This window comes from Pollachius pollachius, assembly GCF_949987615.1.
Source record: "Pollachius pollachius genome assembly, chromosome: 8".
Classification (NCBI taxonomy): domain Eukaryota; kingdom Metazoa; phylum Chordata; class Actinopteri; order Gadiformes; family Gadidae; genus Pollachius; species Pollachius pollachius.
Window position 1 is genome coordinate 6,310,622 of NC_136941.1, and position 141,482 is coordinate 6,452,103.

The 141,482-nt window shown below is 45.1% G+C and overlaps 10 protein-coding genes and 2 pseudogenes across 15 annotated transcripts in view; 9 read left to right on the forward strand and 3 right to left on the reverse strand.

Moving 5' to 3' along the window:
- Positions 1 to 11,423: 11,423 nt before the first annotated feature.
- dffb (DNA fragmentation factor, beta polypeptide (caspase-activated DNase)) lies at positions 11,424 to 16,383 on the forward strand. Its single transcript, XM_079741691.1, has 7 exons — positions 11,424 to 11,567; positions 11,677 to 11,803; positions 11,974 to 12,159; positions 13,805 to 13,884; positions 14,632 to 14,808; positions 15,109 to 15,209; positions 15,607 to 16,383. Exons 1-7 carry the CDS (start codon positions 11,448 to 11,450, stop codon positions 15,854 to 15,856), a joined length of 1,041 nt encoding a protein of 346 aa, XP_079597817.1. The 5' UTR covers positions 11,424 to 11,447; the 3' UTR covers positions 15,857 to 16,383.
- A 212-nt stretch (positions 16,384 to 16,595) lies between these two features.
- Positions 16,596 to 20,714, reverse strand: cUnh1orf174 (chromosome Un C1orf174 homolog). 2 transcript variants are annotated; one of them, XM_079741693.1, is made up of 4 exons: positions 20,219 to 20,714; positions 19,636 to 19,704; positions 18,932 to 19,330; positions 16,596 to 18,264 (listed from the first exon to the last, which is right to left on the reverse strand). In XM_079741693.1, the coding sequence occupies exons 2-4, from the start codon at positions 19,684 to 19,686 to the stop codon at positions 18,079 to 18,081; spliced, it is 636 nt and encodes a 211-aa protein (XP_079597819.1). In that variant the 5' UTR covers positions 19,687 to 19,704; positions 20,219 to 20,714; the 3' UTR covers positions 16,596 to 18,078. The 2 variants fall into 2 exon arrangements, with proteins under 2 accessions (XP_079597819.1, XP_079597818.1); XM_079741692.1 differs by having other exon boundaries at positions 20,256 to 20,713.
- A 3,708-nt stretch (positions 20,715 to 24,422) lies between these two features.
- LOC307079813 (C-reactive protein-like) lies at positions 24,423 to 25,929 on the forward strand (the record flags this gene model as incomplete). The annotated part of the gene is made up of 3 exons (XM_079742321.1): positions 24,423 to 24,480; positions 24,770 to 24,941; positions 25,665 to 25,929. The coding sequence occupies 3 exons, from the start codon at positions 24,423 to 24,425 to the stop codon at positions 25,927 to 25,929; spliced, it is 495 nt and encodes a 164-aa protein (XP_079598447.1).
- Positions 25,930 to 30,186: 4,257 nt separating this feature from the next.
- LOC307079382 (cytochrome P450 4V2-like) lies at positions 30,187 to 44,307 on the reverse strand. The gene is made up of 12 exons (XM_079741687.1): positions 43,873 to 44,307; positions 42,983 to 43,095; positions 42,783 to 42,868; positions 41,317 to 41,507; positions 39,328 to 39,397; positions 39,007 to 39,133; positions 38,458 to 38,637; positions 35,927 to 36,029; positions 34,325 to 34,459; positions 33,762 to 33,941; positions 33,141 to 33,308; positions 30,187 to 31,366 (listed from the first exon to the last, which is right to left on the reverse strand). The coding sequence occupies exons 1-11, from the start codon at positions 44,075 to 44,077 to the stop codon at positions 33,148 to 33,150; spliced, it is 1,551 nt and encodes a 516-aa protein (XP_079597813.1). The 5' UTR covers positions 44,078 to 44,307; the 3' UTR covers positions 30,187 to 31,366; positions 33,141 to 33,147.
- An 821-nt stretch (positions 44,308 to 45,128) lies between these two features.
- Positions 45,129 to 45,994, forward strand: LOC307079814 (putative nuclease HARBI1; annotated as a pseudogene). The gene has a single exon. The product of its transcript is annotated as a putative nuclease HARBI1 (transcript).
- A 4,543-nt stretch (positions 45,995 to 50,537) lies between these two features.
- LOC307079815 (C-reactive protein-like) lies at positions 50,538 to 52,219 on the forward strand (the record flags this gene model as incomplete). Its single annotated transcript, XM_079742322.1, has 3 exons — positions 50,538 to 50,595; positions 50,861 to 51,056; positions 51,781 to 52,219. 3 exons carry the CDS (start codon positions 50,538 to 50,540, stop codon positions 52,217 to 52,219), a joined length of 693 nt encoding a protein of 230 aa, XP_079598448.1.
- Positions 52,220 to 58,173: 5,954 nt separating this feature from the next.
- On the forward strand, positions 58,174 to 61,535 carry b3gnt7l (UDP-GlcNAc:betaGal beta-1,3-N-acetylglucosaminyltransferase 7, like). The gene has a single exon (XM_079741688.1). The coding sequence runs from the start codon at positions 58,454 to 58,456 to the stop codon at positions 59,708 to 59,710; it is 1,257 nt and encodes a 418-aa protein (XP_079597814.1). The 5' UTR covers positions 58,174 to 58,453; the 3' UTR covers positions 59,711 to 61,535.
- A 186-nt stretch (positions 61,536 to 61,721) lies between these two features.
- Positions 61,722 to 91,961, reverse strand: cep104 (centrosomal protein 104; the record flags this gene model as incomplete). The annotated part of the gene is made up of 22 exons (XM_079741686.1): positions 61,722 to 62,307; positions 63,003 to 63,090; positions 64,898 to 64,965; positions 65,447 to 65,585; positions 67,875 to 67,983; positions 69,797 to 69,863; positions 70,184 to 70,289; positions 70,758 to 70,844; positions 71,694 to 71,900; positions 74,444 to 74,620; positions 75,956 to 76,129; positions 79,548 to 79,715; positions 80,607 to 80,828; positions 82,161 to 82,490; positions 82,975 to 83,142; positions 84,902 to 85,070; positions 85,461 to 85,537; positions 88,042 to 88,104; positions 88,363 to 88,501; positions 88,884 to 89,060; positions 89,420 to 89,546; positions 91,820 to 91,961. The coding sequence occupies 22 exons, from the start codon at positions 91,959 to 91,961 to the stop codon at positions 62,171 to 62,173; spliced, it is 3,141 nt and encodes a 1,046-aa protein (XP_079597812.1). The 3' UTR covers positions 61,722 to 62,170.
- A 140-nt stretch (positions 91,962 to 92,101) lies between these two features.
- lrrc47 (leucine rich repeat containing 47) lies at positions 92,102 to 97,876 on the forward strand. Its single transcript, XM_079741046.1, has 7 exons — positions 92,102 to 92,681; positions 92,775 to 93,245; positions 93,397 to 93,513; positions 93,913 to 94,028; positions 94,312 to 94,414; positions 95,180 to 95,269; positions 97,338 to 97,876. Exons 1-7 carry the CDS (start codon positions 92,112 to 92,114, stop codon positions 97,551 to 97,553), a joined length of 1,683 nt encoding a protein of 560 aa, XP_079597172.1. The 5' UTR covers positions 92,102 to 92,111; the 3' UTR covers positions 97,554 to 97,876.
- A 4,917-nt stretch (positions 97,877 to 102,793) lies between these two features.
- mad2l2 (mitotic arrest deficient 2 like 2) lies at positions 102,794 to 105,671 on the forward strand. 3 transcript variants are annotated; one of them, XM_079741054.1, is made up of 8 exons: positions 102,825 to 103,110; positions 103,209 to 103,327; positions 103,435 to 103,506; positions 103,584 to 103,684; positions 103,973 to 104,067; positions 104,206 to 104,279; positions 104,755 to 104,847; positions 105,005 to 105,671. In XM_079741054.1, the coding sequence occupies exons 1-8, from the start codon at positions 103,071 to 103,073 to the stop codon at positions 105,041 to 105,043; spliced, it is 633 nt and encodes a 210-aa protein (XP_079597180.1). In that variant the 5' UTR covers positions 102,825 to 103,070; the 3' UTR covers positions 105,044 to 105,671. The 3 variants fall into 3 exon arrangements, with proteins under 3 accessions (XP_079597179.1, XP_079597180.1, XP_079597178.1); XM_079741053.1 differs by lacking the exon at positions 105,005 to 105,671 and having other exon boundaries at positions 102,794 to 102,845; positions 104,755 to 104,984; XM_079741052.1 differs by lacking the exon at positions 105,005 to 105,671 and having other exon boundaries at positions 104,755 to 104,984.
- Positions 105,672 to 109,090: 3,419 nt separating this feature from the next.
- LOC307079057 (myosin heavy chain, fast skeletal muscle-like) lies at positions 109,091 to 120,046 on the forward strand. The gene is made up of 41 exons (XM_079741126.1): positions 109,091 to 109,110; positions 109,920 to 109,961; positions 110,092 to 110,310; positions 110,394 to 110,537; positions 110,632 to 110,788; positions 110,875 to 110,902; positions 110,985 to 111,093; positions 111,182 to 111,274; positions 111,361 to 111,424; positions 111,502 to 111,600; positions 111,785 to 111,888; positions 112,000 to 112,138; positions 112,278 to 112,396; positions 112,760 to 112,909; positions 113,000 to 113,170; positions 113,262 to 113,562; positions 113,649 to 113,719; positions 113,830 to 113,917; positions 114,020 to 114,137; positions 114,235 to 114,358; positions 114,448 to 114,584; positions 114,695 to 114,950; positions 115,047 to 115,289; positions 115,367 to 115,543; positions 115,630 to 115,775; positions 115,889 to 115,979; positions 116,064 to 116,453; positions 116,539 to 116,665; positions 116,809 to 116,927; positions 117,059 to 117,255; positions 117,351 to 117,534; positions 117,626 to 117,791; positions 117,899 to 118,023; positions 118,129 to 118,437; positions 118,545 to 118,748; positions 118,857 to 118,982; positions 119,073 to 119,243; positions 119,320 to 119,424; positions 119,538 to 119,633; positions 119,730 to 119,861; positions 119,956 to 120,046. The coding sequence occupies exons 3-41, from the start codon at positions 110,104 to 110,106 to the stop codon at positions 119,971 to 119,973; spliced, it is 5,805 nt and encodes a 1,934-aa protein (XP_079597252.1). The 5' UTR covers positions 109,091 to 109,110; positions 109,920 to 109,961; positions 110,092 to 110,103; the 3' UTR covers positions 119,974 to 120,046.
- Positions 120,047 to 140,481: 20,435 nt separating this feature from the next.
- LOC307079816 (helicase ARIP4-like) overlaps positions 140,482 to 141,482 on the forward strand; it is a 20,104-nt pseudogene continuing 19,103 nt past the window's right edge. Inside the window, exon 1 of the transcript XR_013812807.1 lies at positions 140,482 to 140,932. The product of XR_013812807.1 is annotated as a helicase ARIP4-like (transcript). The remainder of the gene's footprint in view (positions 140,933 to 141,482) is intronic.

Here is a 141,482-nt window from a genome sequence, read left to right on the forward strand (position 1 = left end):
GCTCCGTGTTTTAACAGTGTTTCTCCGGAGGAATGTGGATTTATGAACCAACAATGTACCAAAGTAAACCAGAGCACCCAGTGAAATCACACAGCAAAAAATGAAAACAACTTTGACTCGTTATTATTTACTGCAGGACGGAGAGTGCTTAAGGCCTGGCAGCAAGACAGAGCCGACCTCGCTGTTGGTCCTCAAAAAGATTCATTGCAACAAATACTTGCTTTTGAACCACTTAAAACACAATTTCCCAACCAAAACACCTAGATCTGGTCAACTGAGGCAAGGGGCTTATATTCTACACTTTTGGGCCAGATAATAAAAACATTTGTTATTTGTCAGGGACAAGGCACAGAGCATTGTTAAGGGTTCAAAAACATGACACAGATGTGCTGCAAGTAGGGTATCTAGCCATGTCTACAGTGCAAGCCCTCGTCTAGGTCAGGCTTATCTACATTGAAAAAACGGTCAATACAGACAAAACAGGCTGGGAAGCAGTGCAAGACGACCGTTGATAGGGCCAACGTTAACCACCACGTCTGAGGCCACCACATCCTGGTCTAACAGCAAATAAGTTCCTAGAGATTCCGGAGGTTCCTCGATGCGTCACCGTGACCCAGGCATCAACTGACACATGGCTGCTGAATATAAAGAATTAATATGCCACAGTGGATCTATCTCTGGCCAGACATGAAGGCATCATAAAGACCGGACGGCTGAAAAAATAAATCAATAAGTAATGGAGGAGAAGACAGGAGCACTGTCTTCTCCTGGCGTGGCATCCTTGGACTGCGATACAGGTAGGATTGGAAGTGACAAGTCAAAACCCAGAGGAAATACACGTCGGGAACGACAGAAGTGGAGTGCACCATGAAAAATGGTGTGCGTAGAATAAATCCCGCTCTCTCTCTACCTACCTCTCTCTCCCTTCATCGTTTTTTCTCTTTCTCCCTTTATCTCTCTTGGACTCCTCATACACGTCTCTCTCTCTCTTTCCATCCATCTCCAGGAGTTGGGCAGACCCAGGGGAGAGTGGAACTAGTGGGACCACTGCTGTGTGTGTGTGTGTGTGTGTGTGTGTGTGTGTGTGTGTGTGTGTGTGTGTGTGTGTGTGTGTGTGTGTGTGTGTGTGTGTGTGTGTGTGTGTGTGTGTGTGTGTGTGTGTGTGTGTGTGTGTGTGTGTGTGTGTGTGTGTGTGTGTGTGTGTGTGTGTGAACTAGGAAGAGGATTATGGCAAGAAGTAAGTCAAGTGTGATACAGACACACACACACACACACACACACACACACCTCTTCATCCATCCTGCTCTCACCATTCCCCTGGCTGGGAATAACTAGCTTCCACCTGTGTGTGTCACACACACACACACACACACACACACACACACACACACACACACACACACACACACACACACACACACACACACACACACACACACACACTTGTGTAAAACTGTTTAGGAACAGCTGCTGGGCGCCATGTTTCCTCCCAGAGGAGTTGAAATATTGATCATCCCCAGCGCAGCAGGACAGCAAGCGAGGTAGGCCCATCATGCTCTTGCCATCCATAATTCACGCCAATATCTCTCCACTTGGCTGCCACTAGATACCAGAGACACAGGCTTACACCTCCACCACTTAAACATAGCCTGACATAAATGCTACTGGGGGTTGTTCATCGCTTCCATCATTTCCCCGCATTAAGAGAGGGAAGGGGGACGTGCAAAGATGGCCCGCTACAGACAGTAATTGGTCCTGATTCAATCGTTTACATCACGTATCCGATTGGATGATATTGTTGCGAGGAGGTGATGTCACAACGTTGCAGTAGAGCTCAATGTCTCGAGCTTGCTTAGGATTTAAGAGAAAAAGGGGCGAAGCAGAGGTTGATAGTGTCGTATTAAAAGTTTATGAATAAAACTCTGCCTTTTTTTCCCATTAACATGGACGACCATTCATCAAACTCTGCTCTGATCAAAGGGCCGAAGTGATGTCTGGAGGCTAAATGTTATACACTGAGGAAACAAATATTGAATGCATTTTCTACAGTAATCTGGACCAAGCCGGAGCTCGTGGTTTCTTTCGTCGATAGCCCACAAGCCCTGGCCCCCACTGGGTAGGCCTCCATCTAGCCCCTGATCCCAGGGTGCACCTGATAACAAGACCCCCTGAACATGGACATGTTGAGCTGTCCCAGGCTCATACGGGGATAAGGGGCTGGATAGAGCAGCTCGATGTTGCAGCGAGACAGATCCGGCGAGCCAGAGAGCCAAAGCCAGACAGAGAGACCAGGCATGAACAGATGCAATAAAAAGACAAAGTGGGAGGTTAAAATTGGGACAGGAACTGGAAGAAGAAGTGAAACCGAAATACTTGTTTACTCGTCATACATAAGAAAGCATCAGTACAAACATCTTCAGGAGGGTGTTGTGGTGTCTTTCAGAAGAATAATGTCGGGTTATTTTTAAAGCACAACTCTGTCAAGACATTGCAACAGCAAACGAGTCACACGGTACAGTGCATCAAAGAAGTCAAAAGAATATTCAAACAAAACTCAGAGAAAGATAAAGGATTAAACACAGATGAAGATTAGGAAGTGGATTTCGAACGGGTGAATTCTCATGGTGAACATGCAACAGCACACGCACTCCCAGAATAAACGCAGACGATTCTTTAGATGCAAACCCAGAAGCTATAGTGCAAAACCATAGGGAGGGCTGACAGACCCATTCTCACACGCATGCCGTCTACGCACTTTGCTTTGCACTTCGATGCATTGCCATAAAGTTGGACTCCTGTGAACGTGCAACTGTTTGAGTGTGTGTGCGTGCGTGCATGAGTGCGTGTCACACCAGTTTGGGCAGGGAGACCTTAGAGGGAAAACAGGTGCTCACACCCACAAGCCAACCTAGTCGGGCCCTCTTCCGAGAAGCCCTCCAGGCGAACAGCGAGGAGGATAAGCAGCAGAAGAAGGCACTGGGTCCCTGCGAAGGCAGAGAGCTAAAATGGAGTGATCACAAAGAGAGGCAGAGTGGATAGATGAACATTCTCCCTTTCTCTCTCGCCCCCTCCATCTCTTTCTCGCTCTCTCACTTTCGGCGTCTTGACACTGCCTCCCTCACGGCCCAACAGTGCCCTCTGGTGCACACCGATGGTACCGTTCCCGACGGGACCAAGTGATAAATAAGATATGAAGATGGAATAAATAAGAGCCAGAATGACAGAGTTGCAAGAACCCAAGGCTAAAAGGTGACATGAGGAGTGCGATTACTACACCGGCTACATAGAAGTACTCGGAAATGAGACAAATGAGGTTTCTCGATTCCACCTTGCAACATAGAGCTTCCTGAAAGAGGGCTTCGGTAACGCATTATGTTTCCATGAGCAGTGTGCAGGAAGGCTGCTTTTGAAGTCCCTCTGACTGAAAGAGGGAGCCTCGATCCGAGTTCTGGTTCCGACATCTGCGATAACAACTCCAGAGTCTGAAGGCAAGCGGCACACGGGGCCGTAGCCAGGGTTTGAAAAATAGTGAGGCGGTGAGGCTCAGTTGCGGGGGTTCAGGTTTGCTGTAGAGGAGGGGGGCACGCACCACCAGACGTCACCAATAGCATCCAGCTTTAGCACCAGAGCCGGGGCCTGTGGTGTGGCAGATCTTTTTTTTCTACGTTTTACATCAGTCGGTCCCTAGCTGCCCCAGTCAAGTTTTTCGACGTACATTTTTCTTGTTCGATTTCAATAAAATAATTAATTACTAAGATTAATGCCAGTGCCCGTTGGCTACGGGCACGCCTGCCTCCACAAACGTCCAGACACTCTCTTTAGCACGGCGCTGGATGAAAGAGACGCAGCAGAGAGGGATGGGGGGGGGCGGCAGCAGCAGCGGTCGTAGCAGAAAGGAGAAATGAAGGAGGAAACGGAGCTCTGTATTTCGTTTGGTGGTTCTAGCGGGTCGTTTTCCCCATCATATTAAAACTCATCCATCATAGCCGTGTGGGGGGGGGGGGGGGGGGGTGTAATGTTGGCAATTTTGTTCTAACTCCCTGGTGGCATGGGAAAAACAGCTCCCACCCTCCCCCGCCCCCACTACTCATCCGACGTTAGCAGGAAATCAAACAGCAGTTTGCCACTCATAAACATCAAGACGAGTGCGAGCACACCGGGCTAAATGTAATAAGAGCGCCCGTGAGGTACTCCCTGCCCTCGTTCCACCCCCTCGGGGCAGGAGGGGGCGGAGCTCAGCTTCTCACTTTATCATCCTGATAGGATATGATGGGGGTCCCCGTTATTAGCTGGGGTGGCTAATGGGCCCTGGATGCCTATGGGGAGGGGTTCATGTTGGCCACGGCTATTATGTCCGATCAAAGCCAGGGGGGCTAACTGCCTGCCGCGGCCGAACACTGGAAAAGAACAAACGGAGGAAGGGCGGTGTTGAAGTGGACGTTGAAGTGGACGGCACCGAGGCTGTGAGTCATCGGCGTTGGAGCGCGTGCTAACGAGACCGCTTTCGACAGCCGGTTTTACATCCAGAGACGGATGGATCCCGTGGTGCGCCGGTGTCTGAGATGAGATGACGAGCACACACACACACACACACACACACACACACACACACACACTTGAGTATGGGATTAGGTGGGGTTCAGACACTTTCATCGGGGGGTTGCAGCTTAGTGAATGGCACCTCTACTGCTAAATAGACAAGCTAAATATCTTGTTTTTCTGCATTTTGTTTTTTAAACATGGACATGAACTTTTGGAGGACAAATAATGAATAATAACTGCTGAGGGCTCGGATCATTTGTTAGCACTATTAGTCACTGTATAAACACAACTAATATTTCTCCATGAATTAATAATGCCATGTTTCATCTTCCTACTTCCATTAAATTGTCATTTGGTTTGATTTGACAAACTGGAACACTTCAAATAGAGCATACCTCAACCTTTTATCACCGTAATTAATCAAGTCTACAACATTTTCTCTCACAGTATGGCAATATATTAATTTAGTGAAGAGGTGATCAAAAAGTCTTTTAACTATAATGTTGAATTATCAGCCAGCACCTGGATATAGATGTGGAAATACATTTTGTGGGGCTTCAACGATTTCCAGCATCCCTAATGGTAATTAATCACTGTGCTCTTTGTCGACAAATACAACTTGATTAAAAAAGGTTTATCAAATATTAAAAGAAAAACGTTTTTCTTTTCGTTAAAGAATTGGCCGCGTCCCGTGGTCCCGTTTCTCAACTTAACTAAATGGTCGTTGTATAGCCCGGACATGTGGTGACATTGTCGGTGAGGTGCAGCTAGCGGAAGACTCAGTGGGCTACGCCTGTGACGTACAGAGACACACCACGGCGTACCAACAAATCTATCCTTCCACAGCTTGAGTTTCCCCTTCTGTTTACCCAGAGTAAAGCCTGCTGAGGCTGAGATTGCTCTTTCCAGAGTCGCCTCTTTGCTCCCTGACACCATCACAAGAGGCAGGCTTGTTTGGCCCTGATTAGACGACAACAATTGCAAAGAGCGACTCCAGATCTGCATGGATAAGTAGTGAAAGGAGAACAGAGTGGAGGGAGGCTGGCGGCGAAGTAAACAGAAAACGCCAGAGGAATCCTCTGAGGATACAATGGGGGGGCCACGCTCATATTTGAGCAAACCACTTTCATAAATATCCTGCCGGTTTAAAATAAACACGACTAAATTCGGTCTTCGACCAGGCGGTTATAGGGAGGTTTTTTTTGTTTTCCGTTGTATCAGCACTGAGATAATTATTTTGCACGACCTCTTTCACAATTTAAAAAGTGTCAGTTGGGAAGCCACCTCAAATCAGAGCATTTAATCATACTAGGAGATAATTGTCACCCCTTAAAGTATTGCAATCCCGCTGGCTGACAAATAAGCAGTCGCGACCAAAACAAGATAGAAACAGTGTTCCCAACCCCATTATGAATGACAGAACAACAGCATTTCACCACCGTTCTCTCACAATTCAAGTGCCCCTTATGGTCCAGTGGTTCAGTGAACCCCGAGTAGAGATAGCTCACACACCAAGTGGGGTGCCATGGGTGGACAGGAATGAATTGTATGTGTGATAACCTCTGACCCTAAATCCTTATCGTGGTGGTATCGCTGTCGTAAAAAACATATTGTCTTGTTTTGCTGGACTGAGAGAGCCATGTTGAGAATTACAACTAGCATGGGCCTTGCTCACAGAAGCCATCTCCAGGATTAGCAGAGCTAGCCTTTTTTAAGCAGGTGTCCTAGCAGGCTAACACAGCTGGTAGCTCATCAAAGTCATTATATTCCATTTAGCTAGATGCCAGTGTACCAGTACTGACAAAACAATACATGCCATACTGGTCCTTTGGATTAGCCGTTACGGAGACAACAGACCATAAGATGTTAATTATTTACCAAAACGTGACGAGTGATAGGATTAAAGGTCCAACTTCACAAGTCGTTATGTCTTTATTACACACAGCTGGGAGAGGAGAACAATTAGCAAGACTCTGTGCAGTCCTCTGAGGAGGGAAAAAAATAAGGTATAATTCCACTTATATAAAGGCGCACATTGAGAATGTTGTGAAAGTAAGTCGTGGAAATGGAGGTAATAACCATACTTGTTCACCAGAACTGGGAATGCAGAAACACAGTCCAAACACAGATGAAAGACTACAGCCGTTCCAAAAAGAATGAGTCTGAGAGGATGAAACGTTGAGGATTGATAAGGAAGTTATAAGGGGATCACATGGTTAATAGATGACCAATAGGATTGAAACAAATGTTCAAAGAGTAAAAATAACAATGTAATTAATGGGAGGAGATGCACCTGAAAGTTGGCACTAGAAGGTTTTTCATACTCCTCTCGTGGGCCCCATCACAATGCATGAATCAATGAAAATGTTCCCGTTGGCACTCCCAGCCATAGCCGCCTCTATATTTGATCCAATTTCCAATGTGTAACTGCATATTTCATCATCAAAGCCCACTTTTCAATATCTTGCCATCAAAGATTTGTTTCCCTAGTCTCCCCTTCCAGTCGTAATGGTAATGGAAAAGTAATATGGGGAACCAGCAACATTTGGAAATTGAAAACTCCTATATCGCAGCACTGCAGCGATTTTCATGAACAGGTTGATTTAATTGGACAGCACAGATCAGTTGCAAGAAAATGCAACAGACATGAAGGTATGGCAGAAGAAAGTATTTACTCCATTTGTTACCAAAGTGCTGATAAGTAAAAGGGCCCCTATTTCACCAGCAGGTTTGAATGTGATAAGCCAAATGAAGATGATTCAAAATCTTCCCAGCCCTGTGACTAAGTGACATCCAGAGTGGGTCAACCTAGACGAATAGAGAAGTCTACAAGTTGCTACAGTTCAATGGGTAGGTTTGTAGACTGATCTATCCTGCATACATCTCGGTGGACCCTCCCACTTGTGATGTCACTATGTCAAACATGCTTTATGTTATTTGTTCATCCAAGTACTTAAACCTCCAATCAGATGGGGGGGGGTGTATGTATGTATGTATGTATGTATGTATGTATGTATGTATGTATGTATGTATGTATGTATGTATGTATGTATGTATGTATGTGTGTGTGCGTGTGCGCGTGCGTGCGTGCGTGCGTGCGTCTGCGAGGTTACATGCTCTTCTACAAAAGATCTTCCTGAAGACAATCTATAAAGCTGCAGGCACTCCTATTACTGTTGGTTTAAAACCCCTCTTAATGGACCCGTAACGGGCTTCTCAGAAGATCCATCAACACCTCCCTCTCCCAGGCAATGGCAAACCATAATGCCAACATTCATGAGAGATCTTGTGCCACAATCCTTGAAAAGAGGATGCAGAGACTGTAATTTCCCTGCTCGTGTAGTTATACGGTGCACATGCACATTTAGCCTATTGTCAGTGGCATGTACCGCACAACAACGCACTAATGAGAGAATAATTAAGTTGGCTGAACAGAGTGCTGACTTGGAGTTTCACAACACAGCTTTGGGGCCGTAAGCCTGCGAATACACTCACGTATCATTCCGACTAATGCAATCTGGGTTGATTACAAAGTAGAGGGTTAAGAGGACCCAGCAACGCCTTGATTGTCCTGGAGAAGCTTTGTTTTTAGTGTTCACCTGCAATGAGGGAATGGGTCAATAGAGGGATAACAACAAAACTAGCACAACATGTGCCGCTTTGGAAACGGCAGATCTCAATAACGTTTCACAGCGCACACTCTGTGTACTGCCCTGTTGAGGACTGGGGGCAAGTGGGGGGCCATTACAATACAGCCGGCAGCGTTCAGCACTGGCAAAGTGTTCCTTAAGGAGTGCTTCTGAAGACGGCCTAAAGATTAGTTTTTTTTATTTTTGGTATAATTGTAAATAATTAATACCACACAATGTACTTGGGTTTAATAAAGAGCAGGTAGAAGTTTGGCTGGCCCGGTTCTACGTTGAATTACGCCCTAGACGAGACCTCCTCCGAGGTCTGATATCACATCTAAATACAGAGGCACAGAGAGGCAACTTATTCTGGTATGAACCTCTCGCTGTACAACACATCCACTGACTTGTGAGTCATAGTCTTTTAAGATTTTCTTCTTTTAGTCTGGATTTGTAACTCCTGGCTGTCCTTCAGAGGCCAGTGAAAAACCACAGTGGCTAACAACATAGGGAAACGATCCAGTATTCCCGTCACTCTGATAGAGAGATGAATACACAGCCCCCGGTGTACGGCCTCCATCGGGTCTGCCTTCTCATTACTCTGGTTTGGAAGGGGGTAGGAAACGTACACGATGACGGCAATACACTCAAACAATGTGAGGAGGGATCCTTTTATTTTACTGCTAATGATTACGACCTTCAGGTAGAACAAAATGGAGGCGTCTGTAGGCGTTTGCTATACACTCAAGACGTGAAGTCAATTGTTGTTATGAACAATAAGCCACGTTTAAGTGGTTTCATTTCTGGAATGGAAATCGTGTGTGTTGCGTTGTCAGGCCAACACATTTCTCAAGACTCTTACAGAGCGCTGCAGAGTTAGGCTACTGCATAGTTACTGCAGGCTATGAATCACAGGAGCCAGAAAACTGTGTGGCGGTGACAAATTGAAGCAATTAAAGGCCAACCTGTCTGAAATGAAAACACCACGGTGCTTCATCAGAGGAGCGGTTGGTCGTCAGGCAAAAGACCGGTTGTTGTCATAGAGGTGGAACTGGGAACGACAACAACTACAAATACATTTTTTTAGTTGGCTAATTTCCTGAGTCATATAATGGAATGTAGGCCAAAATAAAGTAGGTAGACCAACTGTGTCCCATCGTTTTAAAAGAATAACAGTCTGGCCCATAGTTTAACATTGATTTCTAATGAAATTAAAGAATTATTATTTAAATCCTGTAAGTCATCCATGCTATGTTTTGTCCCAACCAAATATCGTTAGCTATCATAAGCTAGTTGGATATTTGGGTTGTTTTACTCCCAGGATGGAAACAGTAGATTGCTGTTACTATATCCTAAAGGGGTAAAGCACAGAAGGTCAGGGGCCAGGGGCAAACTACTTCCGGGCCTTCACCCTGACCCCGTGGCATCTAGCATCAACCCTCTGTCATCATGAGTGATGGTACACTGACAAAATGTAAGTAGCGTTGTTGGTTGGACAGTACTTCACCAATCAGATGAAGGCCAAGATACATCGGTGCCTTCACCCAGTGGGATCAAACGCAGACATGGGTAAAAGGTGAGTTGGGGCAATCTCTTTTTGGGGTCAAAAGAAGGCTGCTATCCAAGCCCTCAGCAAGGTGAAGGCATCACAGTGTGTCGTACCCCTTAGGTCATAGGTTTACATAAAAAATATTCCATCCCTACTTTTACAGTGCTACAATTAATAATAGTCCTACATGTATCGCATGTTAGTCAAATGGTTGTTGTGTTAGATTCCCAAATGAAAGGTTCTGAGTTCAATCTCTAATGTGGAATCTAGCCAGGCATCCTTGAGGAACATGCCCTAATGCTGCATACTGTTAATGAATATATATATGCAATATGATTGATGCATCTAACCAATGAGGACAACAATCAGATTTCTGAATCAATGAATCATGGATGGGGCAAGTTAGTGTCATGCATATTTAATGTAGCTACCTCGTTGAACTGTATCTTGTGGTTGCTTTTCATCCTTTGGTTGGAGCTTTTCCATGTCTTCCCGAAGAAGTGCAGGTGATTTCTATCAAACAGAGTCACCCGCAACTGGTAAGTGACACCTCGGTCTATCTCTGTCGCCTCAGCCGTCTTGTGTGGGTGTGGGGGTTGGAGGGGAGAGACAGATTAGAGAAAAATAAATCACAGTATGGTAAGCGGATAGCTATAGTGGCATTGCTTATATAACAGCGCCGTTTGGCGCACGGGGAAATAAAGTGAGGTATGGAGACACAAATATACCTGTTGTATGTGAGGTCCAGTGACACGGTTTAGGAGTATTTGAAAGCCGTGAGATGCAGTGAGATGAGCCTCCTGAGATTGACGTACTGTCTGGCTGTGCGGGGGAATTACCCGGGCTCTCTCAAAGACTTCTCTCCAACTCTCTGTCTTAGAGGACATGTTTTGTTATTCTTGTATTAAGTATGTGACATATAAATTCGGCATTGTTGCCCCCGTAAAAGAACTGTTGAAAACAACCCGGTTCGAGTGTATGCAGTGTTTTTTAAAGCCGAAATATTTTCAAAATCAAGGCCGCCATATTGTTACCACATACCATTTATTCGGTTCGTGGGTGTTATCATATTTAATATATACTCGAGCAACAATAACATGCATGTCAAGCTACGTTGTGAATATATCTTCATTTATTAGTGTGTCTCCTTATTTTAATTCTTATCCTATTCCCGATGTGCGAATATTATATAATACAAAATAGTTATGATTAAGTACTGGGACCCTTCTCACTTGGTTTCTCCCGTGGCTTGGTGTACGTTTCTATGGCAATATTTGGGTTGTTATGGATTTCTTCTTCAGAGTTGTTAATAGTAAATTAACAGAAGTATAAAGATGTACCGCCGCCCGGTGGCCACTGTGGGTAGCACCAATCAAATGCATTTTTATATTTTTTTATATCCAAGGTCCAATGGAAACAAAATAACGGGTACGACTGTTGTTACACATAAAATACACATAAAACATACTGGTTCGGTTGTGAAAACCTCAACAACCCCATGGGAATATCGTGAAACCACCCATGGTAGATATTAAAGTTATTATACCTTATTTATTTCATAAACCTACAATGACCTGCGAAAAGCAGAACAGTTCCGTTTGGTGTGATGGCCTCTGTCTTTTCGGCCGGGGGAGGGAGGGGTCTCCAAGCAGCCCTGCGGGTGTGTACAGTAGTAGAAGTAGTAGTAGTAGTATAGGGCTACTTTATGTCGGAAGCAGTCCGCGGAGATGTGCGCACTCGAGAGCACTAAACCTGTAAAACTTCGGAGTTTCGGGGAAACCAACAAATACGGTGTTGCCGCCAAAGATTTGAAAGAGTTGCTCAAAAAGGGTTGCAAGTTGTTAAAGGTACGACTTTCTAGCTAGGCTATTCATTTATCTTTCATTCGGGTAACCGAACCGTTAACAACAACACTCGGACTTAAAACCACATTTGAACCCGCTTGTTGCCCCGCAGAAGCCGCTGAATGGCGCTCGGGTCTGCAGGCACGATGACGGGACCGAGCTGACGGAGGAGTACTTTAAAACTCTGCCGCGTAACGTGGAGCTGGTGCTGCTGTCGGGGGACGAGGCTTGGAACGGATGTAAGTAACCCAGTAAAGTGACTTTTTAAGTCACGTGGTGACCATATATTTAGTACAACGTATTTGCTTGTTGTCATGGTGGCGGTTCTTATTTGTTACATACTGTACGTGCTTTTCTAAACAGAAAGTATTTTTCCTTATCTGATCTACATTTCCCATTGTGTTTTCAGTCATGGATGAAATCGCTGGGCTGCTGAGCATAGACCGGACTTCCAGTCAGCTCCTTGAGGCGGCGAGGTATTTCCGCTCCGATGACCGGTCCGCCAAGCGGCGTAAGCTGCTGGCAGACAGTCTGGTCGGCCTGGAGGATCACTCAGAGATGGAGAGCAGGGAGGACGACCAAGAGTGGTTTGAAGGTGAAGGACGACCTATAGCCTAATTATAATCATTTCAATAGGGGTGTACCCATACCAGGGAAAACATAAACTTTGTGGAAAAAATTGTTTTACTATTCTAAATATTTTTCGAAGACAAAATATAGGCGATCATACACTTTAATATAGAGAATATAGTTTGTCCTCAGAGACTGGTGAAATTAAAGGTCCCATGGCATGAACAATTCACTTTCTAACCTTATTATGAGTTCCCTAGCCTGCCTATGGTCCCCCAGTAGCTAGAAATGGCGTTAGGTGTAAAACGAGCACTATCCTGCTCTGCCTTTGAAAAAACAAAGCTCAGACGCCGATTTGGATTTTTTCCCCGTACACGGGGACATGTAACCTCCCCTTTCTCTGCTTTGCCCAATGAGCTACGACCGTGCTCTAACCCAAGTGTTGTACACTTCTTTGTTATTTGGATTACCGTTCTGCTGTTGGTGTTATGGCGCATAACACGTCGGGTTCTCTGACATCTCTTGTATTTCCACAACGAGACTGTAGTGGGGGTTGTAAGGAATTGGGGAAAAGGAACTTTGGCTATGACTCCCTGAAGTACATGAACTGCGACATGGAGGAGAAAGGACAAGGATTCTTGTCCGCGATTTTCTCCCGCCGGAGCCTCGCTGCCCGCTGCCAAGGCACCACCGCCGCGGGCGAGGCGTTGGCGCCTCGCTGCTGCCCGCTGTCCCTCGGCAGCGAGGCTCCGGCGGGAGACAATCGCGGGCAACAATCCCTTTTTCCTCCATGTCGCGGTTCAGTCTACTTCAGATTGATGAGGTAGTGGAAGAACCAGAGACGTTTGAGATTCGTAATATAGTCTGGAGGCGCACACAGCTTTTGGCCATGATAATATGTATTATATGATATAGATATCTATGTATAATATATTATTTAGATATAGAGCCCCAGGACTCCCGCCGGAGCACCCGGAGTGTTCTAGAATATTTACAGAACACAGCCAAAGGCTGTGCGCCTCGCCATTGCGATACATCCACTGTAAACAGAGCGCATGGTACCGTGGCCGCAAGCTGCTTAGGGCCACACCCCCACCCTCCTCCTTGACCCGCCTCTCTCCTCCTCATTTGCATTAAAGCGACAGACACCGAAACGGCGCGTTTGGGAAAGCTCAATTTGTGACTGGCTCGTAGTGGCTTTAATTCTGCACCATGGCTGAATTTCGGTAACGTCTTCAAATACTGTGTTAGTGGCCCACTAATATCTTTATTAAATCATCCATAAAGTAGCATGCCATGGGACCTTTAAATGGTCAGTCTTGGGTCAAAGATCTTTAATGCATTGTATTGGAAGCTTGGTTAATACCTACACGTACAAGCCACATAAAGATGATCATATTTTGGCAAATTCTTTCATAAAGGTCTGATTTAATGGGTCCCAGTATGGGCTGTGTGTATTTAGTTCTCTGGCATTCATAAAAAGAACACAGCCGTAATGAATGAGGTCCGCCTGTGTTAACCCTGCAGTGGGCGCAAGAGTGCCTGATGCAAGAATGGGAGATGTAAAAGTGCCATTAAAACTTTATTGAGCCCTTAGAATAAAATGTAATACAATCTTGAGTGCCTTGATCCCAGACGAACCCTGAACTCATTCTGACTCCTTACTTCAGGCCTGCTCCCGCGTTTCAAGACCAAGTCAGCCTACATGAAGTCCAACTGTGAGGGCAGAATCCGGGGGTATATGAAGGAGGTAAATGCCAAACTCATTAACATGATATTCATAAAATGCATTATGTTCTGTTTCCTAAAGCTAGATGGTTTTTTTTCAGTGTACATTTATTTGCAAAAACTTCGGTGAACTCTTGTTTTGCAGCATCACTTGTAAGTTGCTTTGGAAAAGTCTGCCTAACATACAATCGAAGAACTTATGATATGCAATTCGCACATATCAAACTGCACTGCATGCAAACTGCATCTGGCTCAGCTGTTGTAGTGGCTTTGGTTTTTGAAGTGGCTATGCAGAAAACAATGTTTCTGTTTAGGAAAACATAGTCAATCCATTATCTGCACTGTGGCCCCACACAAGACCCAATTTAGACCCAGTTTAAAGAAGTTCACAGAAGGGAACAACATGTGTGGCTCATAACATTAATAATGGGTCATTTGTGTGGCATGGCATGCAGTATAGACCCAACTAGACAAGTAAATATACATTGACCAGGCAGGTGTTGCTGGTGTTTAGATGACAAACAACACCAAAAGCTGGTGTTTGTCATCTAAACGATGAGCTACATTCAAAGAGATTGTTTTACATTCACAACATAGCTACGTCAAGACACGCCACACTTGAGTTGTCCAATTCTGCCACCAGTCATACACCAATCCGCTGCTAAGATGTGCATAGGCAAGGGAGAGACTTTGTACAATAGCCGCCCTTTGAACAGAACTTAATTGATAGTGTAATTGATGTAAACCACATCCTCCTCCTCCTCCTTAGCTGGAAGTCGCGACGAACAGCAGCCAGAGCCCCAGGGTGAAGGAGGAGTTTGCCAAGACGGCGCGTGGCATCACAGACCTGCTGAAGGCGGACAGGTACAACGGACGCTACTTCGACCGCAGCGAGGTGGAGGAGAAGAACCGCCTGTGTACCGCCCAGGGCTGGTTCACCTGCCAGGTGACACACTCTCACCCCCGGAGCAGCACTTTGTATTAGCGCTTTTGCATTTGGCTCATCATTAATCATCCGTCTTAACTTAAAAGCTTGAATTCTCGAGGGTGACCGCAAGCGTCAACTCACAACACAGCTCGTAAATAACATTCTTTGTACATTGATTATGTAATAAAAATACAATTTGTGACACGCCATGTGGAACTCATAACGAACCTCGCAGTCTCTCTCGCTCACTCTCTCTTAATTAATTAGGACCCTGTAGTCTGTCACTGTCCCCCTCCAACATTATTTTTAACCTACTAGGGGGCTTTTGACCAGGACCTATGCAAGTCCCTCCACTCAATCAATCCCTATGGCAACAAAGAAAGCCGGATCAACTTCGGCACATGGAACCTGGATCACAGGTAAGCTCGTCTTTTAGGAAGTACATTCCCAAGCACTAACAGTAGGCGTTCCGAGTCAATAAAACCTTTGGACAGTTATACACAGAGAACCCCATGAACCAAAATGGCTAGTTTTATCCGTAACGATAAGGAATTAAGCAGACAGTAACACCTCTAGTCTGCTAAATGTTTATATTTCCCAGAGTTTCATTCCATTTCAACCCAAGATTCAAAAAAACATTTTCGGGGTCTTTTCTATGTGTTCTTGAAATAATTCCTTTGACCTGCTTCTTAACATTTCTTAAACCGCTCACACTGACTTCTCTTCAGCATAAGAGCCATCAGTTAGATTACCGTATATTCAGAAGTACACGCTAACGACACCACCGCCATCTTGTTCTCCTTCTGGTGTGAGCAGGATCGAGAAGAAGAGGGCGGTGATCCCAGCGCTGGTGGACGCCGTGCAGAACCACCAGAGCGGCGCAATCAACCTCACCTACTTCTACCGCCTGCTGTTCACCACGGACAACCTGAGGCTGGTGCACTTCGTGTGCCACAAGAAGGTGCCCCACTTGCTGCAGTGCGACAGCAAGAAGATGTACAAGCGGGCCACCAAGACCCCCAAGCCCAAAGCCCCCGGCAAGGGGAAGCGCCCTCGTATTAAATGAATCGTTTGTTTATTAAAGGGTGACATAACACCAGGTGTCGAGAGTGATTAGCCGTTACAAGCCGTTTTCAAAATCTCCCTCTGACATCACAAGTGGGCATGTCCACCTAGATGTATGCTGAATAGATCAGTCTACCAGCCTACCCGGTGGACTGTAGCAAACATTGCTCATCTATCAGTCACACATCTAGGTGGACACGCCCACTTGTGATGTCAGAAGAGGCAGATTTTCAAACAGCTTGTAACGGCTAATCACACTCAAACCTGGTGGTATAATGTCACCTTTAATGCTATTCTTTGTGCATTTTAATTCATTTCAGTTGAATGGAGAAGAACTGTGAATATTCTCCCACTAGTGTTGAAACTGATAAACTATTGTTGAGAAGCAGGGAAAATTGTTGCTGTGAGAAATGCATTGTGTTTACGGGTTGGTGAAGTAAAAACGCACGCATCAGCTGAGCTTCCAAGCAAAAAAAGGCAGGGCCGTTTATTTGTTTGGCACTGGAACAATAAAGTACATTCTCGGACTATTATGGTTATTGGACGTATTTGCGTTCAAGCAGCGCTGATGCATTCAGATAAACAAACAATTAAGCATAAATAAAAGGCAGATGGTAAATCAAGACTACAAACCTAATGCCATCTGGTTGGTCTCTACAATTATAAAATATACAACAGATTACTGCTCATGTGAATAGTATTTTGTTAGTGCAATGATTTAAAATCTCAATGGATGGAAGGTACAAAGTGGCTCTCGCAGACCTGACCCATCGTGAGAGTAGTTACATTCAGGACATTGTGGTGCATTCATCACATTCTTGTCAGGTCAAAGAACAAGATCCATCAAAAATCTTGTCGCTCCCAATAAGATCAGGTTGCTCTGTTTCACACAAAGAATGTCTTCAGTCTTTAAAAGAGCCAATATTTTACTATATGGGGATTTTTTTTTATATAGACAAGCCATTTCAATATCTATCCACCAGTAAAATCACAAGTTGCTATTGGCACAGTCTACCTGGGAGGGAGGATGTAATCAGGGATCACCTCAACCTATTTCTCATACATCTGGGCGATTACTTGTGAGCTCTCTAGTGGACACATTTTGAAATGGCTTGAAAATGCCCAATCAGATCACATCTGGTAAATGCAAGACAACACGAGAGCGAGACCCAGCCAGTTAGACTGGACTGAGCCAAAGTTAGTGCTGATGAAGGCATGCTCCGGTACGTCTGCCCTCTCATAGATGGCAACTCGCCGACGGAGCAAAGGCTCGCATCCACAACACACATTAATAAAGGATTATAAGCGGAGCGAGACGCTGATGTCTCAGGGGAACAAAGAGCAAAGATGAGCAAGAGGCGTCATGCTAAAATAGAAATAATGGATTTTACATAATATGCAACGGTGGCGGGGTCCCTATATATAGTATTGCATGTTCTTTGGTGTTTGCGGCGTGCGCACATATGTTCCTGTCCTCTTCTTGGGGGGGGGGGGGGGGGGGGTAATGGCGGTCCGGTTTTATGGGCATCGTAAAACTTTACAACATAGTCTTTAAATCCGGGACTGCATGAAAGGGTGGTCCCCCACCACCATCCCGGCCCCGGTATCGTGTGATTCAGTGTTGAACTACACACAGTGAACGTCATTGAGCTGCTCCAACGCAGTGATGGGATGGATGGGAAAGTGGCATGTGTTGATTATTGGCTTGAACGTTAGGGTCTTCTGGGACCTGTGGCCGTTCACTAGGGCCACCGTTACAAAGGACAAGAACCAGGCCATCGAAAGGGCTCCACCGCTGCAGGATCACAGCTCTTGGTCGCACTGCTTCTAAAAAAATGTTCCGCCTTCGTTGGAACTTTATAAAAATGATCAACTTTCTAAGGAGATGAGGCGACAACAAACAAATGGCCGTTTGATATGTACTTGGCAGTGGACTCGTTGACTTAAATTTAGGATTAAGTGCTGCATGGATCCAAGATTACAGAAGGGCTGATCATTTGGTTGATCCAACCCAAACCCTGATATTGTAGTCACCTTTCTGACGATATAAAAACGATTTTTAAAAACCACAATGATAATAATGGCCCATCAGATCCAAAAGATGGTTCCACTTTACGAAATATAAATTTGGCACATGCGTTATAACTACCACGATGTAACAACCCTCCTACACGGGCAAACAAAAGATTTCCGTTCGGAGTGGAGGATGTACGGGCTCCACAACTAACTGTCCCCTGGGTGGCTGAGCTGCATGTCTCCATCACTTAGATGCTCTTCCTCCTCCTCCTCCTCCTCCTCCTCTTCGCTGTCAACCCGGGCGAAGTAGTGCCTCCGGCGCCGCTGCTGGTTCTCCCCCCGTGGGGCCCGGAGCGAGGCCCCAGTTCCCGACGCCGCTGTCGGAAGCCCGTCCTGCAAAACCCAACAGTAGCAGATACAAGCGTCACCAATACAACCGTAAAAATACTGTATCTCGACCGTCATACAGCCTGTATCTCAACTGTCACAAAGACTGGCTCTTAACTGTCACAAAGACTGAATCTTAAACGTCACAAAGACTGGCTCTTAAACGGCACAAAGACTGGATCTTAACTGAGACAAAGACTGGATCTTAACTGTCGCAAAGACTGGATCTTAACTGTCACCAAGACTGGATCTTAACTGGCACAAAGACTGGATCTTATCCGTCACAAAGACTGGATCTTATCCGTCACAAAGACTGGATCTTATCCGTCACAAAGACTGGATCTTATCCGTCACAAAGACTGGATCTTATCCGTCACAAAGGCTGGCTCTTAACCGTCACAAATCCAACTGTCCTGAATATAAACGTCACAAAGAATAGACCCGAGTGCTCTTTCAGAGGGCCTGTATTATTCTACAGGTTGGAAAGAGTGTCACAAGAGTGACAATACTAGTGTGATAAGATCCAGTTGTGCGATGCATCCCTGATTGAAAAGGTTCCACTGAAAACTGGTTGTGAGTTGGTTCGCTAGAAAGCAACGAGGTCCCAAGAATCCTGAACGGAACCAATTACAAAACCAGAGCTTATTTGGTGAAAAATGGCCATCAGTCTCACCTGCATGGCATCCAGGTTCCCAAAGAACTGCTCAACGGGGAGGATCTGGTTGCTGTCGTCATCGGGGAAGAGGCTCTCAGCGCCGCCACCGCCAGCCCCGCCTACGTCATTCTCCCCGCCACCCATCTCCTGGTCCTCTCCGCTCTCCGGGAGACAGCTCACCCTGCAGCCACCACTCCTCCTCCTCCTCTCCTCGTTCTCCTTGCCCTCCTGCTCCTCAAGGGGCAGGGGTGAGGCGGTGCAGCGTGTTCTGTTGGGGGCCCGCTGGCACTCACAGCTGATGAGGGACAGTTTGTCGGACGGAGGGATCCCCGAGATATGGCTGCAGGAAGTCGGTTCAGTCTTGTCAGACTTATGTCGTTTCCGGTTTGTGATCTCCCTTCGTCTCCCGGTGGAGGCCTGTGGTTTGAGGATAAGGTGTTGTAAGGGGCAGGATAGTCTAACAGTGGATAGGGTTTCTTACTCCCAGTTGAAATTCATGGTTAAAATCCTCAGGTCCGCCTTTAAACTGTAGGCTTCCTAGATGCCATGTTGCCCTGTTCATTAATGACGTGTTATGAAAAAGATAAGTCACGATAGTCGCTATTGACAATTTAAAATACATTTTTTAATGAAAAGAGATAAATAAAACATAACTATCAAGAAAAATAAAAAGGGTGGTGTCTCTGTAAATGCGACATTTAAAATATCGACACAACACTAACCTTACTGGATGCTTTGACATCCGAACTGCAAGTCTTCATTCTGCGTTTCATGTTTCCCAAGCCAGACCTCTGAAAGTGAAAACATTTAGTTTCGTTTTGTTATATCGCAGCACAATCTATAAATAATCTCAGGTATGGACATAACTTTGGTGTGTTATCATACTTGAGCCTCTGTCTACACGCACATCATGTGAAGCTAAAGTGGGGAGCTAGCAGCGCCGTAGCTGAGGGATCAGACACACACACACACGGCTGGTGGCAAGACTGTGCATCCCTCCCTCGTCTCCACACATTGTTACTCACACGAGTTGTATTAATATAACCTGTGTGGTCTGTGGTGTGTCACTTTCATGTGAGCACTTTATCAAAAAAAAACATTTCTCACATTTCCCCAAGACGCGTTGGACACCGGTGGCCAAAAGATCAAACTTTGGTTTCACGATCATTTAAACAGCTCAACGTGGAGATCAAAACACAGCCGTGAATGGCCCCATTTCGCTCACCAGTTGTAGTTAGTCTGGCTAATTTAGCGTTTAACCCGATTCTCCTTAATTAGCTAGTGGCCATTAATGGTGTTACTTACACTGACTGCCTCACACAAACACACACACACATCTCACATGTCTCATATTCCGAATCTGCGAAGCCTCGACGTTTCCCTCCGGGGTTCCTCCACCGGGGCGCGATAAACTGCTGCTCGTCGTAAAACAAACGAATTATTCATAATCCTCGTCCGTGAGAGCTACATGGTTCCAAGAGCAGGCGACACACGGAGAATCGATGGGGCCCGGGTTCAAGCGTCGATCGCTTGATTCCTACGAATTTTCTAGTGGAAGGGGAGAGCCGCCGAGGACAGTTCAACCGTAGGTCGACGACGCGTCGCGGAGGTGGGGCGCCGCGTTGGTAGCCGGGTCATTGGTTGCAGGTGCTGCCTATGGACTGTACTGTACATATATATTTGATACACAATTGGCCACAGAAAATATTAGGTAGAGAAAAAATCGTACTACAGGGGTAAGGTTCACGCTGCGTTTGCCTGAGATCCGATGAATGAGTTAAAGCCGCGAGAATATTTGCGTTCCCGTGCACACAAAACTCACGCGTCAACTATTAGGTTCAAAGAACGACACGGAGAAGATATCGTTGTATTACTTTAGTTGCCATATAACACTGTTACAATGTCATGACACATCATTCTTTAATAGGTCCATGTGACACATACGTCGTGAGTCCGCGACCCCTAGAAGATCGAGTGAGGTACTAGATGGTCCGCCATTTTCATGCCAATCGTATGCAATGCAAGTACATAATAAAATACGCACGAGGGCGCTATTAGCTCCGCAATGTTCACTCAATGAGTGATTGAGTGAATATAATAACATATATAACAACATACACATTATACGCATGTAAGCCTATCACAGATTAATCGATTTGCATTTGTGTAACATTGGGATAATAAGACGATGTCAATGGCACAGTTGGGGACCATCCCCATCAGCGTCAGCAACAGATAGACCTTCAAAGATGTTCCTAACTCACGTAGATTTAAACCTGATGATATCGTCTTGATGAGATAGTCAACTCCCTCTTTCCTCTTTTTACAAAATAAATATCTGGATAATTGATTCATTAGCTGGTTTGTGTTGTGTGCACTGGTTTAGGTTGACTACATTGGTTTGTGTTGTGTCTAAATGTAATTAAATTAAACTCCATTGTCATTAACACAATGTGCATGCACATTTATAAACTAGAAAATGCATTTCCTGCAGAAAATGCGGAGTGCTGTAGTGCGAAGTGAGGTTGAAAATATGTTTTAGTAAAGGCACATAGTTTAAGACGTAAAGAAATGTTAAATGGCTTAAATGTAGTGCAAGGATTTTGACAGTCTAAATGGAGTAAACAATGTAAACATGCACACCGTATAAAGAATAAGAAATGGTTGGAAACAAATAAAGTCAAGAGTTATTAGGGTGAATAGGGTTCAAAGTCAATATGCAAACGGGTAGTGTGTGTGTGTGTGTGTGTGTGTGTGTGTGTGTGTGTGTGTGTGTGTGTGTGTGTGTGTGTGTGTGTGTGTGTGTGTTGTCGCGCGGATGCGGTGGTAGTAACTTGGGAAGGTATGTTATTTACCTTATTCCTCCACATCTAGGTTATGTGTTACAGTAATGTCAGAGAGGCAGAGGGCGCCCCTTTACTCCTTGCTGATGTACGTTTTTTGTCACTATTTGTTCTCTAGAACTCCTGTTGTAAAGGGTACTTATTGTTGGTACACTTCAGATGGAGGTGCAATGAAAGGCAGATTTATTGTGAAAATGAACAATTGCAAACTAACTGTTATCTGTGGATTCTTTCTGTGATAAATGCTCTCTACTCTACAATCAAATAGGTTGGTATTTATACATTTGCATTTGTCTGCTCTCTAACCAGGGTCCCTTAAATATGCATTCATATCTTTATTGTATTGCCTGTTGTTGACCGATGATCATATTGAGCCTGTTGTGTGTGAAAACACTGAAAGAACTACGAGAGCTGTGACATGTTTAACTGTTTACTTAAACTTCCTCGAACACACACAGACCGGAAACCAGCATCGCTGCTATCAAAATAAGGGAACACCGGAAAACACTGTCATGCAGACATAACAGAGCCCAGGCTGAAGAAGAAGGAAAATGGAGGACCAGTTCTCCCTTCCCATTAGCCCAGGCTAATTGTGCTGGTCAAAACGGTCTTTCAATAAAGGAAGTCTTTTGTAGATAAGTACGATTCATTAAGTGGACACAGCAAATACAGTCGGTAATTCTTGTGGCAGCTCTGCTTTCCTAATAAATCACCATTTCAAAGATGTCAAGGAGTCCCTTTTTCATTCCGCACAGGACAAACATGAAGAGGGTCTGCAGACTATACTATGTTGTAATTGAATCATTGTTTAATGTTTGATCATTGCAGGAGTTGGGTTTTAATCCCATGATTCCCTATCTACCTTGGCTGTCAGGTGTTAAGTATCCGGTGGAGGCAGCCACAAAGCAGGAGTTTGTTCAGAGGTATTGCATTTAATGAATAGTTAATAGTAAAATTGAAATTGATACTAGTTACTATTGGAATAGTTACCAGTAACTATAGAATAAGTACTTGTAATTAATGAAAAGTGTGGACTCCAACTAAATAAACAAATGGATTCATTAGCGTAGTTGGTTAAACCAGTTAATCAATGTTTGAGAAAGACTTGATCTCAGCTGCCGATGTTCTATTAGACGGATAAAAAACATATCTAAGAATGGCCCCGTCCACACTGAAACTGTTTTTTTGTGAAAACGCAGAAGTCCCGAAAACCAGTGTTGGGAACGTTACTTACGTAAAAAAGTAATTAGTTATAGTTACTCACTACTTGTTTAAAAAAGTAACTGGGTTAGTAACTGAATTACTCTATAATAAAAGTAACTAGTTACCAGGGAAAGTAACTATGCGTTACTGTCAAAAAATAAAGTTGCTATATGTCAAAGAATTCAGATTTTTCTGAGCAGTTTTCACTTGGCCTTAATGTTTTAAATGGTTGAACTCCCCATTCAAGGCCCTGATAAACTTCCAACTGAATTTTTATTTGCTTGGTTGCAAAGGCTGTGGAACATCTGCCGAATACTACAGAAAATTCCAACTTCTCATCGGATTGCTCCGGACTCGCCATTTCTGCTGCTTCATCGAATGTTTTGTGTGTGCGTGCGCGTGTGTGTGGCGCGCGTGTCCTGTCTCATGTGTAAAAACACTGGCTCCGATTGGCTACCATGAAACATGACTCTGCCTTAGCCAATCATAATCACTTATCTCGTTGTTAACCCACCCGGTCTCCTCACAAGCAGTTTGTGTTTGGAGCCAGGGGTGCGTTGTCACGCAGTTTGTTCAATCAATTCATAGTAACGCACCGCATTTAACGTACAGTAACGGTAACGGCGTTGTAACGACGGAAACAGTAATTAGTTAGATTACTCCGTTACTGAAAAAATGACGGCGTTACCTAACGCCGTTCTTTTAAACATTGTATTACAAACACTGCCGAAAACACGCTTTTTTGAAACTTGGTCCCAGGTTGAAAAAGAGAAAAACGGCCCTATGCGTTTTTGTGTTAGGATTCGTGCATTATTTTTGTAGCTTTAAATATAGCCCCTTGGTAAATTTAATAGCTAACTGTACATTAAAAAGTATTTTCTGCTCAATCTACAGGGTTTAACAACTGCTTTCTCCTCAGCTGTATGTTTGTATACAGCGCGCAGGCTTGATATGCATACTCACGCATATAGGCCTTCAATATTTACTAGTGTTTCTACAGCTAGATGTGTTTTTGCAATGAGTCCGTCTTTACGGAGAAATTCCTGAAACGCTGCCAAGGGAAACGGGGAAAGATCGTATTCGCCCGTGTGGACGGGGTGTAAGAATAGGTCGCAGATGTTGCCAGAGGAGATCCGCCCTGAACCACGTTCACAGAACTCAAGAAAAAAAGAAAAGGAAAACCTGGCAGAAAGACTTTAGCCTCTACATCTCAATCCTTTCAACTGCAATATTTGTCTTTCCATTTTTGATGCAAAAACACAAAGGTTATTTCGACACACGCTCACGCACACACACAAATGCAGGGTATAAAAGCTTGTCTGGTCGCTAGGATCCACATCTGCAGATCACGAGCTCAGGTACGTACCTTGATACATCATGTATAAGAATCCATCACATATCTCCTGACAGTGTGTGTGTGTGTGTGTGTGTGTGTGTGCGTGCGTGCATGTAGGGCTGTCAACATGAAGCTGATACTCTCCATGTTCGTGGCGGCCGTCTTGCTCTCTGATGTCGAAGCAGGTCATGTCGTTCCCACGTCCCCCCTTCTGTCTCCCCTTCATACAAATCCCTTTGCTTGATTATTTTCACCTTTCTTTCGTCTTAAACCATGTGGCTGTACCAAAACATTTTTTTTTCAACCTCACTTTGCACTACAGCACTCACATGTTCTGCAGGAAATGCGTTTTCTAGTTAATCCATGTGGTTGAATCAATGGCGGAGCAACATTCACGGTGATGAGGTTAGACGAGGCCCTGTTGACCAGCTGCTCCTCGCTGATCTGCTGGCCGCTCGCTGGTGTTTCCTGAAGAGACCGCCGACAGCCTCGTGGAGCTGACTCCCGCAAAGCCGCTCAGCCTAGACGCCTTCACACTCTGCCTGAGGTTCGCCACGGAGCTCAAAGGGAAGCGTGAGGTCATCCTCTTCGCCTACCGCACGCAGAACTTCGACGAACTCAATGTGTGGCACGAGACGGACGGCAGGTGAGCTGCTGGATTCCAAATGCTCCCTGAAAAGATATGGCATCCATGAAATCATTCCGGAACGAATGCCCTTTATTTATGTGGAATTCATTTAAAAATTCATTAAAAAACACAAGACGAAACATAGAATCATTTTAATAAAATGTATGCAGGGAAAACATCGATTTCACATACATGAAATGGTTAATTACTACAAAACAAAGAAGTTCCTCAGAACATGGATTCTGACTGCCTCTCTATTGTTTAATTCAGTGATGACGTCATTGGCCGTGTTCAAATCAAATTTTAAAGCTAATTTTAAGCAAACCGGGCAAAAATAAAATACTAACTGGCACCTTTCCAACAATTGATCGGGAGCGAATAAGCGAGTCTACGAAAAGCCTAGAAAGTGGTTGTCATGGTTTTCCCATGGAAGAGATGAGAGAAATACTTTGGCCTCCTCATCGTTCCACATGTACCTGTTGATGCTACCAGCCTCATTTCCAAACGGTAGGAGAAAATCCGGGAAGGCACCATTGGAAAAGCCTTCCTCTATTAACAACTCAGATGGGTTGCGTACGCGTGACTGAACGTGAAAAGGTTTCCGACTGAAACCCCAGCAGCGGTCTGGGGTTCATAGAAGCAAAAAAAAAACTTTGAGTTCCAGTGAACTAACATCAAAGATCTTCTGAGCCGATACTCGTCCACATCTATGTTCACGGCGTGTGTTTGTTGGTTTTTAAGGTTGTCCCTCTACCTGAGCGGACCGGGGGCTCTCTTTGAGGTTCCGGAGCTGGGACCGCTGGCGAACCACGTGTGTTTGACCTGGGACTCGCTGACGGGGCAGACCACGATGTACGTCAACGGCCGGAGTTCTGCGTCCCAGATCTTCCAGAAGGGCCACAGGGTGCGGCCAGGGGGCAGGGTGATCCTTGGCCAGGACCCCGACAACTTCCTCGGGGCCTTCCAGGCAGAGCAGAGTTTTTTGTGGGAGAGATCTTCGGGTTGAACATGTGGGACTACGTTCTGCCTTCAGACGCAATTCAGCAGCTGTCCACTGGGCAAAGTTTCTCCGATGCCAACGTCCTTGACTGGGCCACGGTGAAACTTATACCCACTGGGAGCGTTGTTGAGTTTCAGAAAAGCTCCCTAGATCTGAACCCCAACCCCCAAACACCACACTAATAAAGCCACCGTGCATCATGACGTTGTGTGTCTTCGTTAATCGTTGCATCAAATGCAACGATAAACGAACAGAAGGGCCCGACAAACCGACCAATTACAACAGCGGGGCTGATCGCTGGAGGCGGAGTCTAACCCTCTGGAGGCGAGGCGGGGGATTAAAGGACATCATGTCTACTGACATAGATTCACAGGGGCCGGTTCTGGCCAGTATGTAACTGTCCAACTGTGTCAATTAATCCATTTGTTTATTTAGATGGAACAAAAACCTTCAATACAACAAACCAGCTTCACTACTAGCTTCACTAGCTATACTAGCTACACTAGCTTCAATAGCTATACTAGCTTCTCTAGCTGTACCAGCTTCACTTTACTAGCTTTACCAGCCACACTAGCTTCACTATCTTCAATAAGTGTACTAGCTTTACTAGCTATCATAGCATCAATAACTATCCTAGTTTTCCTAGATTCACAAACTATCCTAGCTATCCTGACTTCACTAGCTATCATAGCATCAATAGCTATCCTAGCCATCCTAGCTTCACTAGCTATCTTAGCTTTGCTAGCTATGCTTACTATTCTAGCTTCACTAGCTATGCTTACTATGCTAGCTTCACTAGCTATCCTTTACTGCCCATGAAGCTCCAGTGACCTTAGAGCCTTAAGGCGATCAGTATGGGGGGGGGGGGGGCATAATCAGTATAATCAATTATTGATCAGGTCGAGCTATTGATCAGGTCTAGTGATGTCATATTCAGTTATTGATCAGGTCCTAATTGATCAGGTCTAGTGATGTCATATTTAGTTATTGATCCGTTGACCAAGTCCGACCTAAGTGATTCTCACTGTTGGTGACAACCTGATTGAAGCGCTTGTTGTATTTTTCACGCTAGAGACGCTAGAGGTCAGCAATACTCGCCGTCATGCAATGACGTCGGTTAGGAAAAGTGGAGTTGAATTCATTTTAAACAGTGCCGTCTGTTCCTATGTTCAAAAGGAAGCACCTTTTCATCTCGCCTTGACCCGATGACGTTTTCAAAAAGGTTAAGGAAAGGTTGCATAAAGGTAAGGTGATTTGACCTTCCGAATTGGGCCCAGGTCTGGTTCCCAGGGATGTTAGGGAAAGAAAATGCTCATGCAAAAATTGCCTGTGTGGAAGGATAAAAAAAAACAACTCTTGAAATTGTTATATTTCGTGCAATACATTCTACAATTTTTGCTTCTATGAATCAGATACTCTGATTCAAATCAGCAGTCCTGACCTCCGTTGATCCTGAGCCTGCAGATATGTGATGCCTCACCTAACAGCCTTCACCTCCTCACATCAAATCCTTAGAAATACATTATAAAAGACCATGCTTAAAGTGTAACATGTTTTGTTATGCTCCTGCTCTGATTAAACGAAAGAAAGGAATTTTACTTGACAAACAGAACTTACAAAATGTAACCACAAGATCAAAATATAATGGCTAACCAGCAGATTATAAATTGGCTCACAACAGAGACCAGGACCAGGCCAACGTTGGCTGTTAGGTGAGATGGCTTTATGCAATCCTGGGGACCAGTGCCCAGCTGCTCCCAATTCCCTAATGACCTAGCTCCAACCAAGCAGGAACCAGGACACAGTTACATTAGAGTTACTAATGTAACTACAGGTCTATGAATCCTGGATGACCGCCAGAGACGTTGCTTAAAGCACTGGATATCTCCACCTCGTGCATGCGCATTTCGAGTACCTAATACCAACATAGTCACCTGTGACCCCCACGTGACACCAGGAAGGCTATATCTTCCGGTGCCTTTAGAGGATCAGTTTCTAGAATCTTCTTGCGAAAACACAAGGATTCTGAGTGACTAAACGCTCTGGCGGTCATTCAGGATTCATAGAACCGTAGTTACATTCGTAACTCTCGTTCTATTTCATCCCTACTGACCGCCAGAGGCGGTGCTTAAAGCACTGGATGACCCATACCAAAAAGGTCACAAAGAATCCAACACCCACCTCACTCATTGGTGGCAGCAGAGCTTGGAAGTAGGACCACACCCATCGGATGGGGAGTGGCGACGTTGACACGGTAAAACCTTGTGAATGTGCCAGGCGACGTCCATGATTCCGCGGCACAGGTCGACTCCAGGGGTACGCCTCTTACTGCAGCCCATGATGTCGAAACGCTTCTGGTGGAGTGGCACCTCACCCCAGATGGCGGGGGGCGGCCACTGGCCCCATAGACATGTTTGATGGCATCGACAACCCAGTGGGACAGCCGCTGTTTAGAAAGTGCACAACCTCTGTTAGAGCCACTATGACACAAGAACAGTTGCTCAGACTGCTGTATACCAGCAGTAGCAGCAATGTAAGAAGTAGCAGCCACATAGACTCTCAAAGTGGAATGAGAGCGACCACTATCCAGGAGGGACTGCAGAAACTCCAGCCAGGGAGTGGCCAGGGACGGTGGCCAGGGAAAAACGTACTGAGTCTATTGCCTTACCCCTGCACGGGTCAAAGAAGAACTTCCATCTGTTGTCATACTGTAACCTGGTAGATGGGGCCCTGGCACTCAGAATTATATATATATAATATACGGAGAGGCCCTCTTAAGCCCATCAGTGACTTGGCTCTGCAGTGCATCCCTTATCTATCTATCTATCTATCTATCTATCTATCTATCTATCTATCTATCTATCTATCTATCTATATAGTATGAATAAAGTCGGACAATCGTGCTCTGGGACACGATTCAATAGATTACTTTTCGTGAGCATAAGAAAAAAACTTTTTTTGAGGTGGTCTGCTGTAAAAAAACGGGGAAAATCAGAGTATCCCTAGTACACTACACTTACCCTTTGATGCATTTGTTGTTTTGACACATACATAATTAGAGGGTGCACTGTACTATCTGCGCGCACCCCTTCTGAAGCCTCTCCCTCTCCCTCCCTTTCCCTCTTTCTCTCGTTTCGTTCTGTGAAGCACAAAGATTGTCTGAGAAACGCTTCCATTCAAAATGCATTGGTTTACATTTCGTTCTGTGGAGCACAAACAATTCGTTTCAGTTTTTGAGGTCTGCTTCAAAAATCGGAGATATTGAAATGTATACATAACTAGAGGGTGTACTGTACTGTATCTGCGCACACCCCTTCTGAAGCCTCTCTCTCTCTCGTTTTGTTTCGTGGAGCACAAAATTGTCAGAGCAACGCTTCCATTCAGAATGCATTGGTTTACATTTCGTTCTGTGTAGCACGAAAAAAGTCGGACAATCGTGCTCTGGGACACGATTCAAAAGATTAACGCTCGTGTGCATGAGCACGAAATCGCGTGATACCGGGTTGGTCGCACATATTGACAAGGCTTACAATATATGCTGCATTAAGGGACTCACAGAATTGACCCAAAAAACACATTGCCCAAGTGCATGGATAAAAAACCCTGACGTCTCAGCTCATATGTCCTCCATGTAGGCCCTGGGTTGCTGACACTCACTTTGATGTGACTTAGAGAAGGAGAAGACGTGACTTAGAGATGTCACTGACCTTGGGATGTGAGCGGGGGTCGCGCGCGCGCGCACACACACACACACACACACACACACACACACACACACACACACACACACACACACACACACACACAATGCACTAAGGTGGGGGGAAGCCCAGTGGATGTCAGCACCTTGCTGATTGCAGTTCTGATGCTCACACCATGGGTGTCGTTAGTGGCGTTGAGCAGAGTCAGCAGCACCTAGCCCTGAACGTCCTCTCCAGTGGAAACAGGTGTTTTGTATTTGAAACAAGAGAGTCGTTTGTACATTGGGCTCCGAGTGGGACGAGAAGGGGGCATGAGGCACTGGCATCGCCTTGGAATTGGATTTGGAGCATCTGCAACAAGTTGCCACTACTGCAACAACAACAACAACAACAATAAAGGCTTTGGGCCCTAGCTGCTTGGACCTGGAACATCCAAAAATAAAAAAACATATATATATTTACCCATTATACAGAGCACATGCGCTCAAGAGCTTAGCTTACCATTTAGACCAAACCCGACACAGACACGCAGACGCAGTCACGCACACACACAAAGGAGACAGAAAATGTCATCGCTTGAGGTTACACAAGTCAAGGCGAGACAGTGACGAGGCATGGTCATTTTCTCATTAGGAAGCGTGTACGGGGGATCTCATTACTTATTAATATTACTTTATTACGCAAGAGATTTATAATTTATTCGTGCATTATTCATTGGGTAGCTTCAATACCATTGATCCCCCAACCCCTAGCCTACAGCAAACTTTTAGCCAGCCAGGATTGACATCGCCAAGGGCCTGACTAACATTAGACCTCCCTGCCATACAAGCATACAAGCAGAATCCTAATAGAGCACACATCATGCGTGGTGATTCAACTTCTTGTGTGTTTAATCTAAACCCTTTTTTTTCCCAGCTGCTAATGCTTTATGAGGAATATTCTCTCTTATCCGTTTCTTGGCAGTCGTTAATAGTTATAGTTATAGAGTAATAGTTACAGAGGCAGGGAAACACAGTATACAAACAGCTTATTATTCAAGTATTTGGCTGGTTGGTTAAGACCCCAGGTTACCTGTTGACATTGTCTTTGCCCAGATGTAAATCTGAAACTGGGCAGCTGGTGAGCCATTGACATCCATTATATTGTTTCATAATAGATGTCAATTTGTTTTTTATTATATTCCAAACGAGACTCTAGCCGCTCCCATAGCTGTGTTTTGTCCAACCGAGGTAAGCGCATGCTAATCACCCGGACTAGCAGCTCTCTGAAGTAGTGGCCAAAAACAAACCACAAGTTTGGATTCTGTGTTTCGTGCCACTGCTCATGCTGGCCAACAGCTAGCATGCTGTGCAAAGATAGTGGCTTTGTTGTAAGCGGTGTCATCATTTTAGAACACAGTCTACACAGTGAGAGGGGCACATGCATCCACACACACACACACACAGATTCACACATTCCCATATCTACACATAGAGATACACTAATCCACACATATAAAAATGCACACAAATACAGACACTTGTATAGACACACAAACATCTACCCCCCCCCCCCCCCTACGAAATCCCTCCTAGCACTTGAAACACTGAGCTGGATTAGCACTTGAAACACTGCAGCGTGGGAACCACTTCCTTGCCTGCAGCTCCTTGAAGACCCCCTCCTGAGGGGGGGGGGGGGGGGGCTTCAGAGGACAGGGGGCATTCTATCAGGAATCATGTGAATCAATTGAATTGTTTCACTTCCTGGAAGAGGAGAGAAAGAGAGAGAGTGGGTTGGACACGTGAGCCTTGAGGAAATCCCTCTAAATAACCACTGATTGCGAATTGGAGAAACAAAAACAGTGTGTACTTCAATCTCCATCTAAGTGCTGTGGTTGTACATTGAGGTTCCCCCATCCAGGAGCTGTTTTGTCCTATTGTTGTGTAAGTGCGGATACACTTAAAGAACAAGTGAAGATCTGGTTGATTAAATCTTTGTAGCCGTCTCTCCTGGCTTCCCTAAAACTTCCTCTACCAACGTAGTTGTCAAAATCCCTGTTACTGATTCAGCCAAAGAGCTTTAGGGGTTGGCGCCCATCAGTGGCGGCTGGTGATCAAAAAAGGATGGTGGGGCACAGTAATAGACAGGGGGTCTGGGTTCCCCCCCCCCTCCCATAAAAAAAAAATAATCTAATAGATTTGATTTCCTGTATTCTGGTGCATTTTGGAGATGGCCACTACCTATTTACCTACTATTCATTCAGATTCATAGCCTACATCCTGACTTGCAGGGCCTGGACAAGCTTGCAATGCATATACAAACCTGCTTCATGGCCATTCCACCAGCCATTGCTATTTGACCCATTGTTGTTATTCTGATATTGAGACCAATCATGATCAATGTCCTATAGCGTCCATTTTTGTGAGTCTCAATGTCTACTTCAAATGCAGTTAGAAATATGGGACAGTTGCTTCATTTTCTTTATATGCTACAGGCCGAAAGACTAAATTAATATGTAACTTGCTCCTTTTAAGCATAACATTGCTTGGGAAGTCCAATTCCTCCACTGAAAAGGGTGGAAAGTGCTTACAACTCCCTGCTAGTTAGCGATCTATCTGTTCTCTACATGTAGTTGTGTTGCGCGAATGCTGCTGAGGGAGGTAGCCTATTTGATTGATTCGCTGAATTGTCCAACCATGTCGTGATAACAAAAAAGTAAAGCGATATCATTGGCCTGGGGTGCACACTGGTGCGACCCGAGGGCGAATTTTCTTGCGCCAATGAAAAGCTGTCTGCTTGATAGACAGCAAAAAGTTAGCGAGCTTACATTGACTCCAACGTGGCCGGCGCCCCTGACTTGGAGGAGGGCTTTATTTCGAATGACCAATAACTAGCCTAGCCCAAATCATTGACGTTCAGACGCATTTAAATGGTTGATGGCAGTGACATCACATGATATCACACAATTAAACGAGGATAAACGCTATGTATTTTTGTTGATTTATTTTGTATTGGTAATAGTTGATTAATAGTTGGCAGATATATTCAAGTTAATATTTCACGGAGGGGCGGCGCCCTAGCGCCCTCTATTGACCCACCGCCACTGGCGCCCATGCTACGAATGTAAACAAGGGCCATTATAGCATTTTGGACCAAAAGTAGGACAGAAGGGAGTTTGTGGACAAAATAACTGTGAAAGTATTTTACAACCGTCTTATCATAAAGGAAAATGCTCTTTATTGCTATTGTAGCACATTTGCGGAAGGCCTGTTATCGCAAAGTACTCCTTTGGCTCTTGGACAAAGAAGTGCTTCGACAAATGGTAAAAGATGGCCAGGAGAGAGAGTTACGATGGTTTGATCACCCAGACTGTTATTGTCCAAAAAGAAAAAAGAAAAAAAGACCAATACTATACCATACTATACAAAAAAAAAAGCTTCACAACACCAACCAATCTTAGCATTGTTTTCTAGACAGATACTATCTATCTTTCATCGTGGGCAGCCGGTGACTCTCTCCCCTGGAGTTGGCCCTTACCAGAGATCTACTCCCTCCTCTCCAGCTTGATGAGGATGCCGTTAGATGGCCGCAGGATTAGCTCTGCGAAGGGGTGGAGCTCCTCCCGTTTCTGACATGCCTCGATGTTGAAGGAGCGCAAGATGGACGCCAGAACCACTTTCTCCTCCATCATGGCAAAACGCTGGCCTGCGCACGGATCCAAAAAAAGAACAACGATTCAAACCAGATTTTTAACAAACACACAAACATTATCACGACTCACTCATGACACGTGGTCCTTTTCCACTCTTCCACTCTTCCCCCTTCTCAGCAAGAGTTATTTTAAGAGCAGAGCGTCGTTACAAACTCATGTCGCTACATTTCCATTTCCATTTAGGGGATTTAGCTGACGCTTTTATCCAAAGTGTCTAACCATTCATTCACACATTCCCACACCGACGGCGGAGTCAACCACGCACGGCGACAGCCAGCTCGTCAGGAGCAGTCAGGGAGAGGCGTCTTGCTCAGAGACACCTCGACACTCAGCCAGGAGATCGAACTAGCTACATCAAAGGCATCAACATTTACGTCATCCAACAGCCTGTCTAGCAGATTGAAACCAATCCACCATATAACCCCAGCGACCCCCTCCGCTCTTACCGATGCAGTTCCGAAGGCCAGCAGAGAAGGGTATGTATGCGTATGGGGGTCTGCCGACGGAGTTCTCTGGCAGGAAGCGCTCTGGCTGGAATTCCTCGGGGTTGGGGAAGTAGCGGGGGTCCCGATGGAGGGCGTAGGTTAGGATGAGGGCGTTGGCTCCTTTGGGCACCTTGAAGCCGTCTGCAGGCACAGACACAGGTGGAAGATTGGGGTCACGCTCAAAATGGCCGCCAGTTGTGATACATTGTGGCACGTGTTTATTTATTATCAAATTACTATATAGTCATTGATGAGGAAGTGAAGAGGCACTTTATTAATCCTAGATGGGAAACGTGGGTGTTACAGCATTAACACAGGACAGTATTATAATTAAATGACATCACATTTCATTCATTTTGCTGACACGTTTATTGAAAGCGACTCACAATAAGTGCATTCAACCATGAAAATACAACCCCTTCACACCCTGTCCTTTCCACCTGGGAGTTGAACACACGCACCACTTATACATCATCCACCCGCCCCCCCCGAAGAACTGCAGAGCTTTTGTGTTTCATACTTACTAATGACGATGTCGTCACAGAGTGTCCGGGCGAAGAAGGGCACTGAGGGGAAGATCCTCAGGGACTCCTTGATGACGCAGTCTAGGTACTTGAGCTCCTTCAGGTCCTCCATAGTAATGGGTCGTTTGGACCCGCCTGAGCAGAGGGGCAAAGTGTCAAGCCCATTACCGGTGATTCATAATGTAGCAGTGTGATGCTGTGGCGCTAGGTTAGAAGCAGATACCCTTGTTTAAAGTTCTATTACTAGATATGCAGGGGTCTCTTATTTTGAAGGAGCAGATTGGCCAAATTAAGTGAAATTCGGGAATGTGTTAGTTTGCGCTCTCTGTTTTGCTGACTTTGAAAGAGAAGAAGATGCAAGGCTGGTGAGTATAAATACGACATCATCTACCCGGTCGTCGAAGTGTCTTCAATTAAAATACACAACACAGAGTGAACCCCGCTACAATAATATCATTTTTTTCTTCAAATTTCTTTATTAGGAATAACCACTTGAGATGAACCCATCTTGTTTTCAAGATGAAAAGGGGTTTGCCTGTTACCAACTATCTGTCATATTACTAGGTGGGCAGCCAGTCCAAGACAGATAATCCATCTTTTCTGATAATCTCACAGGGCTTGTATGACCTTGTGAGACCATCCTGATATTCAAGTATGCCCTTTGCAATGGATTTCAGTCTGGCCGTGGCCTCGGCAGCAATTCATTTCCACATGTAGGCGCATCAGAATATTGTGCTATAAACTTGAGCCAATCAGATTCAATAACTAAGTGAATTTGATTAATTTAGTTGCTATCTTGTCGAATCCGGTTGGAAGTAAAACAAAAACATCTTCCCTTCCGAGAAATGTTCAAATGTAAGCTTACCATTAACATCGTTATTCAGTCAGTTTCGGATGGCTCTATCGATTTTTACAATTCATTTTGGCTCTGCTCTTGTTTATTTGGATTCAGCAGACTGCAGCGTTCTTATCAGTTTGTAATCTTGGGAGAGGATTTTAACGGGCTGGAGGCCAGACTGATCTTCAGAGAGAAACCGAATGTGAACTTGTGAGATCAGGATTGCCTCACAAGGTAAACATTTCTACACTAATATGCCTGAAATTTACGCAAACGCGAACATAACGAGAGATGTGCTGTGTTGTGTACAAACGAGTCCTGGAATTTAGGTGAATGCTTGGAATGCAGCTCTGGCCTCTGGCCTCACATTCATCATATAACTTTTCAAGGCACAAGAGCAGAACCAGAGGTGGTGGGGAATGTTTGCATCGCACCTGCTCTTGCCACAGGCTATTCTGTTTTACATTTTGGAACAAGAGCGTGGAACAACCTCCACACGGCCCGAACTAAACAAACACAGTTTGTTTTGGCACACATTTCCTGGGTGCTTATTTACACATAAACCTATACCTCAATCTTCTCTACCTCTGATCCTCTTTCTCTCTCACTCTCGCTCGCTCATTCTCTCTGTCTCCCCCGAGAGGAAACGGGTCTCATCAGCGATGAGTAAGAGGAGGGGGCCCCGTGGGTCATGGAAACAGGTGATGTCAAGAACGTGAGAAGGTGAGAGGAGCCATTATGTTTATTTTAAAATCTGTTTTTACCGAAAACCTCCTCGAGCTCCAGATGTACCTTCCTCTGCACCTCTGGGTGTGAACCCAGCAGGTGCACGGCCCAGTTCATGGCGGCGGCGGTCGTGTCATGGCCCTTGGGGGACGAAAAATAAACACAATATTGGAGGAAAGCAAGAGAGGTGTGAGGTGATTTCCCCTGAAATGTCCCCTAGGCATCGGTGAGCAAGACGCTCTGACCCCCCAACTTGCACGACTTAGATCTGAGATCATTAAGCCGCTTTGGATAAAAGTGTCCGCTAAAGGGTAGTGTATCGACTAGGGGTTTTCCACACTCAGCCGAAAGGTACTGTCTTCAATCCCCAAAGTCCAAAGCCTAACCTGTAGGCATCCTTGAGCAAGATGCCTAACCCCTACCAGTTCCTTCATAACACAGATGACACACACACACACACGTGGCGCTCGCACGGTCGTAGCTTATTGTCTCATTGGCAGGCCAAACTCTCTGGGCGGGCAAGGCAGAGAAAGCGGAGGAGCTTGGCCCCTTATGACGACATATGGGGCCACATTCCAAATCAGCGCGTCTGAGCTTTCATTTTTTCAAAGGCGAGCAGGATACCTAGTGCTCGTTTTACACCGAACGCAAGTTTTAGCCACTGGGGGACGATAGAACTCATATTAATGTTAGAAAACCTCATAAAGTGAGATTTTCATGCCATTGGACCTTTAAGTTTATCGTCTCAGTTAGTCTATTTGAAACTCTTTGATGCCACGCCAGATGCACCGGTCTTGGTCATCCAGATGTTAACTGCATCATCCAGGTGCACAGCATAAGACAAGTACTTCCAATACAAGTTAACTTTTTAAAGGCTGAAAGCTTTTGGTCGTTCACAAATCTAGTGGGCTCAGTGTAGGGCTTCCCAGGAGCAGGTTGGTACAGGACTCTGGTCTTCTTTGTGCTGATTATTAGGGCAAAGGCCTGAGAGTAAGGGGTCATACTGGGCTGTCCTGCAGTTCTTCATTTAATGTAGCAGCCAGAGCACAGTCATCAGCAAACAAAAGTTATCGAATAGTGACTTCCTGTTTTGGCTTGTATCCTCCGCAGATTGAAAGCCCGCCGTCAAAACCATAGACGAGGCTTAACCCAGTGTTGTTGTTTTGAGTGTGTCTGGCAGCACGGAAGACATCACCCTGCTCAAGAGCATTGGCACAATGACCCCCTCGTATCACACCATTTTACGAACTCCACATGCCATTGTGATTTCGCATTGTACCGATGAACTTGTCTGGACACCTGTATTTGGTCTTGATTTCTTTATGTGCCCCCTGGCATTTTTCTCTTCTTTCCCTCATCTGCTCCTTTCCAGTATTGGCTAGCCAGGTCTCAATAAGGGCAGGAAAATCCACATTGAGTCCAGCAACCTCATCTCAGCCCATGAGGCAGCTACCTCATCTCAGCCATAATGGCCGATTAATGAATGTTTTTTCTTTCTCTTTTTGGTTATTGTGTTTTGTTCAAAGGACTTTGAGTTTCATATCTTAAGTATTTTTATACATTTTATTCATCAGAACTTTAATATATTTTGCTGTTCTTTTCTACGGAACCCGTAGAGGGACATGGGGTAAAAAAATAAATGACGTTTCTCATGAGCATGAGAAAGTAGGCTGTCTGGTGCTCACGAGAAAGTGTCTGGTGCTCACGAGAAAGTGTCTCGTGAGCACGAGAAAGTATCTCGTGAGCACGAGAAAGTAGGCCTATCTTGTATGCATATCACTGGCAGTGTGCTTGTGCGTGTGCGTGTGTGTGTGTGTGTTGGTGTGTGAGTGTGAGTGACATCAGCGAGTGAGTGGACGAGCGAGGAGAGCGAGCGGTAGTGTGCGTGTCAGTTTAGTAAAGTAATGAACGAGTCCGGTTGTGTGTCAGAATAAAGTACCCAGCCTGTCAAGAATCGGTGGCCGCTTCATTCCGACCATATTCCGACCTTATAGCAGACCCACTGCCGGTCAAAGTGAAGGGTGTTGCCCCCGAGAGAGCATCAGCCCTGGAGGGAACACACACACACACACCAACACACACACACACACACACACACACACACACACACACACAGCCAGTGATATGCGTACGAGATAGGCCTACTTTCTCGTGCTCACCAGATACTTTCTCTTGCTCACGAGAAACACTTTTTTACACTCTTTTTTACCCCATTTCCCTTTACGGGTTCCGTACTTTTCTGTTGTGACAATAAAACAATCAAATAAAGTTTCTTTTTAAACTGCATTACCTTATTATTTTAGTGAGGACCCAATGTTAGGGAAATCTGTTTATGTTTTATGTTACCCGTTTCTGGAATTTCTTTTTGAAATATATATCGGCTGATATATCGGAATTTTCTAATCACCAAATATTTGTATCGGTATCGGCCTTAAAAATCCTTAATCTGTCGGGCTCTAACAGATACACTTGGGCACTTACACATTCTCCCACACACACGCTTACCCCTAAACAAATACACAAACCCACACACACACCCACACCAAGGTGGCTCCTAGAAACTCCTCACCTCGAACATAAAGGTGTCCACCTCCTCCTGGATATCCCTGTGGGTCAGCTTGTTCCCTCCCTCATCCACTGTCTTCAGGAGCATGTCCAGGAAGGCCCGCCTATTCCTGGTCCCGTTCCCCGGAACACTGTCAGAGTCCTCCTCCTCCAAACGGAGGTGGTCTGCCCTCTCATGAATCACCTGGAGGGTGAAAGAGAGACATAGAGGCAATGTCCTGGGGCTGCCCATCCTCAATAAACCACTCTTTCACGCTTGACTCTCTTTCCCGCTCCAGTCCGTCTTGGATAATAGGTGTGGAATGAGATCTGGGTTGTTCGTGGGTAGGGAGGGGTTGAATACATGATTTATTCTTCAAAACTAAATTACCGGACCCACATGATCAAATCGCCAGTCATATGAGCCTCCTTAGGCTAGTCCTTAGGCTCCTGTTGGCTATCAAATGACTCGTTGGAAGTCTTGGAAGTTGGAGTGTCCCCAATACCAGATACAGCTTCTTCTATTTATTCTTTCCTCCTCTAACACTGTGTTAACAGTGGAGATAGCACTCACGTTGGAGGTGACTTCATGGAGGGTCTTCAGTCTCCGGTTGTGCTCCAGCCCCTCGCCGAAAAGGTTGTAGCTGACGTCCCACCAGAACCAGGGCATCTTCTGCCTCCGCGTGATGATGTCGCTCATCCTTGGAAAGTGAGAGTGAAAAACGTCATGAGAAACGTCATGAAAGGCTTCAAATGCATCATTGTGAGGCCTTTTGTTGTGTGTGTGTGTGTGTGTGTGTGTGTGTGTGTGTGTGTGTGTGTGTGTGTGTGTGTGTGTGTGTGTGTGTGTGTGTGTGTGTGTGTGTGTGTGTGTGTGTGTGTGTGTGTGACTCACTTGTACACACTCTGGACATAATGGGATTCTGAATTACTTTGGGCATACATTTTCTTTCCCATTGCAGTTTCTGAAAGACATTCAATTCAAAATTGGGGTTATCTCAGCCATGGTTGAGAAGGAATTGGGGAAAAGGAACTTTGGCTTTGACTCACTGAAGTACATGAACTGCGACATGGAGGAGAAAGGGATTGTCTCCCGCCGAAGCCCCGTTGCCCGACGCCCGCTGCCGCGAGGCACCACAGCCACGAAGCACCACCGCCCGGCAGCGGGCAGCCGGCAGCGGGCAGCGCGCGGTTCAGTCTACTTCAGATTGATGTGGAAGAACTAGAGACGTCGGAGAGCCCGACGCAGTTCATTGTGATTCATAATATTGTCTGGAGGCGCACACAGCTTTTGGCAGTCATAATATGTATTATCAGAATCAGAATCAGAATCTCTTTATTGTCAATGCACAAAGTGCAACGAAATTGGGGTAAAGGCTCTCAAAATAAGTGCTTTTTTAAAAGAAAAATTAAATGAGAAAAGTTTTTTTTTTTAAATATATATATATATATATATATATAGAATGTTAAAGAACTCAAAAACAAATATATGTATTTTAAAATGTCAGCCAATTTTAAAGGTCAGATTGGTATGATAATGCAATAATTTATAATTCTGCATTATTTAGAGAAATAACAGCTCTGGAGTAGAAACTGTTTTTTAGTTTGTTTTTGATCTGATTGCCCTATAGGGCCTCCCAGAGGGCAACAGTTCAAACAGGTCATGGCCTGGGTGGGATGAGACCCTCAGGATGCTATGAGCTCTCCTGAGGCAGTGTCTATTGTAGACATCCTCAAGAGAGAGAAGAGGACATCCAATAACTTTTTGTGCCGTTTTTATGACCCTCTGGAGCGCTTTCCTCTCAGCTGCAGTGTAACTGGCAAACCACAGTGAGATGCCGTAGCTTAGGACAGTCTCAATGTAATATGATATAGATATCTATGTATTATATATTATTTAGATATACATAGACCTCCTGGATTGTAATGCAAGTGTTGTACACTTCTTTGTTATTTGGATAACCGTTCTGCTTTTGGTGTTATGGAGCATAACACGTCAGACTTTCGTCTCTGGTATTTCCACAACGAGACTCGTAGTGGGGGTTATCTCAGCCATGGTTGAGAAGGAGGAAACTTTCGCTTTGACTCCCTGAAGTACATGAACCACGACATGGAGGAGAAAGGGATTGTGGCCTGGCCCGCGAATGTCTCCCGCTTGAGCCCCGCTTCCCGCTGCCGAGGGACCACCGCCTCGGCGCTGCCAGCTGCAGGAGGCGGTGGTGCCTAAGCGCTGCCCGCTGCCTAGGCGGTGGTCCCTTGGCAGCGAGGCTCCGGCGGGAGACAACCGCGGTGAACAATCTTGGGCAACAATCCCTTTCTCCTCCATGTCGTGGTTCAGTCTACTTCAGATTGATGTGGATGTGGAAGAACCAGAGACGTCGGAGAAACCGACGCGATCGTTTGAGATTCGTAATATCGTCTGGAGGCGCACACAGCTTTTGGCCGTGATAATATGTATTATATGATATAGATATCTATGTATAATATGATATTATTTAGATATAGAGCTCCAGGACTCCCGCCGGAGCACCCGGAGTGTTCTAGAATATTTACAGAACATGGCCAAAGGTTGTGTGCGCCTCGCCATTGCGATACATCCACTGGTGGTTGGTACCATGGTACCATGGCCGCAAGCTGCTCAGGGCCACACCCCCACCCTCCTCCTTGACCCGCCTCTCTCCTTCTCATTTGTATTAAAGCTACAGACACCGAAACGGCGCGTTTGGGGAAAGCTCAATGTGCGACTAGCTCGTAGTGGCTGTAATTCTGCACCACGTCTGAATTTCGGGATCGTCTTCAAATACTTTGTTAGGGGCTCACTAATATCTATATTAAAGCTTCCATAAAGTAGCGTGCCATGGGACCTTTAAGCTGGCCTCCTCACCACAGATGATGTCCAGCGCACACAGGGTAATGGTTTGGAAGCAGTCAAAGGGGCCCTCCCCCACCTCCATGTCCAGCTTCTCCACAAGGATGTCCGCCTGCTCGTTCATCACTTCCAGGAACTCCAACAGGATGGAGAAGTGGAAGGTAGGAGTCAGCATCTTTCTTCGCTGGCGCCACTTAGGCCCGGTGCTGTCCAGAGAAGGGGAGCCATGGTCAACTTAAGGCCACTTGACTCGACGTGATACGATTTGGCCATTTGGATATCATTTTGTGAAGCATACTGTTTGGCTGTGTGGCTGGTTTAAGCAGCCTCACCTAGCCTTAGTCTGACCTCTTGGTCTCTGGGGCTGGGTGAGGCTGGTTTAACAGGTTAAACCAGCCATCCCCACACACACTCGGGGAGATCTCCTCCATGGCAGCATGGTCATTGGATCACCATTTTCCTCTACCACCGTCTTCAAACTCTACAATAAAGGGGTTTCCACCATCACCACACCACTGTGACCTTGTTCAGGAAGAGCCCAGTCAAAGCCACCTAGGTGGACTGGGGCAGCCACCCAGGTGACGTGTAGCAGCAAACATGCTACACATACAGTATATTCTCTGCATTACTCTGCAAAAGTCGTGAAAAGTGAATAGCAAACTATGAAATATAAATGACACGCATACCATGTCCGATTATTCAGATCTGGATCATGTGTGACAACACAACATTGTTGTGTACTGAAAAAGCCATATCTATTGTTATGTAAAACTTAGCTATGAGGTTTGACAATACCTCTACCCACCTCATGGGGGAGTTAATCCCACCACATGATGTATTCAGCATGGCAGTGTTACATACAACAACAAGCTTAATCTGTCCATGTAATCCCCAAAATAAATTTCGGGGATATGTTTTTGGGTTGGAAAAGCACAGAGATAAGATATAATGAGAGAAAGATCCAACTGGAAAAGGAAAGAAACGACTATCTAAATTATCTTGTGAAGAGTATTTAGCAAATTAAATGAGGTTACTTTACAGAAAAATGATGTGACCTGATAAAAAAGATTACAAATCGGCATATCTGGAAGCGGGGAAAATATCAAATGGTGCGCTCCATGCCACACAGGTCAGTGTGTGTACAATGCATTGCACTAGCATTGGTTCTGCGCATATTCTGCAAGTTCGGGGAGGCCATGGTGGTGGTTAAGTACAAGATAATTAAAGTAAGATAATTGATGTGTTCTCTCTAACACACAGTGCTAGTGATGTGATTCACCATGTGTAATAAAGTATGTAACGCGTTTTGAAAAAATGGTGTAATCTATGTTTCATTTTGTGATTAATTTGATATTGTCTGTTTCTGTTAATGCAGGGCCGCTGTGGTTGACAGTATTGTTTTTAATGTGATAGCATTCAGAATGGTACAGCATTTTGACAGTAGCAGTATAAAGTAGTCATGTGTTTGTCGCTGTACATACCTTGTAAGTAAACCTGTGCCCAGCCATGGGTGAAGAAAGCTGTATATGTGGGCCTTGTCCATGTGAACTGAGTTGTTCAGAAGAGCCTAACTCCATGTACAATAATAATAATAATTAAAATAAATTCAATATTATTGGTTTTGTATTGAATTATAGTACTGCATCCCATGCATAAAAGAACAGAACAGAAGTGAATGTACCTCAACCGTTTCTGGATGGTACAGCATCAGCATGGGGACCGGACCGAGCCATACTTTCAACAGTGGACTGCTACGGAACTTGTCTGTCGCCTCAACAAGTTGGTAGAAGAAATCTGGAAAATGCATTCAAACATATAGAACAGAACCGGCTGTGAATGTTCAAATCGATGCACCTTGAGAACACACGTCCCTGGCATTCGGGGGGGTTATAGGATCTTGCTCCAGGAAGCCTGGACGGCAAACTTCGTGGATCAAACGCAGTACCCGTTATAGGCTGGCCGTCGGAACACAACACTACACAACTTCCACCAGTTAATATCCATATCCATAGCCAACACCAGCCAGAATAACTGCATAAAGTACCATTGCAGAGGTACTTTTTCGATTCCCATTTAATGCAATGCCAGCAAACCGGACACAGCATGCTGAAAGAGAACGAGTGCTTAGCTTAGGTAATGCTATATAGGTAATAACCTGTGACTTCAGTTGTAGCTCCCAGCAATAAAACATGTTATGCATGTACCCCAAATGAACAGCTTTACCACACAGTCAACATAGGGATGATAACAGCGTATCAAGGCAGAGTGGTGGGGGTTCTGTCCCACTACTCCATAAATTGCTGAATAGTACCACATATTCGAGTCAAAACTGAAAAGAGTTTATCATACACATATCATTAAAGTGCTGGCACGAGTTAGACGTCTTGCTCAAGGCTGCCAACATTTGGGCTGCAGAACCTTTGGGCTGGGATTCAACACCTGCTATGCTAAAGTGCATTTGTTTTATAATCCAGGGGATCCTTGCTCTGTATATCTATCATATCTGTCATACACCCCTTGCCTAAACCCCTCTGCAGTTTCTAATCTCAGTGAGTCTCTTTGGTTCCTCACCTCCAGATTTTTTTTTCAGAATCAGCGCGTGTCCAATGAAGGGGTACGAGGTTCCGACCTCTGGAATACTCTTCAGCTGATAAAACTGGAGAAGGTGTCCTATGAGCAGGCGGTACGTTGAGTAGCTCAGGATAGCCAGGAAAACACTGGTTGCGACTACAGACACTGAAAGATCATTCAGCAAAAATGCCATATTCACACTCATAGCATGTCTGAGGGGAAATAGCGTGTCAGGAAGTACGCCTGCCCAGGATATATGCTGTTATCTTTTGCATTTGGCAGTTCAACTCTTGGAACTGTAGCCTACCTTTGGCCACATAAGGTCTTTACCTTAATGCCTTATCTCATCAATGACGTACATAATGTAGTATGTTATTGTGCCGCCTTCAAAACGGTCGGATTTTCGGACCTTAAGCTCGGAGGAAAGTGCTCTGAACACTCTGCTGGGTCGGAGATTTCGCTCGGAATTTCGTGCGGAAGTACTTCCACGTTGCATTCTATCATCCTCATTTCCAGCTTCGGGGCGTTCCTGTTCGTCTTTGTGGCACAACGAGTCGGAGAACAACATGGACGCCACCACGGTAGCTGCCTCACTATTGCAGACCATTTTCAAACAACGGTGCGAGCTTGTAGTTCATCTCCAGGATGAGGCGAGAAAGAGAAACCGCAGACCCAATGGTATGTTCACACTTCAGTAGGTTTGGTCGTGTATAGACGTTTTTGCAGCGTTATAAAAAAAGCAACTTTAACTCGAAGGCTAGCAAACTAGCTACAGGTGTGCTAAAAACAATAGCGACGTTAACTGTTGTGATGCCCAAGCGTTGCTCTGTACTTCTATTCTCTTCTATGTTACGCATTTCTTGTAACAGATTTAGAAGAAATAAATTTTAGAAGCTTAAGATAACGTTTGGCTAATGTGAATGTAACCTTTTTAAGGCAAAAAGTACAATGGACAAACTATTATTTTTAAATTATTTTCGTTATGAATAGATTCGTTGCCTTGTGATGTATGGAATAGAAACACAAAACTGAACATGGTTGCCGATATGAACTGTTATATTTCACGTTATCTATTAATCACAGTTTTCCTAATTTTCCCCTCCCTAACATAGGGATTTCTGGACATGGATACCTACACATTTTCCCGGCATTTCTGAATCCCAAGAACCCGGTTTGAGGTCCTTCAAAGGCACCTAGAGGAGGGTGGCCTGGAAAGTGACCACAACCAAGGGCCGCCTCTCCTGCCTATTGCCAAGATGGTGCTCATGTTCCTGTAGTACATGGCAAACCCGAACAGCTTCCGGGAGATATCTGACAAGTTCAACGTCTCTCGTTCATCAGCACACCGTGCCATACTCTGAGTGCTGACCATCATGTCCACCCTTGGATGGGCTCTGTCTCTTGGCCTACATGCTGTGAGAAGAGGGTGTCTACCACCATCTTCCAACGCACATGTGGCCTTGAGGGGGTCATTGGAGCGATTGGTGGCTGCCACATCAGGATCCAGAAGCCACCGGTCAGAGGATTCGACTACACGAACAGGAACTCCTACTGCTCTGTCCTCCTCCAGGGGATTGTTGATGCTGAAGGCCGCTTCATCAACGTCTTCACTGGGGTCCCTGGCAGAGTGCACGATGCCAAGCTGCCGCGGACCTCCTCATTTTTCGAAGAATGGCAGGAGAAGATGGGAGTACCGTCTGCTGGGGGATAGTGCTTACATCGGTCAGGCTTTTCCCCTTTATCGTCACCCCCCCGGCATGACAACGGGGCTCACAGATACAGAGCTGCGCAGCAACACCGACATAGTCCGGGGTAGTCGTCGTTGAGCAGGCATTTGGGAGGATGAAGTGCAAGTGGAGGCGCATGAGAGACTTGCAGAACACGTGCATCTTCACTGTGGTGAAGATCATCTTGGCTGCATGTTACCTTCACAACTTTGCCCAAGGTGCCACGATAGGTTGTGATGAACACCCAGAAGGGTGTCCAAGAGAGGGAGCTGGTAACGGGGAGTGGTGTTCCGGCAATTTTTTAGTTACGTTAAATGAAAGATGCTTCTATCTAGTTCCCATTTTCTGAATTGTTTTACTTGTATGATGTATATTGCTCCCATTATTCCTGCATTTTGTAATAAAAGTGTTTGACCATAAAATGTGTCGTTGTTATAATCCAGTTTATTTAATGGGTGGAAATGAAAAGGCTCGGGTATTACAGTACAGGAATGACATTGTAGAAACAATTTAAGTGAATGTGTCTGAAAGCCTAACACTTTGTTTTCAGTGATTTTACTTAATTAGAGAATTAATTAAGTAGAGAATTAATTAAGTGATTTTACTTAATTAGAGAAATCTTTGGCCACAACTCGTTTGCAGTGAGGTGCCGTTGTAACTGAACAAGCTTGGGTGACATTCAAGCAGACTTTTTAAGAGACACCATAAAAATGCAAAACACTAAACTGGGTGCCCCCAGCCCATTCTGCCGTCGATTTGAATCGCCCTGCAGAAGGGTCTGGAGAAGAGCAATACATTTCTTTCTGCTCCCGATACGTTTTTGCGGGAGCCGATCACCAAGCTGGCTTTTTCCTCTGGCGCGCTATTAGCTCGTTTAACACAATGACGACAGGGAAGCGATGGCAAGCAGCCAATTGCGTACAGAGTCAGTTGAACTATGCCCGTTGGTCACGCCTCTTGTGCTGAAGAAAATGACAGCAGCTTCCCCAGACCAGCATGCAATCTATGATTGAGTTTGGTCTGGCAATAGCCAGGCTAGCAAAACACATCAAACTAGGAAGATTAACAAGGTTAATTAAACTTAAAATAGAAAGTTTAAGTAGTCAAATTCAATAATAGATTGAGTGCAGTACAAATAAAAGTGAAACTAAATGTTAATTTGACTTAAAATAGAGTTTGAATTCAATAAAAGATTGCATGCAAATAAAATACTTGAAAATATGAAATAGAAATAGAAACTATCTTGCTTAACAACTGGAGGAGCTTGCTCTGATCCTCCCTCATCGCCATCATCAATCTCTCAGAAGCAGCCGCCGCAGCAGCATCGGACCTCTCCAGGTAATCCAAAAGGTCGTCCTCCCTCTGCCGCTTACGCGAACTTGGGGTGTTGGAGGGTCTGGTGGGGACTTGCCGTGGAGGTGAACTGGCTGTAGAGGCATGAGACAGGGAAGAGGAGCTGGTGGGCTGCGCTGGTGAGAGAGCTCTGGTGGGCGGCGTGGAAAACGATCTGCTTGTTGTAGGCACTTGGGAGGGAGTACTGTTTTGCCGCCTCAGTTGTTCTGGCCAGTGTACCACCACCACACCAGCACCATCACTCCCCACAACCGGTGGGTCCATGTCATGGTTGCCCCCAAGAAGCTCGTCCATCTCTGAATAAAGAGATGTGTACAGGGCCCCTTCCTGTTAAGGCAATGTTAGTCTTTAATCTTCTTGTAGGCTTCCACCAGCGCCTGCCACTTTCGGGCCACCTTTTCCTGTGGGAATTGCTCCCCAAACTGTATGAGAAGCTTCCCTGCCATCTCCCATAACAGCTTCTTTGTGCTTTTTCCAAGCCTCAGCCGCCGGTTGAGTTCATTCAGGGACTTTGCAGGTCCCCTGCCCTCTAGTTCCACCCTCATAAGGGCGATGAGGAAGAGGGTCTGTGCTTTTGAAAATCCTTCATTCACCTGCAGTGTTGAAGGGGGTTGCACATTGCAGGTATCTGATTCATGAAAGAAACATGTCAGCACAGTACTTGCAGCACCCAGGGATGAATTACTGTTGAAGTATGCTCATGTCAACAGTGTAATGCTTCTTAACTCACCCGTGCAAGTGCAATCTGCAGGGTGCATGTTTGCGGCCACCCTGAGGCCCTCATCAACAAAATATCTGTTGTTTTTCAGGTACAGGTTGCCCTGAAAAACCACGGTCCTGTCCTGATCACTGAAGCAAACCATGCTCTGGTTGAGGAAGACTAAAAAGAAAAAGACAATGTATGTTACCGACTGCAACTTGAGTAGTATACAGTGAATGAACAACACAAAACTCTGAGGTGAAATCCACCCTACAGAAACACTTAGTGTGCGTTCACACCAAAAGCTGTACAGCGTTTTGAGCGATAAACGCCCATTCACTTTCTATTAGACATGAGCGATAAAGCAATAGGAGCGATAAAACGCTTGAGTGATAGCTTTAAAGCTGTAAAGCTGTAAATGAGAGTTTAAAACAGCTAAACTCTATGCAAATGAGCTAGTAGCCTTTAGGCTGTAAATGACCGCCAGCCAGTAGGAATGAGTTTAACATTGGGGGGACACATATCGGAAACCTGACAGATCCGTTAATGGTTTGAACAGTAATATGTCATAAATTAACAACACTGAAAAAATTCACAAATATATTTTATTCTACTAAAAAGATACATTTGTAAATGTAAAGGAAAACACATTTTGAATGATAGCAATGAACTGATAAATATCAAATCAATTTTTTAATTGCACGCTCAATCATCCAGTTTTTTAGAATAAGAACCGGTGACAAGACGCTGTGTTGCGCTTTCAAAATGAAATAAAATACTTTTCTCCCCCCGGTATAATTTTTAGGTGGGACAAATGCGCCCGTCTCCAATATTGGAGGGGACACGTTCCCTCTGTCCCCCGCTACGCCCTTGCCGCCAGCCAATCGGAATATAGATGTCTCTCGACGGGGTGGGTCCCAGTAAACAAACGCGAGACTTTAACCTCCACAGGTCAGTCCTTCCACCTGCAATACTTGTCTTTCCATTTTTGATGCAAAAACAACACAAAGGTTATTCCTCTACAAACACACACGCACACACAAACACAGGGTATAAAACCTATCTGGTCGCTAGGATCCACATCTGCAGATCACAGGAGCTCAGGTACGTACCTTGATACATCATGTATAAGAATCCATCACATACAGTGGGGCAAAAAAGTATTTAGTCAGCCACCAATTGTGCAAGTTCTCCCACTTAAAAAGATGAGAGAGGCCTGTAATTTTCATCATAGGAAAACCTCAGCTATGAGAGACAAAATGAAAAAAAAAAATCCAGATAATCACATTGTCTGATTTTTAAAGAATTTATTTGCAAATTATGGTGGAAAATAAGTATTTGGTCAATAACAAAAGGTCATCTCAATACTTTGTTACATGCCCTTTGTTGGCAATGACAGAGGTCAAATGTTTTCTGTAAGTCTTTTCAAGGTTTTCACACACTGCTGCTGGTATTTTGGCCGATTCCTCCATGCAGATCTCCTCTAGAGCAGTGATGTTTTTGGGCCTTCGCTGGGCAACACAGACTTTCAACTCCCTCCAAAGATTTTCTATGGGGTTGAGATCTGGAGACTGGCTAGGCCACTCCAGGACCTTGGAATGCTTCTTACGAAGCCACTCCTTCGTTGCCTGGGCGGTGTGTTTGGGGTCATTGTCATGCTGAAAGACCCAGCCACATTTCATCTTCAGTGCCCTTGCTGATGGAAGGAGGTTTTCACTCAAAATCTCACGATACATGGCCCCATTCATTCTTTTCGCCACATGGATCAGACGTCCTGGTCCCTTGCCAGAAAAACAGCCCCAAAGCATGATGTTTCCACCCCCATGCTTCACTATAGGTATGGTGTTCTTTGGATGCAACTCAGCATTCTTTCTCCTCCAAACACGACGAGTTGAGTTTTTACCAAAAAGTTATATTTTGGTTTCATCTGACCATATGACATTCTCCCAATCCTGTTCTGGATCATCCAAATGCTCTCTAGCAAACTTCAAACGGGCCCGGACATGCACTGGCTTTAGCAGGGGGACACGTCTGGCACTGCAGGATTTGAGTCCCTGGCGGCGTAGTGTGTTAGTGATGGTAGCCTTTGTTACTTTGGTCCCAGCTCTCTGGAGGTCATTCACTAGGTCCCCCCGTGTGGTTCTGGGATTTTTGTTCACCGTTCTTGTGATCATTTTGACCCCACAGGGTGAGATCTTGCGTGGAGCCCCAGATCGAGGGAGATTATCAGTGGTCTTGTATGTATTCCATTTCCTAATAATTGCTCCCACAGTTGATTTCTTCACACCAAGCTGCTTACCTATTGCAGATTCAGACTTCCCAGCCTGGTGCAGGTCTACAATTGTGTTTCTGGTGTCCTTTGACAGCTCTTTGGTCTTGGCCATAGTGGAGTTTGGAGTGTGACTGTTTGAGGTTGTGGACAGGTGTCTTTTATACTGATAAGGAGTTCAAACAGGTCCCATTAATACAGGTAGCAAGTGGAGGACAGAGGAGCCTCTTAAAGAAGAAGTTACAGGTCTGTGACAGCCAGAAATCTTGCTGGTTTGTAGGTGACCAAATACTTATTTTCCACCATAATTTGCAAATAAATTCTTAAAAAATCAGACAATGTGATTTTCTGGATTTTTTTTTTCTTTTTGTCTCTCATAGCTGAGGTTTACCTATGATGAAAATTACAGGCCTCTCTCGTCTTTTTAAGTGGGAGAACTTGCACAATTGGTGGCTGACTAAATACTTTTTTGCCCCACTGTATCTCCTGACAGTGTGTGTGTGTGTGTGTGTGTGTGTGTGTGTGTGTGTGTGTGTGTGTGTGTGTGTGTGTGTGTGTGTGTGTGTGTGTGTGTGTGTGTGTGTGTGTGTGTGTGTGTGTGTGTAGGTCTGTCAACATGAAGCTGATACTCTCCATGTTCGTGGCGGCCGTCTTGCTCTCTGATGTCGAAGCAGGTCATGTCGTTCCCACGTCCCCCCTTCTGTCTCCCCTTCATCCAAATCCCTTCGCTTGATTAATTTCACATTTCTTTCGTCTTAAACCATGTGGCTTAACCAAAACATTTTTTTTTCAACCTCACTTTGCACTACAGCACTCACATGTTCTGCAGGAAATGCGTTTTCTAGTTAATCCATTTGGTTGAATCAATGGCGGAGCAACATTCACGGTGATGAGGTTAGACGAGGCCCTGTTGACCAGCTGCTCCTCACTGATCTGCAGGCCGCTCGCTGGTGTTTCCTGAAGAGACCGCCGACAGCCTCGTGGAGCTGACTCCCGCAAAGCCGCTCAGCCTAGACGCCTTCACACTCTGCCTGAGGTTCGCCACGGAGCTCAAAGGGAAGCGTGAGGTCATCCTCTTCGCTTACCGCACGCAGAACTTCGACGAACTCAATGTGTGTCGCGAGACGGACGGCAGGTGAGCTGCTGGATTCCAAATGCTCCCTGAAAAGATATGGCGTCCATGAAATCATTCCGGAACGAATGCCCTTTATTTATGTGGAATTAATTTAAAAATTCATTAAAAAACACAAGACGAAACATAGAATCATTTTAATAAAACGTATGCAGGGAAAACATCAATTTCACATACATGAAATGGTTAATTACTACAAAACAAAGAAGTTCCTCAGAACATGGATTCTGACTGCCTCTCTATTGTTTAATTCAGTGATGACGTCATTGGCCGTGTTCAAATCAAATTTTAAAGCTAATTTTAAGAAAATCTGGCAAAAACAAAATACTAACTGGCACCTTTCCAACAACTGATCGGGAGCGAATAAGCGAGGCTACGAAAAGCCTAGAAAGTGGTTGTCATGGTTTTCCCATGGAAGAGATGAGAGAAATACTTTGGCCTCCTCATCGTTCCACATGTACCTGTTGATGCTACCAGCCTCATTTCCAAACGGTAGGAGAAAATCTGGGAAGGCACCATTGGAAAAGCCTTCCTCTATTAACAACTCAGATGGGTTGCGTACGCGTGACTGAACGTGAAAAGGTTTCCGACTGAAACCCCAGCAGCGGTCTGGGGTTCATAGAAGCAAAAAAATCAACTTTGAGTTCCAGTGAACTAACATCAATGATCTTCTGAGCCGATACTCGTCCACATCTGTGTTCACGGCGTGTGTTTGTTGGTTTTTAAGGTTGTCCCTCTACCTGAGCGGACCGGGGGCTCTCTTTGAGGTTCCGGAGCTGGGACCGCTGGCGAACCACGTGTGTTTGACCTGGGACTCGCTGACGGGGCAGACCACGATGTACGTCAACGGCTGGAGTTCTGCGTCCCAGATCTTCCAGAAGGGCCACAGGGTGCAGCCAGGGGGCAGGGTGATCCTGGGCCAGGACCCCGACAACTTCCTCGGGGCCTTCCAGGCCGAGCAGAGTTTTGTGGGGGAGATCTTCGGGGTGAACATGTGGGACCGCGTTCTGCCTTCACACACAATTCAGCAGCTGTCCACTGGGCAAAGTTTCCCAGATGCCAACGTCCTTGACTGGGCCACGTTGACTCTTATACTCACTGGGAGCGTTGTTGAGTTTCAGAGAAGCTCCCCAGATCTGAACCCCATCCCCCAAACACCACACTAACAAAGCCACCGTGCATCATGACGTTGTGTGTCTGGGGTTTGTTTTAGTCTCCGCGGGCCTCGGCCGATAATGTAAGAAATACATCTGGGCTACGACTGTTCATCAAATGCAATGATTAACGAACAGAAGGGCCCGACAAACCGACCAATTACAACACCGGGGCTGATCGCTGGAGGCGAGGCGGGGGATTAAAGGACATCATGTCTACTGACATAGATTCACAGGGGCCGGTTCTAGCCAGTATGTAACTGTCCAACTGTGTCAATTAATCCATTTGTTTATTTCGATGGAACAAAAACCTTAAACACAACAAACCAGTTTCACTACTAGCTTCACTAGCTATAATAGCTTCAATAGCTACACTAGCTTCAATAGCTATACCAGCTTCACTACCTACACTATCTTCAATAAGTGTAATAGCTTCCCTAGCTATTGTAGCATCAATAGCTATCCTACCCATCCTAGCTACCCTATCTTCCCTAGCTATCCTAGCTTCACTAGCTATGCTTACTATTCTAGCTTCACTAGTTATCCTTTCATGTCCCTGAAGCTCCAGTGACCCTAGAGCCTTAACGCGATCAATATGGTACATAAGTATTTTAGGTATATTAGGAACCAGCTCCCTCTGGATGCAGCAAAACTTTACATGCACTCCATGATCTTTTCACACATCTCATACTGTTTTACAAGCTGGTCACAAACTGGAAAAACAACACTTGCTCCACCGCAAACACTTTACAAACAAACACTCAAAGTACTGGACAAAAAGCCAAGTTTTGTGTTTCTTGCCGATGTATGTTTAGTTTACAAAATAATGAACGATTTGGCCGCTCCTCCGTTGAATGAGTTTGTGTCACTGCGCTCAGCCAATGGAAGCAGAACTAGAACGTCTAACAGAGGGGACTGTGTAGTACAGCACAGATCCACTGAGGTTGGCACATCCGTATTTTCAGTTAGAGCCACAAAGTCTTGGAACTCAGTACCAAGCGAGATAAGAGAGTGGAACACCTTTGCTGGTTTTACATTTAAGATGAAGTCATGGCTGAAATTAACCCAAGCATGTACCCATCATGCATAGACTGTAGTCTTAATTTTGTGATGTCCTGTTGTTGTGGTGTCCCAATGCTGTGCTGTTGTTGTTGTTGTTGTTGTGGTGCTGTCCTAATGTTGTGATTTTATTGGTCGTATTGTGTTGCGTTTTACTGTTGTAAAATTGTTTGTTATTGTTTTTATACTTTAGTGTTAGGTTTCCCTTTTGACAGAGATGTTATCCTCTGTTTCCTGCCCAGGGACTACAGATGAAAATGAGCTTATAGCTAACTCTGGTACTGCTAATAAGCTGTGCATTGTCCCTGCTAAATAAACAAATAAATATTGGGGGGGGGGCGCATAATCAGTATAATCTATTATTGATCAGGTCCAGCTATTGATCAGGGCCTCGTTTCCCGATGACGATGGATCTTCGCTCATATGATCATTCTCACGATGGATCTTGCGAACCATCGTGAATTTCTTTGGAGCGTTTCCTGAAACTCCTCTTAACATGAACGCGCGTTCACTGGACTCACGACGTTCGTAGGATTGTAACTGTCCACTGACATGGTGCTGAAACGGGCTATGTAGGATGGGGAGACGCAGGAATGTCGCAGGAAAATGGGGTTAAAAAGGGTTAAAATATCTCCCATTCAAGGCCAACAGCAGAGTAGCCTACGAAAAGAATAGACTGAAATAATATGAATGCTAAAGATATTAAAACACAATTGAGTAGGCCTAGGCCGCCTTATGCTATATCAGTCCTAATCCTGAACGCACTGTGCATACATTTTTCCACGGCATTTCCCCCCCTGAAATAATTCCATATTACAAAATCCAAAATACCTTCTGTGACAACTACATTTAACTTAATGTGCTGATTTCTGAAACATACTTCGTGCAGCAAAGAGAGCCGACTTTATCTGATTCCGCATAAGGTTTCATTGATTGGCGCGCACTCTCTAGTCTAGAATTTTTGTAGACATTAAATATGCAACGTTCCATTCATTCATTATCATTCAAACGCAGAGGCTAGGCATTGACACACAGCTATTGCTGACCCGATTAGGAGAGCTTGGTCTAGATCCTGCCCATATTGTTGGGCAGGATGAAGTAGGCTATAGGTCTTTTTACACTGCCAAGCCGAACCGGCAGTAACATCTTGTTATTGAGTTATCCTTAACATCTTGTTATTGAGTTCATTTTGTTGAGTAATATTATTCAACAAGATCAAAAATATAATGCAAACCAGAATGAATAAAACCTCTTTTTCTAATGTCATTGCGCGACGGCGAGTATTGCTCACCTCTAGCGTCTCTAGCGTGGAACTACAATTTTACGAGGATGGACTACAACAAGTTCGCTTTCGATCCATGTGTTCTTGTATTGATTTCAATCAAGTTGTCGCCAACAGTGAGTAACTTAGGTCAGACTTGGCCAACGGGAACTACTCTTGTTTAAGAGTAGTTACGGGTTAACTCTTGTTTTGTCAATTTTATTTTCTTCTGCATTAGCGCGTCTCTCATGTGTCTTCGCGTAGAGTCGGTAAACATCGACTTTGTTTTTGGATTGTTGCTTTAAATATTGCCACCGTAAAGGATTATGGGTTATAAATCTCCCCTTTCCTTTCGTAAAGGTTGGTCAGGAGTAAGCTATGCTAAAGGTGGGTTAAAGTTTGCATCGAGGCACCTTTCCTAAGCACTTTTAGAATTAGAAAAACCTTTCCGTGTCATCTCGGAAATTAAATTTTCTAACCAAAAAATTGAATTTGTAGAGGCCTCAGGACCACACCAACGTTGACTGTTTGCAGTGTTCTTTTTAGAAAAAGGTTGCCGAGTCAGAATCGCTTGTAACTCACTTTATTTGGTAAAGGTTTGGACTAGTCTCTATGAAGCAAAAGGAGGGGAATTGTATTGTAAAAGGAGGCACACGTGGAGATACGCTTAGTAGGGCATCTGATGGATGCGTCACCTGGAGCGTTCTGGCCACCTGGGCTAAGTGTTGTGACTTTAAAGGTCCCATGGCATGCTACTTTATGGATGCTTTGATATAGATAATAGTAGGCCCCAAACACAGTATTTGAAGACGTTACCGAAATTCAGCCGTGGTGCAGAATTACATCCACTACGAGCCAGTCGCACATTGAGCTTTCCCCAAATGCGCCGTTTCGGTGTCTGTAGCTTTAATACAAATAAGGAGGAGAGAGGTGGGTCAAGGCGGAGGGTGGGGGTGTGGCCCTGAGCAGCTTGCAGCCACGGTACCATGCGCTCTGTTTACAGTGGGTGTGTATCTTTAGCCGTGTTCTGTAAATATTCTAGAACACACGGGAGTCCTGGAGCTCTATATCTAAATAATATCATATTATACATAGATATCCTCGCGACAACCGGCGGCATGTCACAGTTCATACTTAAGGGAGTCAAAGCCAAAGTTCCTTTCCCCCAATTCCTTCTCAACCATGGCTGAGATAACCCCAACTACAGTCTTGTTGCGGAAATACAAGAGACGTCAAAGAACCGACGTGTTATGCGCCATAACAACAACAGCAAACACTTGCGTAACAGTGTGTGTAATCACACACACACACACACACACACACACACACACATGTGGCGCTCGCACGGTCGTGGCTCATTGGCGGGCCAAATTCTCTGGGCGGGCAAGGCAGAGAAAGGGGATGAGCTTAGATCCTTTATGACGGCATATGGGACCACATTTCAAATCAGCGCGCTTGAGCCTCCGTTTTTTCAAAGGCGAGCAGAACACCTAGTGCTCTTTTTACACCGAACGCAAGTTTTAGCCACTGGGGGACCATAAGCAGGCTAGGGGAACTCATATTTATGTTAGAAAACCTCATAAAGTGAGATTTTCATGCCATGGGACCTTTAATACTGGGCAGGCGTTGACTCAGTTATGTGCTCTGATTGGCTAAGCATAGTGCTGAACTCCCGCCTCCTGGATACCCGTATGTGTACTCTGTGCTAATCCCTTGCGGCTATGTGTTGGCATTGCAACTTGGTTTGTGGCTTGGTTCTGACCTCTTGTGGCTATGTGCGGGAATTACACTTGTTTTTGTGGCCTTGAGCGTCTGGGTTTCTCGAACACCTGCGCCGCTCGTATCTCTAGAATTGACACATGATGAATGGCTTCCTGTATGAGCTGGACGCCTCCCTAGGATGAGAAAGAAGCCTCTCTAATTGCTAAGGAGTCGGACATATGTGGCCTGTTGGTATGAATGTGTGAATTATGTTACATGTTAAGGTGAGATGGCTTTATGCAATCCTGGAGAGCAGTGCCCAGCTGCTCCCAATACCCTAATGACCTAGCTCCAACCAGGTCCAGGACACTGAAAGAAAACACACACACACACACACACACACACACACACACACACACACAGAGCCCCCTCACCCCATAAAGAAAGTTTCCCAAAGGGAACCCTGTCCACCTACCATGTTCAACTCTTAACAATATACATTTTACATATAGGATAAAGAATTGAACACAAAACAATGAAGACTTCATAGGTTAATTCATCATTAGTTAACAAAAGCCCCCCCAGCACTTTGCTAATTTCTCTCCTCCATAGAATCACATCCAATCTCAGCAACTGGTACCTTGAAGCACTTAAAGAGAGAAACAGATACATAGAAAATGAAGAAATATTGGACTAATAACTGCCATGGGGCTCTGGACAAGGAATCAACAACAATATGGTCCTTTCCTTTTATATGACGAATGTCCAGAGACAGTGGAGAAACAAGGACCACCTAATAATCCTCTGATCTGGACCACGCACTGAGTTCAGAAACGTCAACGGAATGTGGTCCGTGTACGAACACAGGGCCTTAACCCACATAGACTTCAAACCACTGCAGGGACCAAAGCTAATGCTTTCTTTTCTAAAACCGAATAGTTACCCATAGGCAATACCGATGCCAATTATATTTCTTGCAGAAAAACTCACAGGTCTTCCAATGCCTAAATCCTCCCACAGCAATGCTCCCCCCTCACCCACGTGACTGGCATTTACCGTCGGTTTAAAAGGTTTATCCATGTGGCGTAAAGGACAGCAGCACCACACACACCCTGGCCCTTACAGTTTGTATAATCTAGGCAGGGAACCTTGCAGAAAAGGGGTTAAGAACTCTGCACCAATGGACAGATACCATTACCAACCACAAATGCAACCCTAAAGTCGGTTGCATTGGTGGTTGATTAATTTACATTCGCAATTTGCAAGAAATGCCACACGAGGGCGCTATTAGCCATGCAATATCCATGAGGGAGTGAGTGAAGAGAACAACGTATTACTTCATAGTGCCAACAACGTAACATCTGGGCGACAGTGGGATAGGCCCAAAACTGGAAATGAATGCAGCACGAATGAATAGTTTTATGTTCGAGTAAATGTGAGGGTATTAAGACTGAACCCCGGGCAGAGCTGGGGTTCCGTCACCTCCAACCAGTCAAACAGAATATAGTGAAAATATGTCCAGGGCCAGGATTGTATATGAATATTAAGTACATTATTGACGTTGAACCTCCTGGTTTGGTTTCTCAATGGTCTAGTCTAGGGTGGTTCCTCTGGCATTGACGTCAAAGTACGTGGTCGAGTCTCTCTTGACGTAAATGCACTTATAAATTGAAAGTGGCAAAGAAAAATAAGTTTCGGTTGATCCCGGGCACACCCAGACCCGGACCCACAGGTCCCGGACCCAAAGGACCCGGACCCGGACCCATCACTCCGATATTGACTTGTGTCGGGTTTCTTGATGTATACAAGAAACACGAAACCTGAGAGTGACGTCTAGGTGTGATGTGGGTGGGGGTGGGGGGTGGGCTCTAGCAGGTTTCTAAGGGGGTGACAAGACAAGGGTGCGGAGAGGGAGTTACCGGAGAGGCAGTCGGACCTCCTACGAGCGGCATGCAGCATATAGCGGACGCATGTAGGCCTACATATGCTCAGAAAGGGCACATAATCACTCAGCTGTTCTTTTAAATTGGACGTGGAGCGGTGGTGTCGTTGGGTGGGGAGATGGAAATGCGACGGGCGGACAGCGGACCGACGACACTTTCAGTAGCCCACAAGCAAACTTTGAACGAGGAATTCTTCCCACAGGTCGGCCTATAGGCTATGGGATGCGTTGAGTGGATAGGGGCATCGTTCGAGGATTTATCGCGGATAGCACCTGTTGCGCAATGGTAATGGATCATCTGTTCAGGAGGAAGCGGTCCGGTCTGCTGAAGACTCTGATCAGTGTGTCCCTGGTGTTGGTCAGTCTGCTGATGATCCAGAGATTCAACCGTGTGGATAAGGACGACGAGGTTGGGACGACTCTGAGTCACGCGAGTTGGTTGTGCGGATCGCAGTGTGAGTCTTCGAAAGAGAAGCTGCCCACCAAAAGCCGCCCGACCAACGACTCCTCGGCAGTGACCCGCGAGGAATCGGAGGCGCCAAGGCGGGCAAATGCGTCCAGCGCGCCGCCAACGGCCGCCTGGAACGTGCGCGTAATGAACTGCAGCGAGGACACCTCGGTGAGGACGCAGGACTGGTTCCAGCGTCTGGACTCACGTTTTCACCAGTTTGTGCTTCACAGACAATGCAGGTACTTCCCGATGCTGATCGACCACCCGGAGACGTGCAGGGACGGAGACGTGCGCCTGCTTATAGTGGTGAAGTCCGTCATACAGCAGCACGACAGGCGCGAAGCCGTGCGTAAGACGTGGGGACGGCAGCAGACCCCGGGAGGGAGGAAAACAAAGACACTGTTCTTGTTGGCCAAACCGTCGGACGACAAAGACTCGAAAAACCTGCAAAGGCTTATCGAGTACGAGGACAGGATCTACGGGGATATTCTGCAGTGGGACTTCATGGACACGTTCTTCAACCTCACTTTGAAGGAGGTGAACTTTCTTAAATGGTTCGACATTTACTGCCCCGACGTAGAGTTTATATTCAAGGGGGACGACGATGTGTTTGTGAACACCGACAATCTGCTGGATCTTATTGCTTTTCGGGCGGGGGAGAAAGACGCGAACTTGTTTATTGGCGACACCATCTCCAAAGCCAGCCCGATTAGAAACCGCCAAAGCAAATACTACATCCCCAAAGAGCTGTACAACAAACCCTACCCTCCGTACGTCGGAGGTGGAGGGTTTCTAATGTCTGGCCAATTGGCCAGGCGACTCTTTGTGGCCTCGGAGGATCTGGAGTTGTTCCCAATCGACGACGTGTTTTTAGGCGTGTGCCTGGAGAAGCTCCAGCTGGCCCCGGAGAAGCACCCGGGGTTCAAGACTTTCGGCATCACCAGGCGCAGGTCCGTTCGGATGAACAGCGAGCCCTGTTTCTTCAAGGGTCTCATCGTGGTGCATAAACTGAGTCCGCAAGAGCTGCTCAACATGTGGACCATGTTGCAAAACGAAGAGCTGATTTGCGCAAGGAGGACGTTGGTGTGACGCGAGGCAGTGAGCCTTACGCACGGAGCATATGCATACTTTCCCCGTCATCTCAAGGAGGCCAACTAAATTTACTTAATATTTGTTGGTTAAAGTAACCCCTGCAGAGTTTTTTTATTTAATTTTCTTACAATTTGGGAAACAACTTGTTCCTAATGTGACACACCAAACATAACTTATTATTTCTCTCAGCCAATGTAGGCCTATGGTCCGCATTCTGGCATGCGCAACCACTCATTTTAGTCGTATAGGCTCCTATAAGCTATTAAAAGTAACACTGGACACATTGCACTCATGGTATTGGGGTTAGACCATGGATGAAAAATGTCCAGCAAATGACAAATCTTATTCTAACGACAAGGTATCCGATAACTGCATGACGCCTGAACAGGTACAATCGTGCCATCGTTGTTCTCAGGGTAGATCTAGCCTCGTGGTGGATACCAGCTCATTCATTCAGCACACTCGAGAAGATCGTATGAAAAACTGACCAAACAGAATAGATTTACTTAATGAAAAGGTTGCAAATGACTCAAATTGATCAATGCAGCCGTGTGGGAGGAATGCGTTACACACGTGTTTTATTTAATAAAGATGATTGTTGATGGTATAGGGTTGACGTCTAGGTAAGTTCATTTTTAGTCATTGTTTAATTAATGTTCATTTTTAAAGGGTTGAAGGTTAATTTTAAAGTTTAAAACCAAAGATCAAACTGTACCTCTGTGTGTGTACATAGAACTGCACAATTCAATAGACTCTAATTCATGTTTAATTGCTGAACGAAAGTACATTTTCATTGGGGAATTCGATAGATTAAAAGGTCTGTTGCAGATGTTTAATAATTAAAGTGTGTTTGCATTTATTTCAAATTCATGGAATGGTTGTGTTTAAATGTTGCTGAAGGGTATTCACAGCAATTGGTTTCAAAATCGAAATTACAGTAGGGTGGCATAAATAATAACTCATATTTTTGGTATCGTCGTTTCACTTTATTACACAAAATAATTAGAAGATCAGAAACAGTGAAAAATATATTTCACACAAAATACTGAGAAAGATGGACGGTCAAAGCGCAATTCTAATGGCTCTATAGTTTACAATTTCAATGCATTCCAAAGCAGACAGAATATCCTACTTTCAATACAAAGTAGAACTCAGGTGACTAATTTTACGGGATGTAAAATTACTATCTTAAATTACTATCTTAAGTTTTCCCGTTTTTGGGTCCAAAAATACAAAGAGAAAAATATTTTTTCTTCATGTTGAAGTGCAACGTGTTCTATCCAAACAGGACGTTCCATGCAAATGCCAAAAAGGACCATATGTGTTCACATATTCACAAACATTTGTTACTACAAGACATGTCAACCTAGAACTAAATAAGATAATTCTACTGACCAGGTAGCGTGTGAACTATATGGCCCTTTGAGACTGTAATTGTAAAAAAGGTCTGTACAAATAAACGTGAGGACCTTCTGTAAAAAACATCTTGCCCAACGTGATTCATGTGATTTGCTGTGTGCTGTTCACGACTGAAACCCGGACCTGAGAATGTTAGATGCCGTATCTTGTTGTGAAATATGAAAAAGCAACACTTTGCATCACGTGGATTTTAGGTCAGGATTAAGTACTTGAAATAAGGATGCGTAAACAAGTGCTGGAATCTCATACTGTAGATTGTCATTAGCTGAAGGCCAAACCACATCACATACACTACAGAGTGTATCTGTATAAAAATCAGTGAGCTTCTCAAAGCATGATTATCTTGGCCAAGTGCTGAGGCATTAGAAGATTACACAGAACGACAAGCAGGATGAGCAGGGACAACTTTGCATGAGAGATACAGAGACAGATACAGAGGGAGGGAGGGACAGCTACAGATACAGAGAGACAGGGAGAGAGAGAGACAGAGACAGACAAGAGAGACAGAGGGAGAGGGGGAAAGAGAGACAGAGACAGGGAATTGGGGCAAGAGAGAGAGAGGGGGAGGGGAAGAGAGACATGAGTAGAAAAATGTAAACAGTTCCAAAGCTTCAAGCAGCATATTGTAAAAAGCAGCAGTCTCTACCAATAGAGCAAGCCAACAATCTAGATCCTCTCCTTGATGTGCATCCGCTCTGATTCTCTTAAAGCCATAAACACCGGGCTCTATGGTTCTGGAGCCATGCCTGGCCCTTCCAATCATTGAATCATCCAAACTAAAGGTCATTTTACATCAAATATTGTATAAATATCTTTCAAGGACATAAAGCTACCAACATTTCAAGTCATTTTTTATGGCTCCGCCAATTGAGAGTCACACACATTCTACCAACCCCACCTGAGGGCAGCCAATCAGAGCAGTGATTATTCCGGCCCCCTGACCTTGGCGTTTGGTTACTCATTAATGTGACATACTGACTCTGGGGTGGGGCCCCTACTCCTCCTCCTCATCCCCTGGCTGGAGGCCCAGGGTGGGGGTCACCGCTGGCTGGGCCGGGCCTGGGCTCTGGGGGCCCTGGGCTCCAGGGCCGGGATCTGGCTGGTCCTTTTCACGGCCTTGGATCTGGCCCCCTCCGACCAGGCCTGCCTCAGCCTGGCTCCTCCCACAGCCTTACCTGGACAGACAGACAGACAGACAGACAGACAGACAGACAGACAGACAGACAGACAGACAGACAGACAGACAGACAGACAGACACCCTTCCTTTGTCATTGGGCCTATGATGTAAACATGCAGAGGGCAGTCTGGTTGAGTGAAACTGAAAGTTGATGCAGGCGGTGGGGGTCATGCAGGTGATAAAAGAGATTTGCTCAGGTAAGCAGAATTCGTGTCACTCGACCTAAACAGGTGAAGATCAGAACAGGTTGTTCCCAGGAGGGGCCCTGGGTCTCCCAGTTTGGAAAGCCCTTACCGTTTGACGTGAAAACCAAACTACAAAATAAATAATGAATGCCTGATAATAGTACAATATAACAATACCCGAAATGTAGTCATTCAAGGGGAAAGTATATCCTAGAATGTTCAGTAAACAGTTCGAAAAAACTGTTATAGGGGAACAAAATGTGCATGTAACATATTAGCAACAGCCCATTCCGGCTGAAATGGCCACTATTAGCGCAACCTTGACGCTACACACACTCTCGAGCACAAACAGCCGACACACACCGTGAGGTTATAGAGCCGCACTACTAGAACTTTATGGGGCTTTGGTGTTGGATGCTTGGAAGAGGCGGGGCAGGGGAGGGGAGGAGGGGGGGGGGGGGGGGGGTGGGGGGGGGGGGGGGGGGGGTGAATGAATGAATACGCCACCTTGTGCTGGCTGCGTCGTCTGGGATCCAACGGCCCTCCGCGAGTTCTGTTTACAGCCCTCTCTTCCCATGAGGTGAGCCTTCCAGGCCTGCAGACGCAGGGGGGACAAAGTAGCTCAGTCAGGTGGCCGACACTGTGGGCCCAGTGTAGGGCCGGGCCACGGAGAAACCACAGTACCGCTGCTAGGGTCTCTGCCTGCCCCTGCCCCCCCCCGCCTACACCCCAAGAGCGGGGGGACCGACCCCCTAGCCGACGGTGGAGCCCTAAGGTTGAGCTCTAACCTTGTTCGAACCGTGCCAGGCTGTCTGTGTTCGATTCCAGCATGGCGGAACCAGAACCATGCAAGACATAGACACACTCCGGGAGTTGGAAAACGACTAAATTAACATATTTATATATTCAAAACTGTCAAGTATGTGTGTGTGTGTGTGTGTGTGTGTGTGTGTGTGTGTGTGTGTCAAAGTGAGGGGGAGAGGAAGAGCGTTGTGGCTCTGAGTCAGTTTCCTGGCTGAGGCACCAGACAGAGGTACCTGAACATGTGGTGTCTAACGTAGGCCTGAACTTAAACCCGTGCAGAAGGTCCCCCGCTGCTTCCTCATATGCTCAGCCTCAAGCTCTCAGCATGTGAGTGTGGTGACCGATAGCAGGGTGAGGCTGTTCATTTGAGATTTTTTTTAAATCATCATTGCATTTGACAGTTGCTTCAATTATAGTTGCTGCATGACAGGCACCGGAAGCAGAAAATGGTAGCCCTCAAAACCTATTAATATTGAATCCTTAATAACCTTTTCATTAAATAAAACGGTCAAATAACTTGTCTATTTTTTCTTTTATATGGAAATGAACTAGCCACTTAGATTCTTACCGAACAAAGAGATAATGTGTTCACTTTTTGTTGCGATAATTCAACACATTTTTTTTACAGACTTTAGGGTAAGTGATCTTTTTGCAGTCAACCACAACAGGTAGTGGTTTGGGGCGATTTTAAACCAATCACAAGGCAAAGAATGTGAGCGGTTCTGCCTATTGGACCGTTAGCTGGACAGAGACCCTCTGTCTGCTTTGAAGATAATTGTAGGAGTTTTCCTACACCTGTTTGCTGTCCCCTGATATTAGGGGGGGGGGAAGAGAGAGAGAGAGAGAGAGAGAGAGAGAGAGAGAGAGAGAGAGAGAGAGAGAGAGAGAGAGAGAGAGAGAGAAAATTGTGGCTTGACGGAGAGACAGAACGCACCCCCGCTGCTTTCAATCTTACTTTATCTTTCTTACCAAACCATAAAGTCAGAGAGGAAGTGGCTTCGCTGACCCATTTCATAGTGAAATTTCTTTAAGGTATAGGCCTACGAAGATAGTGGGGAAGAAAGTCTCAGCTGTACTAAAAACTTAGTTCCTTAGTATATTTAGTATATTTTAATCTTAAATACAGTTCCGTATTCCTCTTCAGCGGATGAAGTGTGTGTGTGTGCGTGCGTGCGTGCGTGCGTGCGTGCGTGCGTGCGTGCGTGCGTGCGTGCGTGCGTGCGTGCGTGCGTGCGTGCGTGCGTGCGTGCGTGCGTGTGTGTGTGATTACCTTACCTGATATGAATAAAAACAACAACATTTGTTTGCCCTCCATCTACAGGTATATGCTGATGATAAACATTGACTGTGCATTTCCAGACACCTCTAGAGGTTGTTTTGGGTAACATAATAATACCCATGACACATTTTGACATGCAAATGTTTGTTTGGTTAAGCCCTCTCTTTCGAGTGCGGGACAAAGGAAGAGCAATACAATTAAGAATGAATGGACGAAGTTTGAGGTTACAAATGGACCGGCTGCCCATGTTTGAACCCTGAGCTCACTTTGTGACCGCGGCCATTTAGTGGTTCATAGACAGGGTGACGTGCAGCCTCACCTTCTCCCCGGGGATGAAGTTGTTGTGACACAGAGGGCAGTGGTTGGAGCCTTTGCCTGGGGCCGGAGCTGGAGGAGACGCGCAGGAGTCAACGGAACGCTATTAACAACACTTCAATGGGGTTAAACAGCACCCTGCCATTAACAATTAGACCGGAAACTTTGGTGAATTCATATTTTAATTCAGCTGTTTGGGAATTCTAACAATGTATTTCTTCATATATGTTAATAATTGTTTTATCATAAAAAAATTTAATTCCTGAATTAATCTGATATGTTTTATAGTGTTATCTTATCTTTAATTATTTGGCTACACACATATATATATATATATATATATATATATAGCATTTTCTTTCATTACAAAAACGTATTCTTAACCAAATCCTTATCCTAATTAAATTCAATGAAAGTTGTTCAGCATTATCTTCCCATCGTCGTCCCAAGTGTTTCCCTGAGCAGCCGTCGAGCGGATCTCGCTAGTGCTAACGTTAGCAGTGGGCGCCATTAGCATAGCATAGCATAGCATAGCAGCAGGCTAGAGGCTCACGGTTGCAGGCGGGCCCCTGGGCGTGGCGGGCCAGCTCCTGGGTGGGCAGGGCCTCGGAGCAGCGGGGACACTGGCTGAAGCGGCCCCTGCTCTCACACTCCCCCAACAGATGCTCCGTCAGGCTGGCAATCTCCACCACCTGGCAGCGCGCACACACACACACACACACACACACACACACACACACACACACACACACACACACACACACACACACACACACACACACACACACACACACACACACACACAGGTGTTGGAATGGTGGTAATTATACGTGACGTATGAGACATTGTTGTGACACAGACTTTCAGGTTCATGCAGGAATACAATAAAGATGTAGATTAAACAGAAGGATAATTTTTGAAACATTGACAAACAAGGTGTGTGCGTGTGTGTGTGTGTGTGTGGTTTTTCCCATTACATTTTTACGAGATGTGACTTCAGTAAAGGCAGCTCGAGGCTGTACAGGAGCATGGAGGGGCGAGGCATCGTGCTAGGCCCGTCATCAAGCCGGCCGAGTTAACTTGAATGTTAACAGTGTATTATACTGCACAAAAACATCTGTGCAGTGCAGTAGTGAACCGTGACTCTTAAACCTTGGCCCACTGACAAAAAGCAAACCACCTTAGCTAAAGGGCTGATTATGGTTCCACGTCGAAGACGCAAGGGGGTTTACGGACCCATTACGTCCTTGCGTACCCTCCTTGCGTCCGCCTGATGTGCGCCTCCCAAAAATTGTAACCTTGCGTCGAGGCGACGCAGCAGCAAGGGCTGTGATTGGTCAGCTCACTAACACCTGACGCAGAACCAAAACTGGTTCACGACTGCGTCGAAGCGTCTGCGTGGTCATTGCGTTGCATCGACATGGAACCATAATCAGCCCTTTACTGTGTCCTCTCTATAGTACTGCAAAAGTAACTTATGACAATCCCATCTCTGAAACAAAAATGCATACGCTAGTCCAGCCTTAGCAATGCAGCGAGCAAACAGCACGGAGAGGGTGTGAGTCATCACTAAAACTAAACACAGCGATCTCTTAAGCTTAATGCAAATTTGTCCATAGACAGATAATTGCATGATCAAACAAGCTGATGAATATATAGACATACAGTTTATATAGACAATGGCCCAGGGTGCGAAACAGATGACAGCAGACAAATCGAAGAATCCTAACAGTTAAGCTTTTGCTCCTTAGTTGATAGCGTTATCATCGACAGGTATCGCAATAGTTGGTGGAGTTGAAATGCCTTTCAGAAAACTGTGACTTTCTGAAACAATTTTAGCTGTGGGTATTTTAGCCGTCTTCCTATTATTTGTTTGACAGCGTAGACACAGAAACAAGGTCCTCCTCACAAGCGGTTACGTCACTGGTGACGGCTGCCAGCGTGCCGAGTGTGTCCTCTGGTGCGGTGGGTCACAGTGTGTTACAGTGTGTCACAGTGTGTCACAGTGTGTCACAGTGTGTTACTGTGTGTCAGTGTGTCACAGTGTGTCACAGTGTGTTACTGTGTGTCAGTGTGTTACAGTGTGTCACAGTGTGTCACAGTGTGTTCCTGTGTGTCACAGTGTGTTAGTGTGTCACAGTGTGCCACAGTGTGTCACAGTGTGCCACAGTGTCACAGTGTGTGTCAGTGTGTGTCAGTGTGTCAGTGTGTTAGAGTGTGTCACAGTGTGTTACAGTGTGTCACAGTGTGTCACAGTGTGTCACAGTGTGTGTCAGTGTGTCACAGTGTGTCACAGTGTGTTACTGTGTGTCAGTGTGTTCCTGTGTGTCACAGTGTGTTACAGTGTGTCACAGTGTGCCACAGTGTGTTACAGTGTGTCACAGTGTATGTCAGTGTGTCAGTGTGTCAGTGTGTGTCAGTGTGTGTCAGTGTGTCACAGTGTGTTACAGTGTGTCACAGTGTGTCACAGTGTGTCACAGTGTGGTTACAGTGTGTCAGTGTGTCACTGTGTGTCACAGTGTGTTACTGTGTGTCAGTGTGTTACAGTGTGTGTCAGAGTGTGTCACAGTGTGCCACAGTGTGTCACAGTGTGTCACAGTGTGTCACAGTGTGTTACAGTGTGTCACAGTGTGCCACAGTGTGTTACAGTGTGTCACAGTGTATGTCAGTGTGCCAGTGTGCCAGTGTGTCACAGTGTGTCACTGTGTGTCACAGTGTGTTACAGTGTGTCAGTGTGTTTCAGTGTGTCTCAGTGTGCCAGTGTGTGACAGTGTGTCACAGTGTGTCACAGTGTGTCACTGTGTGTCACAGTGTGTTACAGTGTGTGTCAGTGTGTCACAGTGTGTGTCAGTGTGTTAGAGTGTGTCTCAGTGTGCCAGTGTGTGACAGTGTGTCACTGTGCGTTACAGTGTGTTACTGTGCGTTACAGTGTGTCACAGTGTGTCACAGTGTCACAGTATGTGGGGCCCCATGGGTCCTACCTGTCTGCACTCCTCACAGCGCCGCAGCATGGGACAGTGCTTCCAGTAGTGCAGATCCAGCTGGTCCTCCGTGAACGCCTCGTCCCTCTTACCACAGAAGATGCACAGGCTGGAACGACACAGAGCGCCCGTTTAGCCGAATCCTTGAAGAGATTGGCCGGCGACCGTGGGGACTCTCATGTTCAACTTACCGCTCCTATGTTCTGAGTTAGCTTAGCAGTCATTCTTTGTCTTCCATACACGTATATATATATTTTTATAAGATTCAGGCCCCGTCCACACGTGACCGATCTTTGGGTAAAAACGCATAAATCTTGGGCCGACCGTCCAGACTGATCCACTTTTCTGAAACCAGGTCCCGGGGTGAGGGGGATAAGTTGAAACCGGACCTGTGCGTTTTCGTGTTTAGGATTCGTGTGGACGCCTGAAACGCATACGATGAAGTCATCGCCCCCCCACCAGCTGGGCGATGTTAGAATTGCGTTGAATTATTATTATTATTTTTATTTGTACTATTTTTGTAGGTTTAAATACAGCCCCTTGGTAAATGTAATTACTAACTTTACATTAAAAAGTATTTCTGCACAATCTAAAAGGTATAACAACTGCTATCTCCTCCTCGACTGAATGTTTGCATACAGCGCGCAGGCTTGAATCGCTCCACCTTTCTTTGTGGAGAACCAGCGCCTTCGATATGGACTACAGCGTTTCAACAGCTCGATGAGTTTTCGCAATGAGTCCGTCTTTACGGAGATATTCCTGAACCGATCAACGGAAAACGGAGGGGAAAAGATTGTTTTCGCCCGTGTGGACGGGGCCTTATTTTTGCGTTTATATGCTTTATTATAGAGTGAGAAACACAGGAAGGTATGGGGGATAGACGGGAGGACATGCTTCAAATAACCAGGGCCAGGGATCGAACCCGGGTCGCTGCGATCAGGACTGAGCCTTAATGGGACGCGCTCTGCCGGTGAGCCACCAGGGCACCCCAGTGTCTTCAATACTTTACTTTCGGTACGGTACTGGTCGTCGTCACCATGCTGGGCTTCCACTGGTGTTGGGCCATTTCCGCTGTGTTGCTCCATTTATGTCTTTATGTATACGTGTGATTAATTATCATCAGGCGTACACACCCTCACGACGGTGTGTGTGTGTGTGTGTGACTCAGTATCCCTATGCATGGATAGGATCCTGAGTCACGTTATGTTATCGCACAACCTCAACGGTTACTCGGTGGTGGCTCGTACATCAACGCAGGACCACAGCGCACAACGCGTTCTTTGATAAGATAGCCAATCACTCTGCGGCATATCAAAAACTTGACTTTTTTTTCGTTGGAACAAAGCAACATCGCTATCCCTTAAATTGTTACGAATACAGAGGTATTTGTAACTGTTTAAGTGATAGAGATGTTGTACTGGGTCATTTCGCGTGTGATAAAATGTACATGCTATCCGTACAGCACTCAGAGTGAATATTATTGAGTACTACTAGGTCATTTGGCTGATGCTTGTTGACTCCCTTTAGATTCAGATATGTTTCTTTTTGGAGTAGGGACGTAACCCATAATAGAGAACAAAGCGGTCCACGGGTGACAGTGGAAAGACAGATGAGTATAAAGAATGTACGATGGTCTAAGACCCGAGTGTCAGTGTGAGCCCAGGTGGCACTTAGCCTAATTATCAATGCAAAGACTTTGAATGACGAGTGATGGCTGGTTTAACCTGTAGCACATCGAATGCTCATTGTGCGCATTGAATGCTCAGTGTGCAAAAGGTTTGCAGTCTCGCCCCGCCGTGAGTCATCACTCTCGGTCATCTGTCTCGGGCCAGGGGCTGTTTGGACAGCGATAATCCACACACTGCACTTTAAATAGATCTATATCAAGATCTACCTATCTTTCTATATGGTGAATGACATACTTGTCCAGGTCTCCCACACCAGGCTGCTCATCTGCTAATAGCTTCTTTTGGGACACCTTATCAGCTTCTGAAAAATAAAAACGATTTGTAAAGAGTATGTAATACTCCATAGATGAAGAGATGGAAATAAAAATCAAATAAAAGTGTTTTCTACGTTCAGTGGCAGGTTTTTATGTTAGAAGTGATGAGAATCTTTCTGCAGTTTCTTTGATCAGGGAAACTAAACTGCTTTATTCTTTAGTAAGGCAAACAAGGAACTGGTACAGGTCTGATACCAGACATTACAAATTGGATCTTGTTCCAATTCTTACATAGTGCCAATGCTTCTCTGTTGGCTGAGACAACTCAGGGCTTTGTGTCCCGTGTAAGCCACAATACTGTGCCTACCTGTTGGGGGGCCAGCCTGCGGGGCCTCCGTGGGATCGCTGGGGGCCTCCTTGGGATCGCTGGGGGCCTCCATGTCAAGCGCTGGCCCCTCAGCAGAGTCCTTCTCCTGGTTCGGGGGGGGGGGGGCAGAGGGTCAGGGTTCACAGAGATGTGAGCCATCAGGTACACCTGATGGCAGTGTCATCAGGTGTACCTGATGGCTCACATCTAATCTGTCATCAGGTGGAAGTGTCATAGCGTCAGCTAGCCAAACTTCAACCACCAGGCTTAGAGGCACCAGCATTTCCCTGCCGTCTGAAAACATAATGCAACTGCAATGCGACATGTAAATACGATTTATATGCTCCGTTTCAACCATTCCGACATGGAAACAAATCAAACACGATCCTCTTGAAGGCACAACTCCGACACGTCTCCAAAGCAGAGCAGAGGATTTGCAGCGAAGTTCCATATTTATTCCATTTCATCCAGTTAAAAGTACATGAAGTCAGCGCCACTCCGCCAGCGGGAACTGGCTGCGGACCCGGGGGGGGCCGGCCCTCACGATGGGGGGGGGCGTCACGGCTCCACCTACCGTCAGCTCCTTCAGCGCAGCCAGCTGCTCCTGGAGGGAGCGGATCTGCTCCTTCTCCCTCTCCCCCTCCCCCGGACCAGCGTCTCCCTGCAGGGCAAGAGGGCACGGCCGCGTTGGCAAAGGCAAATGTACAAGAACCCCAGCCCAGAGACGTCATCCGGGACACATCCAACTGCCGTTCATTTTCTAAACTGACAAGCAATGCCCAGGGAACGCCAAGCAAGCGTTCCCTGGCAAGCAGACGAGGACTTGGGGAACATAGGGAACAGTTTTATTCGATTTCATTCCCATCTCTTTTACAGGGTATTACGTAGTCTTCGCAAATTATTTTTCGGAGGCTGCTTAGGTGTCCCAAAAGGGGTCATTAGCAGATGAGAAGCCTGGCGTGGGTGACCTGGACAAGTACGTCATTCACCATAGAGCGATAGAAAGAGAGATGGTTAGGCAAAGTGCAACCTGTGTAATTGGAATCCATAATTTCTTCATGCTTTCCATAAATTTCCTCTCTCTCTCTAGTACATAGGTCACAGACGCCACTTCCTCTCTGCGAAATGAGGATGGTAAGAAAGATTAAGTAAGATGGAAAGCAGTGAGGGTCTCTCTCTCTCTCTCTCTCTCTCTCTCTCTCTCTCTCTCTCTCTCTCTCTCTCTCTCTCTCTCTCTCTCTCTCTCTCTCTCTCTCTCTCTCTCTCTCTCTCTCTCTCTCTCTCTCTCTCTCAAACACAGGTATTATCTTAAGATGTGAGCCAAGTGCTTTCTGTGCTTCTTGATGAGCGTCTGCCTCAACGTAGCGAGACCATACGCTCCGGCTGTTCCCAGAGGCCCGCATCCAAACACAAGCTGCTTTGCATAAAGAGCGTCTGCTACAGGAGTCCCACGTGTACTGGGCTTCGTCGGCTCAGGACACTGAGACCGCGCAAACCAAGCGTCCCCTACCCGGGGGGTCCCGCCGGGCGGCCCTCCGTCCAGGCGGGCGAAGGCGTCGAAGAGCCTCTTGTAGAGGACGCTGCGGCGGGCCGTGGCGTCCCCGCTGGGCAGGGCCTGCAGCACGGGCACCGGGTGGGTCCGGTACACGGAGAGCACCACGCGCACCGCCGCCTCGCGGACCTCCGCCGCGCCGTGCTCCAGCGCCGCGCGGCAGAACTGGAACAGGAAACGGAGGGGTTGTTTAGTCTCGGCCAATGGCGCGGGCCCTGCTCGGATGTGTATCTAGGTAGAACCCCAGCCTGGAGATACAATGTGTGAGGTACGAATGGGTTCAGAACGTTTACATAGAAAAGATGTCTAGTAGTTCTAAACAGATGAAACATAGTACATAGTTATATAGTTGTAGGAGCTAGACGTTATCATAATAGTTCTAGGAGATAAAACATTATCGTCATAGTTCTAGAAGATTGAACATTATCATAATAGTTCTAGGAGATAGAACATTATCGTCATAGTTCTAGAAGATTGAACATTATCATAATAGTTCTAGGAGATAGAACATCTTACTACTATAATAGCAGGCCTGTCGCACCAGTTACTCAAGTTACTCAAGTGCGCATGTGCCAAGCCCGAACGCATATATACACCGCAAGCATGCACATGCGCACAAACATACACGGAAACGCACACACATGCGCACACACACACACACACACACACACAAGCACGCGCACACACCACACGTCAACACAATGGCAGCGACACATACATGGAAACGCTCACACACACAAACACACACACACATACAGGCAAGACGTTTAACGGCTCCGCCATCGGCACACACGCAGGTAAGAACACAGACGCAAGCACGCACATGCGCACGAAGATACACGGAAACGCACACAAAAAAACTCTAGCTATCATAATAGTTCTAGGAGATAGAACATAATCATAATAGAAGGTAGAATCATATAGAAGAAGATAGAAAAGAAGGACCTGGAATCATAATTGACATCTCTTTGTCTTGGGGTCCGTCGGTTCGGGATAGAGGTTTTTTGATCGGCATTGCAATAACTCTGTAAAGCCGAATTTACATTGCAGGCCAGCTGAGCTCCCCCACCCAGCTAGCATAAAGGACAAACATGGAACTAGGATGGCCGCTAGCTGAATAAGACCCATTTTCCTGTAGTATCCATTCTAATCTATATAAAGGGCAGAATGGTAGGATGGCCATCCACAGCGGCCACCAGTGGTATACTGCACGCTTCTATACAATGGGTGACCAAACCCCTCTCTGGGCATCTCTCAGCTATATAACAAAATAGCTGACAAGCAGCTATTTTGTTCTCTGTTGTCTCTCCTGGCAAGACTTCTTTCTCCTTACTGGAAACTTGAACATGGTCTCGGACCAGAAGGAAACTACCGTGGCAACCGAGACGAGAGAGAGAGAAGGGGGAGAAAACGCACATACTGAAGCTAGACTACCAACAACAACCCAATGCCATTTTCCCCCCTATCTGTTTTTTCAGACTACATTTCCCACAATGCAAAGTTGTGTTCCCCTATGACTGACAGAGGAAACCAACACATGGCGTATGCAAGGCTTCCCGTGAATATGTAATGTCCGATTAAATAGTAATCATAATATGTTGCCATAATGTAACTTAATCCAAAACCTCAAGGCCACAGTAGACAACTTCTATTCCATCGTGAACAAACTGTTTTCCCTTCCACTCTTCCCAAACGCCAGTGGTCTAGTAAACAAAGCGTTTCGTTGCTTATTGAGCTGTGGATCTCCGTGGGGGGGGGGGGGGGGGGTCACCTATATGGCTCCAAAATCATTATCCTCCTGTCACATCTCAATGGCGGACAAGAAAAGGTTACCAAGCAAACGCGAGAAGCAGCCACAGACTTGCAGAGGTGGGGGTCGGCCTCACAAGCATGTACAAACACGCAAACAAAGGACACCCGAATGCCAGCTCTGGCCGCTTTCTTCTTTGGAAAGGGTGGAGGGGTGGTGACGGGAAGGAAAGGGATGGCTGGGGCGAGGCGGAGTCGCTCATAAAGGCCATGCAGAGAGAGAGAGAGGTTTGGCGGGGGCGGGGGCGTACTGCCGGTGTGTGTGTGTGTGTGTGTGTGTGTGTGTGTGAGTGTGTGTGTGTGAGTGTGTGTGTGTGTTAGGTCGCAAAGCTATCTAGACGCAGCACAGGGCCCTGTCCGAAATTAGATAGTTGACACCTAGACTCTAACGGTGTGCTGGAGGACGAGGAGGTGGGCTGCCAGCCTGAAGCCCCGGGGCCGGGCGGAAGCTGGGGAGCTCAGGTCAGCTCTCGCTGCAGGGACACAGGCGGTTAGGGTTAGGGCCAGGGAAAGATCCCACTTCTTGCCGGGAAGGTGTCTGCTATAGCTAGGCTACGGAAGGAGGTTATGAAAGGGAAGTAGCCGACCGAGAGCGAGATGACTAGAAAAAATGCACAACCACACACAGTGTGAACAATCGAAACCTGACAATAATAAAGACAAAGACAATAACGAAAGACAATAATAGAGGGAAAAGTAGGTGTAAAAAGACAAAGACTAAAGAGCAAAAAGAGCAAAAAACTAAATAGGGAAGGAGCCAACGACAGAGAGAACTAAAACCAACAAATGGAGGAAGGAAACAATGAGCGAAAGGTGCGAGAAACGAAAGAAAAACAGAGCTGAAGCCAACCCAAACCAATTTGGGTTTGGGTTGGCTCCAAGGAACCTTCATGACGTACCTTCATGACGTCGCCGGGGGCGAAGCCAGAGCGCTCCGTGCCCAGCTGGGCCAGGGCCTTCTCCAGGAGCTCCGTGCGGCCCAGGGCGCGCCGGACAGGCGAGCCGGCCTTCATGGGCCTGCTGAGCTCGGCGGGGACCACCTGCAGGGCCCGCACCTCCTTCCACTGGGCCACGTCCTGGACGGCAGACACGCAGAGGGGGGCGCTTCAGTCCGGGCGCTTCTTCTCCAAAAGAACAACATGTTTCTATTTCTTTGCTCGGTCGTGCTACAAATATTAAAGTTCTCTGTATGCTTTGGTCAGAGGGATATAGAAACACAGGATCGACCGTGCTGCGTTTCTCTTGTTCAGCATTTGGAAATGCAACATGGAAAACCAACATGAAATCATGAGCCGAACGTTGACATTTTTTTATTTGCTCCCACATTGCCCAACATAAAGTTGGCAACCAGCGGTAAAAAGTTGTAATTTAACATGTCAAGTGCCAATGACCTACTAGGGGAGAGTCTCATAAAAACGGATGACGACCATTAAATCCTCCCGGCCATGAGTCATTACAGGAAAGAGCGTTTTCGCACATACAGTGAGCTTGGTGTAAAAGACAGAAAAATACAGGCAGAAGTCTTTCCCTGTATGCCTCACATCGCAGGTATGCTACCTGTAATAATTAACCTTTATTTGGCATCGGCTAGCCATGAACACCTCTGTTTGATTGGGAATGTAGGATATCATTACGCTAAGAGGAGAGAGGAAAGGGTTTCAGACAGCTCTGGTGGTGTGACTTAAACCAGTGAGAACTGCCATAAACACAGAACCAAAACCACAACACAACCCCACTTCCCCAGAGAACACACACACACTGCCAAAAAACTAACAAGCATGAGATTTAAGCATGATTTCAACCCTCACAACCAACACACCCAATGACATATTGGGTGGTAATTAAATATATATATGATATTTATTTACCTCTCCGTCTCTGTCACCTCCTGAGAATAATTAAGTTTTGTATTTTACAATTTTTTCTATGCCCCAACAGCAGATGCGTGCGACACATTGATTGCATGACAAGAAATGTCACCAAAACACATTGTGGTGACAACGTGGCTCACATTAAAATATCTATGTCCCAGATTTGGGGGGAAACTACCCTGAGTACGAAGTTAACGACATTTTGAGCAGCGTTTCTCCTCCCCTTCTCCACAGTACCAATAGGGCTGTAAGTTTAATCAAATTTTGATTGATTTTTGTAATATAATATCGAGTTGAAACAATTTTTTTAACATCTCATTTTTTTTACACATATATTTTTTATTCATTCAATGTATTATAGAAATAGAACACCATATTTTTGTACATTCTTTTCTATTTGAAAATGTTCTATTTGAACATTTTGTGTATTTTTTTTAAGGGGAAATTTCAAGATAATCGTTTGAAAAATCGCGATTACATTATTGACCGAAATAATGGTGATTCTGACTTTCCCCATAATGGAGCGAGTGCCCTGAGTACCAGTATGAAGGCCACGGCGGTGGCCCGGACATGGCGGGCTGGGTCCCAGCTGCGGGCCTGCAGGCCGGGCCAGGTCTGCTCCAGGCAGTGGGTGAGCTCGGCCCGGCCCAGGCCGGAGGCCGGGATCACCTGGCCCAAGAGGAGGGCCAGCAGCCGCAGAGCTGCCTGGAACACCTGGAGGAAGAACAGACCCCCGTGAGGATACAGGTAACATCGGGGGGTCAGCGGGGTAGTGGAGCGAAAGGCCTCAGGAGAGGCGAACGTGGTCGTTCTTGGACACATGCTCCAAGAACAACGTAGATTTAGACTGCTGCCATCCGTCAGTTTGATCCCTTAGAGAGAGAGAGAGAGAGAGAGAGAGAGAGAGAGAGAGAGAGAGAGAGAGAGAGAGAGAGAGAGAGAGAGAGAGAGAGAGAGAGAGAGAGAGAGAGAGAGAGAGAGAGAGAGAGACCCTCACTGCTTTCCATCTTACTTAATCTTTCTTACCATCCTCATTTCTCAGAGAGGAGGTGGTGTCTGTGACCTATGTACTAGAGAGAGAGGAGATTTAGAGAGAGCCGTGACACAGACTCGGTTTGGTTCTCACCAAACTCATTTTTCCCAGACAGACACAGACAGACAGACAGACAGACAGACAGACAGACAGACAGACAGACAGACAGACAGACAGACAGACAGACAGACAGACAGACAGACAGACAGACAGACAGACAGACAGACAGACAGACAGACAGACAGACAGACAGACAGACAGACAGACAGACAGACAGACAGACCGACCAACGGAGATCTTGTTTAAAGGGTTGATCTTGGGAGCAGGATGGTTGCAGTGGCTACAGGGTTTTCCCCTCACATTCCAAAGGTTACGGGTTGATTACCTATTGTCCACCTCAAGATATCTGTAGGCGCCAATGAGCAAGATGCCCTAGCTCCTACCTGCTCATGGATGATGGATGGCTCACTGTATCCGAAGGCACTGTGCGAGTCACTGTGAATTAAAGAGTCTACTAAGTGAGTCCCTTCAGGGAGACACCCGTGTTTCCTCTCCCATGTTTAAAAAAGCGTTATTTAATTTAAGGGATATTTTTTTAATGTACAGGGTAATGCAACAACTGACTATATCATATATTTTATTAACAATATGATATATAATACAATATATAATCAGATCATACTTTGTTTTGCTTAGCAGGCACAGAGCCTCCCCTGACCCCTCTGTCATTTGAGTCTTCTTCAAGCTGGCTTGGCCTTTTACTAAGCCAACTATTTCAATGATTAATCGTTTGTCAACAGCTCAACCAGCTGAGAATCGATCTTACTGTAAAAGCAGATCGATTTGTGCGTTTCCTGAAACAAAATGTTGAACCACTAAAAAGTGCATTATATTGGCTGAATCACAAAATTTATGACGTGTATACAAGCACACACACACACACAGTGTGAGTGTGTGTGTGTGTGTGTGTGTGTGTGTGTGTGTGTGTGTGTGTGTGTGTGTGTGTGTGTGTGTGTGTGTGTGTGCCTAGGAAAAATCCTTGGCTGTGCTATTTGCTATGCTTATCACAAAGAATTGCCCTTTGAAAGTGTCTATTGGATGAACCTGGTTCGCACCATAAGCACACAGGGAGGGTCTTATTTACCCCAGGTAGGGCTAGGCAGTCAGAAGAACAAAAATCCATCATCGTATTTGACATAATATCGTTAAGTGTGATATACTAATTAAAATAGCATTCTCATCAGTCTAGATGAGGCTCATCATTTTGAAGTAATTGGAAGTGTAAAGTATGGTATCTGACTAAAACTTGTTTTATTTTATCGCCAATGTTTCAAACGTCTTGTTTGCATCCGTTTTAGGTGAATGTCTTCACATCGTAATTCATTTAGACTTTAAAACTGTGTCACGATAGGCTGATGTCGTCATTTCATGACGATACACAATACCATTCAAAGACAACTATCAATTAGATTGAATCGATGCCCAGCCCTGCACGCTAGTGAAACCATCTCAGTATGTTTTACACCGTAAACACTTTGTATAACATATACATATTTATTTTGTGTTTATATTATGTGTGTTATAAGGAGACGCTCTCTCTCCTGAATGCTATTCACTACAAATGAGGTCAAGAACATTCAAATCGAATTTCTGTACATAAAATTCTTATACCACTGATTAGTTAACGTTCACTGCGAGACACAGAGCTCCAGGCTGGCCATGGCTTCTTCTGAGCCTCATGCCTGGAACATGCTTCTACGAGTCTGGAAGCGACGACATACTCTGTCTGCATGCCTGCATGTGTGTAACTCTAGTGCTCACGTGGAGGGCATGTTTATTTACTGGACTCTCTTGAGCAGACACGCTATTTAGTATGACTGGCCGTTGCTGTAACCTTATACGTATAAACTTGGGCCAGCATGACTGTTCATGTATCCTACTAGACTCTTGGAGGCTGATCCGGGTCGGTGGCCGGCCCTGCCCAAGCTCCACACACTGGGTATCAGGCACTGCCCCGTGGCTGGAGGTGGAAGCCCCTTGTCACGGATTGAATAGATAACAAAGCACAAAGATATATGAATCTCTTCGTCAATAAAAACCTTTTAATAGCAGCAGATAAGGAAAGGAGGGGCAATAGGGACCCAGGCAGGATTATTTAGAAAATGTGCAGATATGCTCTTTTATTTACGTTTTCTTCTTTCTTTCTGCTGTATGTATTTATTGACCAATAGCATTGTTGCTTTTTTGTGTGACATGTTTGTCTTTGACGTCGGCAGTACGCGTGAAAGCCCAAAGATAAACTTTCTACTTTGTGGAACGATGTAATCTTGCTTCTTGAATGTTGATATTAGCCAAAAAAGTAAACCTAGCCTTCACTGCCTAACCTAGGTGTTGAGTAATGACCTGACTGCAGATCGCTTTACAAGACCTTTGTTTGTGTTTGCCGCAATGGCCCTGATAGTTTCTAATATCTTTCCTCATGGTCACCTTCAGCGGTTGCTTGAGGAAACAGACAAAGCAGATAAAGACTTTGCAAATATTGTATCACCAATTGAAATCAAATCCCAAAACAAAACTTGTAGTAGCCATCCATGGCATCTATACCAAGGGGGTTTCACAGCTCAAGCTTCTGCACCCTATTAATTTCCAACCTTTACCCTCACCTCACTAAAGATTAGTGTGGCGCTTTGTGGAAGCGTGTGTTTCGTGATGAAGTGCCCAGAACCCTCTTCACACAAGAAGCTAACCTTGTGTTTACTGGAGATCTTGAGGTTTTGAGGAGGCCTAACCTGACTCGGATCAGAGACATTAAAAGGTAACATATTATAGATTTTTAAAACGGCTTGTAATGGCTAATCACACTCACAGCTTGTGGTATAATATGTCACCTTTAAAAGTCCTCATATGTACGCGAGCATTTCAGAACACATCCTACGGTTATTCGTTTTCCTAAGATGTCCTTAACGGGAATGAATAGAGTCACTAATCACTAAAACCACCACATAGACTTGATTGGCCGAGGACCCAGAAAAAACCACAACCCTTAAAGAGGAGATTAACAATAATGAGGAGGAGGGGATTAGGAACCAGAAGACTCACGGGAGACAGCTTATCCAGGAGGGCTCTCTTGACCAGGAACACGGCGGCCCTCACCAGGTTCCTGTGCTCTTCCTTGGAGGTACCGGGCCCTACCCCCCGCAGCTTGTCACAAACGGCCTCCAGTGCCCGCTCCCGGTGGGCCCAGTTCTTGGAGTACGCCCCGGCCACCTACAGCGGAGCATACAAGGATTTGATAGATATATGTGAATGCTGGATGTTAGATGAGCCTCATTCAGCAGCAGGTAGCGGGTGGGGGGAATCTCGTTCAAGGAAAGGTTGGACGGCAGACATTTAAGGAATCGAACCCAGTACCATTTTGTTCTACCCCTGAATGTTAATATGTTTGAGGTATACAGTATACACAACTGCCAACGGTGCATGATTCAGGGAAACCGAGTAACTAGTTGATGGCTATGAGAGCTAGATTTCTTATTGAAGCCGTCAACACTGTGTCCTTAACTAGGAACCATGATGAAGTTTAATAGGGTGGAACGTGCTTTTACAGCCAGGCATATGCAACACCTTGAGCCACTCAAAGTTAAATGGAGGACTGTTACTAAGAAGATGTAGGATGACCGAATGGGAGGAGTCTGAAAAGGGAGTGGAGGTGGAAAGTATTTCAAGTCGGAGCAGCTTACGGAGTGGGGGTCTTGTAAGGTGGGAGAATTTTGACAGTGGGAATGCTCTTTAGAGGGAGGGGTTGATGGAGGAGTACTTGTAAGGGAGAAAGAGTTCAAAGTGGGCGGATACTAGAGCAGGAGGATCTTGACATGGTAGAAGTTGGAGGCTGGAGGAGTTTGACGTGGGAAGGTAGTATAGTGGGAGGGGCTTGGTGTGGGAGGGGCTTGGTGTGGGAGGGGCTTGGTGTGGGAGGAGTTTGAGGTTTACCGGCAGTGTCAGCATGCATAAGACCCAATCAGAACAATGACCCGCGGAAAGTAAACATAAAGTTGGAGCCTGATTTAATTTGAATGACAGCCTGTTTATTCAGACGATAAGCCCGGCCACATTCACACGGCGCCCTGCCACGCCGCACCACGGTCGCAAACCACATCTTACCAGGCCCTCCCCGAAGACCTCAACGGGCAGGCCGGCCTCCCGCTGGGCCTGCTCAGACAGGGGCTCCGCCTCGGACGCCCCCCCAGGGAGAGTGGGGCTGGCGCGGGAGAGCCCGGGGGAGCGGGCGTTCTCCGCCGCCGGGCGGGGGGGCAGGACGTCCCCCGGTCCGCTGGTGCGCCACAGGGCAGGGAGGGGTCTGTCATCGTGAGGCACGCTGGGGACCTGAGACACACCGCCCGCGGTCGTTCATTTGGGGGGGACGGACAGGGGAGCGTTTCAATTCGTTGCAATAACCCTACAATAAACTTTGCCCCGGCAATAATTAATGCAAATAAAATAATAATCAGACGTATAGATAAATTATGTATAATATAGGAGATATCATATGTAAACAGAGAAACAAATACTTGGAAGTGTTTTCGTTATATTTAATTACATTCACCAAATAATTCGAGCTTAGACAACGAATGGGCCGTGGACATATCTGTCAATGAAAAGCCAGCATTGAAGAATAAGCTTCCATTAAAAAAATAACTACTATTATGAACCTCTAATGTAATATAATTATCCCCTCGGTCAATGAGCTTCAGACTTCAGCCCCCTGTGTGTGTGTGTGTGTGTGTGTGTGTGTGTGTGTGTGTGTGTGTGTGTGTGTGTGTGTGTGTGTGTGTGTGTGTGTGTGTGTGTGTGTGTGTGTGTGTGTGTGTGTGTGTGTGTGTGTGTGTGTGTGTGTACAGCGTTCTGCTTTCAGTCCCAGCATGGCATAACCCAGGGCCAGCCAACTGTTGCACGCCTTTAATTAAATAGTGAAACCCTAACCAGTGGCTGTGGTGGTGAAGTAGGGAGGGGCCCTACCTGAGGCTTAGCAACAGGTGGAAACCCCCCCGATGTTGTGAGTATCCACCTGCCCATGTTGTCCCTCCATGTTGAATATGGAGCAGAATTGACAAAAAACGTTCTTTACAGGATCAAAGTTGACTTTTAAGATTGATTCTGATCTACGATCTATTCACTGAATCAATCGGCAATCAGTGTTGCCGCTACCCTGTGTCCATGTTCCTCCCCATTGTTTGTCTGTCTGTCCGACCTTAGAGAAGACGTTTACGAATGAGTTGTGTCTTCAGTGGCTTCTACACATGCACACTTCAGAAGGTCCCTCTAAAAAGTTTGCAGCTTTTAGCTGAACATACAACTAATGTACAGTGCACTGTGTGCTGATTTAATTCAAGGTCGTTTCATAGAGGAGGTTTCAAATGATTATAACATAGAATTGTACTTGTCCTGTCCAAATGTGAAAATGTCCTACGGTATATTTCAATTGTATTGTATGTACATTTATGCTTACATATACGTCTCTTTTTCTATAATTTATGCGTATCAGTAGCCGTATTTTATGATTATATTTTCACTGATTTATTCTCAATTGTTTCCATCTCAAGCAGAGCCACTGTGACCAACAATCTCCATGGGGAGGGATAAAGTACCATAGCTGAATCCCAGAGGTCACCATGGTTACATCCTCCAGCCCTTGCTACACCCAAGGGGCCCACTCACGTCTATTCTGGGCACGTCCGAGTGCGGCCCCGAACCCGCCCTCCCGGGCTGGTCCTGGTCCAGGTCCTGAGACGCCAGGCTGACACTCCTGGGGTCGGGCCCGGGCGCGGCCCGCTCCGACCCCCCGCGGCGAGGGGGAGCCTTCTTCACCTTCTTGAGGGACTGGGTCAAACGGCGAGGCTTGGAGGCCCCCTGCCGGGCGGGTGGTGGACCCCCCAGTGCGCCCCTGGGTTGGGCTGGAGGGTGGTGGTCCGGCTGGTCCTCCTCCCGGCCTCTAGGGGACGCCGGCTGCGAGGGAGACCCCTGGGACGGGGACAGCTCTGTCGACAACTGCCGGAAAATAGTTGGAAGACCGGCGAAAGAGATGAAAGGTAAGGAATGCAGAAAGGAATTAAAAGTGCACAAGGAGGGGAAAGGTGAACGATAAGAATTCAGAACTGTTTTATTGTGTCAAAGGAAACTGAACAGGTGGAGTTACAGGAAATTGTGAACAGGAATTATAGCTTATCTTTTCCAGGAACCTTGGACCTTCAATGTTTCCTTCCGGAAACCAGTATAAACCTGAGGCTAGAGGTTACTAAGAACTTTGAAAATTCCCCTTTAATTTTCGAATAGAAACCGTACAAAAATGTATCCAGCTGTTAAGATTTTCAATTTCAATAAACATTTTAAAGAATAATACAAATATACGTAAAATAAAAAAATGTTTCAACTTGATTGTATTAGTTTGGAGATCGTTTGACCCAAAAATCCCGATAAAAATACGATGTATCGCACAGTCCTATGGTAGCGCTGGCCGGTGCGTGGGGCGTACCAGGGTCTGCATGGCGGCCATGTCCAGCAGGTCGTGGACCTGGAGCTGATGGTACACCTTGCCCCGGTACTCCTCCATCTGCCCCGTCCTCCTCTGCGCCAGCTCATAGTCCTCCTTCTCCAAGGCGCTGCGCTTCTCCACGTCATAGCGGCCCAGTCGCTCCCCCACCTGGGGACGAAGAGGCAGACATTTTGGATCCAGGCCATTGGTCATATTGGGTGTACAACAGCAGGTTAGGAGAGGGGGGGAAGGTGGAAATTTTGGATCCGGCGCCATACTTCAATAGCCAAAAGCATCAGACATTTTGGATCTGGGCCATCAGACATTTTGGGTATTCAACAGCGGGTAAGGGGGGGTGGAGGTGGACATTTTGGATCCGGGGCTAAACTTCAATAATAGGGAGGCAGTTGGGAGGGGTCACCACCAGAGATCCACTTTCCATGCAGTACAATAAGCACGATATAAGGCACCCTATTTAAAAATATATAAATTGTGAAATTTATTTTTAGGTACACAATGAGACACAAAACAGACGACAGCTCGAGTCCGTTATCGTTACATAAATGACCCTAAACTTCAGTGGAAGCTTCAGCTGGATCATTTGATTCATAAGCTGATTTTTTTTTTTAACTGAATCATTGCGATAATGAACTCCCTTCTCACCCAGGCCTGTAGGCTGAGGCAATACAAAGCAAAAGTCCCAATGAACTAAGACGGCCGTAATACTAGGCCATCGAGCTCAGCTCCTGTATTTCCCGCGAGTTGTTCTTCTAACCAACGCTCAGCACATCAACGCTCAGTACAGGTCAGTGTGTGATCCACTGCTCTCAGTTTGTGGTTATGGTTTCAGGTCAGACGCCCACCTTTGGGACTATGCTAATGAGGCTATCTGGGCCAGGTGTGTTCACCCTCGTTACCGCCCTTCATGGTCACTGCAGCTGTTGGGGTATTAAGAATTTATGGTTGTCACAGCTACCGAGGACACACAAGGCATTTGGACAATGTTTAAAGACTATAGTTACACACAGTTCGGCCATTAAAAAGGATATCATTTCAGGTCATGTGTACTGTTCGACCAGTCACGGAAACCCCTTAGTTAAATAAAAGTGTGACGCATTTGCTTTGTCCCTAAACAAATTCATGGGAAACAGACAGGGATGTTTAGGATAGCCACGGATGTTTGAGGCTGTAATGCAGGATGTGTGCTTCAACTTGCTTCATCCTAACTATATGACTAATTATGTACAGAATGGATACTTGTATAATCATTCACAGCCCAAGTGTGTCAGCCAAAAGGCAAACCCTTTCCTTCACTCTACAGCAACTGGAGTCTGAACTATAGAGGAGTATAGAGGGGGGATGGAATATATATTATAGATACAAAACAATAACTGATGTATACTTGTATATCAGTTAGTTTTCTTGCTGCTGATGCATATTGCCACAGCTGCAACACAAAACTGTGTTCAGTGAAATTCTAATGTGCAAACACCCTCGACAGCAATCACATGGCAACATGGTTAAGCTATTAGAAAACTAAAAATCTGAATTAAAGATGAATACAACTCAAGATAACCTATAAAAGTTTGATCCAGGTCTGTGTAATCGCACATGTGCGTCCCATTTGGTCACACTGCATTACTGTGGCAGAATCAGCAGCACACTATTGTTTGGGTCTCAGTGGATGCTTTCTAAATAGTAATAAATAGAGGGTAAATAAAGACCCGGTCTAGTCCCGGTTTATATACACCTTCTGCAGGTCATCGAGGCTGTAGGCTTCGAGACCCAGCCTACATAGCTTCTGCAGGTCAGTGATCGTGACCCAGCCTCCAAACCCATCTGAAGGTCGTCGAGGCTGTAGTGATCGAGACCCGGCCTCCAAACCCTTCTGAAGGTCGTCGAGGCTGTAGTGATCGAGACCCCATACCTTCTGCAGGTCCGCTATGGCCTGCTTGAGGGCCCGGGCCAGCTCGAATTTCTCCTGGCGTGCCGCATCCTGCTTCCTCTGGTCCAACAGGCGGATGATGTGGGCCACCTCGGGGTCCTGGTACATGTCGAACGCCAGGTCGTCCAGCGGCGAGATGGACTCACATTTACTGGAAGAGAGCGGAGAGAACCGGTAGGTTGTACCTTATTAATGAGGGCGCAAAGGCAGACAGTACAGTGGAGTCAAAACGATATAATATAACACATATAATAATACAACCAAATATTAGATATGTGTTGGGGATCTTTCCCACAGCCTGAGCAGTAGCCCAGACACCTAAACCCCTAGCAATGACATGTATCTGAACTGAAAACGACTACAAATATTAGTGAAGGTAGCCACATCACAAAAATAGCCTCCCAAACAGCTTCCAACCCCTGTTCCCACCCCCTATGCACGGGGCCATGAAGACACCACCTGCACGCTTTTAAAGAAACGCCCAGTTTGTGTGTCTCTCCCTGGTTGTTCTCTGTCTCTCTCGCCTCTCTCTCTTTCTCACCCTGTGTGTGTCCCATCCAGGGCACTGTCCAGCTGGGTGCTGTGGAGGTAGTGTTCAATAAGCTGCTCTCTGCTGGGCTGGAGAGAGAGAGAGAGACACAGACAGACAGACAGACAGACGGACAGACGGACAGACGGACAGACGGACAGACAGACGGACAGAATGGACAACAAGATAAAAATAAAGTTCATATTGCGATTGCAGTCTCGAAGAACTACCAATCTGATAGATAGACCCCACAGGGATCAGATAAACTAGACACTCCCGGTCACCCAATCTAAAAGCGCAGCACAAGCCTTCCTAGTTTCCGATCGGGCACAGAGCAGTTTGTTACTGATTGGACTATGGCTGGTCAAGGGCCAGTGAAGCTGAGCAGTGTTCCGCTCGGAGCGGATACACAAACAACATATTTGTATGGAAGGCGTGATTTTTTTTTTGCAGAGATTTAAAAAACAAAACAAGACACAAACACATGTTGTGAACAGCGGTGAGGAGTGTTTACATGCTGCACAGCTAAATGCCGTTGCCAACACAGGCCTGCTACACAAAAGCAGTGAGACCGGCGTGGCCCCCTGGAGACACCATTCATGTCATGGGGTGCTTTGAGGATTGTGCATGCGGGGGCCATGTGGCCCGGGTCTTATCGGCTCCTCGCCCCGCTCTTGGATCTCCACCATCACAGTGTGTATCGCAGTAGGGGACTCGGTGTAATGGCAAGTGCAAGTTCCACCATCCATAGTGCAGACAGGGCTATAGGAAAACAAGATGTCCTCCTCCTCCTCGCCCCTCGCTCATGTTCCTGTCAGGTCAAGGTGCCTCCAGCCGGATTAGCCGTACAACAATGCACAGCTTGTTCAATGGAATCTCTCCTGTGTGTGTGTGTGTGTGTGTGTGTGTGAGAGAGAGTGTGTGAGTGTGTGTCTCTTGTTTTTTTAAGGTACACCGACGCCTTTTTCCGTTGCCGTCTCCATACACGAGGTAGTGGTACGCGTTCATACGTGTCTTTTGTATTTTCTCCTCCGTATGTCCACACATTTATGTATACGTGTATGTGTACGGGTAAAAGGGTGTATTTTCTGTGTGTGTCCCTGTGTGTGTGTGTGTGCGTGCGTGCGTGGCCTTATCCTAAAGCTGTGTGTTTTAATGTGTTCTCCATTTCCTGGAGTAGCGATCCGTGTGCGTCTCTCTCTCCGGTTACATAGGCTCACTGAGGGCCTTCTGTCCGGCCGCACACAGCCTCCTCTCCGCCGCGCCTCATTACCCCCGTTCTCACACATGCGCGCACAGCGACGCCGGATCCAGGTAAACACACGTGCACACGTCCCCACAAAACACACTTCCGCCCTCCTCTCACCCCTTTGCTACGGACACTACCTCCAATCGTCAAATCTATATTTAAAAATATATATTAGCGGAAGTAATTAAACCCTTTTGATTCAGGACAAGAACTTTGTAGTTATACACGGTATACACTTTGTGTCAAATTCGGGATTTCTTTTCCTAAGTAGCCGTGTAATAAGCGAGATAATGTACGGCTAGCCTGTGATTATCTAGACACAAACCCTGACCGGGTTGAATCCCCCCCCCCCCGCCCCCCCGACTGGCTCTCTGGTCATTATCCCTTACTTGTTGTCGAAAGATGTCACGTTTGGGGGTACGTGCAGACCCTGTATGTAGAGTGAATGGACGAAAGCCACACACACACACACACACACACACACACACACACACACACACACACACACACACACACACACACACACACACACACACACACACACACTCTTTGCTTCCTGATCAAACACAACCGTTTTACAGGACAAAGGTCTCTATTGTGCTTGGGCTTATTATTGCCTCAGAATCAATTCAGGTTTGGGGATTTCCTTTTTCTTTTTACCTGATATGACTTTTAAGAAAGAACAACCTCTTCCTGAGTCAAAGATTTACACACACTAACACATCCTGCCCGTTATGAATTGTAATGTCGCCGGCTCAGAACTGGTGACGTGATGAACGATGGTAGACATGATAAGTGAAGGAAAGTAGCGGAGATTGTGTTGGAAGATAAGTCTGTGGCTGCTGCAGCAGGACTCCACAACATAAAGACCCCAGATCTGACATGGCCACAGACCCTATTCACCTAGCTGAGCGGGGAACCCTTCTAGAATCTTTTTGGGAAACCATGACAACTCAAAGGAAAATGCATTCTAAATGCTACCTGGGTGGGGAAATGGAATGTAGAACGGAAAATGTGCATTGCATTCTCATGGCTTCCACCAGGGCTCTCTCTAGAGGCTTTCGTTTATTATTTAGTGAATTAGGTCTGTTGTCAAGTACCTGATGACATACGGCGGTACAATAGCGCCACCTACTGTCCTTTTGGTGCAAGTCCAGTAACAGTCGAATCACTGGCTCCTTTGTGGTAAACATGAGTTGCAGCCAACTCATAGTTACACAGATTTAGAGTCATTTTGAGTCATATATACAGACAGACAGACAGACACACACACACACACACACACACACACACACACAAACACACACACACACACACACACACACACCAAGCAAAGTTACTTACAATTGTGTTGAAAGCATTGGCATCCAAAGAGTCTCCCAGAACATTAATGGCAACCAGAGCAACCTGAAATTGAAAATTAAAATTGATTTGAGTTTGTGTTTCCCATAAAATGGCGTCTTTTACAACACAGCAGTAAGACTGTTTACTACAACCAATCATCCTAATTCATAAAGGAGAATGACTGAAAAAATCTGATTACATTATTTAACTAAAACAAATGTCCTTAGTTTTAATAATAAATAATAATAAACAATACATCCTTACATAATCATTTCATATTTTAGCGTTCCCGGGGGGGGGGCAGAGAGACGAGGGGTCTACCTGGCTGTAGTAGTTGTAGCGGTTGGCATGGTTACGGTGGAGGGTCACCCTCAGGAAGGTACCGATGGCGTCCACGTGGACGGACTTGAGCTCGCGGGCCTTGTAGCCCGTCTTCTCGTTGTCCGACAGAGAGACGTACCTGCCGTGGGAGGAGACAGCGCCAGGGGACGGGTTTGGTCGGTTTGTGTCGTGTGACACAGAAGCTTGTTTGCGGGAGAGGTGGCAGAGACGCTGCTTGCACACACACCAAAGCATTGTAATGTGAATATATTTACAATTGAAATCACGGTGCAGTAAATCGTAGTTATTTGGGATGGATAAAAGCATCTGTAAAATCACTAAATACTAATACACACATTTTTTTATATGCATGCATCTGTTATTTACTCTCAATACTGTGAATGCATACATTTTTAACCTGGGAGGTCCCAGTGGGAATCGAACCCCTAACCCCGGAGCAGTGTTAAGGCCATGCTCGACCAGTTGATCTATGCGACCGTGCTACTGAGGGGCTGTCTCACCCCAGCCTGTGCAGCGGGCAGGGGGGTCCCGTGTGCTGGGCCGGGTCCGGAAGCGAGTCCCCAATGTGGAACTCCACCTTGGCGGAGATGAGGTACTGGTGAGCCAGCAGCTGGAGCTTCCGCACCCGGCTGCGCTCCATCAGCTGGAGGGTGATCTGCTGGGGGTAGGAGCAGAACCTGGTGGAGGTGGGGGGGGAGAGTGAGAGAGAGAGAAAAGGGAAAGAAAATAAAGAGAGAGAGAGAGAGAGAGAGAGAGAGAAAGAGAGAGAGAGAGAGAGAGAAAATGGAAAGAAAATAAAGAGAGAAAGAGAAAATGGAAAGAAAATGAAAGGGGAAAGAGAGAGTGAGAGAGAGAGAGTGTGAGAGAGAGAAAAGGGAAAGAAAATAAAGAGAGAGAAAGAGAAAAAGGAAAGAAAATAAAAGGGGAGAGAGAGAGAGAGAGAGAGAGAGATATGAATCCATAAACTACAACAGACCACCAGGGACAAACACTGGCTTTGGGTCTCTTCCATGGGGTGTGATATTTGAACAGCCACCTTGCTGAGCGCCAGCCATGGACGGTGGGGGCGTGGACCATCAGCTCCTCGGCACTGAAGTTGCCTTCGTGACCAGAAGAGCTGAGCACAACGAAACCTATCTTCCTGGGCATCCCCCACGTGGATACTGACATGGTACAGACAGGGGAAATAACATTACATACATTGTAATTAGGCATTCTCTGAATTTCCTAGAGCAAAGTTAGAGTAACATATGTAGCATTTCACATGAAACGCATTTCCTTTAACTATTTACCTTTAATCAAATCTATATACCTCTATGAAATAATTGCTCTTTAATGTTTTTTGTGCAAATACAAATGTTTATAGATGTTATTTTTAAGTGTTATATTTCCAAACCCAGTCTGTGGGAGTGTGTGTGGATGACGGCTGGTTTAAGCTGCCTCACCTGGCCGAGTCTGATTGGACTCTTGGGCTGGGTGAGGCTGCACACCTGTTGCACACTGAGCAATCAGTGTGCAACAGGTTAACCAGCCGTCTTCAATCACACTCTGTTCTCTGAGATGGCAACATTCCATGTATCATTTCCAACAAACCTTTTACATGAAAACTGGATTTCTAACACGCACCCTGTGTTAAGAGCAAGGGCGTAGGAACCGGGGGGGGACGGAGGGGACGTGTCCCCTCCAATATTGGAGACAGGCGCATTTGTCCCACCTAAAAATTATACCAGGGGGAGAAAAATATTTTATTTTATTTTGAAAGCGCAACACAGCGTCTTGTCACCGCTTCTTATTCTAAAAAACTGGATGATTGAGCGTGCAATTAAAGAATTGATTTGATATTAATCAGTTCATTACTGCCATTCAAAATGTGTTTTCCTTTACATTTACAAATGTATCTTTTTAGTAGAATAAAATATATTTGTGAATTTCTTCAGTGTAGTTAATTTATGACATTTCTGTTCAAACCATTAACGGATCTGTAAGGTTTCCGATATGTGTCCCCCCCAATGTTAAACTCATTCCTACGCCCCTGTGTTAAGAGGAACCCAAAGAAGTCCCACTAGGTGTCGTGTAGTACAGACATGCTACACTGGTGCTTCCGCAAACCACAATGGACACAGAAGGGCTATCCAAAGATGCACTGGGTCACCAGCAGCGGTGATGGACTGTCTCCTCCCAGCATCAGCCCCAACAGCGCAGTGGGGCCTAGCGGAAGACAGGTGGAGGCAGCACAGCAAGCGCCACAGGGAACCGTTTGCGGCTAGGCCACCCCTGGAATCAGCCCGCAGCAACCCAGACCCTGGTCAGAGACCAGCTTATGTTTGAGTAACCCAATAGAAGAGACCTAGGTGGAGTGTAGCACCACCTATGTGCTACACTGGCTCTTTCTGTTTTTGCCTTGTTTTCATTGTCATGACTTCTAAAGTCACATTTTAAACTGCTAATTATTACATTTTTGATATCAAACACCTCGAGACCGAAGAAAACGTAGCTCCATGCACCAGAATTTTGAAAAGCAGTATACTAGTGGGTATTATTAAGATCCTGACCTCTGAAATAGTAAACACTGTCACATGCTGGACGGGCTGGGTAGTGTTATGAAAAAAATATCAAATAAAGTTTGGTTCTTTAAGACAACCAAACACTCCAGGATCCCAGCCAAAATCAAACTACACACAACACACATGCCCCAAACTGAAATTACTGGTCTGTCAGTACAATCTCTGAGTACAAAATATACATTCTATGTACTTCAAGCATTTACTCGGGGCATCAAATAAATTAATAATCCCAAACAGAAATAAAGAAATTAAGGCGATGTTATGGAGCCTTGTACGCCATGAGAGCTATAAAAACGAACTTAAAAAAGCCAGTGTAACAATATCCACGCCTCACGCCACCTAAGCGGCTGCCACACTTCACCTAGATTAATTATATTGAGCTCCTCCAAACACAAGGAGGCAGGGTAGGGGTGTTGAAAATCAGTTTTATTGTAAAAGGTTTGTTGGAAATAATACATGTCGGGTGCCATCTACGCGAAACTCCCTGGGTGTGTGATTAAGGACGGCTGGTTAAATCTGTGCCACACTGATTGCTCAGTGTGCAACAGGTGTGAAGCCTCACCCAGCCCAAGACTCCAATCAGACTCGGCCAGGTGAGGCTGCCTAAAAAAACAGCCGTCATCATCACACACTCCCACACAGTCTATTTTAAAACTTTTGAATGTCGTGATAGTCCTAGTGAAGCATGAGAAGAGTTAACGCCTCACGCCTTGATTCCGTATAGGAAAGGCTTAGCTAGGGAGCCGATGAGCTACTTGCAATTTAACGCAAAAGTCAACAAAATTGCACAATAAAATGTTTACATCAAACGGGTTACCCAAGTATGCAGGCATCTTTTAATGTCGGTGTTAATAAGTCGTTTATTAACCTACCAGGCACATCACTAACGCGATGACAGCTCGCCAGAGCCTCATCAGATCTCCATAACCACCAGTGACAACAACCCAACACGCGCATGCCCAGAGGCGTTCCGTTATTCGGACGCAAAGCATTGTGGTCTATTGAGTGTTCCATACGAGACAATAGTGTAGAACGTCAGATTTGCACAGTGAACGCGCAGAACCTCCACTGCAATGCGCGCTGTCTTCCTGCGTATACCATGTGCAACTGATATTCCCCGACAACACCGGTCACACGTTCTTCCTGAAAGTCTGGTGTAGCAGCATGGATGATTTAGAAGATTGGCCAGAAATAGAGAAAGCTCTCAAAGAGAAAAGACGTGAGCTCGTTTTACAAGGTGCGTCAGTGGAAGAGAGAATCGCGGCAGGTGGAGGGCTTACCAAAGCGGTCTACTCTCTCAAACTCTTAAATTATCTGGAGGTAGCCCAGTGTCCGAGTCTAACAGATATCCACGAGGACATCAAATACCTCACCAATCTCCAAAGCCTTTTTCTCTGCAGGAACAAACTCGGATCCATCCCAAAAGTAATAGGAAGCATTCAATCCCTGAAGGTGCTAGATGTATCCGTCAACAACCTCACCGTTCTGCCTGATGAAATCACCCAGTTACCCAATCTGAATACGCTCAACGTGAGCTGCAACAGCCTAGCGAGTCTTCCGGAGGGGCTGAGCAAGTGTACAAAGCTCTACCACCTCAACATCTCCAAGAACAACATCACTAGTTTCCCTTCGGACTTCTACTCCGACCGCCTGGATCTGCTGAGCACCGTCATCGCGTACGACAACGCCATCGAAGAACTCAGCGGAGATGTCTCCAAGCTCGCGGCCATCAAGGTAAGGAAAACTATTCATGTTTCGTTATTCTGTCTTCATTCCATATCTGCAGAGAAATTAACACCAGATTTTTGTGTCTCTTAATCTCGCCAGAATTTGGACCTGTCCAACAACAAGCTGTGTGAGCTTCCCTTCAGCCTCAGCGACTGCGCCAAGCTGAAAGATGTCAACTTCAAGGGCAATAAGTTCAAGGACAAGCGTCTGGAAAAGATGGTCAACGGCTGCCAGACCAAGTCCATCCTGGACTACATCCGCGCCGGTGGGAGAGGGAAAGGAAAGGGCAAACCAGCAGGGGAGGACGCTGGTGGAGAAGTAGCAGAGGGTGGGGACAAGAAGAAGAGGCCCCAGAAGAAGAACAAGAAGAAGCAGGGGGGGGAGGAGGAGGAGGAAGAGGAACTGGCCAAGATGGTGGTGAGGATTCTCCACCTGTCCGACAGTCCCACGGTGCCAGCCATCACCGTGACGGCCAATGTGAAGGACATCAGGCCGTACCTGGTCTGCTGCGTGGTGAAAGGGATGAAGCTCAAGCCCGGGAACGCCCTCAAAAGGTTCCTGATGGCACAGGTAAGCTTCCGTTGTTCCAGGTGCGCGGAACTACGCTTCCTGGGCGTCAGAATGACAGCTTCATCTTTGCTGCGAAACAATATGGAGTAGAACTAAGCTGGTCTGGCTGAGGAGGTCCGCATTAATAGATCTTTTGATTTGTTTTTTTCAGACCAAGCTTCATGACGAGCTGTGTGTGAGGAGGACCACGGCCACCATCGCCACACACGACCTGCAGCTCCTCAAGAGCCCGCTGGTCTACGAAGCCAGACCCCCGGCCGACCTGAAGGTCCCAACACTCCCAGTTCCCACTGCACCTCACACCTCGTCTCACTGAAGGGCATTCCGTCACGTATCTGTCTGTCCTAAAAAGGCCTCACTGGATGAACCAGGTTCTATACAACCCATAGTTAGTATGCGTTATGAGTACAAGCTCCACAAGTTGAGGGGACTGGGATCCAACGCATGGGTTGTTCTGTAGACTTCATGATGAGCCCTAACAAGCCTAGTAGGGAATTATGTGTGAATATAGTCAGTTTGGTACTAGGCATTCCAGTGAATAAATAACCATTGAATAGGGTTCAAAGCCAGTCTGCAAACGGATAGTAAATGGATCTGTTGTGTGGTTGTGCGTGTATGGTTGTGTGCGTGCGTGTGTGTGTGTGTGTGTGTGTGTGTGTGTGTCTAGATCACTCCTCTGGGCCGTAAGGAGGTGTGCTCCGTGGAGCTCATGAAGACCCTGCAGCAGGAGGCAAGCGACCAGAGGAAGCAGAAGAAGAGACAGAACGTCTCCGGCCTCCACAAGTGAGTACAAACGTACTCGGTACACCCACAAACCCAGAACATCCCCTCTGTGAATCCCCCTCAGACCGCTAAGACTTTTCTTCTTCCAATTCTGTGCTTCTGCATTGTTTTATCGTTGTTATCCTTATCCTTGTTAATCCTACCTCACTTCAACACATGAGGGCAGCAGAGGACATTTTAAGCCACAAGTGAAATTTACAACTGTTAAAGGGTAATGAATACTTACTCTGTATTATTTTTATCATGATCTGTGTTTTAAAAAGGTGCTTGTTATGTTATAAAGATACCTGCAGCTTCTGGATGGAAAGGAACTCTACCCTTGTCTCGTGGATGCAGAGGGTCATGTGATCTCCTTCCCACCAATCACCAACAGTGATAAGACCAAGGTATGTCTGTCTATTGGATGCTAAAGCCGATCGAATCAAACTAACTAATGCAGAAGGACTGCTTGCTCCATGGCTGGCATGCCTTCGTAATCTCAGTAGCATCTTGGTCAACATTTCAGCAGTTTATCCATGTCCAATTTGAACGCATGGGTTGAGGAGATGAACTGCTGTCAATATTCTATTGAAATTAAAGCCTGCATATCCTGGCATGGTGGGGATAAAAGGCTCCGCAAATTGAATAAATGTGGCATTTGGCTCACATACTAGTTCACTTCCAGCCAATAATATTCATCAAATAATTGATGAGGATGGGTGAAAATAGCACACTTTTTTTCCCCCTGACACTGCAACACTGACTCCACAAGACTCTGGTGGAGCACGTGTTGTTTTATGGCTACTGGAATAATTGCTTCCTTCCTTTCTTGATATTAAAGCTTGTTAAACTGAAGATATCATCGTTATCTCTTCCTGTGAGATTAAGACATGATACAGGAACACTGATAATACTGAAACGCTGAAAACAACATTGAGGTCGTCAGTCCTCCCTGGTGTGGAATCAAACCCACTGAACCCCTTACTTGCTGACAATGTTTTTAATTGATTCCAACCTGCAGCCCTATGCTCTCTCTCTCTCTCTCTCTCTCTGTCTCTCTGTCTCTGTCGTCAGCGTCCTCTCCATAGATGCACAAAAAAATATACTCAAGGCATGAAACAGCTGCAATTACTTGACTGATTGTTTATGCATGATTTTGTTGTTGTTTATAGATCAGCCAGACGACCAAAGAGTTGTTTCTGGAGGTGACCAGTTCCACCAGCCTGCAGACATGCAAGGACGTCATGGACGCCCTCATTGTAGTAAGGATCCCTGCTCACAACACATCTATTTACTATTTTGTCATTTAACACTCTTTTACCCAAAGCCCATACACTGAAATCGGATACAAACAGGGCAGAGTCAAGCTGGGCTATTTTCCTAAAAAGGAAGATAAGAAGTATTGCTTCGAATCAACTCTGTTTGCATAGAAGTTTGATAAATTACCTCAATGGTCCATACCGATGCTATGAAGCTAGACTTCCTTGTACTACACAATATCATGAGGTTTCCCCTTTAAAGAGCAGGTATGGGTTGAGGACCAGTTCATCTTGGACTGTGGTCAAGACCATTGGGCTGGGAGTCAAACAACCTAACCACTAGACTATCCTGCTCCTTCCCATATTTATTTGTGGAAACTTGCTATAAAGAAGGGTATCACGCAAATTTACTCTGACATGGAGGGACAATATTGTGTTGACTACCATCTCTATGAGAATGCTATATCACCATCAAAGAGGCTGACCTGAAATACATGAGCTAATGACTTTCCCATTACGATGTTGTTTACTGTCTTCCTCCAGCTCGACTATTCCTTCCTAAGGAAGTGTAGGTAACCAGGCGGAAATTCAAGGAGATCTATAAATAAGGGAACATGTTTATAGGATTACACATGTAAAGGTACTAGACCGTAACAAAGCATTAGTCTTTGTTAGGGATGTCTATTTTAGAGTTCACTCTTGATTAACACTTATGATTGGATTGACGAGTTCAACACTAAGAGTATTGCTGAATTGCTTTTAAAAGTCAACTTGACAGGTCAAAGAAGATCCAAAAAGCCAACCTTGAAAGACATTTCTACAATAAGGATAATGCAGGAGGACTATTTATTATTCATATGTATTATTTTCATAGGGTAAAGTGCACAACACGTAGTCCAGTCGTGTTTAATGAGGATTAAAGAAGTACACCTTCATTAGAAATGGATTACATTTGTATATTTAATAATTATGAGAAGAAATGACTACATTCTGAGATGGCTTGTAATCATCGGAAATACATTACACAAGACCCCCGTTCAAAGTTTCCCCCTTAGATCAAGGTGTTTGGGCTAACGCTGTTGCGTGACGCAGTCTCGGTGTGACCTGTTGTTCCTTTATCTCTGACCCCGCTCCTTCCCCGTGGAAGAATCTAGCTCATCATCCGGGGCCGGTGTACAATGTCAACGTCTCAAAACACTCGTCTCTCAATGTCAATCTCAGGGCCGTCCACCCAGCCCTGAGAGGGAAAGGTATTGGCGGAGTGTTTTATCCTCGCTATGAAAGGCTAGGTTTATCGTGTTTCCGACTTTCTCAACCAAACTTAAATGACCCAAAACCATCAACACCCCTCTTTCATAAGTAACATCCTGGTGACTTGTCTCCCAAAGGGCTCCGGAAATATACACAAAGAGAAAGAGTGTGACTTGAAAATCGAAACCGCCGGTTCGGGTTTGCAAGCATTGAGTTGCGGCATTTCCTGCGCCAACGACGATCCTATATGTCTCCAATCTGGGCCCGCCGTCTCGCGTTACACCTACCGGTGGTGAATATTTAATGAACATGATCCATACCAGAACCCGGTTCAATCTGATGTTGGAGGAGATCGTTATCCAAGTGCAGGTAGACTTGTGCTGGCACAAAACATGTTTGGTATCTGAACGGAAAATAGGATTTGTTGTATTTTTTTGTTTGGGAAAAAACTCTTCTAAGAAGATTTAAAGGGAGTGGAGAAGAATCATCCACTTGGTTTTAGAGATCTTATGGTTAAGTTGACGGAGTATGAGTGAGCGCCTTCTAGAGTTGATGGCTGTTACTTGATTTCGCGCCCCTGAGACAGCTGGGGAGAATATGAATAAGAGGTTGATCATCAAAGTACTTTATCTAAAAAATGCAACCTGGACCATGTTTGACATTGTTCGTTGGCTGAAATGGCATGCACATCAAAGAAATACAATTACCAGATTCAAGGGCGTGTATTCTGCAGTTCCAAGATAATTGTCATTATCTACCTCCATTTCTAATATTTAATAAAATCTTTTAATTATGAATGTCTTTCCCCTTTTTCTCACAGAAAATGGCGGAGCTGAACAAATTCACAGCGGAGCGCAATGAGGAGACAGACGGTGAGACCCCCAGTCCCCCCGGAACTGAGCAGCAGCAGCAGGAGGAGGAAGGTCTGGTGGTCCAGCAGGTCCGCACCGTGGACCAGGAGGGCAACCTGAAGGTGGTCTACCCCTCCAAGACGGACCTCCCCAACGCAGACGAGACCCTGAAGATCATCTGGTAGACGGTAGATCTGCCAGATGTTGTCCTTTTCGTCGGTTCATTGAAGGCTTGTGTGTTAAAGCGAACGGTCAAAGCATCTCAAAGAAGGGAAAAGCATACCATGGAGAAAATACCACCTGGTCATGTACTTTGGTAAATGTAAAAAAAAAAAAAAATACTGTTCAGAATTATATTCTGGTTTCTTTTTTTTTTATCGTGTCATACTCTTGATTTCTGGTGTACCGTAAGAAAATGAGAACTCAATGCAATATCCTAACCACGTACAGGATTGTAACGACAAGTATTTGCCATTAGTTGTATTTCTGGAACTGCTTCAGAGCATGTTCAAACTAACCTCAATTAAATATCTTAACCCACTCTATGGATGGACTCTTTGTTTCCCCAGCTCTTTACTTTAGTTATATGGAATACGCTGCACATGTGGCTGGTCCACTTGAATCAATACTTTGGTTTATGGGACTTTCACCTCTCCCTGCTGAATACATGGTTTAAGGAAGAGAGATCTGCAGAGGGAGGGAACTGCACACTGACAAAAGCGAACGACAAAATGCTAATGCATGTGTGGGAAGCACCATGGAGTATAATGGGAACTGCCAACACAAATTCCAGGTAAAACATTTTATTAAAGGAATTTCAAGTTTATAAACTCATTCTAAAGGGTTGAATACAAGTATTTCACCGTTTTTGTGTGCAGGATGTTTGGTTATTCACCCACAGTGAGAGATCTTTACCTTTCAGAATCAAAGTAGAAAGAGGATGGATACGGTTACGTATCGAGTGACTCAGTGTGTGTGTGTCTGTCTGCGTGTGTGTCTGAGCGTGCGCTTGGAAGGAAGAAGCACTGCGTACAGAGATGACCAGAGCTTTGGCAGTCACAGGTGTACTGCGTCAAATGTGCATTCTAGCACATTTATAATTGATTCTGAAAGCATGAAAGAAAGTAATAGGGTTGGTCAGAAGAAGCAGGCCTGGTTGGATGCAAGTAGGAATGGGCAAACCTGCAGCTGTTTGTGGAACTCTATGGGTAATAATACTAAAACCACCGGGACACGCGCTCAGGACAGACTGGACTTGAGCGTGCCAAGGATGAACAGGTCACCGGGCGAGGGGCAGCCTCCGGGCCCCCGACAACCAGCAGACTTCCAGCTCGCCGCAAAGTCGACCCAGTCTGCGCACAGCTTTTCTCGCTCAAGGGACATCGTGGTTCTGCGTGAACCGAGAAGAGGCACCACCACGGCTGTGGCGCACAGCAACCTTCTGCCACCCATCGCTGGGTCGACCACCATCCCTCGGAAGGAGGAAGACGCCCCTGTCATATCGGCGTCTGTTCCCAAGAGCCTCACACGGTTGTCTAATTCAATCGTTATGAGGGAAAAGACGTCGTTCCGCGTATTGGTGGCTCGGCACAAAAGAAGAACTGAAATTTCCGATCAATCAAGCGGGTCTGTGTTTGGGGTAAGTTTTAGAGTACTCAACAATGATCTGAACTCGGAGACGCGTTCCGGACCACTGACGGGTGGCATTGATCGCGCCAAGTCCCCAGTGGCCGCCGCGGCCCCGGCGTTGATGGAACTTAAAATAGGACCACAAAAGAGTGACGCGTGCCCCACTGCCACCGTCGAACCCAACACCAGGGACCTCAAAGCAGGGCAACAAAGGGCTTTGTGCTGGGACGATTCAGACGTGGAAACAGAATCTCAGTGCTCGGAGGGCAGCGTTACCTGGAGGGATTCACATTGGCTCGAGGAGACTGACGAATACTACACCTCCCAGAGGATCGCTGAATGGGTGTTAAAGGTGAACTCCACCTTGTTCAACACGACAAAAGAGAACTTAGAAAGTATTATTCCTGCCGAAGAGCAAGACATCTCTACCATAAAGATAATCTATGGTGGTGACTGATTGGTCCAATGATGTATTAATGTTACGGATACAAAGTGCACAAAAAACAGTCTATAGTCATGTTTGACATTTCAATAAATATCACCTTTAATGGGACAACATTGCCCTAATTCCATTGACAAGCATGACATTTCAAACGGGTGTTTTAATAAAATATGAATAGACAAAAAAGCCAAGGGGAAGACTGTTTCCCTTGTATCTAAAATATATTGAATTCATCATTTCTGATTTACATGTTGCTAAGTGGGTCTCTGTTCTAATGAGGCCACTCATACGCATTTGTGGACGTAGTAGCCAGTGACGTAGCCGAGGAGGTAAACAGACACCAGAGCAGTCACACCCCCGGCCACTTTGACCACCAAGCCCATGCTGCCCGTACACAGTCTGTTGTAGAACCTGGAAGAGAAGAAAAACATGAAGAAAGGTGATTGACTTAATCATTAAACAGCTACACACGTGGTGTTTTTGATGTGGTGTGATATGCATGCAACATACAACAATTAGTTCCAAACAAGTTGTTTGATTGGACGAGAGGCATTCCACACGTGCTGATAAGGAGTATAACAGCAATGGGAATTTTAACATTAACTTTAACATGTTCTTTATACATGTATGGCTCTGCCTTACAGGAGTCTCCAATAACCGTTTATTACATAAACGATTGTGAGCTGTTTACTCATCGGATTCAAAAATGGCACCAAAGTGACTTGTCAACAGGTTTGTGTTTCACTTGTTGAACGAAAAACCACAAATAAATGTACATGATACAAACAAGCTGGTCTGTGGTAACATGTAGACCTACAAAAAGGAGCAAGCTAGTGTGCAGCAATGTTTCTCTTGCTTGGCAACAGGCCAGTGTAATGTAAACTCAAGTGTTAGCATTATAATGTGTGCCTGGTGTTCATCTACCTAAAGTCACTCTACATCTCCCTCCACTGGCACTCCATCTGCAACCACCCACATCACATCTCTCACCAGTCCCTGTGTCCCTACCTCTGAGCTCCAACATTGGTTTCTGCCAATGTTAGTTCTTTGTTTGTTTGTTTTGATGCTCTATCTCCTAAAAGGCACTTAGAAACACAACACAGATGCCCAATGACTGCTCTGATTAAAAAACAAATACGATATCTGTGGCTGTCGCCGGCCTCTAATAAGCCTGTCCAATCATTTCACTCAGCCTGAATGAAATGATTGGATGGCTTACCTGTCTGTCGACCTAGCTGCCCGCCTACCTGCGTGGACTCTGCCCGTGCATTCACTGCATGACCCCAGTCTTCCACTCATCTTGGCAGAACTATTGCTTAAGCCAGCCAGCTACCCATGTGGGATTTGTTTTGTTGGATACTTTCAAAATCGAACTCGAGCTTGTTTCAACAAATTGCCTAACCCACCATTAACAGAAAAGGTCCACGTGGAATTTTTGAATACCTCTGTGTATTTCTTAGTAGGAGTTGATTTAGATTTTTCATAAACATTGAACTCTCACCCCACAAGGCCGGGCTGTGAGGCGGCTACGTCGATGTTGATGTTATCTTCATTCCACCGGTTGTACTGCACCCCGTCTGAGCCGCCGGCGTCCGTAGCTGTAGTCATTGTAATCCCGTTGTGTGTTGAAATGACCTCCGACCCCCGACGTCAACACGTTCAGCACTTCAATGGAACCAAGACAACGGACTGTTGAACAATAATACTACAATCAACAAGTGTTATAAGATATAAGTGTACAAGTGTAACAAGAGAATAGCTCTGGATGCATGCTACACAGAGACTGAATAGGCTGCCAGTCCTTTACACTAGCGCCACAGTTCCTTTAAACCAAGTCTTATGATTGGATAGGATTAAGCGCACGCCGTTGCTCTGTCAAGACAGAGAATGTGCTCGAGTATGTGACCCAGACAAATGAGCGTTGTGTCACCCTCAGAGCAGTACAATCCACAGTCGCCATGAATGCACACTCACCTGTGGGAACAGTGGTGGGAGGCAGCCCGGTCAGGAATGCTGTGCTCCGGCTAGTCTTCAAGCTCTTATAATATAGCCCATGTCTGTTTAGGAGACTTTGGTCCTAGTTCAGGCTCAGTTCATCGAGGCCACGCTTACTGGACATAAATCTGTTGGTTTCATTCCAGCCCTCCCCTCCACCCTCCCCTTCTCCCCTCGAGGTCACCATAAACACCTTGTCTCTGAGATAAAGGGCAATCAGGGCCCTTGTCTTGGTTTACTCTCTGGTTGCATCACAGCCGGGGCTGATAGCACTGAGCAAAACCCTGAGTCTGCATATACAGTAAATAAGATTCCTCTCTGCTACCAAGGGGCCCTGAAATGTTTCTCTCTAATGTATGGAAGGATGGTATTCTGGGGGGGGGGGGAGTACTAAATAAGTACTACTCTACTAGTAAAGTGCATGATATAACATTTTATATTGGAAAGAAAGTCGACAAAAGTATTAGAAGTAAAAGCACTTCAGTTCCGTATTGCGACTATTTAGGTCTTGAGATTAGTTAATGGGAGTGTAGTTAATGGTTAAGATAATAGGGTTGAAAGGTATCTTGAATAATGAAAACATTAGAACAGTCGACTAAAACTTTTTTGCTCATCAAAGGCTGATAAAATCCCTGACTTTATATAATTTAAAAACATAACATATCTCCCATACAACCTTTTCACTGAGGTTTGGCGTATTACTTTAAACGTTTGAATGCTGAAACTGTTATAATCATAATCAACATCCATTAAAGACTTTCAGGACTGACAGGTGAATACTGACTGCAGTACACTGATTGTGATGATGTGATAATCCCATTTGAACTACTGCTACTTCCCTACTACTAGGGAGGAAATGGTCACCAATTATGAAAGTCAAAATAGGTAAAGTAAAAGTGCCTGCTCTCCTCTCTCTTCCAAAATATGTTGTCTATTACAACAATCGGATAATCTTAATCTGTTCGCTGGCTTCTTGTAGTTCCGCTACTGCACCTTCTCTATTTGACCAAGTGATGGCGCGCTTGCATTTTGTTTAATCTAACAAAATAGGAGGGTCGTTATTAATATACATCCATGGTTGTGTAATCTAGTGATTTGAATGAATGAATCCCAACATTATATTATTATTATATTATTATTATAGTATATGTCAGTTGTCATTTGTAATTGTAAGAGTTTGACATTTTTTTAGTTGCAAAGATTCCATTGTAATGTATAGATATTTGTAAGGATAATTATTTGCAATCGACGTTTCATGTTAAATATTTCGCTATTAATACTCAATTTAACCATGAAATTAAAAAGGTATTTATATATTTATTAGCTACCTCCTGCAAATTCTATCGTCTTTCGATCGCGCCGTTACAACGTCATCACTAATGGACGGCAACAATGGAAAATAAACAAAGAAGTAAATATGGCATGGCTAAATTATAAGAACGTGAATTTAAACCATTAACAACACTGTACTAGGGCTATTTAATACTAACACGATACGATTCCCAGTGGTTTAAAATGTGTATAACGTTTGCTGTGCCATTCCACCTCTCAGTATAACAAACTATTAAAAATGTAATCGCTATCGAGCATATAATCTATCGTTTTCGCTTTTAACCATTCAACCTGGGAACTGAAAATGACAACACTAACCAGACAGGACCTTAACTTTGGACAAGGCAAGAGACACTCATTTGGTAGAGTGCATGTTTTTCGCAGTCCTTCGACCTCCGACAAGTATTTGACTCTAACGCCAGTATAATGTACTCTTCCACAGTGGTGGCTGACATTCTGTGTGAGTTCCTAGAGGTAGCCATTCATCTCATATTATATGTTCGGGAGGTGTACCCCTCTGGGATTTTCCAGAAGAAAAAGAAATACAACGTGCCTGTACAGGTAAATTCAATGGACCACCTGCTTGCAATCTTGGGCTATTTTAGTGTTGGACACAGTTCAACTTAATTGGCGCATTCATGATGTTGCTTTGCCGGTTTATTTCGTAGATGTCATGCCATCCAGAGCTGAACCAGTATATCCAAGATACACTCCAATGTGTGAAGCCACTCATCGAAAAGGTGAGGATTGGATGCGAGTACAGCTAAAGAGGTGGGTTTGACCGACGTGCTTTAAATGTCCTTTCCGTTATTTTCAGAATGATGCTGAGAAGGTGGCGGTGGTCATCATGGACAAGGAGCACCACCCGGTCGAGAGATTTGTCTTTGAAATCTCTCAGCCCCCCCTGCTGAGTATAAGGTATGTCTGTTTAACAGGAGTATTAGCACAGCACAAGTTAACAACTAAATGCTGTCTTATTCTGGTTAAAAATACCACAATGTAAAATGTTCTTGGACTTCAAGTTTATTGCCAGTGCAAAAAATGTTGTGAAAGAAATGTTTTTGTTTATAAGCCATCAATGTGTATTACAAATTATAATGTTCCGCTGTTGTACTTTGTAGATTATGCTGACAATGACAATCAGAGTGATGTGCTGGTGTTGGCATGCACATTAAATGTGAATGTGTGTTTGTTTGTGTGTTGCAGCTCTGACACACTGCTGTCCCATGTTGAGCAGCTGCTGCGAGCGTTCATTCTGAAGATCAGCGTGTGTGATGCGGTTCTCAACAGCAATCCCCCAGGTAAGCAGTATCACATTATCATTTCCACACTGTAGCCTCGGGTGTGTATTCACCGGGCCACAACGGGACTATATTCTCGGTCAGTAGGTTGGCTGGTTGTTGAAATGCTTAACAGGGCTCCACTCCTACCTGTCCCAGGCTGTTCGTTCACTGTACTGGTCCACACCAGAGAAGCTGCCACGCGCAACATGGAGAAGGTGCAGGTCATCAAGGTGAGGCCAGTGACCCTTATGCTGTTCTGGAGGTCAACGCTGTGCATTTATGTTAGTGATGGACTTATATGCGGCCAAGATTTACAAATGTTTTGAACATCACTTGTTTATGTTGGGTCTTTGGTTCATTGTTCCTTGAATATCATTGTGACCTGAAGACAAGCCTGCTCTCCAATGTACCCTCTGGATATCCTTCTGTTGGCCTTTTATTATTTATTACAATATTTAAACTTTATGGTCAGCCGCACAATATTGAAAATATCCCATGGTGTTATCTCATCGTAAAGTCCCAATCTCGCCGAGACGCATCAATGCTAGAGTTGTTGGAGGGCTTTAGAGCAAGACACCACAAACCCCACACACACACCCTTTGGCCCCTGCTCTAGCTAGCTGCCACAGTCCCCCTAACCATCCAGACCATGTATCTCTAGAATGTATTGAGTATTGAGGGGCTGGATTTCTTGGCTCTCCTCAGGACTTCCCATGGATCGTGGCTGATGAGCAAGAAGTCCACATGCCGGAGCCCAGACTCATTCCACTGAAGACCATGACGTCAGAGATTGTAAAAGTAAACCCAAATTCAGTCATTAACGATTCAACCCATCCAATCAATTTTTATATTCTTTTTTCTATACTCTTTTCCCAGTGCTAAAATCAATGACAATATTGTATATTTTATTACGATCTCACATCAAGTTGACTGCTCATATTGTATTTTGTTTCAGATGCAGCTCTACGTAGAGGAGAGAGCCCAGAAAACATAGTGGATCTCTCCTAAGCATACACCCGCAAAATCCATCTTATTTCTCTCCGAGACAGAGAGAGAGATTCCATAAAGACCTATCTGCTTTGTCGTTTTCAATGAAGCTCCCACATGAGTGTATTCCTGTTGTTTTGTAAATATTGAATATGAATTGATTAACTGTTTACGTTATCTTGATGTTAATTCCATGTTGATATTCCTGTCATGATTAAAGAAACGGTTAAGCTGGTGTCACGCCGCCACGCGGCAACTCACCGCCTCCATTCATTTCAATGAGGGAAGGGCGGCAGAGGGGAGGCGGTTACAAAAGCGTCTGTTGACAAGGAAGCGGTTGCCGCGCACAGATTTTGCCCTACCGATCTGCTTTCGCCATGTTGAAACTTTCGGCGGCAGCAGCAGCAGCCGCTTTTCAAAAGGCCTGACCCTTCACAGCGCCGCGCTGAACCCTCCGGCAGCGAGGTGGTTATCAGGGCGGTTGCCGCGCGGCGGTATGCAAGCACCTTTATGCTTTTTTCCTTATTCTATTGTTTGACCTCCTTTCACATGGTCATTATAAACAGTGACCCCTCTTTCAGCTAACGCTGGCAAAGGAGTTGGACATTCCTTGTAAATATTCCAATAAAACTCAAACAAGCATTGTTAAATTGATTGTATTCCTGTATTTACCTACCCTTCATTAATCCGAGCAGCAAAATGACCTCCTTTAATGTGTCCTAAACATAAACTACTACATCAGAACCATAAACTGCATTTAGTAACCAGAACCCAAACCGCATTACGACATTGGTATGTGGTGTAGGGCTACTGTGGACCAATCCTGTATATAAATGTTTTGTATAAAATAAGGTACCCTAGTACAATATTTAATGTAATATTTGTACAGTAGCCTAATGTCTAGGCTACAGGCCTAGACATTAAGGGAGAATGGCGTGACTGTTGGATACGTGCTGCTGTAAACTGGGCATTTACAGGCTCCCCACAGGCTCGCTACAATCTTAAGAGACGTAGTGCTCAGTCACAAAGAATTTGTGACAGCACTAAATCTCAATGTACAAGGACACATTTCTATAATACAACTACATGTTGCAGCCTATATTAAGCTAAGCTTTTAAATGAAACTATGTCAGCCCCAACTCATTATGATATTCCCTCAGGCCCAAGCAGCTAGATTCTGTGGCTGTCCTCCCAGTCATGTTGATATTGGACAAGGGCATGTTGGCAGCACCTTTCTGGACTGACCACAACACAACACAGCCACAACCAGGGAATCTGGCAACCTGGACAATGGGAGGTTCTAGATAATGGAAATAAAACATGATTGTGCATTTACTTTAGCTGGACGCCAGCATTGGTCTAATTAGCATTAATTAGAAAAATGTTGATGAACATATTACTTAATAGGATTGTTTCTTCGGAACCTGAAAAAAACACTTGGACTTGCAAAAAACAATTCAAATGTAGATAATACACCTTACGAAATAGATTTCCTGACTTTGAAAAAAAGGTGTTCATCTGAGCGGGTCCAGGGGAATTTCTTCATGCAGAATTTTCTTCTTGAGGTTTTCCAAAAATATTACTATAGAATCGGGCAGTCCCAAAATACGGCACCATATGTTCACCCACCATGCCACTGCTTCTCAAGCATTTAATGGTAGAATTGTTTCCAATGACTTGGGGTGTCTGCAGGACCATAAAGATACTACCTTCAAATCAAATTCTTTCCACAGCAGTCTCCATACCGCTCCTGTGACATCTCGAACATATGTCATCGTCCACTGTTTTATTCAGCTCCTGTTCCCATTGTCCTTGGATGTGTAAGGTGTTTTCTTACATCTCCAGCATTAGCTTTTTGTAAACATGCGATATTCGCTTTTTTGTTCATGCAGGGTGAACAGAATGGGTTTTTATATTGGTTGGTTCTCTTTTAATATAATCACAGTCTGTATTTTTTGTGATATAGTGTCTACTTTGTAGATATTTATATAACTCCCTCAAAGGTATGGTAAAATTGTTTTTGAGTTCCGAAAAATATAGAGATAACTCTATAATAACTAATTAACATTTTTAATTGATCAAGGAACCTCATCACTTCACATTTGGTACTTATGTGAACTTAATAATGTCATCGTAGACGATGACATTATTAACTTATTAACTGTAAGGACTTACAGGCCTGTCTGGACCACCTTAGCTTCTCCTAAGGTCACTGGGAAGCGAGGGGTGGGGTGCTATTACGTCTGTTGCAATCTGCAACCTCCCCACTAAATCCTTCACACTACACCTTTAAGTATCAAATTATTTATCTGGGTTCAAATGTAAGCAGCTCTACTCGAGTGGATGAGGAGGATGCCTTCATACTGCTGCTAACGCTGTAGCTTACGGACATGCCGTTATGATTTACCACCAACAATTATTTGGGCTTGATGCGTCTCAACTTGTCAGTGAGATCTGCAGTTTTTCTCAAACATAAGCAACACAAAAAGAAGTACAGAAGTTGTTAAGGATAATTTATTTGCACGATAAGGGCACAATGAAAATTATTTTCGGATATTGTTTTGTAGCGAGAAACAATGAGTCCACTTCAAATTTACTGGAGTAAAATAAAAAATAAAATAAATATAGTGATAAAACAGTGAAAGTGAACAGAAATTAAAAAAAATCATGTGAAGTACAGAAAATCTAACAAATTACTTAACAAAGTACTGTATCAAAGGATATTTACCTCGTTATCTGACATGTTCTCAGTGCATTCTCTTTATGGCATGGCAAACAAAAGCAATATACCAAATTGTACCAACTCTCTGAACCCTAACAGTTAATAAGCTGTGGGACTGACAGGGCAGTGGGGGAGCACACACGTGAAGAAAAAATAAAAGGCTCAACCTTGAATTGTGGCCAGCAGATAAAAATAGGCAGGGTTTTGTAGAAGCATTTGTTTCCACAATCCTCTGTTGGCTCTGTCCTGATCCAACACATGTCAGCAACATTCAACCATAGAAGAATGATCGGCTGATGTGGATCTTATAATAGGTATCTCCAGGTCAATAAAAATAAAATAATTAATGTTTAGCATTAATAATTGTTGAACAGGGACAGTTATAAACCATTGAATAGTTCCCTTTCACCACAAATTTAGCTATTGCAGGTATTCAGAAGTAAATGCATTTAAGAATTGAAATAGAAGGCAATGTGGAATGTCTTGTGTTAAGTTTAACCATGAATATTATTATAAGCATATAAGTATAGTTGCATGAGTATAAGTATACATTATATATTGCATGCATGTATTCATCACCTCTGTTTGTCTTATTTATTTGTGTTACAACAATAGGCTATTTTTGACCTTGATTTCAAAGACATTGTTCAGAAGATCAACGGATAATGAAAGAACATTGAGTGATTGAACAGACTCAGACAACTTATAAATATATGCTTTACCCAAGACTCAAGTCCTGATTGGATCTTATACTCCGGTATGAAGTCATAAAAGTTTGTATGCTCCTTGCATGCCATAAGCAAGCCTAAAGGACATTGCCAGTTATGGATACAATGCTGCAAATCCATTAATAAACTCGGCTATCATTTATTAATAGTTACTATTTGATTCAGAAGAATCAAATTAAAAGCTCTTATAGCATCAACAGGTGGGACGGATTTATCTTTTACATCAACACATACAGGTTTTGGTTGTGGTACATCACAGTAGTTAATCATTTATTTTGCCCTAAAAAATATTTTGGGTCAGACGCTGATATTCATAATACAAAATGAAATGAAGTACATTTTAAACACATTCAACATTTTCGATGAGGCAATATTTCAATAAACATAACATTGTTCATATTCTCTTTTCAATATTCAACCTCCGTGTGACCTACACTCACCATACATCTCGAAGCATCCCAAGGATAAGTGCCACTCAAATGCCAAATGCATATTGAAATGTAACTGAGCCCATTGAAGACATGGCCTTATTGGGATTGTGCCACGCTGCAGAATCTCAACTATAAAAGACATCTACAGAGGAGATGAGGAGATGCAGGGAAGACTTAGAGGCTACATCTCAGGGTAAGTCCGGCGCAGGCAGCAGCTGCCAGGGAGTGGAAAGTAGGGTCCTTTTAAAATGCTTTCGGCCTCTTGCCACATATGTGGCTCTGTGAGGATGTTAACGCTAATGCTTTAGGGATTTATTGTAGTATTACATGAATTACATATTTACGAGGACTTAATGATTTGCTGGACTTGCTTTTGAAGTGCTGTAAATTATGACGCGTAAAGCTGAGTGATGGAAAGCGATTCTGATAATGCTACTACTACTCATACTGTTACTACTACTACTACTACTACTACTACTACTACTACTACTACTACTACTACTATTACCACTAATTTACTAGTACTTTTACTATAGTATTACTACTGCTATTACTACAACTACAACTACTACTGCTACTACTACTGCCCCTACTGTTAACATTACTACTACTACTACTACTACTACTACTACTACTACTACTACTACTACTACTACTAATAATAATAATAATATAGTACTTCTGATACTACTCCTACTACTGCTATATTACTACTGCTGATAATACAATTACTACTATAACTACTAGGTGATAATAATCAAAAGATAAGTATTTGATTCTGCAATATTATATTATTCAATAAGTGAGATGCTTATGATAGGCTTTATTTACTAAGAATAAAATCCTTAAATTATAATGATGCTAGAAATGCAACGTTAATTTAATTTAAAACTACATGAAATGAACTTGTTTGTGCAAAACTTAAGCTCAACATATATAGCATGTATAATACCATTATATATTTTTACATCATTAATGTATAACATGAATATTCTTCAACAGGATCTCGTCTTTAACATTTCTTCTGTGACTGGGAAGGAACAGGTGATCTTTTATAAGATTTATTTTATATTAAAGAAATTTCAGATTTTAAGCTGTGTTGTCGCAGGTTATAATGTGAAATAATACATGGTGGTAATTCAACATGGAAGACTAACTTAGTATCTCCTTCCAGTAAGCAGCCACCATGAGCACGGACGCGGAGATGGCCGTTTACGGCAAGGCCGCCATATACCTTCGTAAGCCAGAGAGGGAGAGGATCGAGGCCCAGAGCAAGCCCTTTGACGCCAAGTCCTCTGGTTATGTGGCTGACGCAAAGGAAATGTACCTCAAGTGCACCATCGTCAAGAAGGAAGGGGGCAAGATCACAGTGAAACTGATGGAAGGCGCCGAGGTACACCGCAGTTCATATAATTGATTTCGGTGTGACCATTTCAAGATTTAAAATGACTCAATCCCTTCCCCACCTTATTTTAGGAGAGGACAGTCAAGGAGGATGATGTCACACAGATGAATCCTCCCAAGTATGACAAGATTGAGGACATGGCCATGATGACCTATCTCAATGAAGCCTCTGTGTTGTATAACCTCAAAGAGCGTTATGCAGCATGGATGATCTACGTAAGATAGCCTGCCTGCTCCGTAAAATGCAGCATACTCATAAGAAGTACTAACAGAAGGGTCCAGGTGTTCATAGCCATGTTATTCCCCTCAGACCTACTCTGGGCTGTTCTGCGCCACTGTAAACCCCTACAAGTGGCTCCCAGTGTACGACTCAGATGTCGTAGCTGCCTACAGAGGAAAGAAGCGTATGGAGGCTCCACCCCACATCTTCTCTGTCTCTGACAATGCCTACCAGTTCATGGCTACCGGTATGTCTAACTTCACAACGATAATACAAATCAGTACACTGTCCTACAGATCTCCATGTCTAACCTGTAATACTTTCCATTTACAGATAGAGAGAATCAGTCTGTCTTGATCACGTAAGTTCTGCTTTGGTTCAACCCGGTGTATTTAAAAGATACAGTTGAGTACTTTCTATTAAATACATGTTTCTATACACAGTGGAGAATCCGGTGCTGGAAAGACTGTGAACACCAAGCGTGTCATCCAGTACTTTGCCACTATTTCAGTTAGTGGTGGTGGAGAGAAGAAGAAGGAAAACAAAATGGGGGTACGAAATCACTGGTTCACTGGACAATCGTTCGCTCTGGACTCGTAGCACTGCTCCTCTCATTCTCTCTCCCCATGTGAAACTACAGGGATCTCTAGAGGACCAGATCATTGCTGCCAACCCCCTGCTGGAGGCCTACGGTAATGCCAAGACCGTGAGGAATGACAACTCCTCTCGCTTTGTAAGTATGGAGCACTTCAGCCTGTACATCTTCAGGCCCTTGATCGATCATTAGGAAGGAGTATAACCAAAGTTTATCCAAAACAGGGTAAATTCATCAGGATCCATTTCAATACTAGTGGCAAACTGGCTAGTGCTGATATTGAGACATGTAAGTATCCATTTCAGACGGTGAATACATTTCAACACCTGGATGAATCGTTTTTCATTAATGATGTAATCATACAGATCTGCTGGAGAAGTCTAGAGTGACATTCCAGCTGCCAGATGAGAGAGGCTACCACATCTTCTACCAGATGATGACCAACCACAAGCCTGAGATCATTGGTGAGATGGATGATCATGAGCCTTGTAACACAACGTTATGGCAAGAGAGCCTATAGCAGTGAATGAGCTACTTATTGGTGCTTCATCTCAGGAACTGTCCATTGTAAAGCAAGATGTATTACATTATAAGTCAACTACTAACTACATGCAAAATCTAACCATGGAGTCCTGTTTTGATCTCCAGAGATGACGCTCATCACCAGCAATCCCTACGACTTCCCCATGTGCAGTCAGGGTCAGATCACTGTGGCTAGTATCGATGACAAAGAGGAGCTGGATGCTACAGATGTGAGCTTGACTTCCACTGCATTTACTTCTTTCTCCGAACATGCTTTAGTAGGTACTCTGCAATAAAACCTCTTCAGGACTAAAATGATTTTTCTTTTCTTTTAAATGCAGACTGCTATCGACATTCTGGGCTTCAGTAATGAAGAGAAGATGGCCATCTACAAGCTCACTGGTGCTGTGCTTCACCACGGTAACATGAAGTTCAAGCAGAAGCAGCGTGAGGAGCAGGCTGAGCCAGACGGCAATGAGGGCGAGTACCTTTCCTCTTAAATAGTGCTGGACTTTTGATTGATTTGGAGTAAAATATTGTACATAATTGTAAAGGTTGTATGAGATGGGACTGTAGGATGTAAACTGTGATGTAAATATAGTCCATATTGCTTTCACAGAGGCTGACAAAATCGGCTACCTGCTGGGCCTGAACTCAGCTGATATGCTGAAGGCTCTCTGCTACCCCAGAGTGAAGGTCGGCAATGAGTACGTCACCAAGGGTCAGACTGTACCTCAGGTAACCAAGATAACAAGGCTTGATTCATCGAAAAGATATAAAGAATTTGTATAGATTTCATATTGACTGCATTGTCAAGTCTGATTCCGTTAGATTACCTTTATCAGGAAATCCAAGCTCAGGTCATTCAATTTTGTGTGTATAAATCAATTTATTTCTGTAGCCCTTAATCACAGTTACAGTCTCAAAGGGCTTAACAGGCAATTTATTGATGACACTCCCCTAACCCCCGAGGCAGCAAGAAAAAACGTCCAGGGATGTTTAGGGGTGCAATTGGTGACATAATTTGCAAACATTGTAATACAAGCAAACATTATAAATCATCGTTTTTAGTCCATGTGAAAATGTCCTGTATTTCCAAAGGTCCACAACTCAGTGAGTGCCCTGGCCAAGTCTACCTATGAGAAGATGTTCTTGTGGATGGTCATCCGCATCAACGAGATGCTGGACACCAAGCAACCCAGACAGTACTTCATTGGAGTGCTGGATATCGCTGGTTTTGAGATCTTTAATGTGAGCTGATCATTAACTCATTTTTATTTGAAACATTTCTGGATTTCAACATCTCATTTATTTGAGATTAAAATGCTTTCCAACTAATAGTTCAACAGCATGGAGCAGCTGTGCATCAACTTCACCAATGAGAAACTGCAACAGTTCTTCAACCACCACATGTTCGTCTTGGAGCAAGAGGAGTACAAGAAGGAGGGTATCATCTGGGAGTTCATTGACTTCGGCATGGACTTGGCTGCCTGCATTGAGCTTATTGAGAAGGTACACAATGATATTCTGAGATGATCCCACCATTCATGGTCTGTTCCAAACACACCTTACCATAACACTTTGTGTGTTTTCTTCTACTCAGCCAATGGGCATCTTCTCCATCCTCGAAGAGGAGTGCATGTTCCCCAAGGCCTCAGATGTGACCTTCAAGGCCAAGCTGTATGACCAGCATCTTGGCAAAACCAAAGCATTTGAGAAGCCCAAGCCTGCCAAAGGCAAGGCTGAGGCCCACTTCTCCCTGGTGCACTACGCTGGAACAGTGGACTACAACATCACTGGCTGGCTGGACAAGAACAAGGACCCCCTGAACGACTCTGTGGTTCAACTCTACCAGAAGTCTTCAGTTAAACTGCTGCCTGTCCTGTATCCCCCCGTAATAGAAGGTACAAAAGTGGGATGTTATTTTCAAGTATTATGTACAGGAACCTTTTAAAACTAATAATACGAAAATCTTTATTTTTAATTACAGAAACTGGAGGTGCTAAGAAGGGAGCAAAGAAGAAGGGTGGTTCCATGCAAACCGTGTCTTCCCAGTTCAGGGTAACATTTTATGTTTTCAACCAGATCTAATGCCATTTCATGAAGATATCGTTGATGTCAATTATAGTCATTGTCATTATATTTTTGCACCCAACTTCGTGTATCTACAGGAGAATCTGGGCAAGCTGATGACCAACTTGAGGAGCACCCATCCTCACTTTGTGCGTTGCCTGATTCCAAATGAGTCAAAGACTCCAGGTACAATTACACCAGTGTCTGCATCAATTGATTTGTAAAGACGCTTATTGGTAATGAATCAATCAACAATATTATTAATTATGGGAAAATACCTTCTAACAGGTCTGATGGAGAACTTCCTGGTTATCCACCAGCTGAGGTGTAACGGTGTACTGGAGGGTATCAGAATCTGCAGAAAGGGCTTCCCCAGCAGAATCCTCTATGCTGACTTCAAGCAGAGGTAACCATTAATGAACCATCATACGCTACTATGGGCTTTGAAAATCCACATTGTGAGATTATGATAACAAACATCACCATGGCCTCTCTCATCTAAGGTACAAAGTACTGAATGCCAGCGTCATCCCTGAGGGACAGTTTATTGACAACAAGAAGGCTTCTGAGAAGCTGCTTGGCTCAATTGACGTGAACCATGATGAATACAAATTTGGCCACACCAAGGTAAACACCAAACACTCTTCTGTATTCAATATATTGAGGAGATTTCAGGCAAAACCAGAATGAATGACCATTTGCCATCTCCTTCCAAGGTGTTTTTCAAGGCTGGTCTGCTCGGTCTCCTTGAGGAGATGCGAGATGAGAAGCTAGCCATCCTGGTCGGATTGACTCAGGCTCTCTCCCGGGGATTCCTCATGAGGACAGAGTTTAAGAAGATGATGGAGAGGAGGCAAGTTGAAGATTCTACATAATCCTGTTGTGTGCCATATACTAGATATTCTTTAAACAATGAATGATAGTGTGATTAAAAAAAACAATGTTTTTTTTTTTTAACCATAGGGAAGCCGTCTTCACTATTCAGTACAACATCCGCTCATTCATGAACGTCAAAACCTGGCCATGGATGAAGGTGTACTACAAGATCAAGCCTCTTCTGAAGAGTGCTGAGACAGAGAAGGAGCTTTCTCAGATGAAGGAGAACTACGATAAGATGAAGACAGACCTTGCCACTGCCCTGGGAAAGAAGAAGGAACTGGAGGAGAAAATGGTCTCTCTTCTGCAGGAGAAAAATGATCTGCAGCTGCAAGTGGCATCTGTACGTGTCATAGATGTTGATCTGTTTACCACAAAATGATTGGTAGAATCCATGGAAATGTTCATGAATTTTTATTTGTTTTGTATTATGAAACAGGAATCAGATAACCTGTCAGATGCTGAGGAAAGATGTGAGGGACTTATCAAGAATAAGATCCAGCTTGAGGCCAAACTTAAGGAGACAACTGAGAGATTGGAGGACGAGGAGGAGATGAATGCTGAGCTGACTGCCAAGAAGAGGAAGCTAGAGGATGAATGCTCTGAGCTCAAGAAGGATATTGATGACCTGGAGCTTACCTTGGCCAAAGTGGAGAAGGAGAAACACGCCACTGAGAACAAGGTTTGTAAAGATGGAATCCATCTGAGGATGGAGATTTTGAACCATTGTATGCCAACACCTTCTATCCTGTATATTAGGTGAAGAACCTGACTGAGGAGATGGCCTCTATGGATGAGAATGTTGCCAAGCTGTCAAAGGAGAAGAAAGCCCTCCAAGAGGCACACCAGCAGACCCTTGATGACCTGCAGGCAGAGGAAGACAAAGTCAACACTCTGACCAAGGCCAAAACAAAGCTGGAACAGCAAGTGGATGATGTACGTTCATTTGATAACATACAATTCATATTAATGTATAGAGTCATATACCTTGTATAATAACAAGTAAATGTTGAAATATGAAGCTTGAAGGTTCTCTGGAGCAAGAGAAGAAGCTTCGTATGGACCTTGAGAGAGCCAAGCGAAAGCTTGAGGGTGATCTGAAGCTGGCTCAGGAATCCATCATGGATCTTGAGAACGATAAGCAGCAGTCTGATGAAAAGATCAAGAAGTAAATATACATTTTCAGTGATTCATAATATGGTTCAGAATACTAACAATGCAATTTGGGAACTGTGTTTCATTTTCATCAATCATAAAATCATTTCCCTGTGAATCTCCAAGGAAGGACTTTGAGACCAGCCAACTTCTGAGCAAGATTGAAGATGAGCAGTCCCTGGGCGCTCAGCTTCAGAAGAAGATTAAGGAGCTTCAGGTGATCCTGTGGTGTTGAGATAATTTCCAATATAAAAATGTGCTTTTCTGTATTAATTCCCTCATCCCCATCCCTTATTCCTAGGCCCGCATTGAGGAGCTAGAGGAAGAGATTGAGGCTGAGCGTGCTGCTCGTGCCAAGGTTGAGAAGCAGAGAGCTGACCTCTCCAGGGAACTTGAGGAGATCAGTGAGAGGCTCGAGGAGGCCGGGGGAGCCACTTCTGCTCAGATTGAGATGAACAAGAAGCGCGAGGCTGAGTTCCAGAAGCTGCGTCGTGATCTGGAGGAGTCCACCCTGCAGCATGAAGCCACTGCCGCTGCTCTGCGCAAGAAGCAGGCGGACAGCGTCGCAGAGCTGGGAGAGCAGATCGACAACCTCCAGCGCGTCAAACAGAAGCTGGAGAAGGAGAAGAGCGAATTCAAGATGGAGATTGACGACCTCTCCAGCAACATGGAAGCTGTTGCCAAGGCGAAGGTAAAATTGAGTTAATGCATATATTGTAAAACTGAATGAGTCAAGTTGGCTAAACATACTCACCTAAACAAATGCCAATGACCAGGGTAACCTTGAGAAGATGTGCCGTACTCTGGAGGACCAGCTCAGTGAGCTCAAGTCTAAGAATGACGAGAACGTCCGCCAGATGAATGATGCCAGCGCTCAGAGGGCGAGGCTGCTCACTGAGAATGGTGAGTTAATTTACCTTCTACTCTTATGGCTGAATTTGTTGACAGATACAGATTTTTTATTGATCCAAGATTAATTGATTTAGCTGCACTACATATTCAACATACTTCTATGTGAAAACCCATTCAAATCTTCTCCTAAACAGGTGAGTTTGGTCGTCAGCTTGAGGAGAAAGACGCCCTTGTGACCCAGCTGACCAGAGGCAAGCAGGCCTTCACACAGCAGTTGGAGGAGCTGAAGAGACATGTTGAGGAGGAGGTTAAGGTAGGCAATTTCAAAGTAATTAAAACATTTTTTTAATTTTTTTAAATAGTTTGATTGAAAAATAGATATATTCATTTGTAGTTGTGAAGACATGTGCCCCTAATTGCAGAATTCAAATTGCTCTCTTGTAGGCCAAGAATGCTCTTGCTCATGGTGTGCAATCCGCCCGCCACGACTGCGACCTCCTGAGGGAGCAGTTTGAGGAGGAGCAGGAGGCCAAGGCTGAGCTGCAGCGTGGGATGTCCAAGGCCAACGGTGAGGTGGCTACGTGGAGGAGCAAGTATGAAACTGATGCCATCCAGCGCACTGAGGAGCTTGAGGAGGCCAAGTGAGTCAAATTTACTGGTTTATTGTCGGTTTCATTTCAAAAACTACAATTCAGTTCCTCAATCATTATTTTTATTATTATTATTATTATGAAAGGAAAAAACTGGCCCAGCGCCTTCAGGATGCTGAGGAGCAGATTGAGGCTACCAACTCCAAGTGTGCCTCTCTGGAGAAGACCAAGCAGAGGCTCTTGGGTGAGGTGGAGGACCTCATGGTTGATGTGGAGAGGGCTAACGGACTGGCTGCCAACCTTGACAAGAAGCAGAGGAACTTTGACAAGGTAATACTGCTCTCTCTTTGGGGTTTTACGCTGTCAACAAAGCATCATGTAAGAGAGCCAGATCTATGATATTATGTATTATGTTATTCAGGTTCTAGCAGAGTGGAAGCAGAAGTATGAGGAGGGACAGGCAGAGCTTGAGGGATCTCTGAAAGAGACTCGTTCTCTCAGCACTGAGCTTTTCAAGATGAAGAACTCCTACGAGGAAACTCTGGATCATCTGGAGACACTGAAGCGCGAGAACAAGAACCTGCAGCGTAAGTTCCCCAATGAGCACGACATATCCTTTACACATTTCAGCAAAATGCTGATATGAACATATAGCGCTATGTATATCTTGCTTAAAAATACACAAATTCTGCAGAGGAGATCTCTGACATTACCGAACAACTTGGTGAGACTGGTAAGAGCATCCATGAGCTGGAGAAGTCCAAGAAGCAGGTGGAGACTGAGAAGGTGGAGATCCAAACAGCCCTTGAGGAAGCTGAGGTGATTAAATCAGAGAAGTCTTGTTTTTCTTTCCATATATTCCTCTAAAATTTTTAATAAAAATATGCCCAACCCTTAATTTAACAGTCAATACTATATCTATAGGGAACTCTGGAGCATGAAGAATCCAAGATTCTGCGTGTCCAACTGGAGCTCAACCAGGTCAAGGGTGAGGTTGACAGGAAGATAGCTGAGAAGGATGAGGAGATCGAGCAGATCAAGAGGAACAGCCAGAGGCTTATGGACTCCATGCAGACTACTCTGGACTCTGAGGTCAGGAGCAGAAATGATGCCCTGAGAATCAAGAAGAAGATGGAGGGAGACCTGAACGAGATGGAGATCCAGCTGAGCCATGCCAACCGCCAGGCTGCTGAGGCCCAGAAGCAGCTGAGGAACGTGCAGGGACAACTCAAGGTATAGGACTCCAGTCCACTGTTAAGACCGATGTTTGTATTCCACCAATCAAAACACTGGTTTAGCATGTGATATTAATCACGATGTCCTCCTGCTGATCATTTCAGGATTCCCAACTGCACCTTGACGATGCCATCAGAGTAGCGGATGACCTGAAGGAGCAAGCTGCCATGGTGGAGCGTAGGAACGGCCTCATGATGGCTGAGCTTGAGGAGCTGAGGGCAGCTCTGGAACAGACAGAGAGAGGCCGCAAAGTGGCTGAGACAGAGCTGGTGGATGCTAGCGAGCGTGTTGGACTGCTGCACTCCCAGGTTAATTCAGATTGGAGAACATATGAGAGACTGATCTAAAAATGAATGGTGATTGGGAATGCATGGATGAACACATAACCAAGCTAAATGTATTTATTTACATTGTAGAACACAAGCCTTTTGAACACAAAGAAGAAGCTTGAGACTGACCTTGTCCAAGTCCAGGGCGAGGTGGATGACGTTGTTCAGGAAGCCAGAAATGCTGAGGAGAAGGCCAAGAAGGCCATCACTGATGTAGGTCATACCATTATTCCATGCCGTATGTTTGAAAGATCATTGGTTACTTAAAGACGTTCCTGATTAACAATATGATTACGATCTCAGGCTGCCATGATGGCTGAGGAGCTGAAGAAAGAACAGGATACTAGCTCTCACCTGGAGAGGATGAAGAAGAACCTGGAGGTCACAGTGAAGGACCTGCAGCACCGTCTGGATGAGGCTGAGAACCTGGCCATGAAGGGTGGCAAGAAGCAGCTCCAGAAACTGGAGTCCCGGGTAAAAGAATGTCCCACAGATCTATGTGTACATCCAGACCATCAGGAACTGAGTTTAATTGCTTGATTTCCCAAAGGTGCGCGAGCTGGAGACAGAGGTTGAAGCTGAACAGAGACGTGGAGCAGATGCTATTAAGGGTGTCCGCAAGTATGAGAGGAGGGTGAAGGAACTCACATACCAGGTATGCCACAGAAATATTACTCATAGCTTTTATCTTGAAAAAGATATTGAAAAGATTTGAGTCTCCACCCCCTAAAGTGACCTTCTACACCTTTTTCCTACCCACAAATTTAGACTGAGGAGGACAAGAAGAATGGCTGCAGGCTCCAGGATCTGGTTGACAAGCTGCAGATGAAGGTGAAGGCCTACAAGAGGCAGTCTGAGGAAGCGGTAAGCCAAACCCTAACCTTGACTTCTTGAATACGGTTGTGACCTGGCTTTCAGTGGATCCCATTGGAACCTAACACACTGTGAACGGCCCAACAGGAGGAGCAGGCCAACTCCTACCTGTCCAAGTGCAGGAAGGTTCAGCATGAGCTGGAGGAGGCTGAGGAGCGGGCTGACATCGCTGAGTCTCAGGTCAACAAGCTGAGGGCCAAGAGCCGCGATACTGGCAAGGTAACCTCCTCACCCTCACTGGTACTTCTTCATGACCCAAACATTCACTCTTGAACATCTGTTCATCTAACTAACTGTTTTTTTCTTTTCACAGGCAAAGGAGGCAGAGTAACACTGCTTATTCAGAAATCACAGTCATAAAATATGACGACGGTTACGAATAATAATAAAAAGCTTGTTCCTGATCCTTTGGTGTTCTTTGTCTTTTGTAATCCTTGCAAACGTTTTTGGATAAAGTATGAGTCACTGTTGATCTACACAGGAATACACTGTCCACATTTCACCTGATACTAAAGAGTATAGATAGATGAAAGAGTCCTTCAGGTTGAATCGGGACATTGATTCTTTAGCAGAGCTTGTAGAGTTCCAGACATAACGAATACTATGGCTCAGCTGACCAGTAGAAAGCCACTATGACACACGGCAATCAGTCACCAATACAACCCATTGACTTATACAATAAATACAATACATAACATGATCCTCAACAATGAGGCTGAAAATTGACCAATCTTAAAACTAACAATGAAGCAAAGCTAAATGGAATTGGATAGGAATTTCTCTACCTTGTTGTCGTGGAAATATAAATCGTAATGTTAATATACAATTATATACAAATTACACAAACCCTGTTTATATAATTACTAGTCAATTGAAAATAATTTCTATCCATTCTCCTTGGATAGCTTGCATTTGCATTGCCACTGTTGCCGAGAAGACTGATACTGAGGCCAATTAACAGACTTCTGTGTTGTGTCGATTCTTTTAACTGTCTTGCAGACTTGCAGACATGTCCACTTCACCCATAGTGTATTGCAATTCAACTTGGTCTTTCTCTGTCATGGCCAATCCTGAACTTTCCACGATGGTTACGCCCCCCACCTTTGTTTCCTCTGTATTAACTACCAACAATGTGAAAGTTTCCCTATAGGAATCATGTACACCAATTGTCTCATGCTATAACTTTGATGCCTGTATCATGATTCCATGATCATGCTCTAAAATTAAATCAAATATTTTGCTGGCTAAAGCGTCCTAAAAATAAGTTATTCTTCATCACTTGTTAAACTTTTGATCATCAAATGGCCACTGGTTGCCCAAACTACTAATGTATTACTGATCAAGGGACCATTCAGTCATCCCTTAATATATTGGGAAATAACATATACCCATCCCCACCACCCCAAATCCAATGAATTACTACAGAAGAAATTGTATCATGAGACACTTGCAAAGATGATTTTCGCTAGTGACACTAAATGAGACGAGAAACATTGTCTCGTTTAGAAAACTTCCAACCAGTCCACCCAGTGGAACGCAGGATCTAGAGTCTCATTGGTCAGTGCAGCTGCTTAATAAGTCACTAAGGAGACAAGTACAGCAAAGCGGTGAATAGCACTTGGCATAAAGGAAGAGGTGGGGGAAACAATAAGTAGAGGCATCCACCATGGGTTGACAAAAACAAGCCCATGCAGAAGTCAAGAACTTTCAAATACTTTACATTTAAGTATCTGAAATTAAACATCCCACGAGCAAAACCAGCTATACGCTTCAAAGTTCTTGTTAAACTGATATCCACTATCTATTTTGCCTCTATTTCTAGTTACTCTAGTGACACTATTCCTCTACAAGAGAGCAGGAAGACCATAAAAATTAGGCTTGGCCAGTGAAAAGCTGATTGTTTCAAAGGAAGGAACAGGAAGGACCTTGGTGGACCTTGATGGTTGGCTGCAAACACGAATACCATAGCAAAAGAAAACGGAATAGAGGGAGCTAGACTGGTAAAAGCAAGGCATTGGGTCAGACTAAGTGAGCATTAACCAGTTCACTATCCACTTCATCAATTGGAAACCTGCAACAAGTTAAACCAGCAAGGTCATGATACACAAGTCTAAACTATGAAGACTTGTGTTCTCATCAAACAGTTAATACCCTAATCAATTATTTGTCAAAATTAGGAAATATTATGGCTAAAGTAACAAGGACAAAACTGGGAGTCTTTAAACTTAAAATAAGTAACACCAAAATAACAAACTCTGTCATCAGTGTACTAAAGGTTACTTACGGATACCCAGGTGGACCAAAACAATGAAAATGAACACGTAAAAGGACAGATCCTCAAGACTCGTCCCAGCATCTTACTATTCCTCCTCTTTAACCTCCTTCTCTTGACTCTGTTCATCCTCCCCTTCCTTCTCCTCCTGAACCAACAAGGCTCCCCCACAGCTCTTTCCTTCCCCACCTTCCGTCCCCCACTGGTGGAGTGGGGGAAACAATGGAGCAGGTCGCGACCATTGGACCTCTGGAACAAACGTCGTCGTGTCTCCCCCTCGCTCATTCATCATCATATAATATTAATCAAACATGACAGTCATTTGGCAACCCGGCCTCCATTTCCCTAAGGTGGCTCCCTTTGTTGAACAACGGGCGCAATTGGACTTTGTAGACCAAGCCCTCAGGTATTAAGAGAAGCTTATGATCTACCACCGGATAAAAGAAAACAACATTAGTCTCATGCCGAATGAGGGTGCCAAATGCCTATGCAGTGTTCAACTAATCTAGTGGTCCGAACACAACAGACAGCCATTCAGGCGGACGTAAAGGCCGCTAGGACAAACAGTGAAACAGATCACATGATGTAATTCTTCCAGAATGTTCCTCCAGGAGTCTGCCAGGCTCTGGTAAGGCCGTGCCCAAGGCTGAGTGGCAGCCTATTTTTACCCCTGATTCCTGCCTTTATCCCTGTGAGTATATAACAACATCTGTTATATTATACCATTGAATGTGCACGAGCTTCCAGGGAACATGATCTGGATGTCATTGTAGGGCATTGCAAAGACGTAGTAATATGGAGACATATGGTGTCGTACTGTATCGACGAAAATAAATTGACCATGTATGATGATTGATGATTATGTTTCAATGAAGTCATGGATCTGTTTTTTTCTAGTTTTTTCCACTATCCGTTTCATCTCCTTCGTATCTTTCCTTCTTTAAAATAAAATGATTTGTAAAACAAATTCGCATTTATACAAGTATTCAATACACCTTTACCTACATAAGGAATATAAAATAAATGTATCTATGTACATTTCAACATTTTCAGAACCAGTTATTTGAGAGCGCATGTTTAACGGTGGTCTGCTTTGGATTTTATTGTCGGGATTTAAAAAACTCACACAATGTGTTGTTCACCCCTCGTTGTTGAATGCATTTCTTGGCAGCTGTTACCTGGCCCAATGTGAGGACTCTTGTTGGACAACGTTTTGTACACCATTTTGCAAAGTATTTATTGCCGAATTCAATAAGTTGATGGAAATTAGATGCATCCTACGCGTAATGAGTTTGACTCCCTCCTATGAAGTGCACGCATAATGCCCACGTGTGTCCCCCGTTTTCCGGGTCCTCCACTGGCTCCCTGTAGGTAGTAGCTCGCATCAGATTCAAGAGGATGGTACTGGCCTACAAGGCGGTCAATTGAACTGCCCCTGCCAACCTCCAAGCGTTGGTCAGCTCGAGCGCTCCGCCCAACTACCTCAGCTGGAAGTCTGGCACCGCCAAAGTCACAACTCTTCTCTGTTTTGGCACCCCAGTGGTGGAATGAGCTCTCTGACGATGTCAGGACCGCTGAGACGCTCACCAGCTTCCGCAAAAGACTCACGACTCACTTGTTCAGAGAGGTCACCAAGACTCAGCATAGCCTCACTTACACCCCACACCCCTCTTACACGCCTATTGTATGTTGTACGTCCTGTTACTTAATGTACGCACTTATTGTATGTTGTACGTCCTTGCACTTAAAAATAGTACTTAGCATAATTTGTGTAGCATCTTATATCTTTGTGTTATACGGGGAATGCGTTAACCTAACAATTGTTAGTGATTGGCACTTGGTTCTATGAACATCCTTACTGGACCAACATAGATGTATAGTTTCTTTTTCTTCTGACAAATGTACTTATTGTAAGTAGCTTTGGATAAAAGCATCTGCTAAATCTGCACTTAAGGTAAATGTCGCAGTAGCCTACATTCATGGTGCACTGTTGCAATTATTGAATTGTTCAACTGAGTAACGGTTTTCCTTACTGTTGGAGTTTTCTGAATTTTATGTTGTTTACTTTGCCTCTCCTTTCACATCAACTTAATGTTGGTCACATTAAAAGAGCGGTCCTTATCCTAATAAAGAAAAAATATCAAGTTAGCAAGACAAGGGAAACCACACATAAACACGCCCCTCTGGATCCCATAGTGTTGTCTTGACAGTCCCTCCAGAAAAACGCGATTATGCGATCGCATAATTCAACGCATAATCAGCCAAAGTCCGCATATTCATGCAGGGGCCGCATTTTTTCAAATATGCCGCACTTTCACCGCAGAAATTGCCGATTTCCGCGCAAAATATGCGGGGCTTGCATGATTTCATAATCCCCGCATTTTCGTTGCAAAAAAGTCACATATATCTTAGCAGAAAGTTAAAAAATGTTGCGTTTACTTCACACAAGAGCAGCCATTTCCCCCTGTTGCCATGGGAATGTTATGAAGTGACGTAATTACGCGACGTGAACGTCATCGAAAAGCTGCATTTTTCGCAAGTTTCCCGCATTTTTTCGCAAGTTCCCGCAAATTCATCGCATAAAATTGCATAAATATGCCGCATATTTCATCGCATTTTTTAAGAAAACGTACCGCATAATCAAGGATTTTTGACCGCAACAATCACAAACAAACGCCGCATTTTTCTGGAGGGACTGTCTTGACACCCCACAGGTAACAAGGATCAGAATTGATTATGACAACGTTAAACAAAAATGGACGTCTGGCGCCATCTGTTGGAAGGACGAGAATGGATCATATTCACTGGATAATATTTACAGCGTTCATATTATCCAGTGGTCAACTTGATGATTTTACCTGAGTGGATTTAACCCTCGAACCCCGAAGAAGGAAGATCCATCAGAATAAGACTCAGGACTTTCACAACCATTTCCAGATTATATATGTTCCCTTCTGACTAACTACTTTTTTGTACAATCTATTCTACACAGTTCTATTAATTTATTAGCGTAACAAATTTGGTCTTACATTTTTATTTTTATTTTAGGCCTATTATTAAGCACATTGCTCTAACTACTACCTTATGCTGTATCAGATTTGAGAGGCTGATCGTTTGTACACACGTGTGTCATGTGGCCACAGCGCTTTATATTTGACGGTGAACGGGTTTCAGCGTGGAAGGGGGCTGAGGAGTGACAGGCCGTGAGTGCTCTGCCGGAGGACAGGATCTCAGCAGGGCTGAGGATGTTGTGATGCTGTTGCAGACACAAAACAAAATCGATTACTTATGGATTAGATATCTTGAAGATATTTAGGAGAGTGTACAACTACTTGGGGTGCAACTTGTGGACTGGTGATCTGGTGACTTGGAACCGAAATTGAATCCCGCAGAAACTTGGGATTCGACGTCGTCACGAGGTAAGATGACTTTGGTTTACAAACTGGAGAATAAAAGACTCCTGGCTACAATATCATACGTTAACATTCGATGTCATTCAAATATGCATTAGATCCACCAGAATAGGGACGTAATGAAATGCAGTCTCATTCCTCAAGGCAAAGGTTTCATAACTTGAAGTGTTATGCAAATCAATGGCCGGGGTTGGCCGGTAGAGGGCAGTATAAGATAGACTTGAACTCAACGGTGCTTATATCACCAAGCACTGGACAAGGGACACATCTTCACCAGCAAAGAGACAATTGCTAGCCTACAACACGACCCATACATTCAAATAATAATGAGAAACCTCCCCCAGAAAAAACAAAAATTGCCTAAATGTTGAGGAATGAGCAATACAATGTATGTAATTGAACAGTAGTCCTACAGAGTTCGTTTTCAACGATGGAGAATAAAGTGTGTGTGTGTGTGTGTGTGTGTGTGTGTGTGTGTGTGTGTGTGTGTGTGTGTGTGTGTGTGTGTGTGTGTGTGTGTGTGTGTGTGTTTCATCTTTATCTTATACAAACTAATCTCTAAAACGTAGAAACTTGTTTAAAACGTTAGTGAGCAGGTACAGAGTTGTGTTTAATGTAGATTAGGAAAAGGCAACAGGTTGCAAACAATAGCGAAGCTATAAAGCCCTCCCCGCTTGCCGTTGGCTGAACGTCTTTACGCATGCTGTGCTGTCTTTCACTCAGTCCTGTGTTATGAAACGAAGAAGCATGCTCTCATAACAACTCCGAGGTAAACATTTGCTAAAACAAGAATGACAACTTCTTGCAGGTCACAAATATGCCCCCAGAGTAATGAATGCAAGTTGAATTAATTGTAGTTATCCCAATAATGATCTGTTTGCTCAATTAGATCACACCAAAACACAAAGCAAAGCACTGAAAGCAGGTTACGTAAAGAGGCCAGGTTATGTAAAACGAGGTTACTGTACGTTTATTTCACTGCGGTTTTGCTTTCGTTTATGCTAACAACTAACTATCTAGAACACGTTTACAGATATATCAGCTTATATCTGCTTCAGGGCTAAAGGGGTCTACATCTGAATCTGAACATCAATTAAAGCCATCATCCTGGGGTCGACAAGGTAGACCCTAGAAATGGACCAAATGTGTCCAAAGAAAACGAGAAAGCCAATTAAAATGGAATCAGACTCGCAAAGACTTGCATTACCAAATAAGCTTTCTCCTATAAGGAATTGGCGGTGATGTATTTGTGCGGAAATACAACACATCAATGACCCCAGGATCCTCCTGCTAGATTCCCTTACCACAGTATGTGGTCACATCCAGTGGGTGTTATTTCAACCAATCAGAACTAAACCTATTGGTCGGATCTGAATGTTCTTGTTTGATGAAGTCCCAGTTGCTAGGGAGCAAAGTGTACTTTGCTCAGTCTCGGACTCCCTCTTTTGTTCTTGACATTTCTACTGTTTGATGCTGTGGCCACACCCCAAGCCCCGCCCCCCTGGTGGCCATCAGTGACCTATCAGCAGGGGGATGTGGGGTGGCACTGCTGCTTCTGCTGAGACCCCGCTGGCACTGACTGAAGTGTCTTCACAGGGATGGTCTGTGGTGGGTGCTCTCTGTGGCTCTAAATTTCTCTCTCTCTTTCTCTCTCTCTCTCTCTCTCTCTCTCTCTCTCTCTCTCTCTCTCTCTCTCTCTCTCTCTCTCTCTGTGTACGCCCACTCCCATTCGTCATCTTCTGAAGACTGCTGATAATCTCTGCAGGGGTCCGTGTGTGGGGGGGTCTTGTTCATGTGTGTGAAGGAGGGGAGAGAGAGAGAGAAAGAGAGAGAGAGCCTATGCTCACAGCCTATGCATGAGCATGACGCCTGACCCAATGTGTTATGTGTCTCCTGAACGACTAAATAGTCAATGTCGTGTGACCCATAGTGGACAGTGATTGGATAACAGAAGGCTATTCTGCATAGGTGGGATTTTTTCTCCCACCTTGACACCAATACGCTAATTATAGGTTAAGGGGGAGGGGATTTGGGGGAAAGACTGCGCGCGATTGACTGCAGAGCTAGGCTTCTGGGCTAATACTATACTAATCCTTCGGATAGGCTTGTGTAGAAATACTATATGCTTCAGTTGTTGTTCTACCGGAACAGTATGGCTGGGATATACAATAGACATACGTTTATTAAACACCCACAAGTATTAATACATAAATAATTCCCAGGAATTAGGTAAATTATGTCAAATCTATACTAATTGTTGGATTTCTGTGTAGATATGCGGAAGATTTTGAGATATATATAATATATTTAAGGATATAAACTAGTTAATGAGGTGGTCTTTGGAGATTTGGGAAACCTTGATATAGCCTGAGTGTTCATTGTTGTAAACAAATATTATATTATTGATAATAATTGGATCGTCTGATGCACTGCCTCACATGTCACTTTGTAAAGTGTAAGATAAGAAGACTTTTATTTGTACTTAAGGCCAATGTAAATATAAGGAAAACTGCCACTCACTAGTCTAGGACATTGCGTTCACTGTTCATTCATGTTTATGTATAAACATGCATATAAACATGTTTCAGTTATGTTACGTGTGTGTGTTCTGGAACATTCTGTTCATTTACATTTTCAAGCCTCTATCCTATGGGGAATTGTACTAATTGTTGATAAGTATCAACCTATTTTATGCCTCTTAGTTGACCACCCTCCTAAAGCCCTATATCATTCATACCCCTGGGTTCTCGGCTTCTACCCAACTATGATCGGATCTGCATTATTTGGAATTGAAATATTAATTTATGATGTCCTAGGGATGCTGTGATGTGTGTGCGTGTGTGTGTGTGTGTGTGGTGTGTGTTTGTATCTGTGTGTCTGTATGTGTGCGCTCACACACATGTTTGTGTGTAATGGTCCGTGTTTCTTGGCCTGAATCTTGTGTAACCTTGTTTGTAGTCATCTGACCAACAGTGGCGCTATTAGCTATACTGCTCTTATGTAAACAAGCTTATGCAAGCTAACCTCTCTTAACTGCCCCCTCTCTTACCCTACCTCCCCCACTTTATCATCTCTCTCTCTCTCTCGCTCTCTCTCTCTCTCTCTCTCTCTCTCTCTCTCTCTCTCTCTCTCTCTCTCTCGCTCTCTCTCTCTCTCTCTCTCTCTCGGTACTGTCACATGCAGTTCCTATGTGAAAACATGAGTGTCTCCACGGCGACAGTGACATAATGCCACAATCAAAGGAGGACCTAGTGTTGGCATTTGATCATCAAATAGTCCGCCGCTCGAACAATGTCAAATATATCGTGAGAGAGGGGAATGAAACTTTAAGTTTCACCGCACATACTGACTGATCCACCCCTTTGAACTGTTACTCTTTACTAAGTCCCCGCAAGATTTTCTTTTTAAGGTTTTATCGTTTTTATTCTTGAGTAAGACAGGAAGGTATGGGAGAGAGAGGGGAAGACATGCAGCAAAGGACCACGAGCAGGAACCCCGAACCCCGGTCGCTGCACTCAGGACTGGGCCCTACGCGCTCCGCCCGGCGCACCGCTGGTGCGGCCCCTATGTTCCACTCTTAACGTAGTCTACAATTTGTTTAAATCCTTTGTTGTATGCTTTGGTCTGGTTCCTGAAACTTGCTATCCAAATCCCGTTTCATGGTGAAGAGCGTCAGCACAGTAAACAATTGATCTCATGACAACTCTTGTTTCATAATCACGCGTCGGCAGATTTTGGCGTCTCTTCTGAAGGTTTCCCTCAGGTGATCTGCTCCTGCGTTGTTTGGCTCCCACCAGTCCGACATTTGGAGTGCCATCCAAACTAGTCCAATGACGACCACATTATGCTCTGTATTTATCTCATCCTCACTTGTGAGTGTGCTTTGGAACTAACTGCAACTTAATGACAAATTAATGAACGATGCAGAAATTAATGCAAAAGTGTTTAAGAAAAGAGTTTAAGAGTGTTAAAACGGGGAGTTGGGTAACGGTGGATTTTGAAAGCAGAATTTTGGATCCTTTACAGGTTCTTTGCAAAAGCTCCTGGAGCTGTTTCGCTCCGATGTTAAACAGTGCTGCTTAAGGGACTAAATATGTTCTAATAATAATGACTTGGTACGTTTGAACCCATTTCCTTCTGTTGTAACATGTTCTGTTTTTAACGTTAGGCAATAAAGCCTCCTGCCTTTGGCAATCTAATATTACTCTGCCTCGTATGGCCTTCGATGAAACGGGTGTTGTATTTGGAATGAGGTCACACCTGTATGTTATGTAAGGAGATGAATTAAAGGCTTTAACCCCTAAACAAGTTTGATCAGAAACAGCGATGTCTGCGATGGAAATGCCCACCATTTGCATTAACTCCCCTTAGGGCTGCAAACAATCCCTATTTGAGGAATTTGATTTAATACCTGCCATTACTGTATTATGATCTAGTCTTTCAAATTACAACAAAAGCTTGAGCGAAACTTGGAATCTGAATAATGGATGTGTTCTGCGATAATTAAATAATTCTAAAATCGTACAAGCTATGTCCTCTAACAAGTATTTTAAAACACTTATGTAAGAACTTAAGGTCAACATCAGTTCAAAAGTGCCTGGAGATGTAGAGACATAACACGGCTGTTTAATACCCACTCTTTCATAATAGTGTTAAGCTAATATAATCCCTTTTCTGCCGTTTGATTGCCGGCTGGCTTTGAACCCTAGCTACAAATCTATGTCTTGGTGTTCCCATTTGGTATAATTTAGTTGTATAAGGACCGCTCAACCCTTCCAAGAGGCTAGACAGAGAACTGTTACATAATGGTGTGTGTGTGTGTGTGTGTGTGTGTTTGGGTGTGTGTGTGTGTGTGTGTGTGTGTGTGTCTGTGTGTGAGGGTGTTTGAGGGTGTATGTGTCTGAGGGTGTGTGAGCATGAGGTTATGCAAGCCACACTGGTCCAGTACTGAATGCAGGTCCACAGTACACTGAGAGGGCCAGGCCAATCTAGCCGACAGGCAGTTTGTTGTTAAAACATTACCCCACAAATATTTTAACTTCACCTCGGTTGGAGTTTAAGTGACTGTAGGCCCAACGGATGAGCTCCGGGCAGGGTGAATCAACTCATTTCCAGCTTGACTGCTCTGTTTGGGTGTGTGTGTGTGTGGGGGGGGGGGGGGGGGGAGGAACCCACGATCTGCCGTCTACGTCACACATATGTTGTTCTCCTCATGTAACACAACAATTGGGAAGCAGACAGTGTTTAGGGCCGAGCGCGGCCGAGAGGGAGCTGTTGTTTGGGTTATGGTCGGGCTGCGGCCCCTGAGAGGAGCTGTAAAAGGAGCTGTAAAAGGAGCTGAACAACACTGGGGAGACCTTCTATGTTTTGTATGTTTCACCCATACTAAACATACCCATGCACCCACCTCGTCTTGGTCTGTGTCAGCGTGGTGTTTCTAGGAGTGTGGGTTCTAGAGGAGGTCTCTGCCCTTGGCTTCTGGTTCTGTTTCGTTATCCGGCCTCTCTTGTGTTTCACTTCGACGGCCTGACCAACTGACTGTCACCTGAAAGATCGTATTAAACACCTTTTTAATCTACCGGGTTTTTTAACCATTTGTTTGCCATGCAACTATCTAGTTGTTCTATCTATGTTCTGTTTCATTCATCATTTTGTCATCACTTTGCCTCCAGCTAACCTGGGTAATTTGCTCTTTATGATGACAAAGATTACCAAATGATAAATCAATGCATTACTTTTTTTGTATCTTTGAGTTGAACCAGGCTGCGTCTTGTTGACTGTTGAGTGTGTACTCAACAACTTGGCGGTTTGCTGGTCCAATATCCGCCGCGACACGTTGTTTCCTGTGTTCTGAAATGAAGAATTCGAGGACGCATGTGTGATGATCGCTCTGTACGTGTCTGGGGACATGCAGATTCACAGTGTTAGCATCTAACTCCAATCTGATTCTGTGTTTGTGTGTCTATGTCTGTGTTTGTGTGTCTGTGTGTGTTCTTCCATGTGTGCGTGTGTTTGGTTGTGTGTGTGCGTGCAAGCATGCTTGTGTTTGTGCGCGCGTGCGTGTTTGTGTGTTTGCATGCGTGCATGTGTGTGCATGTGTGAGTGTGTGTATGGTGTGTGTACGAGACTGTGTGTGCGTGTGTGTTTCTCATTCTGTGTGTTCTTGTGTATGTGTCTCTACATGTGTATGTGTGTGTGTGTGTGTGTGTGTGTGTGTGTGTGTGTGTGTGTGTGTGTGTTTGTGTGTGTGTGTGTGTGTGTGTGGGTGTGTGCACTTGCAGGCGCCTGTGGTGTGAACATGCGAGGCAACTCCATCCTCCAGGACAACATGTCTGCCAGCCAGGAGGCGGGGAGGATGATGATGACGAGGAGGAAGAAGAGGAGGCAGACGGTGTGCACAACAGACCAAGAACCGGGGAGCAAAGATGTGGGGATATCTGGTAAGTGTGTGTGTGTGTGTGTGTCTGTGTGTCTGTGTGTGTGTGTGTGTGTGTGTGTGTGTGTGTGTGTGCGAGCGCATGTGTGTGTGCATTCGGAGTGCGTGTGTGTGTGTGTGTTTCCATTAAGCATAGAAATGTTACTTGATACCTTCAATTCCATACATTAAGCATTGACAGAGAGAGACAGATATAGAAAGAGAGAGACCTACTGTGAGGATGTACATTCTGAAGGAGATAGAGAGTATTATGGTATATTCTGATGAAGAGAGAGAGTATTACGGTATTTGCCTAGGCAGGGACTATTATGGTATGTACTGATGAAGAGAGAGAGTATTCTGGTATGTTCTGAAGCAGGGACTATTATGGTATGTTCTCGGTGTGTGTGTGTGTGAAGGGATCAACTGACATCCGATGGCACCGGTGTCTGTTATCACGCGCCTCGGGTTTGAGTGTGTTGTGAACTTGTGTGTGAAACGGTGTGTTTTCTGCAAGGCATAACGGGGCATAATGTGAGAGGTGGTTCTGGGATGGCTACCTACTAGAGGCCCGATCTGGATGAAGGTCACGTGTGTGTGTGTGTGTGTGTGTGTGTGTGTGTGTGTGTGTGTGTGGGTGTTTGTGTGTAAGGCATAAACGTAACTTACTGGACCTCATCAGAATATTAAGCAGATAACTCCCCCCACACTTTCTTGAAATCCATCTTCTGAACTACTGAACTAGACATCTTTTTCATGTCTTTTTCTGATACATTGCCAACCGCTTTCGACAAATGGAAATCTGTTTCTCCCTCTCTCTCTCCCTCTCACTCTCTCTCACACGCACACTCTCTCCTTCTGTAACTCTCTCCCTCTCTCTCCCACTTGCGCCAATTTGTGTTATGTAACCCAATGAATCAGTCTCAGACTGATAGATACAAAGTTTAGAAGGGTGTGTGTGTGTGTGTGTGTGTGTGTGTGTGTGTGTCTGCATGTGTGTGTGTGTGCGGTTGTGTATGCCTGCGTGTGGATATCCACAAAATGAACCAAACATAACTTGGGGGTCTCGACTAAGCTCAGATGTTGTCTTTAGTTAGTGCTGAAACCCTCGCTCACCATTCACACAAGGATAGAAACCATGGCTGCAGGGTCGCGTTGCGTTGTGTTTGCCGTCCACACGCTGTGAAGATGGGACGGTGGCGGCTGAGGTGTCCTCTCTGTGTACACACACTGACCTCACGTTTCAGACCAGCTGAGAGGCACACCGTGAGACAAAGAGACACACAAGCAGAGACACACACGCACAGACAAGTGAGCCAGACAAACAGAGAGACGTGAGCTAGACAAAGAGACAGACAAACAGACAAGTGAGCCAGACAAACAGAGAGACGGTGAGCTAGACAAAGAGACAGACAGACAGACAAGTGAGCCAGACAAACAGAGAGCTAGGGAGATAGTTGAACAGGCAGACAAATCCACATTTGCACACGCATGAACCTTGCCAAGTGCATACAGACGGACCGGACTCACACACACACACACACACACACACACACACACACACACACACACACTACTACTAATACTCGCATCGGCCCACGCTATGTACTGAAAGTTGTCCATATGAATCAATTGGTCTATTTTGTTTTATTTTTACTTTTACTTTTTACTCACTCACTCACTCACTCACTCACTCTCTCTATCTGTCTCTCTCGGCCCCCCTGTCTCTTTATCTTTTGCTCTGTCCCTTCGGGTGACACCTTGGCGTCTCCTCACCCGGTGGCGAGTCCTGCGCGTTTCTGTCCAGTTACCATGGCAACCATCAGCAGGACGCCAGCTCCCTCTTGGGTGGGGGGGGGGGGGGGCAGGCAGTCTTAAGGGTCTAGGAAAGAATTACTACTTATTTTAAAATGGAGGGTCAATGCAGGTGTTAATTGCCAAAACATATATTATGCTGATGCACCAAAGAACAGTAATGGCCCTACGGTGTGCGTGCGTGCGTGCGTGCGTGCGTGCGTGCGTGCGTGCGTGCGTGCAAATAAAAACAGGTTCAGGGAGCAGCTCAAGATGCTGGTACTAGGGCAGCCCTGTTTGTGTGACTGAAAGGGCAGGCGTGTGTGTTTGTGCATCCGAGAAGTAGAACAGATCTCCACAGCTCAGCAGGAGGTTGTAGGAGATTTTGTCACACCTTTCATAAGCGCACACACACACACACGCGTACACCCACTGCAGAGTGAGCGAGGGTGTTAATTAGCTGGCGGTTTAGCCCCACAGTGTAATCATCGTCATCACTCTAGGGGGGGCCTCATAAGGGGGGGAACGTAACGAACAGAACAACACCAGCCAACCAGCAGAGGACATTTTGTGTTGGGACGATGTACTCCTCGAACAAGGTGAGGCCATGTGATTTATACGTACCCAGAGGATGTCAGTATGAAGACATCACTGACGCACGGTCACGGACCGGGTTATTGACAGTCTGGACTCATGTTGCGTACTTCATCACCATCGATTATTAGGTATCTATTCGAAAGCGTCGGTAAATACTTGATGCTGATTGGTCGACAACGTTGTAAGGTTGTTCGTTATATGTCAATAACGGGACATCTCTCCCTTTTAACAGTTCTGCGGTGAAATCTAACTACCTTGTTACCTTGTACCTAGTTACCTTGACAACGCACAAACAATATGCTCAAAGCACTGTTGGAGATTTTTTTTATATCAGCTGATTACGTCGATAAAAAAACGTATCATCGTAAAAAACTTTTATCATTGGTAGCTGTAGCATAAATGGAAGTTTGTATACTGTACATATATTTAACAAAAATTGTGTCTACAAAGGATAGAAAGTGTCATTGTAAAATAAGATGTAATATTATTATTAAGGATGAAATTTACTCTGTGTGTGTGTTTAAACTGCACTTTTGATTTGGTAAAGATAAAAAACAGGAAGGTAATGGAATACAACAAAAACATACAATGAAACTCAAAACTACGAAAAACACCAATGTGTTCAGAATGTGTTTCCCCTCCCCCTCCGCTATTCAAAGACACATTGACCCTGCGGGGGGTAGGGTGGTGTCGTGGAGTGGCTGGGGTGGACTGTGTTCGATCCACAGGGTACCCCCTCTGCCTGGCGGCCTCCTTCAGAGAGATGCCTGAGCCGTTACCGGCTCCTCCCGGACATGGATCTGGATGCCCTGTGCGGGGCGTCTGATCGAAGCCGCTTCCCGATGAATGGAGAGCGAGAGTGCACTCTGTGTCGTTGGATGTTGTGCAATGGGGAAGTCCAAAAGAATAATACAATCCTTTGTTCTCCGAGACATGCACAGATGACGGATGGATACTTTTACCCCGAAACATTTTATAGCCATTGTATATTCCTGTGTGTGTGTGTGTCTCTACACGTTCGTGTGCGAGTTTCTGTGTGTGCGAGTGTGTGTGTGCTTGCGCACGTGCGTATATTAACTGATGAGGCTGAACAGACTGAGATGTGGGAGGTGCAAAAGTACAACCAGCTGGTTCTCAAAATGATTCATATGAGAGATGAAAAGAGAGAGAGAGAGAGGTCTCTCTCTCTCTATCATCTTTCTGAGAGGTGCTGTATTGGCCCCCTACATGACTTCCCTTGAACATCGGCCCTGTGTGCTCAATGGTCATAAATAAAAGGTATTGGTTCAAGTATGACTTGAATGTGTCATACTTGAAAGTATGACACATTCAAGTTTGACAATCAAGATCATGCTAAATTCCTGCTGTTTGTGTGCAGAGTTCAGGAGAGTTCCTCCTCATGGACTCTGTTTAAGCTGACCTGTTGGTTCCATCAAAGCTTCCGCACTCGGTCACATTCGTGCTGAAAATACACCCTCATCCATGCATGCATACCTTCATACAGTACATACATACATACATACTCGTGTTACGAAGACCAACATATGAATCTGTATGGTCGTGTATGTAAGTATGTATGTCTCTCTCTCTCTCTCTCTCGTCCCTCTCTCCTGCACCCCCCCTCCCCCCACATGCATTAACCAACATGCGTTGGTTTGTTGTGTATGTGTGTGTGTGTGTGTGGGTGTGTGTGTGTGTGCGTGTGTGTGTGTGTGTGTGTGTGTGTGGAGGGGGTTAAAGAGTTCTCAGGGTTCGTTAGACTTTCTTTCCCCTTCACCAGATTTGATCTATTTTGTATCTTTTTTACAGATTTCTTCTCATGTGTTTTGTTTGCGTCTCCTGATATGGTGCATTCCAATGCAGGTCCTATGGGTTAAATAATACATTTATGATTGATCTATCTCCTTATAACATGCAGGGACTCTATGTGAGTGATGATCAGAGCCTGGTCCCATTCAGTACCACCTCATATCCTCTGGTCCAAATACTGTCTTGTGGTGTCATGTGATTCATTCTTATCATCATGACATTTATTTTATTATATAACTGTTTATTTTATTATGTTCATAGTCATGATTCATCATTGTTATCCGTCAAAGTAAGATTAGATAAGGCACTTTTGTTACAGCAGTTAACACCAACAGCATAACAGTCAACAGTCGCCATTTTAGACTTTAGGGGTTAGAAAGTTTTATCAGGTTTTGCTTTGAACGTCAGCCTGTGCATAAATATATGAACACAATATAAACAAAGGCTTTTGATCCAACTCCCATGATGTCAGTGCGTACATTTCTTCGTCCTGGGTGGGAATCGAACCAGTGACCCTGGCAGCGATACTGCCAGGCCGTCCCCGTCAGACAGGACCACGTGTGTCTGTGTGACCATCGTCCAGGTGAAGCACCATCTAGGGCTGCTCGATTATGGAAAAAATCATGATCACGATTATTTTGGTCAATATTGAAATCCCGATTATTCAAACGGTTATTTTTGAGTTTGAAAAAAAAACACTTTGTAACTGTGAACTTTGAAATTTTGCCTTAAAAAACACACAAAATGGTCAAAAAGAAAATGTTCAAATCTAAAATAATGTGAAGATATGTATCCAGCTGTTGTGCACTTTCTATAAAACATTTAATGACAAATGTTGAAAACTCGATTATATTAGTTTTGGGATCGTTTTACGCTAAAATCGAAATTGCGATCAAAATCATTCGATTCGATTAATCGCCCAGCCCTACCGCCATCCCCCTGCGGGAGAGAGAGAGCGGCCCAGCCGGTGGTCTGGCGGTGTGTGTGTTCACAGGTTTCACCAGGTGGTGATGTCCGGTGTTAACGAGCCACCTGGGCCGTTTACGACGCCCGTCCTCCTGACCGACGCCAGCTGTTTGAATCTGTCTGTTGTTGTTTTTCGAGCAATGCCAGAGGGATGTGAAAAAAAGAAAGAAGCAAAAACAAAACACAACTCTCAGAGGAGAGGAATGAATCACACAGCCACTCCCTGAGTTACGACAGTTCTGAGACAAAGTGCGACGCTTGAGTCGTCATTCTCCCCCGCTCGCAAATAAAGAGGAATAAATAAACATGATGCGGGGGGGGGGGGTACTGTCTCGCTACTCTTCTCGCCATCCTTTTCTCCCCCTCCCTTTCTTCACTCTGCGTCTCTCTCCCCCTCCTCTTTCAGCCCTTTTCTCTCTCAGCCCCCTCTCTCGCCCTTTCCGTGTCTTCCTCTCAGTCCATCTCTCTCGCTCTTTATTTCCCTTCTCCCAGTTTCTCTCTTCCTCTCTCCTTCTCTCTAAAACTGTCTTCTTCCTTCTATATATATTTCTCTCCCTCTGTTTATCTCTCCCTCCCTTATCTCTCTCTCTCTCCATCGCTCTCTCTTGCTCTTCCTCTTTCTATACATATTTCTCTCTGTATAACTCTTCCTCCCTTATCCTTCGCACTCTCCCTCTGAGTTTCTCTCTCTATCACTCTCTCTCTCGCTCTCTCTCCCCTCTCTTTCTCTCTCTCTCCATCTTTCTCTAACTCTATCTCTATCACTCTCGCTCCCTCTCTTTTATTCCCTACAGAACTGCACTAGTACTGACTTTCTGTTCGACATGCAATTAATCACCCACATGCAAACCCGTGGTGTCCTTCAGAACATGCTGTGCTGTTTAAACCCTGCACCAATGTGCTTTAGATATTCTGAGGGGCTGCAAAGGCTGTGAGTTCCCATCGATTCTCCCATCCATCATTCCACTCAGTTCATACCCTGAACCGATTCCTCTCCTCCTCATCCCCGGGATCTCTCTCTCATGCCATTTCAATTCAATAATGCCATTTAACCTCTGTCTCCCTCTCTGTCTCTGTGTCTGTCTGCCTGTCTGTCTGTCTATCCGTCTTGCTCTCTCTCTCTACATTCAATATGACTTTATTGCCATGGAAAATAGACATTAACATTGCATAAGCAAAAAATAGCAAAATAATTAAACAAAGGAATAACAGAAAAGAGGAAAGAAATTATGAAAGGTAGAAAATTAGCTTTCTATCTCCCTTTTCCTCGTTCCATCCTTCCACTCTCCTTTGCCTGAGCCCTCTTGCCCCTGATACTTGGGGGGGTCACGCCCCTCATTCTCGTGCCAGTTGGCCAGTGTTGAGGGGAGAGAGGTGAGGAGGCGGGACTATAGGCAGGGTAAGTGTACTGGGGAGGGAGTTGAGGAGGCGGGACTATAGGCAGGGTAAGTGTACTGGGGAGGGAGTTGAGGAGGCGAGACTATGGGCAGGGCGAGTCAACAGGGGAGGGAGGGGAAGGGAGGGGTGGAGGCGGGACTATAGGCTGAGCAAGTCAACCAGGGAGGTGGGGGGGTCCGCTACAGTCGGCACCCAGAGGCAGCTTTCAGCGACACCATTGTTTTGTAATTGTTGCTCTGCTCCTCCCCACTTGCCAGGAAATAGTATGTGTGTGTGTGTGTGTGTGTGTGTGTGCGTGTGTGTGTGTGTGCGTGTGTGTGGGAGCGTGCTCGCACGTGTGTCAGTGAGTGAATATCAGTGCTCTGAGAGAAAAACATGCATAGCGGTCATATGAAGCACATACTAATGGGTGAGTGGCTAGTTACTGTTTAGATTTCTGGCCTGTCAGTGTGTAACTGGCAATCTTTTAGATCTCTCTCTTTCTCACTGTGTCTCTCTCTCTGTGTGTGTGTGTGTGTGTGTCTCTCTATCTTTCTCTCCCTCACTCTCTCTGCCTGTTTGTCTGCATCTCTATTTCTCCTTCCCTTTAAGTCCATTCATGTGTTTGTGTGTTTCTGCAGGTATGTTGCCTGTGGACCTATTGTGTTGTGTACTGTTGACCGATAGTATAGTGTACAGTTGACCTATAGTATAGTGTACTGTTGACAAATAGTATAGTGTACTGTTGACCTATAGTATAGTTTACTGTTGACCCATAGTAAAGTGTGCGGTTGACCTAGTTATCTGTGGTGTCTACTCAGGAGCTCCTGCACCAAAGCAGCTGGAGCACAGATTGCACAGAAGTCCTTTCAATGGCCACAACAGAAAAAGGCCCTGTCCTTGGTCTCACTCTCTCTCTCTCTCTCTCTCTCTCTCTCTCTCTCTCTCTCTCTCTCTCTCTGTCCCTCTCTCTCTCTCTCTCTCTCTCGCATTTCACTTCATTTTGGAAACACATGATGGTGATGACCTGTCCAGGCTTCTTTTATAATCGTCCTTTATTGTGTGGGTTAGGGTTAGGGTGCCAACGACATCTTGGTTTCAAATTGTATTTCATGATTCTACTTCGGTTCAAGTTCGGGTCGAGTTTTGTCCTGTGTCCGTGCTATCCCAGTGTTAACTGACGGTTAGTTCTCGGCCCCATTTGACCTGGAGAGATATAGGGTGAAAATAGAGAAATAGAGACAAAAGGTGCTGGGTTCAATGCCCAATGTCCGAAGCCTAGCGCATCCTAGATCGAAGAAGCCCTAACCTACTTCCCCCTACCTTCTAACTAGTGACATGTATTAATACATTGATTAACAAACCTTGATTTGGATTAAAGGGTCGGAATGTGAATAAAAAATGTAATCAAGGGATCTGAGGTTGCCTTTTACAACCCAGATTTGTGAAGATGAGTTAGTTGAAGGGTTAAGTGCTCAAAGAGGTTGTTTCTTTCTAACAGCCGGTATGTTGTGCTCTCTCTGACCTGTCTGGTGGAGGGGGGTTGGACTGCCTCAAGTTCCAGTCTGATTAGAGTTAATCAGACTTAACCGCTATGTGTCACATACCCACCACAATCCTTCCCCTTGGCCTGACAGCTCTCTCTCTCGCTCTCTCGCTCACTCTCTCGTTCTCTCTCTCTCTCTGTCGGTCTCTCTCTCTCTCTCTCTCTCTCTCTCTCTCTCTCTCTCTCTCTCGCCTTCTCTTCCTGTCGTCCTCTTTCTTCCTTCCTACTCATCTCTCTGTACTCCGATATTAAACACAGCGAAAGTTCTGCCCAAGGTCAGTCTCAAATACGTCTCAAAATTGCACAACACCGCATTGCTCATCCATACATATGAGTATTCAAATTGTTTGAGTACGTGTTGTATACACACACATGCACGCACGCAAGCACACACGCACACATCCATACAAACACACACACACACACACACACACTCCCATTGCAACAAGTGGTTGGTGTTCTCCCTGGCCCCGGCAGAGTGAAGCGGTGAGCGACAGGGCCCGTCTGAGACCCCCTTGCGTGGGGCCCCTCACACAGTGATAGAGCTTATGTAAGTTCCCAGCGCTGCCAAGCTGCCCCAGACCTCCTCCCCCCCCCCCCGCCTGCCTCACACACACACACTGTCAGTGCTCGGGAACGGTACAGACCAGTGCTCCGGTGACAGTCAGTCAGTCAGTCAGTCAGTTAGTCAGTCAGGCAAACAGACAGCTAGACAGACAGTCAGTCAGTGACTGAGGCAGCAGCAACAGCAGTAGGCAGATCACAGGTGAACTGAAACAAAAAGGTAGCTGCTTTCTCACCTCTCCCGTCCCTTCATCAGAGCGTCTCTAACTTTCTCCGAACGGCGGAGGAGGAAGAGGAGGAAGAGGCGGAGGAACTGAGTGCCGGTGAGCTCCTCAGAGGTCGGCCTTGACCGCCTGTCATCTGCGTGAAGAGAGACAACAAGAGGAGAGAGAGAGGGAGACAGAGAGAGAGGGAGAGCATAGTAGAGAAGATTGTTTATTTGGTGGAGCCACGCGTTCCACATCTTTCTCTTTCTTCTCTCCGCTCGTTCGGTGGACCCTGCCATGCTCCTATTGGAGGAATCGGAGCCCTTCACAGGTAGGTGACAACCTCCTCATCATCACCTTCATCGCAGCCTCAGGTGGTCAGTTTGGGGTTGGTTGAGGGAAGACTGCCGGCTCGAACGGCACGTCTTTGCCTGCAGACCAGCACTCACTTCTTGTTGGGCTGAATCTATCCTGTAAACAAAGGAATGGACCAGAATTGAGGTGTTGGGAGGGAAAAACCAGGGAAGAGTAGAACAGGTCGTGCCGGTTTTATGATTGGTTTATTTAACCTGGTTGTGTAACACCAGCAGCGGCTCCATGCTGCCATGTGCACACCTCCTCCCTTCCTACTCATTCCCCCTCTGCCTTTCCCCTCTCTCCTTTTCTCTCTCCCAACAAGAAACATATTTCATTCATTTGCTTCTTTTATTATAGCTTTTTTGGTTTATTGGTCCATTCGGTTTGTATCTCTCTCTCTTTCCCGTGCTCTCTGTCTGCCCTCCTGTTTTTCTCTCACAGCTCACCCATTGGCTGTCTCTAAGGTTACCTAAAACCAATGCCGTGCTGTGATTGGTGTATTGGTAGATGGGGGGGGGGGGCAG

Coding starts and splice junctions, on each gene's coding strand:
- cUnh1orf174 (XM_079741692.1), bottom strand. Junction 19,331..19,635: donor ATGTCAAAGCATCCAGTAAG/GTTAGTGTTGTG, acceptor CTCAAACCACAG/GCCTCCACCGGGAGACGAAG. Junction 18,265..18,931: donor GGAACCTGGATGCCATGCAG/GTGAGACTGATG, acceptor TGGGTTTTGCAG/GACGGGCTTCCGACAGCGGC.
- LOC307079382 (XM_079741687.1), bottom strand. CDS start 44,077: ATGAGTGTGAATATGGCATTTTTGCTGAATGATCTTTCAGTGTCTGTA. Junction 39,398..41,316: donor TGCGCTGGACATCATCTGTG/GTGAGGAGGCCA, acceptor AATGTCTTTCAG/AAACTGCAATGGGAAAGAAA. Junction 38,638..39,006: donor TCCATGAAGTCACCTCCAAC/GTGAGTGCTATC, acceptor TTCACCCTCCAG/GTGATTCATGAGAGGGCAGA.
- b3gnt7l (XM_079741688.1), top strand. CDS start 58,454: ATGGTAATGGATCATCTGTTCAGGAGGAAGCGGTCCGGTCTGCTGAAG.
- dffb (XM_079741691.1), top strand. CDS start 11,448: ATGTGCGCACTCGAGAGCACTAAACCTGTAAAACTTCGGAGTTTCGGG. Junction 12,160..13,804: donor CGACCAAGAGTGGTTTGAAG/GTGAAGGACGAC, acceptor TCCTTACTTCAG/GCCTGCTCCCGCGTTTCAAG. Junction 13,885..14,631: donor TCCGGGGGTATATGAAGGAG/GTAAATGCCAAA, acceptor CCTCCTCCTTAG/CTGGAAGTCGCGACGAACAG.
- lrrc47 (XM_079741046.1), top strand. CDS start 92,112: ATGGATGATTTAGAAGATTGGCCAGAAATAGAGAAAGCTCTCAAAGAG. Junction 92,682..92,774: donor CCAAGCTCGCGGCCATCAAG/GTAAGGAAAACT, acceptor TAATCTCGCCAG/AATTTGGACCTGTCCAACAA. Junction 94,029..94,311: donor AACGTCTCCGGCCTCCACAA/GTGAGTACAAAC, acceptor TATGTTATAAAG/ATACCTGCAGCTTCTGGATG.
- LOC307079057 (XM_079741126.1), top strand. CDS start 110,104: ATGAGCACGGACGCGGAGATGGCCGTTTACGGCAAGGCCGCCATATAC. Junction 113,720..113,829: donor CCGTGTCTTCCCAGTTCAGG/GTAACATTTTAT, acceptor GTGTATCTACAG/GAGAATCTGGGCAAGCTGAT. Junction 118,983..119,072: donor CCAAGAAGGCCATCACTGAT/GTAGGTCATACC, acceptor TTACGATCTCAG/GCTGCCATGATGGCTGAGGA.
- mad2l2 (XM_079741052.1), top strand. CDS start 103,071: ATGACAACACTAACCAGACAGGACCTTAACTTTGGACAAG. Junction 103,328..103,434: donor AATACAACGTGCCTGTACAG/GTAAATTCAATG, acceptor TTTATTTCGTAG/ATGTCATGCCATCCAGAGCT. Junction 103,685..103,972: donor CCCCCCCTGCTGAGTATAAG/GTATGTCTGTTT, acceptor TGTGTGTTGCAG/CTCTGACACACTGCTGTCCC.